The sequence below is a fragment of the Sorghum bicolor genome, chromosome 8, assembly GCF_000003195.3.
Source record: "Sorghum bicolor cultivar BTx623 chromosome 8, Sorghum_bicolor_NCBIv3, whole genome shotgun sequence".
Lineage (NCBI taxonomy): Eukaryota > Viridiplantae > Streptophyta > Magnoliopsida > Poales > Poaceae > Sorghum > Sorghum bicolor.
Window position 1 is genome coordinate 50531687 of NC_012877.2, and position 144179 is coordinate 50675865.

The 144179-nt window shown below is 41.6% G+C and overlaps 9 protein-coding genes and 2 long non-coding RNA genes across 15 annotated transcripts in view; 4 read left to right on the forward strand and 7 right to left on the reverse strand.

Annotated features, from left to right (window-relative positions):
- LOC8064126 (probable WRKY transcription factor 3) lies at positions 71854 to 77475 on the forward strand. Its single transcript, XM_002442153.2, has 4 exons — positions 71854 to 72501; positions 73692 to 74353; positions 74428 to 74568; positions 76824 to 77475. Exons 1-4 carry the CDS (start codon positions 72082 to 72084, stop codon positions 77089 to 77091), a joined length of 1491 nt encoding a protein of 496 aa, XP_002442198.1. The 5' UTR covers positions 71854 to 72081; the 3' UTR covers positions 77092 to 77475.
- LOC8064584 lies at positions 80038 to 81078 on the reverse strand. The gene has a single exon (XM_002443198.1). The coding sequence runs from the start codon at positions 81076 to 81078 to the stop codon at positions 80038 to 80040; it is 1041 nt and encodes a 346-aa protein (XP_002443243.1).
- LOC8065846 (upstream activation factor subunit spp27) lies at positions 85908 to 88612 on the reverse strand. The gene is made up of 2 exons (XM_002443199.2): positions 88196 to 88612; positions 85908 to 86165 (listed from the first exon to the last, which is right to left on the reverse strand). The coding sequence occupies exons 1-2, from the start codon at positions 88517 to 88519 to the stop codon at positions 86046 to 86048; spliced, it is 444 nt and encodes a 147-aa protein (XP_002443244.1). The 5' UTR covers positions 88520 to 88612; the 3' UTR covers positions 85908 to 86045.
- On the forward strand, positions 89409 to 90967 carry LOC8067191 (protein TRIGALACTOSYLDIACYLGLYCEROL 5, chloroplastic). Its single transcript, XM_002442154.2, has 4 exons — positions 89409 to 89622; positions 89741 to 89785; positions 90469 to 90501; positions 90577 to 90967. Exons 1-4 carry the CDS (start codon positions 89583 to 89585, stop codon positions 90753 to 90755), a joined length of 297 nt encoding a protein of 98 aa, XP_002442199.1. The 5' UTR covers positions 89409 to 89582; the 3' UTR covers positions 90756 to 90967.
- On the reverse strand, positions 91077 to 92029 carry LOC8064585. The gene is made up of 2 exons (XM_002443200.2): positions 91911 to 92029; positions 91077 to 91706 (listed from the first exon to the last, which is right to left on the reverse strand). Exons 1-2 carry the CDS (start codon positions 91949 to 91951, stop codon positions 91445 to 91447), a joined length of 303 nt encoding a protein of 100 aa, XP_002443245.1. The 5' UTR covers positions 91952 to 92029; the 3' UTR covers positions 91077 to 91444.
- On the forward strand, positions 95619 to 101894 carry LOC110429762. Its single transcript, XR_002446836.1, has 3 exons — positions 95619 to 95994; positions 100745 to 101087; positions 101491 to 101894. It is a non-coding gene; the product is annotated as an uncharacterized LOC110429762 (long non-coding RNA).
- LOC8067192 (receptor kinase-like protein Xa21) lies at positions 96909 to 101015 on the reverse strand. 3 transcript variants are annotated; one of them, XM_021446248.1, is made up of 4 exons: positions 100587 to 100614; positions 98572 to 100212; positions 97534 to 98469; positions 96909 to 97435 (listed from the first exon to the last, which is right to left on the reverse strand). In XM_021446248.1, exons 1-4 carry the CDS (start codon positions 100597 to 100599, stop codon positions 97059 to 97061), a joined length of 2967 nt encoding a protein of 988 aa, XP_021301923.1. In that variant the 5' UTR covers positions 100600 to 100614; the 3' UTR covers positions 96909 to 97058. The 3 variants fall into 3 exon arrangements, with proteins under 3 accessions (XP_021301923.1, XP_002443246.1, XP_021301921.1); XM_002443201.2 differs by lacking the exon at positions 100587 to 100614 and adding an exon at positions 100879 to 101015 and having other exon boundaries at positions 97534 to 100212; XM_021446246.1 differs by having other exon boundaries at positions 97534 to 100212.
- On the forward strand, positions 108479 to 112631 carry LOC8067193 (PXMP2/4 family protein 4). Its single transcript, XM_002442155.2, has 4 exons — positions 108479 to 108949; positions 109593 to 109821; positions 111930 to 112054; positions 112141 to 112631. The coding sequence occupies exons 1-4, from the start codon at positions 108605 to 108607 to the stop codon at positions 112237 to 112239; spliced, it is 798 nt and encodes a 265-aa protein (XP_002442200.2). The 5' UTR covers positions 108479 to 108604; the 3' UTR covers positions 112240 to 112631.
- Positions 112658 to 114736, reverse strand: LOC110429755. Of its 2 annotated transcripts, XM_021446233.1 has the most exons (4): positions 114520 to 114736; positions 114307 to 114357; positions 113315 to 113434; positions 112658 to 113220 (listed from the first exon to the last, which is right to left on the reverse strand). In XM_021446233.1, exons 2-4 carry the CDS (start codon positions 114316 to 114318, stop codon positions 112801 to 112803), a joined length of 552 nt encoding a protein of 183 aa, XP_021301908.1. In that variant the 5' UTR covers positions 114319 to 114357; positions 114520 to 114736; the 3' UTR covers positions 112658 to 112800. The 2 variants fall into 2 exon arrangements, with proteins under 2 accessions (XP_021301908.1, XP_021301909.1); XM_021446234.1 differs by lacking the exon at positions 114307 to 114357.
- On the reverse strand, positions 124606 to 128372 carry LOC110429654. The gene is made up of 2 exons (XR_002446763.1): positions 128270 to 128372; positions 124606 to 124706 (listed from the first exon to the last, which is right to left on the reverse strand). It is a non-coding gene; the product is annotated as an uncharacterized LOC110429654 (long non-coding RNA).
- LOC8067194 (histone deacetylase 6) overlaps positions 141855 to 144179 on the reverse strand; it is a 6469-nt gene continuing 4144 nt past the window's right edge. The window contains exons 4-5 of one of the 2 annotated variants that reach the window (XR_002446816.1): positions 142429 to 144179; positions 141855 to 142233 (exon numbers count right to left, since the gene is read on the reverse strand). The exon at positions 142429 to 144179 is cut by the window's right edge and continues 384 nt beyond it. The gene's annotated coding sequence lies outside the window, so the exon portion shown is untranslated. The other variant, XM_002443203.2, reaches the window with a different exon arrangement.

The following is a 144179-nucleotide window of genomic DNA, read 5'->3' on the forward strand; positions in this document are numbered from 1 at the left end:
CCAACCCAACTGATTCAGCATGTTTAGTCCTTTACTTTGTGTTCTTAGTACTACCTTCGTGATCCCACGCTCCTAATCATATAAGCTAATATGTTGCACATTCAATCTTTGGAAGATATAAACAAAATATATATATATAGATAGATTATCTTTCCATTAGGTCAAGCAATCTGATCTGGCAAATGATTTAAATGCTACACTCATGATCCATCAAACTTTGTCTTGCTCACTATGCTTAAGGTTAGAGAAGAACAATTACACTTCTGGTTCTGTTGGTGTTTTCCACCAATAGGGCCCATGCACTTGATCTCTGCCTTGTCTCTATGAACAGGTACACTTCAAGCAAAACATATAGGAGTTTTACAACTCCCAGACTCCACCAAGTGAAGGACCTAGATCTATGAGCACAAACACACTAAGCAGGATATTGCCAACACCGCAGTTTGAACTGCTGGGCAATCAAAGAATATAGGTGACACCGTATCAAGAAGTGCAGACGTCAAGGTCCACACCTAATCAAATGATGCACCTAAAGGATGAAGACAGTGAGAAGTCTTGTCCAGAAGATTTAAAACTTTGGATCCTTGTCGGAGGAGGTCAAGATCGTCGACTCAAGTCACCTTTCCTGATCAAGAAGGACAACCCTGGTGTTCCAAGCATCGAGTGCACAATCAATAGATACTCTTTTCAGAAGACACTCTACGACACCGGATCTGACGTCAACATAATGGCCGCAGTCACTTATCAGCTCCTGCATGGAACCATGCCCCTACAACCAATATATATTCAGCTCCAGATGATTTTCAGATCATTGACATGGGAGAAGACGAGAAAGATCCACCCACCATCCTTAGAAGACCGTTCCTCAACAGTATCAAAGCCATCATCTACATTGGATCTGGAGAAGTCCACATGTATTTCCCCTCTGAGAAGGTACGCTGCTATTTTACTGACCCTAACTATTTAGTTGAAGACTCTAATCAGGTCAGGACAAGAAGAAGACGACGCAACCGAAACCAGAGGAGGCAAATCATCAAGGACGGATGGGTAGACTACGAAGGAGAAGTGATAAGGTCTGAAGACATACAACTTGAACAGAACTGTCCTGAGGAGACCGTAGCACCGAGTCAGGTGTGGAGAGATAAGATAGTTACACACGAAGAGGAGGCGCCGCCGGAACCACCGACTACGCCATCCAGCAAATCCCAGGACGACTGAGAAAACGAAGAGTCCCGTTCAGAGGACTTAAAAAATACCGAACGCCTTGCCAAGAGGTAAACTTGGTAGTTATCCTTTTCCATTCAATAGTTTGCTTAGTTAATCAAGTTCATGCTATCTTGAAAAGAAAATAAAAATGTTAAAAAAATAGTAAGCCCCATGTGAGTATGCTCATGGCATAAAACCCATAAGTACATTCACTGTGGTGGCATAAAAATAAAAATAAATAAGTTTTCATCTTACAATAAAAATATAAAAATAATAAGTGCATGATCCTGCTAAATAAGTAATATTTATTGAGGAGGCTCAACATGATAAAGGCAAAGAGATTTTATGCTAACACTTAACCAGTTCCACAAAGCTTTGTTGTGTATTTGAGCTCCACAGGATTCAAGGATCAAAAAAAAGACTAGCAGACAGAGGACATCCTAATCGTTGTCAGGGTGCTGCCGACTTTCAAATACACCTCCATCACCTACTAGCTACATCAGAAGAAATTACGTCAAAATCCAGCTTGGGGGAGAGCACCCCCATTTATCCAGCTAAGTGTTTCTACTCGCGTTTATACTTTACTCAAATAATAAAAGATACATAATCATGAAAACTCAAATAAAGATTTTGTGCTTTTATATATATATCTTTGCTTAGTTTGCTAAATAAATAAATAAATAAAGTTTGCTATGAACCCTCATGATAAACTCTCATATGGAAATGATGAATAGTTGCTCTGCCATGACTAGTTCTTAAAATTGAAATCTCTCTCAAGTTTAGGCATAACTGTTATAATTTAAACCTGCTCTAAACCTGAATTTGTGGGAAGAGTACTTGATCTAAAGTCTAAGTCATTAATGGATATGATACGGGAAGGTTGAGCTGTTGTTTATCTGTTCCTAGAGATGCTAGAATTCTAGAGACTTTTATCTTTGAAAAATCTTTAAAATATCACATGATGAGTTCCTGTATGATGAGAGTTTAAAATCCTACCACATCCATATATACATGCTTATTAGACTATGAATCATACATTTACTTTTTACTGCTTATGAGCATTGAGTGTGGTCAAGCTGTGTAGACCCTTAGGAGCTTGTCATGTGGTTAAAATCAAGATTCACTTGCATGTTCACTCGTATATGCTGCTTCTACTCCGAAAGTACGCATCCACATACATCCACTCATTTCCATCTCCAGATTCACCCAAAATTATTCTACTCCTAATCCGGGAGAGAATAGCCAAAAACATTTTCCTATCCCTGTTATTCCCTGTGAAATAAATGCTCCCGTTATTTTGGTTACTACCACTTGCTACATTCTTTCAGGAGATGAGTTCTCTCTAGTAAAAAAAAGAGAAAAAAATATACAAGGAAATAAAAAGGGGCAAGTGCCCGGAACCTCGAAGAAAAGAAAAAGTGAGACGAGAGGTAAAAATAGACAAGTGTCCGATTGTAGAATTAGGGGTACAAGATACCCACCTGAGAGGAAAGAAAAAGAAAATATAGAGCATCTCATTCTCCTCAAAAAGCTTCAAAGTGCAAGAAAGGTATGTATCCCCTTAAAAGAGCAAAAATAGAATTAGACTTTCACCATTATTATCACCATCATCACCATACACCATTCATTCACCATACATGCACATCTTGATTTGACTTATTGACTTGTTTCTCTGGATCCATGGTTTGACTATGCAATAAATGTCTTGTAAGTATGAATTACCTATCTCCCACCGATGAGCTCCAGATATCAAAACCTTATTAGAGTAGGGTGAGAGAGAAAGCAATATCACTATGCCTCATACCACAAATACTACATACTTTGAGAGAAGGCATATACCATTATTGCCTTGGTAAGGATCCAGAAATACCACAAAAGAGAGATTTGAGAGAATCATATAAGGAATCTCTGAGTTTTATTTGAAAATCTGCTTGACTTGACCGTTCTATCTTTTAACTGCTCAAGACACAAGTGACGGTTACAAGCCCCATGGTGAAAGTTAAAATGAGTAAGTTTTAAGTCTTAACAGTTTATTCTAACTCAGAGATGAGATCTTGCTTGAATGCATGTATACTTTTAAGGCATGAAACCACTGCAGAAACTCTTGAGTTCATCCTTGCCCAGGGACGAGCATGAGGTAAGCTTGGGGGAGTTGTTGACGGTCCTTAAGTACCAAATATAATCATCAAATAAATAAAGAAAAGGATCCAAATGCAACCAACACCCATACTTAGGGTTTTATCTGACAGAATTCCATGAGTTTTGGTGTTTGTCTATTTCTGCAGGGGTTATCAGGAAATACGAAAGAAAGGCCCACATGTCGGGATTACATAGAGATATCAACGCACCGCATAATTTTCTACCATCTAGAAGACTCCAGAAGCCACGGAAAGAAAGCAGAGGCCGAAAGGGGCCAGGCCCAGGGCGCACTCCCTCTTTCCCTGGGCGCCCGCCCTGTCCTGGACTCCGTTCGGGACTCTCTTCGCACACGATGTTCCACCGACCTATTGGATCAAGGATAACGTAGTACCACCTCGCCTACCGACCCAAAAACGCATAGAGGAGGAGGACTATATAAGGAGACCCCCCTGGCCCCTGGAGGAGACAAGAAGTTATCATAGAGATTGAGGGGTGCCCTCGAAGGAAAACCTCTTCTCTAAATAATATTTCTTTTTAGGCTTAGCAACCAATGTAAGTAGAAATAGATCTTCTAGTTTCTACTAGATTGAGAGATATAGAGTGGAGCTGTAGATCAGAGGAAGGCCGGCCTGTCGGTGTCTACTCCGAGTTGTACCTGCGGGATCAAGTCTCCTAACCCGAGGCTTGCTTCTAAGATTCTTTAGTAATTCGACTTCTAATTCTAGTAAGTTCTTGTTTTATTGTTCTTTGGTTTATGAGTTTACTTTAATCCTCTTTCGGTTGAGTATTAGAGTAATCATTGCTAGCGTAAACGTGGTGTTTAGGCTAGGGTACTCATAGATATCCCATGACTAGCTGGACCGTGGTAGTAGCGAGGAACGTGACATTTCCGAGTTACCTTTGTATCCCATATCTTGTTAGCAGGACGGGTAGGTTTATAGGTGCGGGTCGAACATCCTTTGTGGTGTCTAGATTCCGTAAGCTTCCCCAATAGAATAGTAGATCATCCTTACCAAGGTTAGAACGAGACTACGGTTGCAGTCTTCTCTATACATCGCTCACATCGAGAAACATTCTTTGTAGCCTAAAGGGGTAGTAGCAATAGATTTGGTTAGTCAGATGCACCCTTTCTCCCAGTGGTAAAAATATAAATACGATACTTTGGAAAACCTTCCGAGTGAAATGCTCACCGATATCCGTGCGCTTGCGGATCATTTCCTTATTGCGTTACCAAATATCAACAATGTCAAGAGCTCAGTAAAGTATCCAACATCATCAGAAGCAATGGCATGAGCTCAGCAAAATAACCATCATCAGCACACCCTCAGGCAAAAATATTCATCAACATCATCATGGCAGCCTCTGGCTCAGTCAATCAAAGAATCACACAATCAACTACCGCAGGCTATAGAATCAGGGAGGGAGGATAGGGGGAAAAGATACAAAAAAACCACGTCAACAAGCCTCAACAGTAGCAAAAGGCCAGTAGCTCATGAGAGGGTGCTCAGATCTGCAAGAACACAAACAAGACAATGGAGATTATCACACACATGCTTCGATTTGTAGTCCAAAAATAAGAAAATAAAATAGGAAGGTGAGGAAGATGGATTCATACCAAAATAATAGCCAAGAACACGGATATGGTGTCCCTGCATCGAGATCAGACACAAATGTTACCTAGGGTTCACAAACCAAAAGAAACAAAAGGAGAAAAATGGGGGGAAAGCTCACCTGAATCAAGAACAGTCAAATCCATGAGACCTTCAACAAATATAGAGAGAGAGGCATCATCACAACATGAATCAAGAAAATGTACAGAGGATTAGAGGGAGAAGAGAAAGAAAACCAACCGGCGGCGGAGACATTGAACGATAGGAAGAAGAAGAGAAAGAGGAAGAGGGAGGCGGTGAATGGCGGGAACCGGGGAGGTAAACCTAGGAGCGTCCCGCCATCTCCCCGCGCACGGAGTCACCAAGTGCGTGAGCACCAGCACCGAATGAGCTAGGCTAAGGAGGAACGAAGAAATCGAGCGTTCTTTCTCGGCCAGGCCAGGAGGGGAGTTTTGCACGAGGTCAGCCATATTGGGAGGGGAGACCAGGGAACCAAACACGTGAAAGTTGCATCACGGGATGCATGTATGGGCGAGTGCGGGATACCAAACATGACCTTAGTGTTATACCCAGCGACACCAGAGCACTAATTGACATAGCGCTTGTTGTTGTAGTCATCCCGCTCAATGTCATGTAGGAAAGAGGTTGTGCCAATCAACCTGATGACGTGCGCCACCACCAAGACAAAGAGGATGTCATGAGTAGTGCGTCCCGCTAGCAACACACCCCAAAAACATGATCGCCGCCCTTCACCCATGTAGATGAATTCGAAGGAAACAAACGTTCTAGAGGCCTACTCTCCTAGTTACCATGCACCCAGCAAACTAGGACGGGGAGAACCAAAGAGCAGCGAAGATGTGGTATTGCGTTTCTCTGTTGCGAGAGGGTTTTGACTAACAGAGAACCTCCAATTATAAGCACAGCGGCGGAAAAGCGAAGAGCCAGGGAAGGAGCCCAAGAGACGGAGACACAAAGATACGAAAATTGACATAACTCCCATAATCAAGTCACAATCAAAGAGGGGAATCTCTCACAATCAAAGGAATTGAGTGACAAAAATTAAGCCACGCCGCTACCTCGCCACGCCACGCCCCTGACCCAGCCAGCAGTGGTGCAGTGCGCGCACGTGTGGCTCCACTATGTCATTGTCTTAGCTTCTCAATTGTAATGCATAATTTCCATCCATATAAGCAAAGTCATCGTCTACGTCTAGTCAAAATCTCGTATGATATTAAACCATATTACGCTTAATATTATGTGCCATAGAGTTTTACTAATTTATTAAATATTATATAAGTCAATCCCATAATATATTCAACAATCCCCATCGAACTCTAGGGTTCATAACAAATTAGTCCTAAAACCATTTTTTGATATACCAGGGTTTCGATGGAGACAGTTAAGCCATATATCTAGAGCAATAGTTTCATTTAGTCAAAACTGAACAATGGAATGCACCTTGAATTGATAGTTCTATGTGATGTGAGTTTCACTAAAGTTCTTAACTCGTACTTGGCTGGAGAAGGCATCCTCTCTGTTTGAAGCACATAAGTCACACTTCATAATCTTTTATGAGTATCTAGAGATTAATCATATCTCATAAATTGTGACTAGAAATCAAACTCATATAGGTGTGTTCCTTTTAGGATATTCTATAGGACAACATCCCTACTTAAATAAGCCACTTGGATCACATTAATAAATTAACCAACCTCCCTTACAAAATTAGAGAAACGGCGCATCTCCAACGAGTTAGACCTTGGTATAAATGGTTTCTTCCTCAGTCGACCACAAGCTTGTTTTGCCATCCTACTTTATGGGATCTCTGATCACATAGGATAAGTTACCACTATAGAATAACTCAAGTGGGTCTTAAGCCCAACTCCCTTGATGCACCTTCTGTAACAGAACCGACCAAATTATAAGAGATTAAGCCTAATAGTGACCATTTGCATAGTTCAGCCTGGGCACATTTTAACCGGAAACCGAAAACCGCACCGAACCGAACCGAACCGAGCCGAAATGTCGGTTTTTTCGGTTTTCGGTTTCAGTTTTGGTTTTCAAAACATAGAAGTTCGGGTCTCGGTGTCGGCTTCGGTTTTCTAGCCCCAGGAACCGAACAACCGTGGAAACCGATTTGTACAGGGATGAGCGAGGCGCAGCCAGCTGACTGCGGCCCAATAGCATAGCAAAGGCCCAAACATCACCTCGTATATAAACCACACAGCCCTCTTCTTAACCTATCTCCAGGAACGAGTCCTCCACGGCTCCACAAGTCAACAACGCGACGGCGGCGGCGTACATCCTGCTCGCCGCTCAGTTCACGCAGCTCTACAAGGCAACAACGGGGCCGACCGTGGGCGGGGCAGAGCTGTCGCGAGCCACGCCCGGAGTGTAGAGCGGTGGCGTATCAGGCTGTGCAGACTACGGTGGCGTCTGGAGGGCTGAGGCTGGCGGAGAGGCAGCACATCTACGAACCGAGTGGATGATGGCTTGCGTCCGCCATTTGCATCTTAGCATATGTCCATCGTTTTTTTCTATTCTTCGTTTCTTCGTTATTTGCAATATGAGATTTTGAATACTTGGATCTGAAGAAAAATCTTCTTGTCTCTTAAGAATTGGATCTGAAACACTTCCTGTTTTACCATGCTAATGTAGTCTTCGGTTTGTTCGGTGGAAACCGAAAACCGAACGCAAATAACCGACACCGAATTCGCCGGTTTCTGTTTTTCTGGACAACCGATCGGTTGCCGATGTTCAGGAACCGAAGTTTTTCAAAACCGATTACACCGAACCGATTTGTCGGTTTAAACCGATTGCCCAGGCTGATGCATAGTCGAACCATCCGGCTTAAGCCCATATAATCCCGGTAGTCCGTGAAATCTCGAAGGATTTCAAACCACACATCGTTCAACAGCCAAGATCGTAATAAGTTTAGCGGTCGCCATCCACAAATACATCCAGATTACAACATTCATAAAATACATCGGAGTACTTAAAGTTATTACAAACCAAGTTCACAGGTAGCGGAAGCTTCATAGTTGAAATTACATCACACACACTTAGTCTGATACAGTGCCATAATTCGGTCATTCCCACAAAAGCAAAAGAGAAGACGGAGTGACCATTGCCCTTGGTCTAGTCATCACCCATGGCTGGGTACAGACAGAGGATGCAATAACCATAGTACATTTGACCATCTGCAAAACAACATGGGAGTAGAACCCTGAGTACGAGAATGTACTCAGCTAGACTTACCCGTCATAAACTCAAAATAAAGACTCAGCAAGGATCATGAAGGCTATATCGTGGGTTAGCTGACAACCTTTTGCATAACCGCAGGATCCTATTATCATAACCTACATAATCTTTCTTCTTTAATTTGCTCAAATTGAAGGTATCATTACCTATCATCTAGGTTTGCACCTGCACTATTACAAGCAAGTATAATGATATGAAGGTACCTCATCATAGCATTCTTAACCATTTAGCAATATAACCCAAGTGTTCCATAGTCCTTACTACGAGGACAGGGCTCATGTCAAGTGCTCACTATCCAGGAGCGATGGCGATTCGAATGGATTTCTAACCAGCTGGCGAGGTATTCCCCACACAATCCACACTCACTGATCAAGTGAGCTACAGATCACCGTATTACACTATCCAGGACCAAATCGCGGGTTCGGCAGGCACCGCCAGTACCCGAGGACCGTTCCGGCGACCGAGGTATCCAAGGTATACCAAGGTTGCGCGTCGCGCCCTCGTCGTTCTCCTCAACCATCACCAATACAGCGCATGGAGGCTCGATTCCCGGCCCGAATAGTGTTCAGGCTTCGCGGTCGGAGCGACTTATCCTTCCAGCTAAGTGTGGGGCATGCGTTCAACATGACAAGAGGGCCGTCAACGATCGGTCCTTAATCGACACAGGCAGGGGCACTATAGTCAACCCACCATAAGACCCTGCCCGGTCTCCAATTCCATTCCACACTTGGTTATTCTTTTCCCAAAGCAATCACTGCTTAAACAAGTAGGTATCCACCTATATCTCGCAGGTGACAGAAAATCACCCGACTTCTACCGGGGCTAAGCAACTAAGCATAGACTCCGCACCTATCTACATAGGACAAGGTAGATAAACGAGGGTGATATCAAGGAGTACCAATGCATCAACGGTATCAACCAACTCCTATCACTTAAATGCAATATAGTAGAACAAGCATAGTATATCCGGTAAGTTAGCGAGAATAGGGAGACTTAGAATGCTCCGGGGCTTGCCTTTCTCAAACGTGCTGGGCCGGTGATCCGGACACTCCTGTAGATCCCCTCCGGATTCCTGTGTTTCCGGAGGTTCCTGCTCCTGAATCTCCTCTGGCTCTTCGAGTCCCACCTCGTTCTCCTGCGAGCCTGTATGATGCATGGGTGCTCATGAGTGGAGTGCGAGATGCCTGAGTGGATGCTTGTATGAGAAAGTACCAAATGATCATGACATGATGCATAGGTGATTCACTCGGTCATGCTCATTACGAGGTAGTCAACATCATCCAAGAACAGAAAATAGAATTAAACATCTATTGCATTCTCTTCTACAACTTGTTTTTCAAGTGTAACCAGCAACCCACATGGTGCTTCAAAGATACACCAACACCTTCTTATTCTATTTAACCCATATATAACAATTCCAAATTTTCTTTATTCATTTCTAGGCCCAACAAAATTTGCATGCAGTTCCGTTCATCAATAAATTCCACAAAAATTACAGAAGGCTACCAGTCAAGCATAAAGTCTACTATAAATTTTGCATAATTTTTGGATACTTATTTTGAGCTACAAAAATCACAAGATTAATTACTAAAGGTAAGTATAATTACTCCACTGTGGTATAAGTGTCAAACAGCAGATTTCATATTTTTACAATCTGTCTAATATCATAAGTAACACCCACACAAATTTCCAGCTTATTTGCATGATCCAATTAATTATTAAAAATTATAAACCACTGCCCTGCAAGCATTTAAATCACCATAAATTCATTTATACACCAAATAATGTGTAGCAATATTTTCCCAGTGAGTTATTATACATGCAGAGCCAACAAATCAAGTTTCACCCTTTTCTGAGTCATATTTTAATTACTACGCATTTTCCAAGTGTTGCAAAAGCATGGATTAATTATTTCTGTCCAGAAAAAGTGTTCAAACATGACATGCAATTACATAAAACTGTAGATCTGAAAATATAGAGCACACCACAATTTATTTCATCAAATTTGGAACTGTAGAACTCAAGATATGAATTTTACAAGTTTTGAATCAATTTCTGGAAAACATTTATTTAAGAAAACCGACGCAAAAGGCTAAACACACCCGGATCCACACCCAACACGGTCCCCCTGCGACTGACAGTGGGCCTCTGACCCCACTGGTAAGCGAGACCGAGAGGCAGTGCACCTCCGACGAGCAGATCTCGTCGGCGGTGAGGTCCCCGGCCACGGGGTGAGCACCATCGTGCTCCCCGCAGCGAGGCGCACCCAGCGGTACCCTCGGATTGGCCGGAGAGTGACCGGAGCACCTCCGACGAGCATGCATGGCGGCACGGCGGCGCTGCTCGCCGTGGCCAGGCCGCTCCGGCGCGGTAGAGCACGCGCAAACGACTCTCCGAGCTTCCTCACCACCCTACCGACCTAGCGCAACCAAGAACCAGCGAAAAGAGGCCGAAAACAGCAAGATCCGTCGCGGCGGAGCACTCCGGCGAGCTCGGAGTAACTCCGGCGAGCGATTCACGGCGCTCGACGGGCTCTCACCTCGGTAGAACGTTCGCATGAGCTTACCGCGACTACGGCGAGTGCTCTGGTGGTTTCGGCGTCGAGGTTGGGGCACTGGAGTGGCCGACGGTGAGCAGCGGAGCTGCTCCGACGATGGCGCTGCGGCGGAGTTGCTGCGGCCGCGCTGCGCGAGCGGAGGGAGGAGGGAGAGGGGCGCGCGACAGAGTGGAGGGAGTGGCCTGGGAGCCCGAGCCGGCGTCCCGACCAGGGGGGGTGTAGGTGGCCGGCTGCGGCGCGCTCCTCGCCGGCGTACGGCCGCCACGTGGCCGACGCTGGCTGGGACAGGGCGGGCGCCGCGCGCGCGGGAGAGAGGGGGAGGGGGAAGCAGGCCGGGCCACTCGCTGGGCCGAAAGGGAGGCGGGGTTGGCCCAGCAGCGCCTGCACCTTTTCCATTTTTTTTTGAATTTCTTTTCTCAAATTCTTTTCTAAATTCATTTGGACCAATTTAAAATCATTTTCACCTCTTGCTCCCAAAAGCAAAGTTGTTCCAAAACAAAAACCCTACAACTTTGTTTTAATAAGCAAGACCAAATTCCAAATAGAATTTGAATTACAAATTAAAACTAGTTCTAGGTTTTCAAATAAATTCAATTTGGGAATTTTTGTATAAATTCCATTTCTCAAATTCTATAGCTCCAAAAATTGCACAAAAAATATTCTTAATTCTTCTTACACATAAATCAACCTATTTTGAATATTTCACATTTTTAGAAGCAAGCATCATATTTTTAGCATATTTAAAACACATGGAACAAAGCACATAAAATCATATTTTGGGATGAAGGACATGCTCATGATGCTATGCTTGATGAGAATGCTCATGCATTGCTTTGAGAAGGCTAAGTGCATGCTTAACACTTAGAGTGTTACAGCCCTTCCCCCCTTTGGGAAATCTCGTCCTGAGATTTGAGTTACTAACCATTTCTTATGAAATTTTGGATAAACTGTTTTTAGGTAATCCTCTGTTTCCCAGGTGGCATCCCTATCATCATGATGACTCCACACCACCTTGTATGTTCTGACAACTCTGTTTCGGGTTATTCGTTCCTTGGTATCCACAATTCCCACTGGCTGCTCTTTATACTCTAAGTCTGCTTTTATTTTGATCCCTCGAGGTTCAATCCTTTGTTCAGGCACTTTCAAACATTTCCGGAGTTGCGACACATGGAAGACCGGAAAGATCGAACTCAACTCTTCAGGTAACTGAATCTTGTAGGCCACGGGGCCTTTCCTCTCCAGTACTTGATACGGTCTCACATATCTGGGTGCAAGCTTGCTTCGAACTCGGAAACGTTGAACTTTCTTCATTGGCGTAACCTTGAGGTATACATAGTCACCTACGTTGAATTCAAGTGGCCTTCTCCTCTTGTCAGCATAACTCTTTTGTCGTGATTGTGCTGCTTGCATATGCTGCTGTGTGATTTGCACCTTCTTCTCGGCCTCATTCACAAAGTCGATACCATAGTATCTTCTTTCACCACGTTCAACCCAGTTTAACGGAGTTCTACACCTTCGACCATACAAGGCTTCGAACGGAGCCATCTTGATACTCTCTTGATAACTGTTATTGTATGAGAATTCAGCCAGAGGTAGCCATGATTCCCATGATCCCTTGGATGATAGCACACAGGCCCTCAGCATATCTTCTAACACTTGATTTAGCCTCTCGGTTTGACCTGAAGTCTGGGGATGATACGCGGTACTTCTTATTAGACTGGTCCCCAAACTCTTATGCATTCGCTCCCAAAAGTGAGCGGTGAACTGCGGCCCTCTATCTGATATGATGGTCTTGGGAATACCATGCAACTTGACAATCTCAGCCATATATATATCGGCATACTTAGGAGGTCGGTAACGAGTCTTCACAGGAACGAAATGGGCCGATTTGGTCAATCGATCTATGATTACCCAAATCGAGTCATTCCCCTGTCTGGTCGTTGGTAAACCCGTGATAAAGTCCATACTGACCTCTTCCCATTTCCACTCTGGAATTGATAACGGTTGCAACAGACCTGCAGGCTTCATGTGGATGGCCTTAACTCTGCAACACGTGTCACAACGGGCTACATATGCGGCTATTTCTTTCTTCATCTTGGTCCACCAAAAGTGGGGTCTTAGATCTTGATACATTTTACTACTGCTAGGATGAATAGAAAGCTTTGAGATATGGGCTTCATCCATGATATGATTCTTCAGTTCACGATCTTTTGGGACCACTAACCGATGTTGAAACCACAGTACCCCTTTCTCATCAACTCGAAATTGAGTTTTTGGGTCATCTTTGATCTTCTCCTTGATGTGCAAAATACCCTTGTCTGTCTTCTGCCCTTCAATGACTTGACTCTCGAGTGAACAGCTGAGTTGTATGTGGCATAAGACTTCAGGATGCATGAGATTGAACCCATCTTCAAACAATGGTTGCACCACTTGATAATGCGGTTTACGACTCAACGCATCTGCTACCACATTAGCTTTGCCTGGATGATAATGAACTTCCAGATCATAGTCCTTGATTAACTCTAACCACCGTCGTTGCCTCATATTCAGCTCGGACTGAGTGAATATGTACTTCAACCTCTTATGATCGGTATAAATGTGACACTTATTCCCCAGCAGATAGTGTCTCCAAATTTTCAAAGCGTGCACCACTGCGGCTAACTCGAGGTCATGAGTTGGGTAGTTGACTTCGTGCTTTCTCAACTGTCGTGAAGGATAAGCTATCACTCTGCCATCTTGCATCAACACACTCCCCAAGCCACTTTTCGACGCGTCGCAAAACACATCAAAAGGCTTTTCGATATTAGGTTGCGCCAGAACGGGAGCAGTGGTTAGCAACTTTCGCAAGGTGCGGAAGGCTAACTCACACCCCTCCGTCCAGACAAACTTATGATCCTTTTGTAGCAAACTTGTCATGGGTTTAGCAATCTTGGAGAAGTCAGGTATGAAACGACGATAATACCCGGCCAGACCAAGAAAACTTCTAACTTCCGAGACAGAAGTTGGTGCTTTCCAGTCCATGACTTCCTGTACTTTTGATGGACCTACAGCAATCCCTTCTTCAGACAGAATGTGCCCTAGGAAAGGAACTTTCTTCAACCAGAACTCACACTTGCTGAACTTAGCATATAACTGATGCTCTCGTAATCGTGTTAGCACGATTCTCAGATGCTCGGCGTGATCTTGCTCATTTTCTGAATAAACCAGGATATCATCGATAAACACTACAACAAACTTATCCAATTCTGGCATAAAGACTGAATTCATCAGATACATAAAGTATGCAGGAGCATTTGTCAATCCAAAGGACATGACAAGATACTCATACAACCCACATCTAGTGGAAAAAGCAGTCTTCGGGATATCTTGCGGACGAATCTTGATTTGGTGATATCCAGACCTCAAGTCTATCTTGGAAAATACTCTTGCCTTGGACAACTGATCAAACAAGATATCAATCCTCGGCAAAGGATACTTATTCTTGATTGTCACTACATTGAGTGGACGATAGTCCATGCACATGCGCAACGATTGATCCTTCTTTTTCACAAACAACGCCGGACAACCCCATTCCGACGAACTTGGCCGGATAAACCCTTTATCTAGTAACTCCTTTAATTGATTTTTCAACTCAGCGAGTTTGTTTGGTGGCATCCGGTACGGCCTCCTAGATATTGGTGTTGTACCTAGTATCAACTCGATTGCAAACTCTACCTCCCTATCTGGGGGAAGTCCTAGTAATTCCTCAGGAAAAACATCAGGGAACTCACAGACTACTGGGATCTGTGGCAATGGAACCACGTGCGTAGCATAAGAGATGCTAGCGAAGTCAAGACGACGGGGCAGAGGCACTTGAAAAGAGCTACCGCCCTGCGGTTCTCTGAGAGATAACATCCTCTTCCCAGTATCTATGACGGCATTCCATTCTCTCATCCAGTTCATGCCCATGATAACATCCAAAACTAACCCAGGCATGACCACTAGATTTACCCGAAAAACTCGGCCACTTATATCCAGGGTTGCCCCTCGAACCACTCTATTGGTCAACACATCTGCCCCTACTGAGCTGATGCGGTAGCCATAACCCAGATCTGTAACCGGTTGACTATGCTTTTGTGCAAATGCTTGGCTCATGAATGAATGCGATGATCCAGAATCAAACAAAACAACTGCAAGATGTTGGTGGACAGGGAACATACCAGCTGTTACCGGTTCTCCTTCCGGGATCTCCTCGATCGAGGTATGGTGCACACGAGCTGGATAGGTTGGCTGCTGCCTCTTGGGGTAGGGACATTCCTTAGCAAAGTGCCCCATCTTGTGGCAGTTATAGCATGAACCCTTGGGTGCATTTTTGACGGTAGGTGATGCAGCTTGAATTGCCTTTGGCTTGGCAGGAGCTATCGCCACTTTGTACGGCTTCTGCTGTGTTGGATGCCCGGTGTTCCTCCTCTGCGGTGGTCTGAACCTAGCACCTGGGGCAGGAGGACGATACTGTTGTCGCCCCGCCACTGGTGCCCTAGGCTGGGATGATCCGGCTTCAAAAGCCCTCTTGCGTGACTTGGATGCACTGTAGTTGTTATTATTGTTTTCTTGGGTTAGACAGTCACTGATGTAAGCATTGAAGGTAGCTTGGGTCCCTGTACCTATGGTTTTTAGCATCTTTGGACTCAAGCCCCTCTGGAAACTAGCAATCTTCTTGGCCTCTATGTTCACAAACTCAGGGGCGTAGCGAGCGAGATTGTTGAAAGCGTGTAGATACTCCTTCACAGATTTCGTCCCCTGGGACAGCCTCATGAACTCCCCAACCTTCATTTCAACCACACCCGGCGGAATGTAATTTCCCCGGAAAGCGGTGGTGAAGCGGTTCCAGGTAATTGGGGTCCCCTCTGGGTAGGTAGTACGGTGATGGGACCACCAAATCCCAGCGGGTCCCTGTAACTGATCTGCCGCATACTCAGCCTTAAGTTCTTCCATCATCCGAAGAAGACGAAACTTCTGCTCCATAGTGTTGATCCACTCATCTACCTCGAGCGGTTCCAAAGCCTCTTTGAAGGTTGGTGGCTTGGTATCCATGAAGTCCTTGAACGAGCTGTACTGATTGACTTCACGACCGCCCTAGTTATCCCCACGACGGGTGTTGTCAGCTATGTTACACAGAGCCTCTTCCATGTTGCGCTGCATCTGTTCCATATTGCGTGGGCTCCCCAAAAACTGCGCGAAAAACACGTCCGCAGTGTACGGAGGAGGCGGTGGTGGTGGCGGTGTTGGTGCTCTGTCCTCATTCCGTTGAGCCCCACCTCCGGACGTACCTGCTCCAAGACCCGGATTGCTGTTACCCCCGCCACGTGTTTGCACCATCTGCATACGTGAATGATAAGCAATAGTTAGGAGTTGCCATCAATAGTAGACAGGTGTAGAATTATGCCGTACTGAATTTACTGAGGGAATAAATTCGCACAATAAACAGAGGCACAACAATTCATCATCCACGCACAACATCACTAACATATTACTTATCGTTCAAGCAACAAGGTTCGCATACATCCAACTTGCCAACATACATACACTGGACTTTCAGCGTTAACTCATAAAGTTTTACATAGCCCGGATCCAAAAGTACAAGACATGCCATGCAACATACAACAACAAAAGAAGAGGGACTATATCTAGAGCCCTAGCATCTACTCGCTATGGTCACTGTCCATGCCGGAGCCATCCTCATCCTCATCTCCACTAACAGCTGCTCCTATCTCGGGACCCTCATCCATCTCGTCCTCAGAGTCTAGCTCGGCTGCTCCAGGCAGGTGGTGAGGGTGGAGCTGGTTATGCAGCTGGTGGATCTCCTCATGCAAGTTCTCATTGTACTCCTCGGCATTAGCTAGCTGCTGCTCTAGCTCTAGCTGTCGGGCCCTCAAAGTGTCCTCCTCGTGCCAGGCTTCATTCCTCTGGCCAAGCACATGGACTAGCTGAAAGGTCCTAATATGGCTAGAGGGGGGGTGAATAGCCTATTTAAAAATTCTACAAACTCACTAGAGCAAAAGGTTAGTAGATAACAAAGCGAAGCTTTTTGCTCTAGCTCTAAAGGGGTGTTTGCAAGCCACCTACCCAACAATTCTAGTTGCTAAGATCTCTATGCACACAAGAACTAAGTCTCTACAAGTTACACTAGAGAACTAAGCTACACAAGTCAAAGTAAGCAACTAAACTAATTACACTAGTTTGCGGTAAGTAAAGATAAGATGAGATATTTATACCGTCGTGTAGGGGATGAACCAATCACCAATATAAACAATCAAGCACCGGGAGAATGCCAATCAAACACAATTGAGACACCGATTTTTCTCCCGAGGTTCACGTGCTTGTCGGCACGCTACGTCCCCATTGTGTCGACCAACACTTGGTGGTTCGGTGGCTAAGAGGTGTAGCACGAACCTCGTCCTCACTAGGACACCACAAGAACCTACCCACAAGTGAGGTAGCTCAATGACACGAGCAATCCACTAGAGTTACCTTTCGGCTCTCCGCCGGGGAAGGTACACGACCCCTCACAATCACCGGGAGATGGCCACGAACAATCACCAACTCGTGCCAAAGCTCCTCCGCTGCTCCAAGCCGTCTAGGTGGCGACAACCACCAAGAGTAACAAGAAAACCGCAGCTAGAACGATCCCCAAGTGCCACTAGATGCAATCACTCAAGCAAATGCACTTGGAATCACTCCCAATCTCACAAAGATGTATAATCTATGAAGGAGATGAGTGGGAGGTGTTTGCTTAGGCTCACAAGGATGTTATGTATGCTAGAATGCCAAGAGAGTGAGCCCCAAGCCGGCCAAACACGTATTTATAGCCCCTCAAACAAATAGAGCCGTTGGCTCTTTCACTGGGCAAAACACGGGGTCACCGGACGCTCTTAAAGGGGCACCGGACGCTCAACACCAGCGTCCGGTGCTCCAACGTCAGCCGCGTGTCAGAGTCTAATGGTAACCTGCAGAGCACCGGACGCTGAGCAGGTTGGCACCGGACGCGTCCGGTGCACACCGGACTCATGCGCAGAGAGCTCCGCAAACTCGCAGGGTCACCGGACGCAAGCCACCGGATGCAACCTGAGCGTCCGGTGCTCACCGGACTCATGCGCAGAGAGGTTTGCAAAACCTCCTCACACCGGACGCTCCAAGCTACGTCCGGTGCCTATCGTCCGGTGCCTAACCCTAACCGAGTCAGGCGGCCCGCACACCGAACGCTCTGAGCCAGCGTCCGGTGCCTCTGAGCCAGCGTCCGGTGAGTGTTCCTCAGCGAGAAACACTCCCGCGACTTCTCCAAAAAATCCCACCGGCGCAATAGAAAATATGCACTTCATTTTCTCAAAAGCGCCGAATCCCGCCTCGCAAGCTCGGCAGGAGGGAGAGAGGAACCCATCCTCTCTCAACCCTTCAAACTCCACCTCCTTTTCAAAGTGTGCCAACACCACGACGTGTGTACCAACAAGTGCACGTGTGTTAGCATTTTCACAAACAATTTTCTTCGAAGGAGTTAAGTTAGCTCACTAGGTTCTAAATGCATGCACATGAACAATGACACCTAGTGGCACTTGACAACCGCTTAGCCAAAGAATTCCCCTCTTTATAGTATGGCTATCTATCCTAAATGTGATCACACCCTCTATGGTGTCTTGATCACCAAAACCAAAACCCTAAGCAATACCTTTGCCTTGATCTCCATAGGGTTTTGTTTTTCTCTTTCTTCTTTTCCAAGTTGAGCACTTGATCATCTTGTGGTCATCACCATCATCACCACGATCATCACTTGCTCCATCACTTGGCATATACCAACCTCATTAAGTCTACACACACTTAGTATAGAGGTTAGTACTTAGGGTTTCATCAATTATCCAAAACCAAACTAGGGCTTTCAATCTCCCCCTTTTTGGTAATTGATGACAACCCTTTTTACAAAGATTTTCAATAAAAATTTTATTGGATTCATGTTGCTTGTCCAAGCATTTTACCATGTGCAAAGGTTATGGACAAGTTTCATAAACCCAAATTGGTAGCAATTGCTCCCCCTACATATGTGCTAAGAGTTTGGATTTGAAAGCTTGCACATATGCTTGAATAGGAAATATAGGAGTCAATTTCTACCAAATGATGCTAAGGTGTAAAGAATGGACCTTTGAAGCGTGATACCAATCGGAGTTGCCAATGTATACCATCCTTAGCACCATTAGTAACTAGACATTCACAAAACTAGAACACCTCATGAGATCAACATTATAAACAAGGTTCTAGTACCACTTGTGAAACAACTAAAAGTCTAGTTACACTACCTATGCATGCTAGTTCTTCATTTCATCAATCAAACCTATAACTAGCATTCACCACACAAGCAAGGCATTGGAGAGAAAGCTTCTAAAGCTAATGCAAATGCAAGCAACCATATGTGATGCACATACAAATGCAACAAACAAGTTTATGAGCTTGCTCCCCCTACTTGTGTGCTTCAAAATTTTAATTGATCCCCTTCTTTTATCATGTTACTTCCCTATCTTAAATCTTTGGGAAATTTTCTCCCCCTTTGTCATCAAAGACCACAAAGGGTGAGCTCAAATTTTAGATAGGTTAGTGTGAAACCATGTGAAGTGAGATCATTTTACCAAATTGGTCCAATCAGATTACTTGCCTAAGATATTTAACTCGGTTTGATCCAAGGACAAGCTTATTCACACCTCCAAATGAGGGTTATCTTGTACCATGTTGAGTTAAACACTTATAGCTCATATTCTAGATCAAACACTAGGATTGCAAGCCCACAAACATGTCATATGCTACCACTAGATTAAGTCAAGCATAGAAGCAATAGTGGTACCATACAAGCATCAAGTTCATTTGATTTTCATGAATGAGCCTAAGACATATAAGGAATGACTAGATGCACTAAACAAGTCCTTAGCAAAGATGGATGACATGTCAAACAATTTTACCTTGCTTTGCTTGAAGGAGAGGCATGTCATATAATGGGGGTGCATCAACACATATTTGAGAAGTCAAGTATGTTCAATTCATTCCTTAGCTTGCAAAACCTCTTCTCATCAAGTGGCTTGGTGAATATATCGGCAAGTTGATCATCGGTGCCTATACTCTCAATGCGAATGTCCCCTTTTTGTTGGTGATCTCTTATGAAGTGATGGCGGACATCTATGTGCTTTGTTCTTGAGTGTTGAACCGGATTGTTGGTGAGCTTCACGGCACTTTCATTGTCACATAGCAATGGCACTTCTTTGAAATTGATTCCAAAATCTTTCAATGTTGCCTTCATCCATAGAATTTGTGCACAACAACTACCGGCCGCAATGTACTCCGCTTCGGCGGTTGATAGTGCAACACTATTTTGCTTCTTGGATGACCATGAGACAAGTGATCTACCCAATAGTTGACATGTGCCCGATGTGCTTCTTCTCTCAACTTTGCATCCCGCATAGTCCGAATCGGAATATCCAACAAGTTCAAACTTTGCACCTTTGGGATACCACAAACCAACATTTTGTGTATGCTTCAAGTACCTCAATATTCTCTTCGTTGCTTTTAAATGACTTTCTCTTGGTGAGGCTTGAAATCTTGCACACATGCATACACTAAACATGACATCCGGTCTTGATGCGGTCACATAGAGTAGGCTTCCAATCACAGACCGATATAACTTTTGATCCACCATATTTCCACTTGTATCATTATCTAGGCTTCCATTTGTTCCCATTGGAGTACTAATTGATTTTGCATCATCCATACCAAACTTCTTGAGCATGTCTTTTATGTACTTGCCTTGACTCACAAATGTGCCATTCTTCAATTGCTTGATTTGAAGACCAAGGAAGTAACTAAGCTCTCCAATCATTGACATCTCAAACTCATTAGCCATCATGTTTCCAAACTCCTCACAAAATTCTTGGTTGGTTGATCCAAATATGATATCATCAACATATATTTGCAACACAAACAAGTCTTTGCCAATCTTCTTGGTGAAGAGAGTGGTGTCAACCTTGCCCATCTTGAAACCTTTAGAGAGTAAGAAATCTCTCAATCTCTCATACCATGCTCTAGGTGCTTGCTTCAAACCATACAATGCCTTTCTTAGCTTGTAAACATGGTTGGGTTTCTTGTCATCTTCAAAACCGGGAGGTTGCTCAACATAAACTTCTTCATTGATATAGCCATTGAGAAATGCACTCTTCACATCCATTTGGTATAGCATGATGTTATGAGCCAAGCATAGGCTAACAAGATCCTAATTGCTTCCAATCTTGCAACCGGGGCATATGTTTCACCAAAGTCAAGACCTTCAACTTGAGTATAGCCTTGTGCTACCAATCTTGCTTTGTTCCTTACAACTGTCCCATCTTGATCTTGCTTGTTACGAAAGACCCATCTAGTACCAATAACATTGTGATCACTAGGCCTCTCAACTAATTCCCATACTTGATTTCTCTTGAAATTGTTAAGCTCTTCATGCATAGCATTAACCCAATCAACATCTCTCAATGCTTCATCAATCTTCTTTGGCTCAATGTGAGACACAAAGGAGAAATGCTCACAAAATGATGCTAATCTTGATCTAGTTTGCACTCCTCTTTGAATGTCACCTATGATATGATCTAATGGATGATCTCTTGCAATATTTGTTGGTTGGAGTATTTGCACTTGATTGCTTGCACTTGGTTGTTCATGAGATGATGTACTAGCTTGTTGATCTTGCACTTGTGTACCACTTGTACTAGCTTGATTTTTAACATGAGAACCACTAGCTTGCACATTAGAGGTAGGAAGCACTTGATCTTTGTCATCTTCAACATCACCTCTCTAGGCCTTAAATCACCAATATCCATATTCTTCATTGCATCGGCCAATTGAGTGCCTCTCACATCATCTAGATTCTCATCTTCCTCTTGAGAGCCATTGGTTTCATCAAATTCAACATCCTGCACTTCTTCAAGAGTACCACTAGCCAAATTCCACACTCTATAAGCTTTGCTAGTAGTAGAGTAACCAAGCAAGAAGCCTTCATCACATTTCTTTTCAAATTTACTCAATCTAGTGCCTTTCTTCAATATGTAGCATTTGCAACCAAAAACCCGAAAGTATGCAATATTGGGCTTTCTACCATTCAAGAGCTCATATGGTGTCTTCTCCATCATTGGGTGACAATAATGTCGGTTGCTATAGTAGCAAGCCGTGTTGATTGCTTTGGCCCAAAAGGAATGACTCACATTGTACTCACTCAACATTGATCTTGCCATGTCAATCAAGGTTCTATTCTTCCTCTCAACAAGACCATTTGATTGTGGAGTGTACTTGGCCGAGAATTGATGCCTAATGCCAAATTCATCACAAAGCTCATCAACTCTTGTATTCTTAAATTCACTTCCATTGTCACTTCTCACTTTCTTGATGGTTGTTTCAAACTCATTGTGTATTCTCTTGACAAATGATTTGAAGGTTGCAAAAGCATCACTCTTGTCACTAAGAAAGAATACCCATGTATATCTTGTGAAATCATCCACTATTACAAATCCATATTTGTTTCCACCAATGCTTGTGTATGTGGTTGGTCCAAATAAGTCCATGTGCAACAACTCAAATGCCTTGCATGTACTCATGATGCTCTTCTTTGGATGAGTGTTGCCAACTTGCTTTCCGGCTTGACATGCACTACAAAGCTTGTCTTTCTCAAATGTGACATCTTTCAAGCCTCTAACAAGATCATGCTTGACTAACTTGTTTAATTGTTTCATTCCAACATGACCAAGCCTTCTATGCCATAACCAACCCATACTAGATTTAGTGAGCAAGCATGTTGATAATTGGGCTTCACTAGCATTGAAATCAACCAAGTATAGATTCTCATATCTAAAACCTTTGAATATCAAGTTAGAGCCATCTACACTTATGATCTCTACATCATCAACTCCAAATATGCATTTGAAACCAAGATCACAAAGTTGAGCTACGGATAGCAAGTTGAAGTTCAAGATCTCTACTAGTAGCACATTGGAAATGCTCAAGTCATTGGATATAGCAATTTTACCAAGCCCTTTGACCTTGCCTTTGCCATTGTCGCCAAATGTGATACTATCAACACCATTGTCATCATTTGGATTGATTGAATTGAACATTCTTGAATCACCGGTCATGTGTTGTGTGCACCCACTATCAAGCACCCAATGCCTTCCTCCGGCTTTATAGTTTACCTACAAAACAAATCAATGTTTCTTAGGTACCCATACTTGTTTGGGTCCTTGGAGGTTAGTGACTAAGCTTTTTGGTACCCAAATGGCCTTCTTCTTTGGACCCACAATTGGTGTACCAACAAACTTAGCATGCACACCCTTCTCACCCTTGGTAAGCACATAACAAGAATCAAAAGGAATGTAAGGTACATCAACATTTTTCTTGTTCTTGTTCATTTTATTGCAATTAAGCTCTAGATGCCCAAATTGCTTGCATTTGTTGCAATACCGACCATTGCTCTTCACAAAGCTAGGCTTGTGAGTTGCAAAGGCTTTCTTGCCCTTCTTGGGGGTATAGCCTAATCCCTCTTTATTGAGAGAAAACCTTTGGCTACCCAAGCACTTTAGCAAGCGGGCCTCACCACCATAGGCTTTGCCTAGGGCGTGAGTGAGCTCATCCACCTCTCTCTTGAGAGTCTCATTCTCAATCTTTAGTGAGGTGTCACAAGTGACACTAACACTAGAAGTAGAGGTAGAGTTGGTGGTGGTGGATGAAGACCTACAAGAAGAGTTAGTGGCAACAACAATAGGTAGGTTGGGTGATTCTTTAATTAAGTCACATGTTGTGCTCACATCACATGATACGACAACCTTTTCCTTGTTCTCTTCTAACAACAAGGAGTGAGCTTTCTCAAGCTTGGTGTGAGCCTTGCCAAGCTTCTCATGGGCTTCCACTAGTCTCTCATGATTAGCATTGAGCAGCATTGAGCTCATCAAAGGATTGCTCAAGAGCTTTTAACTTCTTGGCCAATTCTTTGCACTTCTTGTTTTTAGATTGAATGAGAGAATTGGCTTGTTCTAACATGTCTATGAGTTGTTCATTAGTGAATTCATTTTCATCATCACTATCACTATCATGTTCATGTTCACTTTCACTTTCACTCTCATCATATTGTACCTTGTGGCCCTTGGCCATGAAGCATGAAGGAGTGTCGAAGAGTGATGGCTTGTTGATAGCAATGCTTGCAAGCGCCTTCTTCTTGGATGCCTTGTCATCATCACTAGAATCATCATCCGAAGAAGCATCACTATCCCATGTCACAACATAGGATCCACCCTTCTTCTTCTTCTTGAAGACCATCTTCTTCTCTTTCTTTTCTTTCTTCTCCTTCTTGTTCTTCTTGTCATACTCATCATTGTCACTATTGTAAGGACAATCCGCCACAATATGATCGGGGCTCTTGCACTTGTAGCATAGTCTCACATGCTCCTTGTTCTTGAAGTGATCTCTTCTCTTTCTTGTGTGATAGCCCTTCTTCTTCATCATCTTGCCAAACTTGCGAACAAAGAGTGCTAGTGCTTCATCATCACTATCATCATTGGAGCACTCCTCATCACTAGATTCTTCCTTCTTGGCCTTGCCTTTATTCTTGCTCTTGGATGAAGAACTAGCTTTGAATGCTACACTCTTCTTCTTATCATCATCATCCTTCTTTATGACCTCATCATCATCATTGTCATTGTATTGATCTTCGGTCATGACATCTCCAAGTACCTCATTGGGAGATACACCCGTCAATCCTCCTCTAAATATGATGGTTCTCAATGTCTTGAATCTCTTGGGCAAGCACATCAAGAACTTGTGAATGAAATCCTCATCCTTCACTTTCTCACCAAGGCCCTTGAGATCATTGATGATGACTTGGAGCCTATAGAACATCTCCGGGATTGACTCATCATCCTTCATCTTGAAGTTTGAAAGCTTGTCCTTGAGCATGTACAACTTGGCACTTTTTACCGTTGTAGTGCCCTCATATGTTTCTTCAAGCCTTGTCCACACTTCACTAGCCTTCTCAAGATCTTTGACTTGCTCAAACACCTTTGAATCAATGCCATTGTATATTGTGTTGAGAGCCATAGTATTGCATTGCTTGTTTGCTCTCTCATTGTCGGTGGGGTTAGCGGGGTCAAGGATCACAAAGTCATTCTCCGTGACTTCCCACACTCTATCATTGATTGATCCAAGGTACATCTTCATTTTTCTCTTCCAATAGTCAAAGGAACTTGTGCCATCAAAGAACGGTGGTTTGCCCCCAACATGGTTGAACACTATTTGAGCCATAATTTGAGCACCGAGGTTGTTAAGCCTTCACAAAACGGTGACCACGGCTCTGATACCACTTGAAAGGTCCTAATATGGCTAGAGGGGGGGTGAATAGCCTATTTAAAAATTCTACAAACTCACTAGAGCAAAAGGTTAGTAGATAACAAAGCGAAGCTTTTTGCTCTAGCTCTAAAGGGTTGTTTGCAAGCCACCTACCCAACAATTCTAGTTGCTAAGATCTCTATGCACACAAGAACTAAGTCTCTACAAGTTACACTAGAGAACTAAGCTACACAAGTCAAAGTAAGCAACTAAACTAATTACACTAGTTTGCGGTAAGTAAATATAAGATGAGATATTTATACCGCCGTGTAGGGGATGAACCAATCACCAATATAAACAATCAAGCACCGGGAGAATGCCAATCAAACACAATTGAGACACCGATTTTTCTCCCGAGGTTCACGTGCTTGCCGGCACGCTACGTCCCCGTTGTGTCGACCAACACTTGGTGGTTCGGTGGCTAAGAGGTGTAGCACGAACCTCGTCCTCACTAGGACACCACAAGAACCTACCCACAAGTGAGGTAGCTCAATGACACGAGCAATCCACTAGAGTTACCTTTCGGCTCTCCACTGGGGAAGGTACACGACCCCTCACAATCACCGGGAGATGGCCACAAACAATCACCAACTCGTGCCAAAGCTCCTCCGCTGCTCCAAGCCGTCTAGGTGGCGACAACCACCAAGAGTAACAAGAAAACCGCAGCTAGAACGATCGCCAAGTGCCACTAGATGCAATCACTCAAGCAAATGCACTTGGAATCACTCCCAATCTCACAAAGATGTATAATCTATGAAGGAGATGAGTGGGAGGTGTTTGCTGAGGCTCACAAGGATGTTATGTATGCTAGAATGCCAAGAGAGTGAGCCCCAAGCCGGCCAAACACGTATTTATAGCCCCTCAAACAAATAGAGCCGTTGGCTCTTTCACTGGGCAAAACACGGGGTCACCGGACGCTCTTAAAGGGGCACCGGACGCTCAACACCAGCGTCCGGTGCTCCAACGTCAGCCGCGTGTCAGAGTCTAACGGTAACCTGCAGAGCACCAGACGCTGAGCAGGTTGGCACCGGACGCGTCCGGTGCACACCGGACTCATGCGCAGAGAGCTCCACAAACTCGCAGGGTCACCGGACGCAAGCCACCGGACGCACCCTGAGTGTCCGGTGCTCACCGAACTCATGCGCAGAGAGGTTTGCAAAACCTCCTCACACCGGACGCACACCACCGGACGCTCCAAGCTACGTCCGGTGCCTATTGTCCGGTGCCTAACCCTAACCGAGTCAGGCGGCCCGCACACCGGACGCTCATACACAGCGTCCGGTGCCTCTGAGCCAGCGTCCGGTGAGTGTTCCTCAGCGAGAAACACTCCCGCGACTTCTCCAAAAAATCCCACTGGCGCAATAGAAAATATGCACTTCATTTTCTCAAAAGCGCCGAATCCCGCCTCGCAAGCTCGGCAGGAGGGAGAGAGGAACCCATCCTCTCTCAACCCTTCAAACTCCACCTCCTTTTCAAAGTGTGCCAACACCATGACGTGTGTACCAACAAGTGCACGTGTGTTAGTATTTTCACAAACAATTTTCTTCGAAGGAGTTAAGTTAGCTCACTAGGTTCTAAATGCATGCACATGAACAATGACACCTAGTGGCACTTGACAACCGCTTAGCCAAAGAATTCCCCTCTTTATAGTACGGCTATCTATCCTAAATGTGATCACACCCTCTATGGTGTCTTGATCACCAAAACCAAAACCCTAAGCAATACCTTTGCCTTGATCTCCATAGGGTTTTGTTTTTCTCTTTCTTCTTTTCCAAGTTGAGCACTTGATCATCTTGTGGTCATCACCATCATCACCACGATCATCACTTGCTCCATCACTTGGCATATACCAACCTCATTAAGTCTACACACACTTAGTATAGAGGTTAGTACTTAGGGTTTCATCAATTATCCAAAACCAAACTAGGGCTTTCACTAGCATGCGCTCGCAGTTCCTGTGAGCAGTAGTCACCCTGTCCCTTTGCTCTCGCACTGCAAGCAGGTCCTGACTCAGCTCACTGTTCTTCTGGGCTGCCTGGTCTCTCTCTGGTCACACGGGCCAACTCTGCCTGTAGCCTCTCAACCTCAGAGTCGAACTCATGCTGCAATTGGCGCTTCTCATCCTGGACGGTGAGAAGAGACCCGGACAAACGACCCAAACAACGCTCCAGACCTCCATAGGTCTTCATCAAAGCGTACATGGCACTCATAGCTGCGCTGTCACTGTGCTGGTCCTCACCGCACTCCTCTCTAGAGCGTTCACCTCGGACTGATCCCACACCGAAGTGTAGGGGTCACCCCGTGGAAACACCCCAGCGAAGGCGTGGGCCAGCTCCTGTGGAAACCTCTCCATAAGGTCCCTCAGAACTGCAAAAGCTGCCCTGCTGGCACCGTGGAAAGGCGTGATACCTCGGGACTCGTACACCCAGCCGCCCCAAGCAGGGTCACCTCCACTGGTAGGGACAACTGCCTCGATCCCCACCAGTGTCTCGTCACCAAGCGGCTCCTTATCCCAATAATAGCGAGGCTCCCTTCCTTTAGGATACCCCATCGAGCTCAGCACTCTCCAAAGCAAAGTGGGCATCCCAAACTCCTCTAGGAACTTGCTCTTATGTCTTGAGCTCCTGGCTGCCAACGGATGGCGAGGGGCCCGCCCACCAGTGGACTTGCGAGTGGTGAGCCTAATGCGTGCCATCTGCTGCAAACGGAATACCTTGGGTAAGAGCGAGGATTATCTATAATTATTTTATTTAGAATTGGGATAGATTAAATTAAGGGGGAAAGTAAGCAATGATATGAAATGAACATGATGCATGCACGAACTTACGATCTCACAAACTTAGAAACAAAAGTTAACACTAAGCGGTATATGCGGTGGCACACAACGTTCTCTCATAACGTAACTAGCGTTCTAAGCGAGAACGAGGTTAGTGTACCTGCAGAAAACTCATCTCAGCCCACCCACAGTATGATCATGCAGAAACAAGAATTTAAAGCTATACACCCCACATACACAGACATCCGTCCATGCATATGACGTGTCGCTACCCACATCATCGCCCTAATGACGGCATCGCCTCTCCGGACGGAATTCCCAACATGCGGTACTGTTCCCAAAACACACCAAAACATGTGTGCATGACACAGCACCTAACAACACTCCCCTAGACCGGCAGTGTATCCGATCATGCTCTCACAGCTCCCACTTACCGTGGCGTAGAGGAAAAATGGATCCATACATTACCATTCAAATGAATGGCACTCATACTATTGCACGCCGTATGAGCGACGAAATAGAAATATGATGCATTAACCCCCAAGTCAAAACTTAACTAGCCACCTTAGAGTCCTTAACTGGGCATAAAGGATATGACCATGGCACACTAACTAGTTTTCCAAAACTTAGTTTAACACCTTGATCATTATTAATTAATAAAAAAAAATCTTTTATTAAACCAGTTTTAGATTTAGTTTAGAATGTACTTATGAACAGTAACTCGCTCAACCTTGCTCCGATGCCAGCTGTAACAGAACCGACCAAATTATAAGAGATTAAGCCTAATAGTGACCATTTGCATAGTCGAACCATCCGGCTTAAGCCCATATAATCCCGGTAGTCCGTGAAATCTCGAAGGATTTCAAACCACACATCGTTCAACAGCCAAGATCGTAATAAGTTTAGCGGTCGCCATCCACAAATACATCCAGATTACAACATTCATAAAATACATCGGAGTACTTAAAGTTATTACAAACCAAGTTCACAGGTAGCGGAAGCTTCATAGTTGAAATTACATCACACACACTTAGTCTGATACAGTGCCATAATTCGGTCATTCCCACAAAAGCAAAAGAGAAGACGGAGTGACCATTGCCCTTGGTCTAGTCATCACCCATGGCTGGGTACAGACAGAGGATGCAATAACCATAGTACATTTGACCATCTGCAAAACAACATGGGAGTAGAACCCTGAGTACGAGAATGTACTCAGCTAGACTTACCCGTCATAAACTCAAAATAAAGACTCAGCAAGGATCATGAAGGCTATATCGTGGGTTAGCTGACAACCTTTTGCATAACCGCAGGATCCTATTATCATAACCTACATAATCTTTCTTCTTTAATTTGCTCAAATTGAAGGTATCATTACCTATCATCTAGGTTTGCACCTGCACTATTACAAGCAAGTATAATGATATGAAGGTACCTCATCATAGCATTCTTAACCATTTAGCAATATAACCCAAGTGTTCCATAGTCCTTACTACGAGGACAGGGCTCATGTCAAGTGCTCACTATCCAGGAGCGATGGCGATTCGAATGGATTTCTAACCAGCTGGCGAGGTATTCCCCACACAATCCACACTCACTGATCAAGTGAGCTACAGATCACCGTATTACACTATCCAGGACCAAATCGCGGGTTCGGCAGGCACCGCCAGTACCCGAGGACCGTTCCGGCGACCGAGGTATCCAAGGTATACCAAGGTTGCGCGTCGCGCCCTCGTCGTTCTCCTCAACCATCACCAATACAGCGCATGGAGGCTCGATTCCCGGCCCGAATAGTGTTCAGGCTTCGCGGTCGGAACGACTTATCCTTCCAGCTAAGTGTGGGGCATGCGTTCAACATGACAAGAGGGCCGTCAACGATCGGTCCTTAATCGACACAGGCAGGGGCACTATAGTCAACCCACCATAAGACCCTGCCCGGTCTCCAATTCCATTCCACACTTGGTTATTCTTTTCCCAAAGCAATCACTGCTTAAACAAGTAGGTATCCACCTATATCTCGCAGGTGACAGAAAATCACCCGACTTCTACCGGGGCTAAGCAACTAAGCATAGACTCCGCACCTATCTACATAGGACAAGGTAGATAAACGAGGGTGATATCAAGGAGTACCAATGCATCAACGGTATCAACCAACTCCTATCACTTAAATGCAATATAGTAGAACAAGCATAGTATATCTGGTAAGTTAGCGAGAATAGGGAGACTTAGAATGCTCCGGGGCTTGCCTTTCTCAAACGTGCTGGGCCGGTGATCCGGACACTCCTGTAGATCCCCTCCGGATTCCTGTGTTTCCGGAGGTTCCTGCTCCTGAATCTCCTCTGGCGCTTCGGGTCCCACCTCATTCTCCTGCGAGCCAGTATGATGCATGGGTGCTCATGAGTGGAGTGCGAGATGCCTGAGTGGATGCTTGTATGAGAAAGTACCAAATGATCATGACATGATGCATAGGTGATTCACTCGGTCATGCTCATTACGAGGTAGTCAACATCATCCAAGAACAGACAATAGAATTAAACATCTATTGCATTCTCTTCTACAACTTGTTTTTCAAGTGTAACCAGCAACCCACATGGTGCTTCAAAGATACACCAACACCTTCTTATTCTATTTAACCCATATATAACAATTCCAAATTTTCTTTATTCATTTCTAGGCCCAACAAAATTTGCATGCAGTTCCGTTCATCAGTAAATTCCACAAAAATTACAGGAGGCTACCAGTCAAGCATAAAGTCTACTATAAATTTTGCATAATTTTTGGATACTTATTTTGAGCTACAAAAATCACAAGATTAATTACTAAAGGTAAGTATAATTACTCCACTGTGGTATAAGTGTCAAACAGCAGATTTCATATTTTTACAATCTCTCTAATATCATAAGAAACACCCACACAAATTTCCAGCTTATTTGCATGATCCAATTAATTATTAAAAATCATAAACCACTGCCCTGCAAGCATTTAAATCACCATAAATTCATTTATACACCAAATAATGTGTAGCAATATTTTCCCAGTGAGTTATTATGCATGCAGAGCCAACAAATCAAGTTTCACCCTTTTCTGAGTCATATTTTAATTACTATGCATTTTCCGAGTGTTGCAAAAGCATGGATTAATTATTTCTATCCAGAAAAAGTGTTCAAACATGACATGCAATTACATCAAACTGTAGATCTGAAAATATAGAGCACACCGCAATTTATTTCATCAAATTTGGAGCTGTAGAACTCAAGATATGAATTTTACAAGTTTTAAATCAATTTCTGGAAAACATTTATTTAAGAAAACCGACGCAAAAGGCGAAACACACCCGGATCCACACTCAACACGGTCCCCCTGCGACTGACAGTGGGCCTCTGACCCCACCGGTCAGCGAGACCGAGAGGGAGTGCACCTCCGACGAGCAGATCTCGCCGGCGGTGAGGTCCCCGGCCACGGGGTGAGCACCATCGTGCTCCCCGCAGCGAGGCGCACCCAGCGGTACCCTCGGATTGGCCAGAGAGTGACCGGAGCACCTCCGACGAGCATGCATGGCGGCACGGCGGCGCTACTCGCCGTGGCCAGGCCGCTCCGGCGCGGTAGAGCACGCGCAAACGACTCTCCGAGCTTCCTCACCACCCTACCGACCTAGCGCAACCAAGAACCAGCGAAAAGAGGCCGGAAACAGCAAGATCCGTCGCGGCGGAGCACTCCGGCGAGCTCGGAGTAACTCCGGCGAGCGATTCACGGCGCTCGACGGGCTCTCACCTCGGTAGAACGTTCGCATGAGCTTACCGCGACTACGGCGACTGCTCTGGTGGTTTCGGCGTCAAGGTTGGAGCACTGGAGTGGCCGGCGGTGAGCAGCGGAGCTGCTCCGGCAATGGCGCTGCGGCGGAGTTGCTGCGGCCGCGCTGCGCGAGCGGAGGGAGGAGGGAGAGGGGCGCGCGACAGAGTGGAGGGAGTGGCCTGGGAGCCCGAGCCGGCGTCCCGACCAGGGGGGGTGTAGGTGGCCGGCCGCGGCGCGCTCCTCGACGGCGTACGGCCGCCACGTGGCCGACGCTGGCTGGGACAGGGCGGGCGCCGCGCGCGCGGGAGAGAGGGGGAGGGGGAAGCAGGCCGGGCCGCTCGCTGGGCCGAAAGGGAGGCGGGGTTGGCCCGGCAGTGCCTGCCCCTTTTCCATTTTTTTGAATTTCTTTTCTCAAATTCTTTTCTAAATTCATTTGGACCAATTTAAAATCATTTTCACCTCTTGCTCCCGAAAGCAAAGTTGTTCCAAAACAAAAACCCTACAACTTTGTTTTAATAAGCAAGACAAAATTCCAAATAGAATTTGAATTACGAATTAAAACTAGTTCTAGGTTTTCAAATAAATTCAATTTGGGAATTTTTGTATAAATTCCATTTCTCAAATTCTATAGCTCCAAAAATTGCACAAAAATATTCTTAATTCTTCTTACACATAAATCAACCTATTTTGAATATTTCACATTTTTAGAAGCAAGCATCATATTTTTAGCATATTTAAAACACATGGAACAAAGCACACAAATCATATTTTGGGATGAAGGACATGCTCATGATGCTATGCTTGATGAGAATGCTCATGCATTGGCTTGAGAAGGCTAAGTGCATGCTTAACACTTAGAGTGTTACACCTTCTATCACATGGTATGACAGACCCTTAATGAACTGATCTCCCAGATTTTTTGATGTATGGACATAGTCTAGTGAAATTACTCTAGAGTTTCTCAATTTTCTAACAGATTTTATCTGTCTTTTCACATGTCTTGTAGACTTTATGTTATTCTTAGAACTTTTGACTATAGTTATCACAGTTTGATTGTCACACAATTCATAAAAATAGCTAGTATAGGTTTCTCTTGTGACGTATAGCTCATAAACATCAGATATTCAGTTAGCATCACTATAACCCTCTAGTACTCTCGGGTACCCAGTAAAATAAATGTCACAACTCATTGTACCCTTCAGATAGCGCAACACCATCTCAAGTGGATGCCAATATGTATCTCCCAGAAATTGAAACAAACTGACTAAGTTTACTCACAGCACATAGGATATGAGGTCTTGTTGCGCTAGCCAGATACATAAGAGAACCAACTATTTATAAATATCTCAATTGATCCCATGATATTCTATGATTTTTTCTCAACGGCACACTTGGGTCATAGGGGGTTGTCGAAGGCATGCATTCACTATAACCAAATCGGTTTAGCAACTTTTCGACATAGTGGAACTGTATAAGAGTTACTCCACTATTTCCTTCTCTCAATAGCTTTATATTAAGAATAACAGCAGCCTCACCCGTCTTTCATCTCAAAGTTTTTAGAAAATCTTTCACTTCCTTGATTACATTAAATTTATTTCTAAAAATTAAAATATCATCCACATACAAGCATAAATTTATAGTATTTCCCCCACCGTACCATTAATATACATATTCATCAGCTTCATTCACTACAAAACTGGCTGATGTTAAAGTATTATTAAATTTCTCATGACACAACTTAGGAGCTTGCTTTAGGCCCACACTACAGGAAATTGGAATTGCCTTGGCAGCCCAAATTTCCTTGGGGGTCAAAATCAAACCGCCAAGGAATATATAGTTTCCTTGGCGGTGCTACTCCACACTCAAGGAAACATATATTCCTTAGAGGTTGAAGTAAACCGCCAAGTAATATGGGTGTTTTCTTGGCGGTTTATAATCACCTCCAAGGAAATGACATATTTTCTTGAGTGTAATTGTAAACAATCAAGTAAATTATTATTTCCTTGGGCGTTACTGAATTTTCTTGGAGGTTGACAGCCAAAGAAATGTTTATAAGTATTTTGTTGACTTCATTTGAAAAAAAAACAATAATACCTTAAAGGTGTCTGAAAATCCTAAAATTTGGCACAAGATCATAACATTGTTGTATTATCTTGTCATAAAATTCTCACATCATATTAACAAAGTTGGACAATATATTATTCATAAATGGACAATCTCTCACATAGTTACATAACTATATGAGAGATATATACATTTGTTAACAATGTATAGTGCCACTTTGTTTAAATCATTTGATTTTTTTTTTATACAAAGATTATACACAAAAACCATATTGTCGTGCAAGATTGTAAAATTTGCTAACAAATTTTAGATATTATTATAACTAGCAAATATGCCTGTGCGATGCAACGGGAACTCAATACATATAAGAGTCTCGCTAGACATGAGTTGTTATTCTAACTTGTTCTAAAATAAGATCTAAGAGTTCTACTGAGATTAGAACTCTTATCTATGCAAGTTATTACAATAAAATCTATATATATTATTATGAGTCTGGGTCACATACACAACCAAATATGTTTTGGAATTGCATCGCGTTAGAGAAGAGCTGCAGTGCCGCACAAGCGTTTTCACAGTAGATGAAAAATGGGCCCAGGCCACATGCAGGCCCCACACGTCATCCACAAGTAGTGACATCTCGAAATGGTGTTGGCCTTTTGGGCGTAGAGCTGGTAGCCCATAGCCAATAGGAAACGCTCTCATGTGGCAGGTGGGACCATGCTTGAGCCACCTCCACATGTTAGTCTCACGTGAGTATATCCGGTTGGAAAGGGGTGAGATGTTAGTATAAACTATAACAACAAGGGCTTATCCGCAAAACGACATAGACTTCCGTAGTTCTGTTCCGCTGCTGCTTCCCCCAGCTGAGTTGAGATCTCGGATGAGACTACGCACCGCAGGAAGTAGGCTTCCGTTCGGCTGCTGCTTCCCTTCCCGAATCCAAGTCGCCACGCCCCACCCCAACCCCCCATGCCCACGCCCATCCCAACCCCAACCCCAACCCGTGAAGCTGCAGCGCAAGGCGGCCGACGCGAGAGCCCGGAAGCGCAAGGCGGCGAGATCCCCGATGCCACAATCGCTGCAGAGGTTGCCGCAGCGCCATCCCCACGGAGGACGTGGCCACGGGCGACGTGCCCCAGGCGCCGCACGCCGTGGGAGGAGGAGGAGGACTGGAGGAGGGGGCGTGGCCGGCCCTAACCCTTAGCCCGAGCCTAAGCCTCGGTGGCTGCTCGGACCCGTGTCGGTGGAGCTCTCCATGGGTGGAGACTACTACCACGCTTGCTGCGGCGACCCCGAACCCGACATCCCTGAGGGGCCCAAGCTGCCGTGCGTTGGGGAAAAGGTGAGAGGGGGGGAGAGAGAACCCCTCTGTCCCCCACCATCCTCGCTTCTTCGCGATCGGTCGTTTTCTTATAGATTAGGTATAGATTTGATTTAGATTTGGACTTCGATTGAATTGGCTGCATTTGATTTCGTGTCTGAAGATTTCTTTCCGGTATATGTTGTGTCCGAACTCCAAAGTCACCATCGAGGCCCGGCGGACTGGTGGCAGAAGAAATGTATAGGCAGACTGAAATTTTGGTTCTTTATAGATAGGTATAGATTATCTTTTGGTAATTTGGAGATAGAACTATGAATTGTCCCCAACAAACAAATGATTTTTTGTCTAACTCCTAGATATTAGCTTAAATGAAATGTATGATCCAAAATACATTTTTATGATTTTTTTAATATAAGTGGAACAACAGGCAGTTCAATTCGGAATTACACTTAACAAGCACACAGAAATTCATTTAAACTATAGAAACTAGTAAATCTATTTGAAAATTTCTGAAACTCATACACAGCAACATATATATTGGTTGTTACTCGTAAAAAAAGTTTTGGAATATAAAAGACATTTTAGGTTGATTCAAATGGTGCCTTATCTATTTACTCAATATTCGAAAAAATAAATAATAAATTGTTATTAGACAGTAAAGGGTGAAACAATTCGCATGTGGCCCATCAATTATTCAGCCCATCTCAGCCAAGATAAAAGCGCCGCCGTATGGTACCCAATATCAACTCCCGAACCCAAATCCACCAGTCCCAGCCTTTCCACCACCGCGCCGCTGCTCCCAGTAGTGCTGCACTCGCACGGACCCAAGTGCCGCCGCTGGTCGGGGCATACTTCGATGACCCAGGCCACATTGACCTCCGCCCACGCCGCGCAGCCCTCGCGTTGGGGGCCTCCAGGCCAGCGTCGCCGCCACCTCGCATCATGGCCTCCCATCTCTGATGGCTCCCACACTTCAGATCCATAGGGGCGCGGGACATGGAGCACGCATGGCAATGGCCACCACCACCGCTGCACCCTCTAGCTTCCCTCCACCAGATGCGGCATATGGGGACCCTCCGGCGGCGGCTCTCTCCGGAAATGGCAACTCCCGTCCCCTTTGGCTGTTGTTGATGGTCCTTAATGCTCACATTTAACAGTCAACTAATCATGGAAAAGGACCTATATGCAACCAACATCCAAAATTAGGGTTTCATCTGACAGAATTCCACGAGTTTTGGTGTTTGTCTATTTCTGCAGGGGGTTATCAGGAAACATGGAGGAAAGGCCCACACGTCGGGTTTACATAGAGATATTAATGTGTGCGCCAATTTTCAATCATCTAGAAGACTCCAGAAGCCATGGGAACGAACGGAAGGCCGAGCGGGCCCGGCGCTGGGCGCCCGCCCTCCCCCCTTGGGCGCCCGCCCTGCCCTGGTGACCAATCAGGGCAGGTCTCGCGGATCGTGCTCCACCGCCTCTAATCTTCAAGAATAACCGTGCGATTAAAGTCGGTTTGATCCGACAGCCCATATTCATTTGGAGGGGCTATATAAGCAGGCTCTGTGGCCCCTGGAGGCATACCTCTTCTACCGAATCAAAGCTACGGTTTCAATTACTCATCCAAGTAGAGAGGATCCCTCTAGTTCATCTAGTTCTAGTTCTAGTTCTAGTTAGTTCTAGTTGTAATCTAGAAAATAGGGAGAGAGAAGAGGAGAGCGGAGGAGGTGCCAGATCTGTCGGATCTTCCTCGACATTGTACTTTTGTAGCAACTAGTTCGTTCTTCATCGTTCTCCAAGTTCTTCAATTCATAATTCCTGAGTTCTTTAATTACTTTTATTTACATTCAAGTTATTTATTGGATTCCCGCTTGCATCAAGTGCTCTAGTTTGCAACGCTAGAGTAGTAATTAATAGATTAGATGAGGTGTTTAGTCTTGCAATTACCTGGAATTACACCCAATCCTGCGGATTGTTGTGGTAGCCCTAGGGTAGTGACAGCCCTAACGGTCGACGTATTCCACCTCGTTCGGATCGGTGTTTGTAGGACCGTAGTTAGAGCTTCCTAGCCCCCTTCTCATCTCTTTCTGTGGTTAGTGTTCTGATGTCCTGAAATAAATAATCTTTGAAGTAATTCTTGATTCTTAGATCAACTAGAGAACTCTTAAGAAACTTCCTCTCGGCGATCTTGAATCTTAATTAGTACACTCACATTCCCTGTGGAAAATCGATACTCTGGAATACTCCCGGGTGAAAGCTACATTGGTATCTATGTGCTTACGGATTTTTCTGTTTGCGTTTAAAATACCCAACAAGCTTTCTTGCGCTGTTGCCAGGGAACGGTAGCTATGCTAGTTTCGAACCAAGTCGTCCGTGTATCTTTTTTCTTTTCCTTTTTTACCACACTCACCTTACCATTTTCACCACACCACATGGATTTCACTCCAAACATTAATGAGCATGGAATTTATTTCATAGCCACTTCGTTTACTCCATGCTCATATGCAACATCTTCCCAATCTTTTGGTCTCTCCAACATCACCACATTCGAGATCTCCAACCCCCTCTTCCTTTCTATTTATAAAAACTTTAAAAGGGCGGTTGTCGATGCATATGTCTATAATAAATATTGCAGATCTCGTGGAGTTGATCTTGATATAGGTCAACGTTGGAGGGGAAACCACTTCGCCGACATAAATTGATGGTTTCCCAAGGACAAGCTTAGTGTCCTAAAATAAGCATTGATCAGATCGTAACATGAGCTTTTAATTATTTGCAACATTACCTTGTGTATTGAGCATATAAGGATAATTGTAAAAAATTCCTTTGGATATTCTTGTCACTAACCTTTCCAGGATTGGAGCAAGAAGATCAGATGAATGACAAGCACAAGGTATGTCCAACCAATCATCATACAATATTTAATTAAATTCATCCAAACTTGAATTTTGCAAAATTCAAGCTTGGGGAAGTACTTTACATAAAAACATCCTTTGCCATGTTGCTATGTTGGTTATCTCTACCTTTGGAACATGCTCAATTTGTTAAATACTAATCACACTACTTCATCTCCACTTGAGTAGATCTCTATAAATGCTCTCATGCTACCTTTATTTGCTTTAGTATATGTCTAGGTTTGGAGTAGTTTCTTTATCTCTTAATTAAGCATGGTGCTTAGTTTAGGAATGATGATCTTACTTCCAAGGGATTTTAAATTAAGCATGGTGCTTAGGTTAAAATGCCCTCCTAAATCAAATTATACATGGTGTCTAGGTTGATTTTTGAGCCGATAGTATGCTATAGTAGATATTGGATATTTTGTTGGACTAACCCCTGTAGGAAAACTTTCAATATCGACCTGGGAAGTCCTGAGATAAACCCACAATGGAGACAAAGAGAGAGACACATGAAGTTTAACAATTTACACAAGAAAGACAGCTCATAAGAGATGATTCATGGAGGGTTCCACAAACACGTTGCACAACCGCTAAGAAAGGAAAGCTTCCACAAGGTGATACTGTACCATCACTCTTCAAGTAAGGTAACATCTTAAGGTACTTGACTATCACTTTTATAAGCTTCTTCTTGGTTCTGGCATTCACATGAACAAAAGAGACAAACATGTATGATTTACAACTCTAGATTAACCAACCCAATCGATTCAATATGTTTAGTCCTTTCACCGTTGTGATCCCACACTCCTAATCATATGAGCTAAAATGTTGCGCACTCAATCTTTGGAAGATATATAAAAAACACAACATAAATATAGATAGATTATCTTTCCATTAGGTTGAGCGATCTGATCTGACAAATGTTTTAAATGCTACACTCATGATCTTATTATCCATCAACTTTGTCTTGCTCACTATGCTTAAGGTTAGAGAAGAACAAATACACTTTTGGTTCTGTTGGTGTTTTCCACCAACAGGGCCCATGCACTTGATCTCTGCCTCGTCTCTATGAGCAGGTACACTTCGAACAAAACATGGAGGAGTTTTACAACTCTCAGACTCCACCAAGTGAAGGACCTGGATCTACGAGCACAAACATACTGAGCAGGATGCTGCCAACGCCGCACTTCGAACTGCTGGGCAAATGAAGAACATGGGTGACACTGTATCAAGAGATGCAGACGTCAAGGTCCACGCCTGAATCAAATAATGCACCTAAAGAATGAACACGGTGAGAAGTCTTGTTCAGAAGACTTAAAACATTGAACCCTCGCCGAAAGGTAAAATCGGTAGTTATCCATATTTATCCTTTCTGCATTCCCTTTTCCCTTAAATTATTTACTTTCATTAAATGGCTTGTTAGTTAATCATGCTATCTTGAAAAGAAAATAAAACTATTAAAAAAAAGTAAACCCCATGTGAGTATGCTCATGGCATAAAACCCATAAGTACATTCACTATGGTGGCGTAAAAATAAAATAAATATATTTTTGTCCTATAAAAATAAAATATAAAAATAAATTTATGATCCTACCAAAGAGAGTAATATTTATTAGAGGAAGTTTAACATGATAACGGCTAAGAGATTTTATGCTAACACTTAACCAGTTCCACAAAGCTTTGTTGTCTATTTGAGCTCCACAGAATTCAAGGATCAAAGAAGACTAGCAGACGGAGGACATCCTAATCGCTGTCAAGGTGCTGCCAACATTCAAATACACCTCCGCCACCTGCTAGCTACATGAGAAGAAATTACGTCGAAATCCAGCTTGGGGGAGAGCACCCCCATTTATCTAGCTAAGTGTTCTACTCACGTTTATACTTTACTCAAATAATAAAAAGATACATAATCATAAAAACCCAAATAAAGATTTTGTGCTTAGATATATATCTTTGCTTAGTTTGCTAAATAAATAAATAAATAAATAAAGTTTGCTATGAACCCACATGATAAGCTCTCACATGGAAATGATGAATAGTTGCTCTGTCATGACTAGTTCTCAAAATTGAAATCTCTCTCAAGTTTAGGCATGACTGTTATTAATTAAGATTTGCTCTAAATCTGAACTTGTGGGAAGAGTACTTGATCTAAAGTCTAAGTCGTTAACGGATACGATATGGGAAGGTTGAGCTGTTGTTTATCTGTTCCTAGAGATGCTAGAATTCTAGAGAATTTTATCTTTGAAAATCTTTAAAATGTTGCATGATGAATTCCTGTATGATGAGAGTTTAAATTCCTACCACAGCCATATATACATGCTTATTAGACTATGAACCATACATTTACTTTTTACTGCTTATGAGCATTGAGTGTGGTCAAGCTGTATAGACCCTTAGGAGCTTGTCATGCGGTTAAAATCAAGATTCACTTGCACGTTCACTCATACATGCTGCTTTTACTCCAGAAGTACGCATCCACATACATCCACTCATTTCCATATCCAGATTCATCCAAAATTATTCTACTCCTATCTAGGAGAGAATAGCTAAAAACATTATCCTATCCCTGTTATTCCCCGTGAAATAAATGCTCAAGATATTTTGGTTACTACCACTTGCTACATTATTCGAGGAGGGTGAGTGCTCTGGAAAAAAAGTGAATACGAGGAAATAAAAAGGGGCAAGTGCCCGAAACCTCGGAAAAAAAAAGAAGAAAAAGTGATACGAGAGGTAAAAATGGACAAGTGTCCGACAGTAGAATTAGGGGTACAAGATACCCACCTGAGAGAAAAGAAAAATAAAATATAGAGCATCTCATTCCCCTCAAAAGCCTCAAGTGCAAGGAAGGTATGTACCCCCTCAAAAGAGCAAAAGTAGAATTAGACTTTCACCATTATTTTCACCGTTATCACCATTCATTCGCCACACATGCACATCTTGATTTGACTTATTGACTTATTCTTCTAGATCCATGGTTTGACTATGCAATAAATATCTTGTAAGTATGTATTATTTGCCTCCCACCTATGAGCTCCAGATATCAAAACCTTATTAGAGTAGGGTGAGAGAGAAGGCAATGCCACTATGCCTCATACCAAAAATACCACATACTTTGAGAGAAGGCATACACCATTACTGCCTTGGTAAGGATCCAGAAATACCATAAAAGAGAGACTAGAGAGAGTCATATAAGGAATCTTTGAGTTTTATTTGAAAATCTAAAAAAACTCTAGAGCTATAGTTAATCGAAGAACAAGAGACATGGCGCTTGACTAGACCGTTCTATCTTTTAACTGCTCCAGACACAAGTGACGGTTGCAAGCTCCATGGTGGAAGGTAAATGAGTAAGTTTAAATCTTAATAGTTTACCCTAACCCAGAGATGAGATCTTCTTTGAACGCATGTGTACCTTTAAGGCATGAAACCACTACAGAAACTCTTGAGTCCATCCTTGCTCAGGGACGAGCAAGAGGTAAGCTTGGGGGAGCTTGTTGACGGTCCTTAATGCTCACATTTAACCGTCAACTAATCATGGAAAAGGACCTATATGCAACCAACATCCAAAATTAGGGTTTCAACTGACAGAATTCCACGAGTTTTGGTGTTTGTCTATTTCTGCAGGGGGTTATCAGGAAACATGGAGGAAAGGCCCACACGTCGGGTTTACATAGAGATATTAACGTGTGCGCCAATTTTCTATCATCTAGAAGACTCCAGAAGCCACGGGAACAAACGAGAGACCGAGCGGGCCTGAGGGCTGGCGCCCGCCCTCCCCCCTTGGGCGCCCACCCTGCCCTGGTGACCAATCAGGGCAGGTCTCGCGGATCGTGCTCCACCACCTCTAATCTTCAAGAATAACCGTGTAATTAAGGTCGGTTTGATCCGACGGCCCATATTCATTTGGAGGGGCTATATAAGCAGGCCCCTGGAGGCATACCTCTTCTACAGAATCAAAGCTAGGGTTTCAATTATTCATCCAAGTAGAGAGGATCCCTCTAGTTCATCTAGTTCTAGTTCTAGTTCATCTAGTTCTAGTTCTAGTTGGTTCTAGTTGTAATCTAGAAAATAGGGAGAGAGAAGAGGAGAGTGGAGGAGGAGCCGGATCTTGCGGATCTTCCTCAACATTGTACTTTTGCAGCAACTGGTTCGTTCTTCATCGTTCTCCAAGTTCTTCAATTCATAATTTCTGAGTTCTTTAATTACTTTTATTTACATTCAAGTTATTTATTGGATTCCCGCTTGCATCAAGTGCTCTAGTCTTTGCATCGCTAGAGTAGTAATTAATAGATTAGACGTGGTGTTTAGTCTTGCAATTACCTGGAATTACATCCAATCCTATGGATTGTTGTGGTAGCCCTAGGGTAGTGATAGCCCTAACGGTTGACGTATTCCACCTCGTTCGGATCGGTGTTTGTAGGACCGTAGTCAGAGCTTCCTAGCCCCCTTCTCATCTCTTTCTATGGTTAGTGTTCTGATGTCCCGAAATAAATAATCTTTGAAGTAATTCTTGATTCTTAGATCAACTAGAGAACTCTCAGAAAACTTCCTCTCTTCCCACCAAAAATAATTATCCTTGGACGATCTTGAATCTTAATTAGTACACTCACGTTTCCTGTGGAAAATGGATACTCTGGAATACTCTTGGGTGAAAGCTACATCAGTATCCGTGCGCTTGCGGATTTTTCTGTTTGTGTTTAAAATACCCAAGAGCTGTAGAGCTTGACCCGTCTCCTCCACCAGATGCGGTGCTTGGGGGGCCCTCCGGTTGCAGAGCACCTCCCATAGCGGCTCCCCATCCATCCTTGCTCCTCAGATGTGAAGCTCTAGCCTTTCCCCCTCAGCGATGGTGCCTCCCAGCCCCCAGCTATGGAGCTTGAACTATACCCCCTCCACGAGATGTGTATCTAGGAGGTAGCAACCCCTTTCTCTCCTCTGCTATTGAACTTTTTGTGAATTTCGTGGGTTTTTTTTGCAGCGGAGATTAGCCTAGCAACCATCATGGAACGAATGGAGATTAAGAGGGCAGTACAATCGAGTACTGTTTAGGGGTGATCCAGAAACTTCACCTTGGTTGGATTTTGCCTCTGTTCCTAGCTAAATTAGTTCTGGCTTACGTTGAACTTATCTGAAAACTTAGAACGAATGAATAGTGACTTTGATGCACATTTAAGTATTTTATTATTGTGCTATCAAATAGAGGATCACTCAGTTTTGCAGTGTTTGTAACTTGCACATATTATCATTGTGGTTGTCAGCAATTTAGAGCAGCAACTAGTCTAAAATACAGCAATGGAATCCTTTCCCAATCTAATTTGATGACCTGCGATGTGTTTGGAGATTATGCACACAGAGCTTCTAAACAAGTGTTCTTTTTTTCGATACATGTAGGACAAGTGTTGTTGAATGGATGTGTTCAGGTTTCAGGAGCATTGATATGGATGATGTGGTATGTAGATGTTAATGCCTTTCTTGCTACCCACATTCTCTTCATTATTCAGAAAATAATTTAGTTTATGGATCAGTTGTACTTAGCAGGTTTTTTAGGCAGGATCAACATATGAAGAAATCAGAGCTCTTGATTCTGTATTTGTATGTCTATCTGTTATCTAACCACATGCAGATAATTCATCAATACCACATCTTGTTTATTACAAACTGAAAAACCTGCACTAAGTTTATTTAATTTCTGTTTAATTTCTCGTAAAAATTTAGACGTTTAATAACTGTTATGTTTTTGGTATAAAAAAACTCATTTCTATGCATGCTATGAGGCTGTATCGATGAAGTGCTAATGCTGAATGTTCAGGACTGACTTTAGAGGCTGCTTCTGCACGGTGTTTGAGGTGAGTATGTTCCCAAGTCTAAGAAAATCCTACAGCTTTCTGTGGAAGAACAGAGTTTATCACTTAAAAAGTTACAGAGTTGATCATGGTTGTCTATCTGCAGTTCTATAATTGTATTTTTTTTGTTGATTTAAAAGTAAAAAAGAGCATGGTACATTTGTTCTATTTTAAATAACTAATGGATGTAATGTTCTCACACTTTGTAGGTGGGTGACTCAGGAATGAAATGGTCTTCATGTTGCACAATTTAATTGTTGATTTTGTAGAGTGTACACATGCTACTTGTATTAGAACTAGTGCTGTGTACATCTAATCAAGTGGGAACCATTTGAATTGTAAGCTGTGAACATGTGATGAACGTATTAATAGATGATGTGTTTATATTTAGGTACATGCTGATTAATATATATCATATCATGGCTTGTGAATGCATGTTGTATGCGGCCCAGCTGATCTAGGTTCAACAACAAAGTAGCAGTGTAGTCAACCATAATATGCACTTTTGCCACCACCTCTTATAATGAGTGCCTTCAAATAAATTTGGTTTCAGCATAATCGCAAAGCCAACTGATGAAAATTTATTATCACATTTTTGGATTATTCGAGATTTAGGCAAATTCAGCAGCAATCTAATCCAGAAATACCATGATAATAATATTGGTGATATTAGATATGTGCTTGTGTATTCTAAATATGAACGTTATAAAAGAGACTCACCAGCAAGTATTTAACACAAGACCTTACTGGAGAATTAACTTTAGTGTTATACCCAGCGTCACCAGAGAAGGTTACGCTAGTCGACATAACGCCTACTGTTGTAGTCGTCTCACTCGATGCTGTGCAGGAAAGAAGTCGTGCCAATCAACCCGATGACATGCGCTGCCACTAGGATGAAGAGGATGTCACGAGTAGTCATGCCGTCAGCGACACTCCCAAAAACATGATCATCACCTTCATCCGTGCAGACAAACTCGAAGGCAACAAGCGTTTCGGAGTCCTACTCTCCTAGTTGCCATATGCACAGCGAACCGGGACAAGGAGAACCAACGAGCAGGGTTTTGACCGATGGAGAACCTCCAACCATAAGAGCAGCGGTAGAGACGTGAAGAGACGAAAACTGATGTAACTCTCGTAATTAAGTCACAATCAAAGGGGAGAAACTCCCGCAATCAAAGAAATTGAGCGACAAAAATTAAGCCACGCCTACCGCCTCGCCACCGGCCCGGCCGGCGGCAGCGATGCGCGCGTGTGACACCACTATGTCCTTGTCTCAGCTTCTCAATTAGAACGGATAATCTCCAACCATATAAGCTAAGTCAAGGTCTAGTCAAACTCTCATACTGTATTAAACCATATTATGTTTAATATTATGTGACATAAAGTTTTATTGATTTATTAAATATTATATGGACCAATCCCATAATATATCTAATATAATCTGAGTAAAAAATCCTCATCAGCCTCCGTGCCAAATCACGGCTTAAGACCCACCCCACGCTCACATTGGCAATGGAGCCGCTATTTAAGGGTGGAGGAAAGGAGGCTCGAGGTTCTTTTTTTTATCGATGAGCATCTTGGTATTAGCCAAAAAGACTAGCCAAATTTTTATTAATTTAGCTACTCTCTAAATTAAAATAGATTTGACAAAAAGATATTAGAGTACTCCAACAGACTCTATAAAAGAATGGCTAGTGAGGTAGGCTATCCAAAAGTAGAGAACGAATAAGGTGGAAGGAGAGCTGAGTGTGTTGGACATGTTTTTCCTTCAACAATAGCCAAATTTATTTTTAGAAAATAATTTGGCTAATCTCTTAGAGATGCTCGAGATTTTCTCTATCAGACATTGTCTGGAGACCAACTTATCCCTTTTTTCATTATCTGATCCAATCTTGGCCTTTCAAAAAAACATGATTCCATAAATTTAAATTATATACATAGACCAGTTTTGTGCGAGCGTGGATATGGATTGCTGGTGCGAGCACAGGCGTCCAAACGAGGGCCTTGGACCGGACCTCTGGGCGCTAGTCGTCCCGGTCTACTTAGATATCCTCATGAACTGTCTCTAACTAGATTTCCAAGATCTGGTGCCTTTTTGCCATGCCATGGGCCTTTTTTTCAAACGGTGTCATGGGCCTTTTTATCACCATGTGTCTTGGCCTGCGAGCCCATATAGCTATGCAGGTTCATGCACCAAAATGGCTATATGTTCAAAATTAGCTAGAGCAGCTATTACGATTAGAATAAAGCCATGTGCTAAATAATTAAAAAAACACATGCTTGCAAGTTCCAACTTATTGCTGGCTAAGGATGTAAATACATTGATTAAGATAAAATTAACCTTCTAGGAAGATCATCATGCTTTTAAGCATTTAACTTATGTCACTTCTATTTTTTTTCATCATGGCTGCAGATCAAGGATGGCTTTGCCGAAGGCAAGGACCTGGTGGTGAGTGGTGACAGTCATGTCTGTAATCACTACCAGAGCACAGTTTTATCCTGACGGCCAAAAACCGTCAGGAAAGACAGGAAAAGCGATAGGAGCTACATTTCTGACGACCCATCGTCAGGAATTAGCCGACTGGAACAGCTCGACAGGAAAGACCTATTTTTTCTGACGGTGGGCCGACAGGAAACAATTCCTGACGGCAGTTCCTGACGGCAGTTCCAGACGGCTTACATCTAACTTGCCAAAACTTGTTCCTGTCAGTGCAACCGTCAGGAATATGAAACCGACAGGAATCCATTTTTATCCCTGTCATTTCAGGCCGTCATGAAAAACTGCAAAGCCGTCAGGAATTGAATTTTATAGACTCATCAATACCCTCAGTATAATCCATATTTGTGCACTATATAATATCTATGTGTCCACTTGCAAATCACAATCGGCATTAAAATCAACACAAATGATCATTACGAGGCTGCAATTCAATCACAAAATCACATTCCAAATAGCACTTAAGCTCAGTACATGTTCAATGTTCTGTCACCACTAGAAAATAACATGATATTCCTTGTACAAAGTCAAGATTACAAATTCACCACACTGCAAGTCCTAGTACTAACAGTTTCACAATATCTACATCATATTAATAACACAAACTAAACAGCAACATTGTTTCCAGCATGGGACAACCAAGTTACCTACAAGGAGTAGAGTTAGAATAATCAACGCATGTTGGAAGGGAAAACATTTGTACTATTGTATTTGGCTGTAGAGGTGCTATACAGGTTGTTACTTGTATTAAACTGAGCTGTAACCAAGTTACCGACAGAATGCACAGACCTACTCCTGTCTGTTTTTAACAACTGACTGGACTAAATCAAATTCTTGATGGTTAAAATGGAACCGACACGAAAAATAAAAACCGTCAGGAAAAAGCCTGTTTCTGGTAGTGAATCGGGGAGGAGCAGGTTTGCACATTGAAGGACATTGGACCAAGAAACTGATCTCCATGCCATGTATTTTATCGCAGATGCGCATGTCTGCTTGGTTTCTGTCAAAGGATCGTTTTGGGTGTCAAGGAGCAAGGATTACCAAGGATACACACCAGTTGCAACTTGTAGGGAATTGTATTGTACGTGTACCGGATTGGGTTCATTAAAGTGGTAGGGGTCGGTGTGTATCACATATATTCATCGGATCAGACTTATCTGGAGTCCACTTCCTCATCCTTCTATATGGAGTTATATTTTGCGCAAAGATTGGGAAAAGGTCTATCTGACCAACCTTTAAGCCTCATAGTTTTCACAGCTGCAGAACGTATCAGCAGGGGAAGAAAGTAAAACTGTGATGGCAACAGTTGGGTACAAGTCACATCCTTTTGTGCCATTTGTGCTGGAATTGCGTTGTCTGTTGCAATCATAGTGGGATCTATAGATGCTCGTGTTGCAAATCTTGTTTGTGCTGAATCCACAACTAGTCGTTCCCAGCTTTAAGGACACAGAAGTTCAAAGAGTCAACTGGATAATTTCGTCTTTTCATTTGATTTGATTTGTTCAGGTATTTTCAGAAAACAAAAAGATTCAATCAGCTTATTATAGTTGACTAGCAAAACATGCCCGTACGTTGCAACGGGGTATAGAATTTATTATTTGATAATTGTACACTTTTTGTAAAATTTAAATGAGTTTAGTCCAACCTTCAATCAAATAAATATAACCCCACCAAAACAAACAAAACTACCAAACTAATATTGGAAATCACCTTGAGAAGAAATAGAAAAATCATGTCCCATAAAAAAATCAGAAATCTTCATGTACAGTGGAGGAAAAAGAGTAAAAAATGATATAAAAATATGTATAGAAATTAAAAGAGGAAGAATATTACGTAAAGAAAGCATAAAAGCATCACATGAGGGAACAATTCCATCAAACAACACGTCAGATCAGTCCACTTTTATTATCGCTCAGTGCAATCCAAAGCAAAACCAGCGACGCAGTTAGTGACAAAAGCCCACAGCCACAGCCGCCACATAATAATACAATTAATAGGTAACAGTTCGCAACATCCTTTCGTCACAGCATTTGTTTGAGACATACATGAACAAAGCACATGTAATTCCGTATGATTAAGAGGAAGTACCTTGTGGCCAGCATTGATGCATCACGAGAGAAGGAACAGCCGATCAGAGGGCGATCATCTCCAATCTCGCTACACTCCAGGACAAACTCCCCAGCCTACTTCACGACGAGTTCGGCCTCCGCCTCTGGGTCCTCATCGGAATCCTCGTGGCAGCGCTTGGCCATCTCAATCCTGGCCTTGGCATGGGGCAGGGAGTACGGTGCAATGTCGACACGCGCCTTGAGAAGCTCCTGCGTGCCCTTGGTGAAGAAGGGGTACTGCTCCTCCTCGCCGGTGCGTGCAGCGTGGTCGTCCTCCTGTACGCGGAGGAGACGGTCGACCTGGCCATCGGCCTCGAGCCGGACCATGAGGGCTCGGAGGCGGTCATGGCGCTCCATTTCAGGCTCGCCAAGGCGGCGGAGGTAGGCCCCCACGGCGTAGGCGCGGCGCCGCTAGAAGAGCTCCTGCACCGATTGCTCGTGACGCTCCCACGCGGAGCGGTGGTCGTCGGAGACCTCGTAGTCGGCCTCGCCTCCGCCCCCGACGGAGGAAGTGGCGGCGGCGGGACGGGGATGAGAGCGATTGGCGGGTGGACGGGGATGGGGAGCGGAGCCATGGGAGGAGTGGGGGCCGGGGGCCACAATTTTTTTAAAAAAAAATTGCTTTTCCTCAATTTGGTAATATTGCAACGGAAGAAAAACATCAAATAACCCTAGAAAGTGATGACATAATGTTACATATCTATTTATATTTATCCTTTTTATAAAATTTAAAGTCTATAATTTATTTTATTGATAACCATAACATCTATGGTATTAGATAGTTAATATTTACAATAATATGTAGCTTAAAGACATATTTATTTAATAATAAAAATAAAAAATAGTTAAATCTTATCTCACTCTAATATTACCTCTTAATATGCCTCAGTATTATATTAAAACATAAGAAGTTTGATGTTAGCATTATTTTTTTAATTTAGATTAGGATTGCTATGAAATATGAATCAAGCATCACATTAAATAGGGTACCATTAAATTTTTATAAAAATTGGAGCAAGATAACTACAATTTTAATTTTACAGTAAAAAGCATAGGCAAGCATTTCCAAAAAAAAGTGTACTAAAATTTATGATATTTTTTGTTTACTGCACGGATCTATATATGTGGAGCTGAACAAAATTTGTTTTATAATTTTTAAATTTTTCTATGAATTACTATACATTTATTAATTTTCAGCCGATTTAAAAATTAAAAGAAAAGTAAATTGGAGATTTTACATTGGGAATCCTAGAAAATTTTTTATTCTTTTTTCTTTCCATCAGTACCGATTCCGGTTGGGATTCGGCTGATTGGCCGTAAGGACGGCAGAGCCGAGCCACTGATAATATGAGATTTTGCATTAGAAACCCTAGAATGTTTTTTATTTTGTTTTTACCTTTTAGAAACATTGGACGGAGGAGGAGATCCGTAAACCGAACACGGACAGAACACGGACAGGAGGGCAGAAGAAAATATTTAAATTTTTCTATGAATTACTATACATTTATTAATTTTCAGCCGATTTAAAAATTAAAAGAAAAGTAAATTGGAGATTTTACATTGGGAATCCTAGAAAATTTTTTATTCTTTTTTCTTTCCATCAGTACCGATTTCGGTTGGGATTCGGCTGATTGGCCGTAAGGACGGCAGAGCCGAGCCACTGATAATATGAGTTTTTGCATTAGAAACCCTAGAATGTTTTTTATTTTGTTTTTACCTTTTAGAAACGTTGGACGGAGGAGGAGATCCGTAAACCGAATACGGACAGAACACGGACAGGAGGGCAGAAGAAAATATTTGGCAAACTGAAATTTTGGCTCTTTATAGATAGAGAGATATAGATTTGATCATGCTTTGTGATTAGAGCTCTAGGTTTATACTGTAGCACGGAATATGGATCACTCTGCATGTGAAGCTCGACATACCGTGCTTTTCGTGGTTGTCAAACAAAATATCTATACAAATGAATTTTCGTCACATTTCTTAAACAAATTAAATTGCCCTAAATTCGCGCTCTCAAAGTACCTGAAAGCCCTTTAGCCCTGTCAGCATCTATCCGCTTTCGATCTTGTATTGTGGTGCTTATTTGCTTAAGATTGAAATATTATGGTTACATACCTTATCATTCTTCTGTTTTTTTACTACTATCAGCATCTGTGGATCCAACTTTTGACGGTTACTTCGTCGTGCTGGTCAAACTTAGAAAAGTTTTAATAAATTTATATGAAACATAGTAACATTTCTATCTCTAAACAAGTTTATTATAAAAATATATTTGATGATTTATCTAATTATATATTTGGTTAAAATTAAAAGTATTTAACTTCTCAAAAAACGAGAATGACATTTTTTTAGAACAGAGTGAGTACAGAGTCTGCAGGGAAAGAAAGTAAAACCGTGCTAAGGGTTGGTACAACTCACATGTTTCTTTTACCATTCGTACTACCGTCATCTTAGCTTTGTCATTCTTTTATATATGATGTGAAGAATTTAGGGCCTATTTAGAAATCCTCCACCAACTTCGTTTCACGAACTCTGCCCTAGAGTAGCTTCACTTTGTTCCGGAAGGCGAATTTGTAAAGTTTATTTGGTTGAAAAACGTAGAGGAGAGCTTAAAAAACATAAAGTAGAGTAATTCCAAACAAGCTCCAAGGTTATGTCTAGCTCCTGCTTCTTGCCATACGGCAAAGAAGTCATAACCAATAAATCAAAAAGCATTTGGTTCGCTCGGATATTAATTTTATTTTAGATCAATTGGTTAGATTTCTTGTGTTGCAACCTTCTCACCCGTGTTCGATTAAGTCCTTGACTTGACACAGATGCTCGTATTTTTCTAGATTTATTCTAGAATTTTAACGGCGCTATGCTTTCTGTCGACAGCGAGGCGCCCATATGCCCCATGGTGACTTCTGAATCTTAAGGTCTGTCGGCCTAGTTCTCTAGGAATGCTCATAGGGGTTGGATTTGTGTATTCGTAGAGGTGAGCATGCGTACGTGTTGTGGACGTCTTCGTTGTATTATATAATTCTCAAAAAAGATGCTTCTATCACTGTAGTGCATGTGAAGAAAAGCTAGAGTGATTGGAAGTTCCAGGCCAAACTTCCTGGGTGTGACACCTTTAGTAATACAGAAGTTCTTAAACAATGCAATCCTATGATTAGAAGAATTTAAAAAGTTCACAGCAGTTCTCAAGTCATCAAGCCAGTCTTTACAAACTTTCAAACCAGATTTGACAATAAGATTTATGATATGGCAGGCACACCTCTGATGCACAAGAAAGTAAGTGACATGGTTAGGATCAGCACGAGTAGGTGAAGGATAAGATCTCATATAACCAAACAAAACAGGGCCCAATATATCATAAGCTTTAGAATTAGCAGAGGCATTGTCTAGAGTAACACCAAACACCTTATCAATCAAACCAAACTCCTCAACAACATTAGAAATCCGATCAGCAATGTTTTCACCAGTGTGCGAACACTCAATCAATCTAAAACCAACTACCTTTTTTTCAAGCTCCCAATCTTTACTAACATAATGGCAAACAACAGAGATGTAGTCCTCCTTAGCATTACCAGCCCAAATATCAGATATCAAAGAAACAGAAGATGCAGCAGGCAACAATGTTTTCATAATCATGTCACGTTGTTCATCAAACAACTTAGCCATGTCTCCAGTTGTGGTCTGCCTACAAACAGGCTTATACAGAGGGTTGTGAGCACGCGTAATGTAATCAATCCAAGCTTGGGTAGCACCTATACTTAATGGAAGGTCCAGCCTAGCAATCAAACGGCACAATTCAATACGAGCAACCATAGGATCATACTTCCAAGTACCTAAACCATTAGCATTCAAAGCTAGCTTAGATTGTACCATATCAACATGGTCTTTCTTTTTCATGCAAGATTTCATATGACGCCTCAAATGACCAGTGCCATTAGCAGATAAAGCAGAGTACTTAGCATTACAGTGTTTACAGATAGCACCAACACGGATCTTGTTCTCTTTTACCTCATCAAAGTACTCCCACACATCAGAGCGCTTACCAGACATACCAGGGGTGGGACTGTCATCAGCATCGACATCAATGGGTGCATCGAGATCGATTCCCAAGCATCCTCACGGATGTCGTCGTCTTCGATCTCCAGATCATCGTCCGAACAGCGGTCCATGTCCTCGCTGTCGATGGTGCCCGGACGCCGATCAACTGCATCCGAGCCCCGCGTTGCGAGGACAGCACCACGGCCGGACGAGCTAGGCGAGGAGGACGACCCACCCCGGCCTGCACCTCCAGCACCGCCCCTCGACGCCTTTCTTGGCGGCCTGGCCATGTCCACTTCCACTCCAGAGGAGGAAGAGGCGGCGTCAGGCACGAACCTGCCAAGGAGAGTGGGAGAGACAGAGTCACAGAGAAGAACATCCATCAGATTTCAAAGATCGCCAGAGAGGGGAGACAGAGTCACAGAGAGAAAGAACCACTTACCTACGGCGGAGCCCGGTGCCGGAGACCCGAAGTTGCAAAGATCGCCAGAGAGGGGAGAAGGGTCAGATCTGACGGAGACGGAGGAACGAGAGGGAAGAAGGAGTACTCACATGGCCGACGACGGAGAGAACAAGAGAGTAAGGAGAAAGGACAGAGTCACAGAGGTCACCGCCTCACCGGATCGCCGGCGAGGTCACCAAATTTGACGGAGAGGCGAGGTTAGGGTTACGGCGAGGAGAGCGAGACAGAGAGGCGAGTGAGGAGTGCGGCGCCGGCAAGGGGGGTGGGGGTGGGGAGGCGAGTCAGAGAGGTCACCGCCTCACCGGATCGCCGGCGAGGTCACCAAATTTGACGGAGAGGCGAGGTTAGGGTTACGGCGAATCGGCGAGGAGAGCGAGACAGAGAGGCGAGTGAGGAGTGCGGCGCGGGGGGTGGGGAGGAGAATGGATTAGGGTTCGGCCGGTGTGGGGCAAAGGGGAGGCGGCCGGCTTATATTGCTGTAGTGTCGGGCCGCCACCGGGCCGCCTTCTCCACCGGGCCGGGCCGCCACCGTGCCGCGGGCTGATGCGACGGCCCATGGCCCGGTCCGGCAACGGGCCGTGCCACCCGTGGCCCGCAAGCACCGGACCGGGCCAAAAGGTCGGGCCACGGACCGGGCCAAAATTAACGGGACAAATGTACATATATAATTGGAACGAAGCCAGCTAGGCAGCACTTCCTCTATTTTAAATTGTAAGACATTTTGATTTCTTTATATACATAATTTTCGTTATATATGTAGATACTAGTAAATATGTAGTGCGTTGCTATGAGTAAATATATCCCTCTGCTTTTTAGTAGTATACTCTCTCATGCAGGGCAGACCTTGGACAAAAATTAAGGGAGGAAACACGTCATCAAATATGAGAAACTAATATATGTTTCTTTACTTAGCAGAGGCCTTGTAAATTATTTGTACAGGGGCACATATGGTGGAAAATTATAAATCAGCTATCCAAAATTGAGTAATCCTAGGTCTGTCCCTGTTCTCTTGTTTGGACGTAGTCCTTGGGGGACTCCACTGGCTTTCACATTCTTCCCCTTACCATATGTTAGTGGCAAAAAAATTTACTCTAGTCTCCCTCCCCAACGACTTTGCATGACCATCTTCGTTTCAATGGTTAACCATATCAAAAGTCAAGATTGGTATTTTGACACATGCATCTTGCATATGGAATGATCCAAAACATTTACGATGCATAAAAGCTGTCCATAAGAATATGCAGGGAGTAATTTCAGGGAGCAAGTAGAAAATTCAGGATAGCAAATAAGTACATTTTTTTGTTATGAATCTCCTCATACATGTCATTGTTCCCCTCACCCATCATAATCAGATCCTCTTTATCAACACCTCTATGAAGCTTCTCCGTAGTGTTGATGATCTCTTCTTGAGCTTGGCTCTTGTTTTTCTGAATAATGCTTCGGGATTGTCAACAAAATTTCCTAGAAGATGTCTTCTATTCATACATTACCCTGCATAAGATAAAATAGGAAAATATCGGGGTAAAACTTTATGAGAGAATTGATAAGCTCAATCATATTAGTGATGCGAATGATGACTCGAAATCCTATATTCATTCCTGATTAGTAATCAACCTTCCCCGACAACGGCGCTAAAAATGCTTGTTGGATATTCTTAACATCATTACCAAAAGTAGACTTAGTTTTCTAATTCTGATAACGGTGCCAAAAATGCTAAACCTATCCCTTATATCACTTAAGCCAAGTTGTCATCCCCAGCATGACATAAGAGACGCGGTATTGAAATATGCAATTGCTCATCTAAATAAATAATGAATGGGATCTGCAAGCGCACAGATTAATACCGATATAGCATTTTAACCGGAAAGTATTCCAGGTATCGTTATTTATATTTTTACCACTGGGAAGGGATTAGCAATCATCAATGTTGATTATAGAATGGAATATGAGATTGAGTATCTATCATTGCATGTATAATTGAGAACATTTATCTAACTCTTTCATACAGGGGTAAGTGTCACATAAAAGATATATAAAGTAATGAATAGTGACAAAGATAATTAATCTGATCAGCATAACTTACCCACTTAATAAATATGATAAGCACCTCAATTAGATATTCTAGCAAGTCATTAGCATGGAATTAGAACGAACTACAAGAATATTTCCTAAGTTATTCTTAAATATACAGTCTAGCATATCATAGTTAGTGCAATTATACTTAACAATCATTGTGAGACAAGATTACGCCCATGCATAGTGATATTATCAAGGTAAATGAGAAACATAGCAATCACTCTCCTGTAATAATATTGCCCTGCCAGCCCAATACACGAGAGGGGGACTATATAAGAATCAATGAAGCTATCACTATCACGAACTACCCCACGATCTGGCATATTGGGTACAATCGCAGATAAATACGGTATAAGCACCACGCCTACACAATATCTATCATTTACCCATGGACCCGATGGATAAACGCTATACGATCCTAAACATGTATATAATTCCAATCTAACTAAGCCAAGTATATAACTATGATAAACTAAGAACAATATAATCTTGAATATAAATAAGTAGAGCAAAGTCATAAGCAATATATTGAAGTAGAGCAAAGTCATATTCATAATATTGAAGAACAAAGATGAACAATTAGAAGAACAATTAGAGAATTACCAAGAATCCTCTTGACAGATCCAGAAACCAATCGAAGATTGACTCCTTCTAGTTCTAATCCTATGTAGCTATGCTAATCTAGATGTCTAATTGATGTGGTGGCTCTAGGCTTGATCAGAGGCTTCTTCTCCCTTGAGGAATAATGAATTAGGGTTGAGAGGCTCTCTCCTCCAGAGGCCAAGGGGTCTGGTTTTATAGTCCTTCCAAGTGAATATGGGCCGTTGGATCAAACCAACATTGATTGAAGGGTTATCCTTGATCCTTTAGGTCGGTGAAGCATAATCCCGAAAGAGAGTTCTGATTGGACTCTACAGGGAGGCGGGCGCCCAGGGCCAGGCCCCGTTTCGCCTCCGCTTCGTTCCCGTGGCTTCTGGAGTCTTCTAGATGTAAGATAATTACGCGGCACGTTGATATCTCTATGTAATCCCGACATGTGAGCCTTTCTTCCGTATTTCCTGATAACCCCTGCAGAAATAGACAAACACCAAAACTCGGAATTCTGTCAGATAAAACCCTAAGTCTAGATGTTGATTTCATTTGGATCCTTTTCTTTGTTTATTTGTTGATTAAATTTGATACTTAAGGACCGTCAACAGCGGCTTCTGTAGGTATCTTGATCAGCTTGGAATGATTGCAGCCACGGAACTGCCCCATAGCCTCTCGTACGCCCACCGTGCTCAGGATTTTCAAGCACATATGTGAGTTCACCCTTCTCCCTGTTAGGCCTGAACTCACCAGACTGAACCGCCTCTCATGCACGGACTAGTCTCTCTGCTGCTCTAGAGATTTCTTGGCCCCAAACTAACGGCCCGGTGTCTGGGTCCACGCTTCCCCCATGACCGTAGAACCAATGCTTGGAGCGCTCACTCCAATTCTTTGCTATTGTCTCGGGTGTGACCCCCCTAGCAAGCATCTCCTGTTCTATTCGGTCCCACTTGGGAACAGCACTCTTATAACCACCTGATACCATATGATGGTGGTATGTCTTTTTACTTGCATTCTCTTTATTTCTAAAGGCTCGTTTCTCGCCCTCTTCTGATGTTTCGTACTGCACGAAGTCATCCCAGAAGGCTCTCAGCTTTACATATTGCTTGAGGTTGAAATTTGGAGTCTCGTTTTTTTTGACAAATTTATTGTACAAAGACTTCTTCCAATTCTGGAACAGTACCGCCATCTTCTTCATAGTCCGGTCATAAATTCGCACCTTCAACTCTTTATCGTTGGTGTCGAAGGTGAAAACGTCCGTGATGGCTTTCCAAACTAACTCCTTGTCACGATCAGAGACAAAACTAATTTCAGGAGCACCTCGCTTCTCTCTCCATTTACGAGCACTGATCGGTATTTGATCTCTCACAAGGTATCCACAGTGACTAACATATTTATTTGCATGTTCACCAAGTGGTCTGCCTGTAGCTATCTCAAACTCGGAGATTACATAGCGGCCCTCCAACGGCTTCTTTGGCCCTCGTGGAGGTACGCTTCTCCCTGTAGAGGTCGATCCAGAAGGCTACACGTAGATATAGAAACAAAAATACTAAATTAATAACCAAGTAAGTCTAAAACCTAATGTAAGAGATGCATTATATATGTTTACATTTACATACCTCGCCGGTATTTCCTTCTTGTTGCACGACAAGTTGTTGCTCAGGGGCATTGCCCTCTTGTTGCTCAGTCGGATTGTCTTGCATGATCTCTTTGTAATCAATAAAGTACTGACTACCATCGTCGATCATATTTTGAATGGCATCTTCCATATATTCAGGATCATCGTGAGGACGTTCGGCCATTTCTATGTCTGCAACCATACATATATATATATATATGAATGAAAGTGCTGGAGTGCTCAAAAAAAAATAATACTAGAATCTTTTAAGCCAAGTAAATAGACTAGAATAATTTACTAAAAATAATACTAGAATAATAGTACAAACAACAATATATACAAAGCACCAGAAAATAAATTAAAATATATATTAGAGACTTATATACTACTAGTACTACTACAAATGAAAGTGTTGTAGTGCTCCAAAAAATAATACTAAAATAATACAAGAATAATATACTAGAAAAATAATACTACAAAATAATACAAGAATAATATACTACAAATATATACTAAAAATACTACTACAAATAATATACTAAAAATAATACTACAAAATAATACAAGAATAATATTTATATACTACAAATATATACTAGCATAATATAATTTATAACAGGTCAAAACACTACACTTATACTAAAAAGTCTTAAGCCAAGTAATATACTAGAATAATATACTAAAAATAATACTAAAAATAATACTAAAAAATAATACTAAAAATAATACTAAAATAATAGTAAAAAAATAATAATATATACAAAACACTACAATTCATAATATACTATTATAATATACTTAATATATACTAGCATTCATTATTATATATAGAAAACACTAGAATCATATATATATATATACAAAACACTAAAATCATATTTTCCAAAGTGTTAGGGCATATAATTCATAGCATTCATTTTATATATTTATATATATATGTGGTTTTATATAGTTATATAAAATCATATTTTCTCTACTATATATATATATAAACGCAGCAGTGCCATATATCCATGTCGGTTGGAGTCAGTACGTGGGGGTCGAATCGGTGGTGGACGGCACGCTGGAGGTGTAGATGACCGCGGCAGCGGTGGTGGACGGCCGTGCGGCAGCGGTAGTCGACGGCGGCGCTAGAGACGGTGGCGCGGCGGTGCTGGACGGACGGCTCGCGCGCACAGACGAATGGCGGCGGCGAATACGAAGGGCTCTGCTCGACGAAGACGAAGGAACTGTTCAGATCCAGGGCGCCTGTGCGTTTATATAGGGGCGGACCCTTTAGCACCGGTCCGTGGCTGGAACCGGTGCTAAAGGGTCTTTAACACCGGCTGGTAACAGGAGCCAGTGTTAAAGGGTGACCCTTTAGCACTGGTGCCAGCCACGGACCGGTGCTAAAGGGTCCATGCGCGGGCTCGGGCGGGGTCCTTAAATTTTCACCCTTTAGCACCGGTTCCCACTATGGGCCGGTGCTAAAGGCCCTGTTTTTTAGTTTAGGGTTTTTAAAGTGTTTATATATACACTTTATATTATAAATTGTATAGTAAATTAAATATTTTGCATAATATTTTTTAAACACCGACATATATTGTAATTTTTTTTAATGTACACATGAAAATTTTTAACCTTAAATATCTTATTGTATTTTTTTTAATTTGCAATAATTTTGTAAGGAATGTTTAGTATTTTGTTAATGTAAAAATATATTATTCCAATAAATTTACAAAAACTATATCCAATCAACTGGAAATCTATTTTCACATCATATTGACGTTAAACTTTTTATTTTTGTTATTTATTACTCGGAATGCTAGTAGGGTATAGTTTTCATCAAATAAAAAATCTATTTATCATATAAAAATGTATATCTTGATGAACACACCCTTTGACCGAACTCTAAATGGTCCCAAATGGAAAAGTCAAGAATACAAAGTTTGTTACACTCATTAAGTTCTATATTTGGTCTAATGGTCAACTTTTCATTTGGAAAAGTTTGAACCACTGAATTTTGAATTTTGAGAGAATTCATAGCCACGCAGCGGTTTCGGAACCCTAGATGGTCTCGAATGGAAAATTCATGAATACCAATATTGTTCCACTCATCAAAATCTACATTTAATATATAGACCATTTTTGCATTTGACAAAGTTTTGGGAAGGTGTAGTTAAAAATCCACAATTGACACATATAGTTTCATATAGTTTGTGTGAGATTCAAAATTTGGTGGGTATTGTTAACTTAAACTTTCTAAAATGGAAAAATTGTGTATATAAAAAGTTTAGATCTTGATGATATCTAACAACTTGGTATTCAAATTTTTTTCATTTTAAGTAATTTAGTTTGTCATTTGACCAAGTTTGACCAAAACCCGTCTTGGATTTTAAAGAAATTTGCTTAGGATTGACTCAAAATTATCCAAATGGAAAAATGGACAATATATCAAATGTAGATCTTGATGATCTCTAACAACTTTGCATTCAAAATTTTTTCATTTGAAGTCATCAAATGGGTCATTTGACCAAGTTTGACCAAAGTCAAAGCATTGGTTTTTACAAAAACACCCTTTGACTGAACCCTAGATGGTCCCAAATGGAAAAGTCATGAATACAAAGTTTGTTACACTCATCAAGTTACGAATCTCTTTGATCAGATGAACTAGGACGTGTGTCATGATATCGAAGAAGGATGGAGGGAACACCAACTCAAAGCTGACGAGACATTGAACGACATCATTCTACAGAGTAGCTAGTTGCTCTAGATTGATTGCCTTCTAAGAAATTGCATTGAGGAATGCACATAGCTTTACGGTGGCTAGACGTACGTGTGGAGGTAAAATTCCTCTTAAAACCACCGGCAGCAATGGCGTCATTAGAACGTGACAGTCATGGGACTTCAAGTTCAGGAATTTCTTCTCTAGCACATTAATTATTCCCTTGATATTGGAGGAGAATCCAGATGGGACCTTGATGCTGCTAAGACATTCAAACATGCTTTCCTTCTCTTCTTTGCTCAGAGTGTAGCTAGCGGGGCTTAAGTAATGACGTTCATCATCTGTCTTTTCTGGATGCAGGTTGTCTCGTTCTTTCATGCGCTGCAAGTCTTGTCGTGCTTCAAGTGAATCCTTAGACTTCCCGTAGACACCCATGAATCCGAGCAAGTTCACACAAAGATCTTTTGTCAGATGCATCACGTCGATCGCATTGCGGACCTCTAGGACATTCCAGTAAGGTAGCTTCCAAAATATAGATTTCTTCTTCCACAAGGGTATGTGTCCCTTAGCATCCTTGGGAATAGGTTCGCTGCCTCGTCCCTTTCCAAATACCACTTTTATATCCTTGACCATTTCGAGTACATCATCCCTGGTTCGATTGAGAGGTTTGGTCCGGTGGTCTACCTTGCCTTTAAAATGATTGCCTTTCTTTCGTACTGGGTGGTTCACAGGAAGAAACCGACGGTGGCCAAGGTACACGACCTTTCGATATTTTTTCAAAAATACACAGTCAAGGTCTTCATAACAATGTGTGCATGCATTATATCCCATGTTTGACTGGCCTAAAAGATTACTCAGAGCTGGCCAATCATTGATTGTTACAAACAGCAATGCTCGCAGGTCAAAGTGCTCTTGTTTGTACTCATCCCACACGCGAACTCCTGGTTTGCTCCATAAAAGTTGAAGCTCCTCAACTAATGGCCTCACCAGACATCTATGTCATTGCCAGGTTGCTTCGGTCCTTGGATAAGCACCGGCATCATAATAAACTTCCGCTTCATGCATAGCCATGGAGGAAGATTGTAGATACATAGAGTAACTGGCCAAGTGCTGTGACTACTGCTCTGCTCACCGAAAGGATTCATACCATCTGTAGGCGAACCACAAGTTTCTAGCATCATCTACAAAATCTGGGAATTCTCTGTCTATCGCTCTCCACTAGGATCCATCGGCATGGTGTCTCAGCATATTATCTATCTTACGGTCTTCTTTATGCCACCGCAACAACTTTGCATTGTCCTTGTTTCTGAACAGACGTTTTAATCGTGGTATTATAGGAGCATACCACATAACCTTGGCAGGAATTTTCTTCCTATGACGTTCTTCACCCTCAACATCGTCAGGATCATCTCGTCTGATCTTATACCGTGATGCCTTACATACTGGACATGCATCCAAATTCTCGTATTTCTCCCCACGGTGGAGGATGCAGTCATTAGGACATGTGTGTATCTTCTGGATTTCTAATCACAAAGGGCAGACAACCTGTTTTGCTTCATACGTAGTGGTGGACAATTCGTTGCCTTTCGGAAGCATCTTTTTTATGATCTTCAATAACTGCCCAAATGCCTTGTCAGATGTACCATTCCTTGCCTTCCATTGCAGCAATTCCAGTGTGGTACCCAGCTTTTTTTGCCCCTCTTCAACGGTGGGATATAGCGATTTCCTGTGGTCCTCTAGCATGCACTCGAACTTGGCTTTCTCTTTATCACTTTCACATTCTCTTTGTGCATCACGGATGGCATCACCAAAAGCATCATCGCCCCGATCATCTTCTGCCACTACCTCTTCTTCATTATCTCCCCCATTGCAACATCATTGAAGCCACCGTACTGAGCAATATTATTGGCGTGGTCCAATTCTTCTTCTTCTTCTTCTTCTTCTTCACATTCATCCATTATAATCCCGCTTTCTCTATGCTTGGTACAACAAATATAGCTTGGTACGAAACCAGACTTTAATAAGTGCGAATGAAGAGTTCTTGAGTTAGAATATTCTGTCAAATTCTTGCACACGGCACATGGACAGCACATGAAACCGTCCCTCTTATTTGTCTCGGCCACACTTAAGAAATAGTGCACGCCATTAATGAACTCTTCGGAGCGCCGATCGGCATTATACATCCAATTACGTGTTACCATCTGCATTAAATAAAACATATATATTATGAAAATCATGCACACATATAGTTTCTCATCTTATTGCACAACATGTCTAACACACATAGTTGATTAATTCAAGCAAGCTTGGCTACAACAAATACAATCGCAACTAGCACTAAGAAACCCAAAACTAAAATGCACTTAAGCAACATAATTAGTTCACGTCCGATCTCAACTATAATAGATAGATCATTCGCTTGATCAACATTCGTCGGCTCACTGCCTCATCACCTTCAGCCTCAACCACCTGTGCAAAAGATTTTTTGATGTGTTCAATGTATTCTTCCTCCCAGTACCAACCTGTACATCCGCCGGTACCGTCCCACTGAAATTAAAAGAGACAATCAAAAGTTTAATTAATATCATTTAAAAAATAAGCACATATATAAGCAAATGTCTGGAAATAACTCACATTACGATCCGAACACTTGTAGAATATACGACCCTTGTTTACTCCCTCTTTCGACACTTTGTACTCCATCACAATTTTCTGCTCACACTTGCCACAAGTAATGAGAGTTCCGGCCGGTATCGCTTTTGAACCCGTTGAGAGACCGAAGACCCAATCACGGTTGCCATCTACTATCCATACTCAATTTTTAAACAATTATAAATTCCACATTTACTAGTAAACATGTATGATTAAAGAAGAACCCAATAATATCCTTTATTTGTCTAGTTACTTCAACAAATCTTCTAAATTATACAATGGACATTATGTAGTAATAAAAATAAATCAAGTGATATTAACAAACCAATTAATTTGAACTATCCTACTTTCTAAGATCATAAAAAGATACTATAATTCATTCTTGCAAACTACATTAATACTAGGTCAACCATAAAATATGATATATATATATATATACTAATTCATGTGAATGATTCAAAATAACAAAGTGCATTTGAGCTAAAAATGATGGGAACATCACAAGCCAAAAACAACATGAAAAAGACAAGAAAGGCTGAAGTTAGTCACCTCCAAGCACGAAGAGACGATGACGGAGTTGAAGAAGATCAACGATGGGCGTCGGAGATGAAGAACAAATGAAGAACAAGCAAGAAGAAGCTCCAAGAACAACAATGGTGCTCTCGGTTTCAAATGGGCAGAGGGGAGGAGGTAGCCGGCCTATAAACCGGACGTGTAGCACCGGTTCAGAACACAAACCGGTGCTAAAGGGGACCCTTTAGCACCGGTTTGTGTTAAAAACCGGTGCTAAAGGCTTTGCCTCGGCCCGTGGCATTGGCCGGTGCTAAAGGAGACGCTTTAGCACCGGTTGGTAACACGAACCGGTGCTAAAGGGTCCCTGCCCCGATAGCACCTGTAGCCGTTGGGCAGGACCCTTTAGCACCGGTTCGTGTTACGAACCGGTGTTAAAGGGGCCTTTAACCTCGGGCCGCAAAAAGGCCGAGGTTTTTGGCGATTTTGGGCGTCGACCAATGCCATTCTGTAGTAGCTTGTTTCACGAGCGCCAAGTGTTCCGCTAAATTTTACTGCTTACGAATTGCCATGAATTTTCTGCCTCATGATGCTCATAGCTTTCATTATTCTTATGGTTTTGCTCGTGTGTTAAGCAAAGTAAAGGAGTACTTGATTATATTGTTTACCAAATTGCTCATTGCAATAAGTTGGCAGATCCAAGAAAAAAATGCACCCCATTCGTTGGTGATCTTTTATAACTTTTCAAATGGCCTCAGACATTGACGACATGGCGCTTACCAAAACTACAGAGATTAATGTGATCTATGACTTTGTGGTTGAAAACCTTTTTGTTTGAGAGTTTAGAGATCCAATTATTTGCTTTAAGTTCTGTAATTATGGAATTCAAATTTTTAAATTTTTTTCAAACAACCTCGGAGACTTGTTCTATACCAAATTTATAGTTCTTGAAAAAATATAAAAATTTCTAGTTTAATCTTTTATTTGAAATCATTCAAGAGTCCAAATATTTAATAAAATATGATACAACTAAAAAACGAAAACCCATATGCCACGTCAGCCGAAATTCTGCTGACACCAGACTCCCAATGTTCTCGTGCTGATAAAGAGAGAACCTAATATTTCCAAGCATTTTGTTCTAACATGTCGTCCTCCTAAAAAGTTAGATTGATTTTCATTAAAAATAATTACATAGGCGAGATTTTTTTCCAAAAAATTCTTGCTCCGGAAGTGTCTGAAAATGCTGAGATTGCCACACTTTTCCACTCACAAAGAGCTCCTTTTTCGTGAGTGAGTGATAGATTGTCTGCACCTGAAGAGAGTTGATGGCACGTGCAGGGTAGCACCAACCGGAAAACTTCATGTTTGTCACATTTCTACCCTTTTCTGTTTGATCCAGCTGCCCTTCGATTTGACAGCACACGGCCTTTTTCGCAAGAGGAAGGAAGGATCGACAATACGTTTGCGTGGGGCAAATAATTCAACCATTTTGTCAATCTGTCTTTGTCAGCTCCATCGCTCTCTCCAATTGCGGCTCTATCTGGTTCATCCTCTCTAAAAGACAGGTCCCAAAATTTTCACACGCACGAGCGTCATCTTGTGGAATGCGGAGTACATTCTAGGCTTTGTTTAGTTCCGAAAATTTTTCGGTTTTCGAAACTGTAGCACTTTCGTTTTTATTTAACAAACATTATCCGATCATGGAGTAATTAGGCTTAAAAGATTCATCTTGTGATTTATAGTTAAATTGTGCAATTAGTTTTTATTTTCGTCTATATTTAATACTCCATGTATGTGCCGCAAGATTCGATGTGACGGAGAATCTTGAAAAGATTTTGGTTTTTAAGGTCAACTAAACAAGGCCCTAATATCTTGAGCTCTGCTATATAAGAATGCTTCCAACTTGTGATCATTTGGTGATGTATCCTCTTAGAAAAAAAAATAGGGTGATGTACTAGATCAAGATGCAAGCAATTATATATACGGAAAACTGAAAAAAAAAAAAGGTTAACTCCACACGCACATGCAGCATGAACACGGAAATAGATAGAAGAAAAATCAATCAAAAAGATAAAAATATGAAAATATGAAAAATCTACTTGCGGACATAGGAGACGAAGAGCTTGCTGGTGTTAAGGTTCTGGGTTTTCGAATCTAAGGGAGGAGGTTTCATGGTTTGTAAGTTTAGACGGGTCACCAGAGAGATCATGTGGACTAGTGAGGGGTAATGATCAAGATGGTGGCAAGGTGGGACACCATTTGTTGGGATGATGCAGGTGGCAGGAGTGTCAGTTTAAGATGAAGAAGACATTGTGTCTAAAATTAGTGATGGTGGTGGAGAACTATGTAGGGTGATCGAGGCATGGCAACGGTCATGGCCGCAAATCCCTTAACGGTCATTGCATCACTGTTCTCATTTACGACCTCAACATTGCCCCTTACACTATGATTGACTCAACCCCTCTCCGCCATCATCGTGGCACCTATTTTGGCGTTCACAACTTCACGTGTGACTACCTCGACCTTAGCAACATGATCATGACTATCTTAAGCACAACATCCACTACCACGACTACTGGCCCTCACGCTCAGCTACCTCGATATCAACATAAAGGGCTACCACCTTGGGCCTTGTTTAGTTCCAAAAAATTTTGCAAAACAGGTACTGTAGCACTTTCGTTTGTTTGTGACAAATATTGTCTAATCATGAACTAACTGGGCTCAAAAGATTCATCTCATCAATTCCGACCAAACTATGCAATTAGTTTTATTTTCGTCTATATTTAATACTTCATGTATGCGTCTAAAGATTCGATGTGACGGAGAATCTAAAAAATTTTGCAAAATTTTTTGGGAAGTAAACAAGGCCTTGGTTGAGCAAACCGCATTAGCTTCTACTCTAGTCACAGGATCCACGATGCATCAACCGTTATGATGGTTTAACGGCTTACAACCTTTAGCTTCTTTAGTTTCACCATCCACACCGCTCTAGCTATGACCATGTAGGATCTTAGAATATATTATTCTAATACCCTAAAATTTTCTCATTTTAAAAATAGGTGAAAAATAATTTATTTATGAATTTTTGTGCTCATGAAACATAGGAAAATAATATTTTTCATTAAATTAAAAATTATCATAGGGCTTAGCAACTTGTTGCGCATTCATGCTTTTGCATTAATTTTTGTTGACATGAGTGGTTTGACTAAAGTTCAAAAATATTTCAAAGTGATTTTAAAATGGATTGGAAAATGGCTTTGGAATAAAAGAAAGGAAAATAGAAAATAAAAAGACAGAACCCCTCCTCCCTCTTTCTGGCCGAAGGCCCACTTCTCCTTCTCCTTTCTCCCCCGCGGCCCAACATTCCCTCCCCCTCACTCGGCCTTGCTTTCTCGCCCCGGCCCAGCTTGCTGCAGCCCAAGCCAGGCAGCAGGCGTGCCCTCCCCTCCCTTCTTCCACCACTGACGGTCGGGCCCCGCTCTCTTCTTTCACTGACGCCCTGGCCCGACCCGACAGCGACCCCGTCATCGTCCTCGCGACATAATGGAGCAGGAGACCGCCGAAGGCAACCGAGCGTGCCCAATCCGACCCGGGTGGGATTTGTTGCCGAAAATCGCACGCAGGGAGCCCTATAAAGTCTCGACAACCTTGCCCGCAACCCTTTTTCCCGTTCACGTGACGCAAAGCCGCCCTAGCCGCAGCAGTAGCTGAGTTTCAGATCTCGCCGGAACGTGCCTTCTTCTCCACCGCAAATCAAGCTCTATGCGTGCTCTCAGCCCGAGAGAAACCCCTTGGTGAGCTCGCCTCTCCCTCCTCTACTTTCCCATGTCCTTGGTTTGCCGTTTGGTGCTCGGAAATGCGAAATCCGCTGTCTCCGGCGAGCTCGGGTCGCTCAGCCATGGCGCCACCACGTCGAAGGCCAGAGAGCCGGCCGGCCGCCGCCTGGCTCCCCCCTGTTGGATCCTGAGCCGTTAGATGCAAGATCAAGGGGCAGGAATAGAAGTTACCTCTTTGCATGCACAATTTCTTAAAGAGACCCTCAGTTTTTCCCAAATAGAACCCGCAGTCCAACAGGCCTTCTCGCTTTACGTTTTCTGACTTTGAAAACGTACTTCATGTCGGGTTGTTTCAAAAATATGTTTTCAATATTTACAAGTTTGCCACTGAAACTGTTTTGCTCATAAAATACTTGTTTTAATTCCATTTTTGTCCATTCAAATTTTGTTAGATCCGTATTTACGAGCTCTACATGTTAGAAGTATTATTTCACTGTTTTGAAACTTTTAAATTTTGTGAGCTTAATTAATTAATTACTTTTCTATATAAAATCTTAGAAAATTCATATCTCCTTCGTTTTAACTCCGATTTTCGTGATCTTTACGTCTGTGAGATCGTAGCGATGCGTAGAATCATTTTACAAACTTTTCATACTATTTTTATATGATTGGTGTACTGCTCTAATTGTAGCCTTGTTTGCTTCGTGTATGTTGTCTCTGATTGTTTGTGTGTTGATGATCGATGATCGAGCTTAGTCGGAGAGCAGTTTTTGGTGATCAAGATCAGAGCTTTGGCAACAAGTAGGACTAGCAGAGTTAGCAAGATCAGCAAGAGCAATTGGATTAAGGCAAGTATAACTTGGGATCATACTTGTTACCTATACACAATTAATACAATATATCATATGCATGTGTCCACCTTGATGACCTTAGTAAAATCATAGATGTTTGTTATCCTGAATTCTTTGTGACCTATTTAGATATGCATTTGGGGTAGTTCTTACTAGTGCTTGATTATACTCCATAATCTTGTAACATGAATGTTTGAATATGCAATAAACAATAAAATAAGCTTTCTAGCAACTTGAACATAAAGGGTGGAAAGAACTCTGGCTTTTGCTGGATTGATCTTGACCCTCCATAAGGACTTATCCCTTGGCAAAAGCTGGGACAACTCGTACAACCATGAGGGCTATATGGCTCTAGCTTTAGTCAAGTATGAGTAACTTTTCTAGCTCGTTAGCGGTTACTCGTGTGGCGCAATTGGAGAATAGCAGACCGTGGATTTCTGCGGGTGGATCACATGGACTAGCTAATGAAACCAAGCGGCCCTAACTTGTTAGACGAACCTTTGAAAGACTTCATAGTGATCCCTGGCGACCTTCCTTGGTAGTGGGTTAAAAGGTCGACGAGCCTCGGGCGAAAGGGTAAATCATGACTCATGGATAAAGATGTACAACCTCTGCAGAGTGTTAAATCTGGTATACTAGCCGTGCCCATGGATACGGACGGCCCGAAAAATTGACGGAATAGATAGACACTGATGAATATGATTAATGATGATAAATGATGGTTTATTATGTTATTTATATGTGTTATTCTTAATTCTTGTATACATCGATCATGTGTTTATGGGATTTAGTATGCTACCTTGATATTTGCTATATATATCAACATGTTACATACATATAAAAGCTAATTGCAGTCAAATCAGTGTCAGCTAATTGAGCCTCATAAACCCCTAGTTATACTTGTTGAATTCGACATGGACTCACTCTTGCTATTTCCCTCCACACTTCAGGAGGTGTTTTAGGCTTGTGATCAACCAGTCAGTTGGATCCTGTAGAGTGAAGTTAATACCCGAAGTTTGGAGTTGTCTATCCGTTGTTTGCTACCAAAGGTTATCTCTTTTCTACTAAGTACGTTATATATTCATGCATTGTCTTTTGATATTATCCCTTATTTGTAGCTATATGTGAGATTTGTCCTTTAAGACTCACATATGGTGTATATCTGATTTTGTCCTTAAAATTGGGTATTACAATTATGATATCTCAAGATCTCCTCAGGATATGGTAGATTAGGATTGTGTAATCCCAGCTTACCTTATCTCTAAGGGAGGCTTCTTGTCCCCTAAGCAATATATAGTCCTATATAATTTGTCCACAAGATTCAACAATAATACAATCGACTATTCCACACAATCCTATTCTCCTATACACATACGAACAAGAGGGCCGAGTGCCGGATGCAAATGTTTTTGGACCATGTGATCTGTTGCTTCCATTTTGTTCTGAATAATCTAGCGTAATAATGTTTGGTTGGTAAGAAGAGGGGGAACAAATAAGTCAATATCGGTGAGACAAGAGGCCGTCTTAAGGATGGAGACTCGTGTGGATGTGAAGGAATTGGGTGGCCGAGCTCGATTATATTGCTAGCGCACTCACATCAAGTACGAGCTGCCTTTAAAAAAAAATTGTACAAGCTGGTCCTGTTGCAAGCCGATCGAGTTGGTACTCTCGGTACTAGCTTATATGAAATGTGAAGGTGAAGCACGACCATTCGAACAAGGAAATGCTCCATCATTAATTTCAAATGTACCTGAGCTTGGGTTGAAAATCAAAATAAGCGACAAGCTGGCGCATGGTGCTTTACAAATCCACAAACTCCACCACATGTGTGTCTTTTTTTTTGTTTCCCATTCAATATAATTCATGTCCCATAATAAGGCTCACGGAAATCATGGGTCTTTTACTGGAGTATGCAAGCAATGCAACGTTATGAATATCAAATTGAGTTTAGCTCGGGTAGGTCCCATATAGTGAAACTTGTTCATCTAGGTTTTAAGTTCTCAACTTAATTTAATATGTGTTTGCATTTTTTTGAGAATTTATAGCCCTATTGTTTTAGTGATAGACAATGTATCCGTCAACAACCAACGATATATATATGGTTATTTTGGATATCTCAATATCTAGATGTTGTTGGATGTCAATCAAAATTACTACTCTCGTGGTACAAAACTGCTTACTGGACTTAAGTTTTTGACTTACATAAGTGCTCGTATTTTATGGAATTATTTCAAGATATAATAATGTTGTCTATTTAGTTGTGGTATGTGTGGCATGCCTGTCTAACGCTACTCGTGGAGGTTTTCTTAATTTCAAAATCTATCAAGTCACTCGAAAGTGCTGATAGGATGAGTGTAATTGTGTGTACGACGGTATCTACATTAATAATGTGCTTCATTTCGTTGAAATTTGGCTTATACGTATAGTGATGTTGTTGTTTTGTTGCTAAAAAGTACTCAAAAAATAATGCAAGCGAACAGCATCTATTTGAATGCAAGCACAAATATCAAAATGTTACTATTCACAATGGGTGATGAGAATTGCTATTCACCGTATAAAAATAATGCGATAAGAATATCTAAATGAATATCTTATCCAGACGCCTCCCATCAACACTCCAATTATTGGAACGGGTAGTATAGCTAGTGCAATTAATCCCTGACGCATCCAGGCAGGCACGAAACCTAGAATTTTAGCGTGCGGACTCATTCAATTCGGTGGGGGCTCGGACAGCTCGCCGACGTCCTCTCCTGTCGTCATCGTCCCAGCCGTTGGATGCGCCATCGTCGGCCGCACGGCCACGGCGATCGAGATGTGTTTTTTTTTTTCCCTTCAACGTCCGATTTTTATTTTTTGTTCCGTCTGATTTGACGAATTGATGAAAAGAAAGAACAAAAAAAAGGTAAATTACCTACAGTAGTTATTTTGATTATTTCCCGAATTGGGACATGTATGTTACTTTTTACTATAATATGCAGCTTTGATTTTCAAAAAAAAAAAGCAGCTTTGGAGCCGAGGTGGAGGAAATCAAGCTGTCTAGCTCTCCCATTTGGATGACCCTGAATAAACTCTGTTAGAAAAATCCGAGTGATGACACTGACATTCTCTTCTTCCCATCGCTTTGTTTTATCGAATGCGCACTCTACTGGTACAACTACATGCGCCAAATGGAGCTACAAAAACTACCCCGTACACACTAAGCGGGTTTTGTGATAGTTTACATGTAGGGAAATGTCTTTACCATACTTTATAAAACTGACTCAAATGACATGTCTCAAATTTCCCAAAAGAATACTTACCAACGTACAAGTATATGGCTCTGCTCGCTATAGCTAAGGTTATGGCTGTGGCTCTAGACCTAGAGGGTGTTTGGTTACCTACCGTTGTGAGCCACGTATATTATGACATTACCATAAAAGTTTGACGGAGAAATTGGTCACCATAGTTGTAACGAAATTCTCTCCTTCATTTAGTTAAAAAAAAAAGCTATGACTGGCCTCAAGTCAGTGCTAAACTAAACAATAGTTTTATGCCTGTGGCAACCTTAACTTGCCTATGGTATACAGTGGTAGGCAACCAAACACCCGTATAGTTTTAGGCTTACAGCGTCGTAACCACAACGCTATAGAGTTTTATCGGATGACTATATATCATTAGTGCATACTACTAAACACAGCAGGTACAACACTACTAGACTTATCAATAAGAGTTGGAATCAGGATCCATCTTATCAATTAAGAGCCTATTTCGATATATATGGTTATTTACTAATTGAGCGCTCAAATTATTTTTTGAGGGAATAGTGCTCAACACGTGGTTGACCAACAATTTGTTGAAAACTGAATTTAAAAATATTTCACTTTTCTATTTGGATGTACAAGATCTAATTCAAACTAAAAACTAGTTAGCTAACAATTAACATGCGTCATTCAAACAATTAACCAGACTGTGGTGAAGTAGCAAAAGATTTTCTGTGTGTAAATCAAAAAGCCAAAATATCTACTGACATCTTTATACTCCTATCATGGCAAAAATCTAATAAAGCAGAAAAAAAAGCTTTGGTTTCCTTCCTTCCTTCCCTTTCCTTCCCCCTCTCCGAACTCCGAAAGCCAACGAGTTGAGAGACGAGAGACACACAAACACTGCAGAGGAGAGGAAGAGAGGAGCCGAAGTCAGAGTCTGCTCACCCAACCCAAAAAAACCTCCACAAACCAAAGTCAACGCCGGAAACCAAGAAGAAGAAGAAGAGGGGAATTCTCTCTCTCTCTCTCTCTCTCTAGTCTTCCTTCCTCTCTCGCCTCCGCCGCTTGTCCGCGACCATGTCCGCGCGCCCGCCGCCGCCGCCGCGCCCGCGCCTGGCGCTGCCACCGCGCTCGGCGGCGGAGTCGCTCTTCACGGGCGCCGGCGACGCCAGCCCGGGCCCGCTCACGCTCGCCTCAGCGCTCTTCCCCTCCTCTGACAGCGACGGCGGCGGAGGCGGAGGCGGAGGCGCCAACTCCTCCTCCGGGGCCGCGACGACCTTCACGCAGCTCCTCACCGGCTCCCTCGCGCCGCCTCCGCAGCAGCAGCATGAGGCGGAGAGGGGACGAGGAGGAGGCGGGGTCGCCAGGGCCGGCCCGGCGCTCTCGGTGGCTCCGCCGGCGTCGGCGTCCGCTGGCGCGTCCGTCTTCACCGTGCCCCCCGGCCTCAGCCCCTCCGGTTTGCTCGACTCCCCTGGGCTGCTCTTCTCGCCCGCCATGGTACGTCGTGACACCGGCTGCAACTTCTTGCTGGAAGAAAATATTAGCTTTTGTTTGTTTCAGGCGCGAAAAAACAGATTTTTTTTTTGGATCTTGCTTGCGAGCTGATAAAATTGTTAAAACCGTATGTATGCTATAATCGCCTTTTTTTGTCGTATTTATAGTGTTGCACTACGGTAGCGTTACTGCGAGATATTAAGAGAGACAAGAGTGTTATTGTTTCTATTTTTAACACAAAAAGCGGTTTTTTATGTTCCTTATTTTCATAGTTCATAGATTGTTGTGAAACATGTTCCATTTCTTTCGCTTGTGACATGGCTTTAATCTGGGTTCATCAATCTGTTCATCTACGGGATTTACTTTTGGATGATGCTAAAAAAACAGGAAAGAATTTTTCAAGCAACATGGGAATCTGGAACTTCTGAAAGGTGCCACTTTTGCAGTTCCGTCAGTGCTTTTAGTGAGATGGTTACATATAATGTAGTACTGATCATGTAGATCAGGCCCATATGTTTGTCCCGAAACGCATAAAGCCACCTTACTATATTTGTGTGTGGCACTTCAGGGCACTGAATAATATCGGCCTACTAAGATAGATAGGTGATGCTTCTTGATCTTTTAGAAATGCCAATTGCCAAGTGGTGATACGGTACATTGCATTGCATTAACATAATTGTACTACTGCCAGTGTGATGGTTGCAAGTTGGCACACTATCTTGATACTGATAGGACAAACTTTCCTGTAAAACAAATGTTACTTGCTTCTTGCTTTTGGTGTTCTATCTATTCATAGAGTAATTTGGAAGCATGTTGCTCATTTTGATGCGTTTATATATACTAGCCTCCAATTTGCTCTGCTCTGCTCTGCAGCAGAAGTTGTAAAAAAAAACTCATAGTTTGTTTGCATTGAATCAATGTTCCATATTCACAATATCTGGTAGGTATATAGCAATTTGTAGGCTAAACTTGTAGCTGGACTTGTAATTTTGTTATATAAATCCTGAACTAAGGAAACCAGTATAAATGGGGCACAGAGTTGACCAGTTGATGGTAAGAACAGTCAAACTAACGTAAATTTTCATTCAATATTTCCTACCTAAGCCGTGTCCATTTCTGGAGCTTCTGCTTTAGTCCTGAAGAAATAGAGTGATTTTAAATTTTCTGATGCTACCTATTCAATACGTCTACAGGGGGGTTTTGGAATGTCGCACCAGCAGGCTCTGGCTCAGGTGACGGCCCAAGCAACCCATTCTCCACTCAGAATGTTTGATCACCTTGAACAGCCATCTTTCTCCACAGCTGCTACAACGTCGGGAGCTCTACAGCATATAAATTCTGCAGCCAGTATGGCAGGAATTTCAGATATGACAATGGCAACAGCAAACAATGAGAATGCATCATTTCAGTCTGCTGAGGCATCTCAGAGGTATCAAGTTAATGCCCCTGTTGATAAGCCTGCTGATGATGGCTATAACTGGCGGAAATATGGTCAGAAGGTGGTAAAGGGCAGTGATTGTCCAAGAAGCTATTACAAATGTACTCATCCCAGTTGTCCGGTCAAGAAAAAGGTAGAGCACGCAGAGGATGGTCAGATATCTGAGATCATATACAAAGGCAAACACAATCACCAACGTCCACCAAATAAGCGGGCAAAAGACGGCAACTCTTCAGCAGCTGATCAAAATGAACAATCTAATGACACCACATCTGGCTTGTCAGGTGCCAAGAGAGATCAGGACAATATATATGGGATGTCTGAGCAAGCATCTGGTTTAAGTGATGGAGATGATATGGATGATGGTGAATCAAGGCCACGCGAAGCGGATGATGCTGATAATGAGAGCAAAAGAAGGTAAGTTTAGCTATCAATGTAACTCCACTATGATCAGATTGTTGTTTCATAAAATTAATTCCTTTAATGCTCAGGAATATACAAATTTCTTCACAAAGGACCTTGTCAGAGCCTAAGATTATTGTTCAAACAACCAGTGAGGTTGATCTTTTGGATGATGGTTATAGATGGCGCAAGTATGGACAGAAGGTAGTCAAAGGGAATCCTCATCCAAGGTATGCTGTGTCCTCTTCAGTGTGATCTGCATCATTTTTATACCTTCTCGCTCTTTTTGGAAAGTGTGTATGGAATGCAAGGGGTAGCAACATTAAGATTTGTCTGTCTCTGCATTAATGTCACAATAATATATTCAAAGTTATTTTGTGGAGAATAAATGTTACCAAACTCATGCCATCTATTGGATAATATTACCGTTCTTACTTTCACTAGTCACTACTATATGTACAATCTTTCACTTCAGCCTTATGAAGTTATATATTTTGGTTTCATTTTCATGTCTCTTATAATCTGCTGGAAATCCTGTAAAAAATAAAAGGAATATGGTAGGAATTGCATATGTGTGGCCTTGAACTATTCATCGATAGTCCATACACATTTCGATATTCTCTAATTCATGCATCAGTACAACTTGCAAGCAGTGTTATCAAGTCGTCCGATTAATCGCGATTAGTCGCAGAGTCGATATTCTGGACTTGACTAGGGCGGTTAGTCATCCTACTCGATATCCTGGACTAAAACTAGGGGCAACAACTTGATTAGGCTGATTAGCGATTAGTTTTCTGGTTGTCCGATTAGTCGGACGACTAGGGGGTGGACAACCAGAAACATAATGGAATTGCTGGGCATCTTAGGACATGGGCTGCATCTGGGATGGCTTAGGCCACTTGGGCTCATGTTTTTCAACCTAATTTGCAACCCTACATTCAGCCACTACCCTAGAGTTATCTTCATGCTTGATTTGAACTCTAGAACATATATACTATAGTATATTAGTATATATTTGGTATATTAGTCCTGATATACATACGACGACTAGGACTGACCAGGCTGACTAGTCAGCCTGGTTGACAGACTAATCATGACTAGTCACCTGGTCGCTCCCATGGCGACTAGCCGACTAGGATTGATTAGACGACTTGATAACGCTGCTTGCTTGCAAAGTACCTTTTTTCTTCCAGTAACAGTGAAATGCTAGTGTGATGCCCTGGCTTGTGTTATTGATGGAGCATGTTAGCTTAGTTAATGGTTCCTTGAAGCATGTCTTGTTAAAATATCATGTGTTTCTCTCCCTGAATGAGTTGGATATGATGGGTGCATGTCTAAATATTTCATTTAAAAGGAACCTACCGTTTATGCCAAAGTAATGTAGCCACTAAACATCCGTGTCTAGTTAATCAATTGCTTTTGTTTAATGTGTCATCCAGAACTACTTTAATGGTTCCATCAACAGACTTCTGAAATAGCTTCTAGCTCAAAAAAGGAAAAAGAAAAACCTCAGATTGCTTGGCTTGTGCTTGCACTGTGTGGCTTATTGGTGGAGAAGAGTTAATAAGGTTTATCCCGTTCCTATCAAATGATGGTAATATGTCCACACTGATCAATGACACACGATATGTTGCATGAACGGCGGTGTCAATGGCAAGAGGACACTGCCATTCTTGGAAACTGCACCAGGGGTTTGAATGCCCTGGAGGCCCCATGTCGGGAGCGATGCCTCCGTGATGGAGTGCATACCACCAACATCCCTTACAGCAGGAGCGCTGCCTGAGTCTACCCTCATCCCCTTCTGTGGGCGGCTGCAGCTGCAGCCTGCAGCCATCTAGCTGGCTGCTCATGTCAGAATGCACGCACGGGCTGATGGACAGATTGGTCAGAGATGCTATTATCATGGACTGTGGTTTCTATGATGATATTAATGAGCGTCTTAGACTTCTTTATGCTGTCCTAAAGCATTGCCATTCTCTTTAAACATTTGAAATCTAGAATTCTAGATACTAAGTAAAGCCTCAGAGTGTCAGGCGTCATCTGTGTAATTAACCTTAGATCACATATTCCATCTGAACCATTCTATTGTTGTCATGAATTTAATGGCATTTTATCATTTCATGGCTAGGCTAGGCTAATGAGAAGTCAACCATTCAATGCCAGAAGTGAATGCATTGTTAACCGCCATAGACTGTTTGGTGGTGAAGTTTGAAAGAAAGGGTAGACTAGTAGGATAATGAAGAAAAACTGAGTAGCTATAATCTGAGCCTCATAAAATATTTCTAGAAACGATGGGTTAGCTAGAGGTTAGATTATTCATCGAAACTATCTTAACTGGGGGGCAAAGGTTGTTGGATGAAGCTATGAGAGGACCGCCTGCATGATATACCTCTCTATGCTGCATTAAATAAAACCATGGCATGTACTTTTACCTTACTGTTTTACTATTCACTCATTATCTAATGATACACCTCTCTACCTGTAGGAGTTACTACAAATGCACATTTGCTGGATGCAATGTCAGGAAGCACATTGAGAGGGCTTCGTCAGACCCTAAGGCTGTCATAACAACCTATGAAGGAAAACATAACCATGAACCACCGGTTGGTCGGGGCAACAACCAGAATGCAGGAATATCACAACAGAGAGGGCAGAACAACATATCTAGTAATCAAGCTTCACTTCCGAGACCAGACTTCAGCAACACTAACCAGATGCCGCTAGGGATCTTGCAGTTCAAGAGCGAGCAATAGTAACAGAACCTTGCTTACTGTTGTTTGGGTGTCGTTCTTTTGGCAAATAGGATGTCTGCAATTCGTACAGTCATATGGCATCAAAGTTTCTTAAAAGTCTGATAATTGAAATGGTATCAGTTTACAGTTTTTCCCACAGATACACAGGATAGCTGATACGGCACCATCATTTGTAGTTTGTACATGTTATTAAGTTCAAGCGTGCAGTATATGCATATGCTTATGATGTTTTGTAGATGGATCAGTGGTATACATGTTTATCTTCTGATTTTATTCCCAACATCCAACAAGATCTTGTATGTATTGTAATAAGCTTGAAAATATAAGTGAATGTACAGATGTTTTTCAGTTACGTTTTACTTGTAATTTGTAACTTTCAAGATATTCTAGTTTTCTATGTCCTTTCCTTTTCTTCCTTCCAAATTTGGTTTCCTTAGTCTTCTATGATCACTATTATCAACTATCAAGAATACGTTGAAGGTACTACAAAAGCACCATTTTGCATCTGGCTGCAAACTACCCTGGATGTCTAAGCCGGTAGGAGTAGGACTGCCTGTACAATTCTTATTCAGTTCTGGTGCTGCTATTTTCGTCAGACCAATTCCAAAGCTATGTAAATTCAATCTGAGAAAAAAAAACATTTTACTTTTGCTTCGATTTTCTTGTACTAAATAGTAAATTGAAACTTGGTTTTTTTTTGTGAGGAAATTGAAACTCAGTGTCTAGCTACAAGTACAGTGATTCATGTGCGAAGGCTAACTATCTCAGATCGACAATTGGCATGCCTGCCCCACCGTTATATGAGGTACAATAGTTTTTTTTTCTCAACCTTGGCACTTCCTCTGTTTCTAGCCTAACGGCAGTACGTTTTTATTAGAAAATGGAAAAGGTGTCCGGCCTCTACGACCGTGCAGATATCCAAAATAAATATATATGTAACCTATGTACCTAAGCATATTTTTTCATTCCTATGTCGTGGACACTATTATCACTGCAAAAATTTCATGCATATCACTGTCAAGATCAGCTAGAATGTCATATCTAATGTTGCTGCATCTGCTCCGAATCTCAGGTACAATTAGGTTGGTTGAGCACGAACTTTTTGAAGGAAAAAAGAATGCCATTAGGCATTAGGTCATAACCTCCATGAATGATTTTCAGAGTGAAATTTGACAAGGACATTTGATCCTAATGGTAAGCAGTGCCTTACCCTATTTTATTCCTCAGAGTTAGAGGCTTCCCGAACCACACTTGAAGCCAAAGTTACGTTTGGCCGAATGCTTCTGTCCTGATATGATAACATAACCTAAGTAGAGCTAATCATGTGTGATAGCATATTAGAGTTTTTTTTTTAGCTTGGATAGCTCATACAACTTTATGTGGAAATTGTACCATAAACCTTATGTATTGCATCTTGCAAGTACTACGTAACATGATGCCTTATATGCTTGTATGTTGTATCTTATTGAAAATTGTACTCCTGAACCGGAGTTGCAGTGGAATCAGGCTAAGTAAATAAAATGTTGTCTGGAATAATTTATTTAAACTGAGATTTTCTGATAACCTGTAAATCAAAACCTTTGAAATGTCAATGATATTCTGACCTTTTATACAACAGTGAGTTGTCTTAGACTTCTGAATAATGTTGGGCGGGCCACTTGGTGGTCCTGGCCAACAGTTTTTATCTGCTGTTTATTACCATGTATATCAAATGTTATCTGCTAAGAAAACTTGTGGCATGCACATTACTTCTTTGACGAAACTGTGTTCTATTTTAGCATTCTCTGTACTGGTTCCCTGAAAATAAGAATGCACATGATGTCACGAATGCTTACTAACCAGTGCATCCTCATGGCAGAAGAAACATAATAAAACAGGAAAACAGAGTGATAGCTTAACTGAAAGCCAGAGAATTTGAACTCATCTGCCCATTGGGCCATACATACCAAAAGCCTATCAACTTCACTATGCCCTAGCTTTTCCAACTCCCAATTATTATTCATGTAGTAGCCTAGTCCCCAGGTACAACTTTTTGTGTCCCAGTGACACCCAAAGTCCATGCCTCTACTGGACCAGAGTTGTTGTAACATTGTGGCTCTGGGAATCTGCTCATATTTCCCAGATCTGGATTGGATTGGAGTCCATGTATAAAGTTACACACACAAAAGCTGTTGCAAAATCATTGAAATTTTCACCACTCGGACTCACTCAGCAGCACTCACTGAGTTGTCCAAGTTGATCTGTGCATGCACTCCTACAGTAGCATGTGCTCTTCTCCTGCTTGTTATTGCTTTGCTTTGGAATCAAGGAAAGATGCACTACTTGGAAAATGGTGGGGCTCAGGATCTCAACAAATTGTCAGGGTGTGTGGGGATCTTATCCATCTCATGATGGATCCATACAGCTTAGCTATCTATAGTCTGGAATGGAGAAAAATATGTGCTGCATATTAAATGCAAAACGTGTTTTAAGGATACCATGATCCTGATATTACAACAAGAGAACGAACCTGAACAGCATCAGAGAACGAACCTGCAAACTGTTTCATACTTATATCCATGTACACATTAAACATTTTAACTACTCAAGGACCTGAACAGCATCAGAAAACAACAAGAGAACCAACCTTAAATAAACATAGTAAATGTGATGTGTATAATGCATGCAAAGTCATAGATTATTCATATGAAACACTATAGACACTTCTGCAGTAATTATATTTACAAATGTCCCACCTGAAGGTCGTCGTCCTAACACTAATTAACAGCACCTATAATGTCCCCAGATCGAACCAGCCATTAATAACCCTTATTAGATGGTGAAGAAAAAGGGCAAAATAAAGGAAACCAAAAATGCAGATTTATCGATAAGCATCGACATCATGAGATGTCTGGCTTCTACTGATTTTCTTTCTAACAGTAAAAATTGCAGGGGAGGAAAAATAAATCAGACTCTCAAGTCGTCCTTGCGGTCGCCATCGAGCTCCAGCTCCAAGAGGTGGCAAGAATGGCTGGCCTTGCAGCTCTGGTAGACCATGCTGGTGACGACGGTGTCGAGGACACAGATCATGGAGTGGATATACGCGACGAGCAGGCCCTCGCAGAGCATTCCCACGGTGACCTTGCCCGTGGCCGTGTAGGGGCGCATGACCCGGAGCTGGAACAGCGCCTCGACGGCGGCGGCTGCGAGGCTGGCCGGTAAGGACGCGGCCACGGCGGTGGCGGCGTCGCCGGCCCGGAGCAGCATGAGGATCGCCTTGAGCATGGCGTGCGCGCCGCCGCGGCCCTCGGCGGCCGCCACCACCGTGGCCAGGTTGCACACCGCCGACGCGTTGGCCAGCGCCACCGAGTAGACGATCACGCCGGCCGCCGAGAGCGCCAGCACCGCCCTGCTCCCGCTTCCGCTGTCGGGGCTGGAGGTGCCCGAGGTGGGACGGGAACCGGAGCCGTGTGGGGGAGCGCCGCCGACGCCCAGCAGTTGCAGCGCCTCGGCGGCATTGAACGCGGCGAGCAGCGCGGCGAAGACGGCGGCGTTGGCGAGCAGCAGCGCGAGGCAGTTGACGAGCTGCGTCCACGCCATCGCCGGGTACGACGACCGCAAGACGGCAGCGGCGGATGTGCTGTCCTTCCGCCGGCGCTGCTGGCCGTGCGGCGAGCAGCAGCAGAAATGCACGGCGCAGGCCTTGGCGAGGAGCAGGAAGGAGAGCGAGAAGGGCAATGCGGCGAGGAACGCGCAGGCGCGCTGGGAGAGGCGGTGGCTGAGGAGGAAGAGCAGCTGGGACGCCGGCGGGAACCCCGCGGCGACGAGGACGCGGCGGAGGCGGCGCGACAGGAGGTGCGACGGCGCCAGCAGCGCCGGGTGCGAGCGCGAGAGCAGCGCGGCGGCGGAGAACGGCAGCGCCAGCAGCGACGCCGCGGACGACGCCGGGTGGTAGTGCCGGAAGAAGGAGTGCAGCGCCGTGCGGATCATCTTGCCGGCGCCGCCCATCATCCTTTGATTTATCTTGTGTGCTAGTAGTAGCTAACTACTCCAGCTAGTGCAGTGTGCTTGGATGATCTTGATGTTGATCTTGATCGATGTTGGTTTGATTGATGATCTTCTCCTTATAAGTGTGTGGGTGCTTCTTGTGGTGTTGGTGATTGTTGATCGTTCGGTGTATGCTATGCTATGTGGTGGTGTTGGGTAGATCGATTTGAGAATTTGGTTATTGTGGAAAGGAAGAATGATATTGAGGTTAGCTGCTTGGGACTTTGGGAGTGTAGTCAGTAGTGTAGTGTAGTGTAGTTGGACGGGGTTTGGACAAAGTGGTGGTGTTTGAATGTTGTTCCTACCTGACTTGTTAGGACTTGGAGGGGTTTGATGTTGTGGGTGTGGGTAGCAATGTGAATGGGCCCCGTTTGCTCCAAAGTGGATTCACTTTGTATTTTTTAATAAAAAGGAAAATTGGGGATGAACTCCCACTTGTGCCACAATAATGAGGATCATGAGCTAAAATCTTGGCTTGGTAGGAACACCGAGATCCCATGGAGACCTGTTTATTAAATACTCCCAAACTTTTTTAACTTTAACCGGCTTTATAGAAAAGAGCATCAATATCTATGATATAAAATGAGTATCTTATAAAATATATTCTATGATAAATCTAATGGTATTAATTTGGTACTATAAATCTTAGTGTTTTTTCTATAAATTTGGTTAAAGTTTTAAAATTTTGACTTAGGACAACTCTTGAAGTTGCAGCTCTCAGGAACAGAGGGAGTATTAGATACGTGGACTCCCTTCTTTTTTGAATGGTCATAGACAATAATATTTGACTTATGACAAATCTAATGTGACATGTAAAAAAGAACAGAGGGAGTACCTAGCTCACATAAATGTTTTGAAGAGGGAAAACTTCAAATAATCCTAATTGAGCTTTTTATGTTATCATTTTACGCCAAATTCAATCATCCTATTTAATTTAACTGCTACATTTGTTTGGTGGGATTTCATTTCCAGCATCGCTAACCTCAAGGTTCTCTCACGAATCACGATAGGGCACAGGGAGGTTCGTTTTTGTTGGTGTGGTTCAGGTGTTTTCTCTTTTTGTTTTAAGAAAGGTTTTGGTTTTGCTTCGCTTTAGGTAGAGCACTAGTGAGTGAAAACAATTTTCTAATAATGGCCAGTTTGGATGCGTAGAGCTAACAACTAGTTGACTAATTTTTATTCCACTTATAGAAACTAATAGGACTAGGCCCCTAATATGTGATATTATTTATCTATTTTTTTCGATCAATGTGATATTATCTCAATTAAGTTCAGCAGAATGTGAAATGGATGGGTTCCAAGCACAGCAAGCACAGAATCAATGTACCTGTTAGCCATAGTTTTTGTCTTCTCATAGTGAAGTTTGAGTAGTTCTTTTTGTCAGTGTAATTAGGTACATGCATTTCCAACCCACTCAACCACACTGAATAATTAGTAGGTAAATGATTTGATTGATGTTCAAACACTGGAGCAAATCAGCAAACATATCTTTAAGGGAACTTCTATAGTGAAATCCCACACGATCACATAACGAGCCTCCGAATTACCGCCGGAAGCTAGCTAGCTATAAAGCGATATTCAGTTATCCTTGGAACATATTTAAATATAATAAACTATTAAAAGTTTTGTCCTCTAGCAAAAAAAATCATTTTTTTGTAGTAGTGATATTTACAGTTTGGTGGAATTGAACAAGTGCATGCCCATCCAGTGTGGTTGGGAAGAGTACATGCATGCGGGCCATAATTTATCTATAAATAATGCCTGACTCATAAGCCCTAGTGCCAAACAAGGGTGGAGCTAGAAAGTTAATTTTTTGAATGCCAAGCGAGTAGTGTTAAGTTTTCAAAATCTATTTGATTTTCTTTTTTAAAAAAATCAGTGAAGATTTCACATTCATAGAGGGGGCCTAGGCCCCTGCTTGCCTCTCTTTCCCCTCCATCTCTGCCCCTGGTGCCAAACCACCACATATGCTAGCTTAACATTTGTTCATACACTTCACCACAAAACACATCAATAGACACCACTGTCTGCCGAACACATGACACCCATTGCAATCTTTTTTTTGTGCTCGTCATATTACCCATATAGGCGCTGCCCCCAGTTGAACCCAATGTCATCAGCTCGTCCATGGTGATGATAAGCACAAAAAAGATGGCAGTAGATGCCATATGCTCAATAGGGGTCGTGTATGTTGATGTGTTTGTGGTGAAGTGTAGGAAGCGTTAAGCTAGGGTATGTGGTAGCTAGTGGTTTTGTATCGAGACTACACACTATTTTATAGACAAATTGTGGTCGGTGCGCATGTATTCTTCCAGACCACATAGAATAGGCGTACACTAGTTCAATTCCACCAAGCCCACATTTTGAAGAAATTTGGAGGGGCTTGTGCCCCTACAGTTTATTTTATTGAATTAAAAGTAGAACAAAGGGTTACAGATAGAGTTTAAGCAAAAACGAAATAAAGAAAATGAGCCACTAAACTTATATGATCAATATAATCAGTATATATCACTAATACAAAAAAAATATTAAACTCTGAAATGCCAACAAATAATGACCTTACCACTCGTATAGTCTATATACTGTACAATCTAAAACCAATAGTTTCGCGTGCTTCTTCCGTCGTTGGTGACGTACACGTACAGCGTCACTGAATTTTGTAAGGACACCTAGCGTGCACATTCTCTTGCCCGTACAGATCGATGAGCTGTAGTTCTTTCCAACGAGTCTAGACATAAATCAAGTACGCGTGCGTCTTTACTTTAGATACGCTGATACGGCCTCCGAAAACGTGACAATCTCAACTTGTCAAAAAGTTGTTTTTAAATATGGGTCGAGAAATAAAATAAAGGTGCCAGCGGGAGAATCTGTCCTATTTGTTTGAGCTTATTAACTACTAATTTTCAGTCATGGAATAATATTTTTCTCTAAGAACAAATCAGTACCAGCATCAGTCACAGAAACAATCACCGAGTTTTGGCTATGTAGCCTATTTGACTCAACCACGAACTCGTGTTGCTTTTGAAAATCCCAAGATCTGTCGTTGTATGTAGCTAGTTTTGTAGGCGTTCAAAGTTGCGACTTGCGAGCGTGGAGGAGCGTGTATAAAGTGGCAGTGTTTTTTCTCTCTATAAAAAGCCTCCCTCAATGAGTTGTACAGAGGCATCAATGGCTTTCATTTCCACAAATTATTTGTTGGTCCATAGCTTGCTTGTTGTGTCGCTTATCATTTCACCTAGGTTGTTAGGTATGAGATGCTAATCGACATTGTTGTTTCAACTAGAATTCTAAGCCAAGATTTACTACTTTTCTAGCATTTTTTTATTGTTCGCTTGAATTACTTTAGTATTATTTTTAATAAAAGAACAATGTTAATAAAAGAATAATATTTTTCTCTCACAACAAATCAGCATTAACCGAATTTCAGCGAAGCAACCATTCGGTTGTGTGCATCAGTGGCAAAATAAAGACAAAGACCACATCGGATCCATCCACCCCAATCCTTCGTTTTTTTTATTTGATTTTTTGTACAATCTATGGGAATGGCAAAACATACTTCCACCCAACCAAAGATATATACAATACAGGTTCGAGAAGGCAACAAAAAACACCCAAACTAGCTCACTCTGACATCCATTGCCAGTACAATGAATAAAGAAATGGTCTCTGCCATTTGCACTTTGTAAAAACAACTCAAAAGGAGCTGGTTATACTTATAGAAAGCACATAGAAAATGAAGACGCCCTTTAGTCAGAATCAGTCACCAGTCCTTCTCGGCAGCCACTCGCTATCAAAAAGGTTACACCAACAACTTTATTCAACTCCTACGCGACCGCAATTGACCGACATTTCCTCTGATCGCCGACACTAATCAGTTAGTATCAGTGTAACAAAAAAAAAAAGGTGCCATTCTTTCTGGTTCATCACACGATTCCTCTTATAGCAGCTTACATCTCACCATCAAACTACACATCCCATGATCAGGTGTCCTTCATTACCGCAAAATAGACGACTAGATCACATAATGTCCGGCAATCCATTATTCGAACGATTTTTTTGGAGAATTAGCAAACCATGAAAAAGCAATTGCACAGACAATTTCCCCATGATACAAATCACGGGCAGGAAAAAAAAAGCATGAAAGAATTGCAGCTGTATAAGCTGCCTGAATGCATGAATCTGGGGAAGTAGAATCTAGACTAGAAAGATCGTTTACCATTGAGAAACGACAGACCTTTGTACTTTTGGAGACCACAGACAGGAGCATGTGAAGCAGCTCACCTGTTCAAGGACGTCCTGTAATCCAGCATGGGAAGCCCGGTTAATTAACATCCATTTACAGGTTTAAAATGGAGTGAACAGGGAGGGCCCTGACGTCTGCCAAATTGTCAAACCAACCTACCAACTTCAGAATGTGATGCACTGGCTGGCGTCAAACTGAAGAAAAAACATTCCTCCTCTTGGTCTTGGAGCTGAATGAGGGGGCTTCTGCACGAAAATATTTGATATTCCATTCTGTCCTGCCAAATGAACAGTTTTGGTGGTAATCGTTGATCAGCGCAAGCTAGTTCAGTGGTGCAATCATTAGTAACCCAAAGACAAGGATCACAAAAATCCGTATTGTAGACCCTGGTCATCATAGGCTGGGTTTTGGCTTTCAGCTGTCACCTACGGGCAGGCTAAGAGGTATATAATGAAGGAACAATGTGATGATCCACCACTCAGGTCTAAGATGGTAGGTGGATAGGATATAAACATGAATGATTAAGGAAGAGCTAGTACACCATTGATGGCAAACATTAGAAGAAGATGCATCTTCAGGGAACACATTTGCCTTCATTAAACCACCTTAACCAGGTTTAGCTAAATATGCTCATACATCAGCCACAGCTAGTACAGAAGGGAGTGATCTACAAAAAAAAATCCTATCATTTCTGGAAGTGGGGGTTGAGCAGCCCAGAGATTTCAAGAAACCCAACACGGTCACGTCCTCCAAATATCTTCTTCAGTTTGTCGTCACAGATTATTATCTTCTTGTCATTTGGATCCTGGTTGCAGAAACAAAGATAACAATCAATTGTTTGGCCACAAAATTCCACAATGCTACAATACGTGCTACAACAAAGATGCACCAAAGAATGACTGAAATATGAGGGTCATATCTCATAAGAAACAACATGTGCACAAGAGACAACTAGACAAGTCAATTATCTTATTATTAGTCATATTACGCCATGGTGCAGTAAATTGTAACTCAAAGTATTGTCTTGGAATATAAGAAATTAGCATCTTTGTTGCCCAAGGAACACAAATTTTCAGGGAAGACATTACTGGTAGACAGAATTCAAGTGAGTTACTGGTTAGCCATGTCAACAAAAGAATGTTGTGTTTGTGGTCCACACAACTATTGCTTCAGGGTCATCAGTGATTGTAGGCGTGCCATAACATTTGGCATTCTGCTGGGGCACCCTTCAACATTTTACATCCAACAGGGACCAGGGCCTAATGGGTGCTTACAGCTTAGTCATTGTCTCTGCTTATGGTTGAGAGGGTACTAGTCCAGTCTGATACTAATCTGCGTGCATACTGAAGTTAACCACACATATATACAGTATAAGTGTATAACTTCACACTCCGCCCCCGCCATGTTTAATTAATTACAGCATGTGAACAGATCAATGGTCTACCTCTGATTAAGGATTCAAAGCCTAAGTTCACTACTTCAAATGACTTGGTGCTTAAAACAAACAGGAGCGCAACACATAGGCAGATGAAGTACTATGGAATCAGTGACAGGATAGGCTCAAAATCAGAGAAAGTACAATGTGGCCCATCGTGAGAAGCATGGTAAATTGGAAACTGGTACTATCTCTGCTCCGGAAAGAATGCAATTTTAGAATACTACTAAGTCATATAATCTGAAGTTTGACCAAGTTTATATAAGAAGACAATAATACTTATCATACTAAATATGTAATATGTATCATTAGATTCATCATGAAATATACTCTTATAGTATATCTATTGGAGTCATACATGTTGATAATATTTTCTCTAACTTAGTCAAACTTAAGATAGTTGACTTTGACGGGATCTAGAATTGCATTCTTTTTTGGGACGGAGATAGTAAGTACAATGGTGCTCCAACAAACTATACAGTATCCACCACAGATGCCACTAATTCAACCTATTCAGACAAGAACAACCATTCCCAACCAGGAAATAAAAATGATACCATCAAAACACAGCATTTAGAAACTCTAGATAAACTTTCTCAGCCCTGTCATCAAGGTTAAAAAAGGCGCTAGGTGCTCTCTAGGCAGTGAACCTCCACCTAGAGCCTAGGCGTTTCATATCCATGCATATTTACTTCTAAATATCTAAAAGAAAAGAAGAAACAGGAGACCAGTGGACCAAGAGTTATATAGGAAGGCCCACAAAAGCAGCCCAAGCCAAAGTCTGAGCAGCAAGACTGATCCCTAACCTCACCTCACCTCCCACCTTATCCATTCATTGCTCCCAGCTATCCTCTGCCTACTATCATAGGCGAGGAGGTGCCCCTCCACCTAGCGCCTTAAGCGCACCTAGGCAAGCCCCTAATAGCGCCTTGTGGAACACTGCCAGTCATGCACCAAAATAATCTAAACAAAACAAAACTAAACATACAGGTTAGCAATTACAGCAATGGCACCTATATTCATGCTATGTGCATAGCCTTCCTAAAAAATATACGTACATATCCTCCACTCAACTGCAGTTGGAAACAAACAACATGACTATAATTGTTCCTCGTACCACCAAAAACAGGGGGGAAAAACAAAACAACCAAAACATGCAACACAATTCTCAGACCCAGATTACTTCAGCTACCCATCGGATTCACTCAAATCAGAGAACCAAACACATTGCAGCCACAACATTGATTGATAACCAAAAACACAACTAAATCTCACTACCACACAGTCACGTTGCTGTTGATAGGAGGAGACGAAAACAACTAAAATCTCACTACCAAAAGTCACGTTGCTGCACATACTAGGAGACGAAAACATAGATAGCGAGGGGGCGGGGATGGAACCTGGAGGTTGTTGCCCTTGATGTGCGCCCAGACCAGCTTGATGGCCTCGGTCCGGGGCAGCTCCGGCGCGCCGCCGACGAACTCCCGCAGCTCCGGAGAGATGGGCTTCGGCTTGGTGATCCCACTCGCCGGCCTCTTCTTCCCCGCCGCCGCCGCCTTCTTCCCCCCTTTCCCTACCCCCTCGGCCGTCGCCTCCGCCCGCACCGCCACCGCCACCGCCCTCGCCCTCGTCCGCACCGACACCACCGACACCGCCACGGGCGGCGCCCGCCTCAGCGCGACGGGGCACGCGAGGAGCTCCCCGGAACGGATCGTCGCCGACATCGCCGGGGGGAGCGCGCGCACCGCAGCTAGGGTTTATCCGCGTGGTTCTGGGGGATAAGGTTTCGTTTCGCCGCGGTGGGGGTGGCCGCGGGCGAGCGAGGTCGCCGGGTAGTAGGCCGACCAGGGGCGTCCCGGCCGTCGGTTGGAGGAGTCGGCGGATTGGACGGCCGAGATCGCCGCATGCGCACGCGTTTGAAAGCTTTATTATCCGCTTTTTTTCCTCTCTCGACGTGGGAGACAACGGTAGGTAAACGGTTTGGACTTTGGACTCACCGGCCTTGTTTAGTTCAAAAATATTTTAAAAAATTTTAGATTTTTCATCGCATCGAATTTTATAGCATACTCCCTCCGTCTCAAAAAGAGTGTTGTTTTAGAATTTCAAACATCTTATTTGACCATCTGTCTTATTCAAAAAATTTACATAAATATTATATATTTTGTTACGAGTTATTTTATCATTAGATATACTTTATTAATGATTTATTTATTTTATAATTTACATAAAACTTTTAAATAAGACGAACGGTTAAACACGATGTCTAAAAGTCAAAAACATCACTTTTTTGGGACGGAGGGAGTATGCATTAAACATTAAATATAAATAAAAATAATAATTAATTGCACAGTTTATCTGTAATTTTCGAGACGAATCTTTTAAACTTAATTAATTTATAATTAGACAATATTTATTAAATACAAACAAAAGTGTTGTGTCTTTATGTAACTGCACACTTTTTGGAACTAAACAAAACTGCCAAATGTTACTGACTGATGGGCCCAAAAGTTCCGGTCCCACTAGTCAGAAGTTGGTTTAGCTGTCTTTCTCTCTGTTTTTTTTTTTTTTTGAGGGAAGGTGAGCCTAGCCCAAAGCGACGGGAAAGCCCATGAGCCGATGTGGAAGCCCACTACGGCTCGGCCGATGTGTCGCTGACGTCACCTCGTCTGCACCACCACCGGAGACCGGAGTGAAGCGCAGGGTCGGGTTCGCTTTTGCTTGGCGTGCGTCGTCTCTGTCTCGTGGTTCTACCCAGGGGGGGAGAGAAGGAGCGGGAGGGAGCGAGCCATGGTGGTCAGCGCATTCACTGGACCCGGGATTGGGATCGGTGAGCGAACCAGAGCCCTCATCGTTTCAGGCGCCAAGATCAGATCTTGATGTTTTTCTGATTCAGACGCTCCGTATTTGGTTTGTTGAATTGACTCTTTCTGTTTGATTCCGTGCAGGGTTCGGTGTCGGCTGCGGGTTCGGCGTCGGGTGGGGGTTCGGAGGTGAGAGCCTGTTCGTTTTTCGCGTGATTAATGTGCTAAACTTTTGTGAAGGTTGTAGGCGTGAATTAGATATCTTAAGCTGTTCGAATTGAACTGGTGGGATCCTTTTTATGGATTCTTTGTTGTTGATTTCATGTAGTCTTGGCTATACTAAACCCTGCTGTCATTTGGTGGTAGAACTGGCTATCGAATAAAGGACAGGCCTGCGGTTGCAGTTCAGTCCCAAGTTGTCAGTAGCCTCAGTTAGGATGACTTATTTCCCTTGTGATTCTTCCCAATTGCTTAATACTACCTGTTTTTTGCAAACTAGTTGCAAAAGGGACTACGGACCCGACCAACATTGTGCATATGGATTGGTTCCCGATGCTTGCGGATGGTAGGAGTTTAGTTTTCATGGCTCATGAATGAGCTATTTAAGAGCTGCGAAGTAATTCACATGACCAACATGATCTTACTGTATACTTTTATGAATCTATATTTGGGGGACAGCTCTATTTGTAATTTTGTGTTATTTTAAATTCCGAACTCAGTACAGAGAGTAATATGCAACCAATTTTTAGAAAGGTTCATTTAAGATAACCCCTAAATGTCACTTATTTGTGATTGGAGGGAGTAAGTGTTCAATGACAATGTGCATTCATGATCAAGAAATGACATGCTTTTTGTTTGCTTTTCTACCACAGGGATGCCTCTTAACATGTTTGGCTTGGGTATTGGTACTACTTCTGAGCTTATCGTCACTTACATTTCCTTTGTTAGTGGATTGTTAAAATTCATCTTGTTAAAAATAGGTGGGGGCTGCGGAGTTGGTCTTGGACTAGGATGGGGCTTTGGAAATGCTTTTGGTTGTCAGTATCGATCTTCAAGAGTCCAGTTCCAGGGCATTGAATTTCAGAAGAAGGTTGAAGGAGATGAAGCACCAAAAGTTGTTTCACAGGAGCTTGCTGAAAAATCTCGTCCTTATGGCTAGTACGGCTGCTACCATATAATTCACAGAGACTGTGTTCTATGTGCTGAGTTGCAATTTAATTACATACCTGTGTGTTCTTTGTTAGAAATGTTGTGCTACACTTATTTTCATTTCTGTTGTAACAAGAATGATGTTAATGAGTGAACTTTCAACTAGGAAGAAATGACCCTAATATTTGTGCTAATGCTATTCATTTACTTTTCATGGTTGAAGGCTCTTCGCTATCGTTTATGTTACTTTGTGAGTTGCTGTGCTTGTTATACAGCTACCATATCTAGACTTGATCTGAAATTTAAATTGGCACAAAATTATGAAAATAAGTTTGCTGAAACCATCAATATTTCAAGTTTACTTCTCCCTTAGCAGTATGAGAACCAAAGCTTAGATTAGTTTCTTTTCTTAGAACAAGCTTAAAAAAACGCTGCTCTGAAGCTGCAGTTTAGGGCAGGTTTTTTTAAGTAGAACAGTATGTTAAGAAAAATACAAAAGAAAGGCAGATGTTGTTTCTGATCTGTTGGTGGGTGTTGTGACTGCACACTTGGAATCAGAACAACTGGTAAGTACGTCATAGCATGAAGCGTCCATGGACCTGGCATGACGGTGATGGCTTGCACAGCTGTATCTCTCTTCTTCCTGAAAACACACAGCTGTGTCTTTCTGTATTTTTCCATTGCAAAGCCTCTCATACATCAAACAAATGGATGGTCAAAGGAAGCAGAATCGTTCTTTGATGTAGTAGAGCTTGCTGGCTCTGCCTCCCCAGTCCTGAACCAGTATGACTGCTGGAAGGAAGCTGCACTGCTGGGGACGTCCTCCATGACCCATTCAAAGCCCTTGGGGTAGTAGATCCCTGTCCTTGGGTGTGGCACCCACAATGATGTTTCTGGGGACCTCGTTTCTGTAGGCTCCAATCGCTTCACAAGGTTAGTCCTTTGCTTGTTCTTAACTTCCCTGCAAATGGCAATTTAATCAGTTACTTCAAAGAGCTGAAATGGTACTGCATGTGGCAATACAAGTCTTTTGCAGTATAATATGAGATCAATCCTTGTTTTTCAGCCATACATCAAGATCATCAAAGGTGGAAGCAACCAGAATGAACACCTATCGAATCACTGTTGGTTTGTCATTGCAGGTTCAGAGTGTATTACTAGTTACCGGAGCAGAGCTGCCGATTTCGCAAGCGCATGACGGCCCATTGATGCAGGCTGGGGTGTTTGCCAAGATGCACTGGTGATTGTCCTTGGTAGCAACCAGCTGATGGCAGTTCCTCCTTGTTTGGTACCTCCCTCATCCTCAACCCAGGTATTTATACACTAGCTGTAGCCTTGCAGACGCAATGCCACCACCAACCACGTTTGGCAATAAAACATACACTGTACATCCATTGGATTATAGTGAATTAGACGCGCTTAACATACAGCAAAGCTAATGAGGAGGGGTTCATTACTCGTCTGCGGGATTACAGATGATTTTGTTCAGTGTTGCTAGCTTCCAATTGGGCAACTAAAATGATGGTTTTGAGCCTTTGATTGGACCCCTCTGGACAAAACACCACCGGAACTGATGCTCCCAGAATCTGAAGTGAGTTTTGCTGGGATTGCAGTCTTGGACTGTACTGTTTTGCCACTTTGTGGGATCATGCGACAGCACCACCGATGCTGTAGCTAGCATTATTATCAAAGTGGAACCTTGGCTTTTTGAACAAAAGATGGGAGCAGGACACAATTATTAGAAAACTGTACAGTATTACAAATTCCACTATGAAGGGTTGATAGCTGCAAATTATTTTGTTATAAACTTCTTGTGTAAGGTGTGAACTCAGGGTGGAAACCTCTGGATGTCATTCCTCATGCATATTTCAAGATATAAATATATCCTTGCAGTGAAGTTTTTTTTTTTTTTTACTGGATGGCTGTACCCATAATTTCTGTGTATGGTACTTGTTACCTGATCCATCTTCTCCCAAACATTCTACCTAATCTGATCAGCGCCATTAATGCTGTTTCTTGTGCACAATAATGGAGAGCATGGGATCTGATTCTCCCCTTCCAGAATGCATAGCTATGGCGCAAAACTAAAGAGCATTTTATCGCTCCATGCTGCTGTTTCCCCAGACCCTCCAGATTTGACAGTACGGTCATAGGAAGCACTTTGATTTGTGAGAAAAAGGTTGCAGGGGGAAAAGGGTGGGGCATAGATCGCATAGCTAGACGCTGCCTGCATAGGAGTTGTACTGGGACATGTCTGAGAGTGGAATAAAGCTTCTGATTTTGTTCTCATCTGCTTCGATTCTTCTGTTGGCTCCATTGCTTTTGATAGAAGGGTAGGAAGTCTTTCAGTGCTGGATGGTATGCTGCTATACACATCAGGGCAAGCCTCTGAGATCTCAGTTGTTGCTTGACAAGGAATCTTGATCACTTCACAGATTATTGGCACTTGTTTTTCGCGGTTCCTATTCTAGAAGAAATTATGCTGGAATGTTTTGCTCGTTACTCCCTCTGACTGGACAGAACAGTTTCCAGTACTTACACTGTTATGTACTAATTTTGGAAGTCTGGAACAGACTGTGACATAAATCTTCTGGTGCCAAAATTTCCCGTATAATTTTCATATGATAAATCTAAAATAGTGTAACCTTATAAATCGACTACTTGTAAATGGATGGGAAACAAATCTTTTGTTTATTTTTCATGTTTACTGCCTCCTGTTTATCCTGTTTGTTTTTCAATCATATATATATATATATATATATATAGTAACTTAAACGTATGAAGTGCCTTGCTGGCACGGCGAAGGGAGCCCACTTGACTGTTTATAGTATGCAAAATGACCAATTGGCCATCAGCGTCCCTATTAGGATGAAGATTACCCAGGTTTTGTACATGTTTAGATTTGAACTTCTAAATAAATAGAGTAGAAGAATAAATAGTCCACTCAACAGCATAGCTTTGGAGACTAAGCTTGTTCGTTTGTCTGAAAAACCATGGCTGAAAATAGATTTGTAGGACATGCCCCTACACACTGTTAAATCTGTAGGGGAAAAATCATTTTTGCATGTAGAACTATTGCCATAGTTCAGGTTCAGGTTTTCTTCTCAAACTCCAAAATTCTACAAACTGTCTCTCTAAAGTCTCAAAACCCTTCCAATTACCTCGGTATTAAGGTTATAATTGGTTTGGAAGCTGGTCTAATCCTTTTTTTTAATTAAAAAGTCTTAGTAAACACCTGATAAGGATTTTATAACACAAAAAATATCTCTAAGCTTACAATTGTTTTAGACTAATCTTAGAGATAGTGGGACACGAAATCCAGACAAAATATTTGAACTCATGAAAATTTATCTAAAATCTTCTCAAAATTAGATTTAGCTCCAGGAAGATAGGAAAATATCCATACAATATGGAAAATTCCTAAAACATTCCAATCAGTAAGCACGTGCTAACAACTTTTCACTACAAAAACATGAGATCCAACCAGCATTAATGCATTCAACATTAAATGATGGTTGCATCTCATATTTTTGTCAAGGAATTTTTTTAATGCATTTAGACTTGTTATGTGTTTATTAATTTGGTGCCATTTAGAAATTTTTGAAATGCATTTAGACTTGCTATTAAAATCTTTTAGTTAAACCATTAAAACCACCTTAAAAAACTATAGTGCATTTTACTCTAATGCAAATGATGTTAGGCTAAGTCTAGTTGAATTCTACAAAGATAGATAGCTCATTATTATTGGGACATGTATCTTGCAAGTTGCAACAAGTTATCTGTCGCATTGCAGCAATTTGTGTATGTCATAGTAGTGTGTGGGATTGGTTGTTAAGAAAACGATGGGATTGCTAAATCTTTCTACTCCTTTTGTCCAAAAAAAAAGAACTTCATATTTTAGTTTTGTTTTAAGTCAAACTATCTAAAATTCAACCATATTAATACACTAGCAAACTTATGTTTATATTATCAAATTCAAATAAGTAGCAAGTTTCTCTATAAAATTATGTGAATTGTCATAGTTTGACTTAGGCCTTGTTTAGTTCACCCAAAACTCCAAAATTTTTCAAGATTTCCCGTCACATCGAATCTTGTGACACATGCATGAAGCATTAAATATAGTTAAAAATAAAAGCTAATTACACAGTTTGTCTGTAAATCGCGAGATGAATCTTTTGAGTCTAATTAGTCCATAATTTGATAATATTTGCCACAAACAAACGAAAATGCTACAATGTCCGAACCAAAATTTTTTGCAAACTAAACAAGGCCTTAGGCCTTGTTCAGGTCCCAAAATTTTTTGTTTGTAGGTACTATAGCACTTTTATTTTTATTTGACAAAAATTGTCCAATCATGGACTAACTAAGCTCAAAAGATTCATCTCGTGATTTACAGTTAAACTGTGAAATTAGTTTTTATTTTCATCTATATTTAATATTACATGCATATGCCGTAAGATTCGATGTGACCAAGAATCTTAAAAAATTTTGGGTAGTTTTTGAAACTAAACAAGGCCTTAAGAACAAAGCTAAATATACTTGATCCATCCTTAAAAAAAAATATGATCTTCCAAGGACCTTGGCATGCCTCCAAGCAACACACTTTATTTAGATAACCAACCATGCCTCTTTTCTGAAAAATCTCACGTTTTTTGGGGATGAAGGTACTCCATCGGTCTAGAAAAAAAATACAATTCTAGATTTTAGAAAAGTCAAACTTTTTTTAAAATTTAATCAAGTTTTAGAAAAAAAATATTTTCTCCAATCAGATTTAATATGATATGAAAAATAAAATTATGATTAATTTAATGATATTTATTTGGTATGTAAATATTTTGTAATTTGTTTATAGATTTGGTAAGCTTAAATTGCATTTTATTTTATTTTTTTCCTACGGAGGGAGTAGCCTTCAATCGGAATTCAAAGCAACGCTCAAACCGCACTAGATTCGAGCTGCTTCCTGCTCGCAACCTCAATTCCTCAAACGCTTGGCTTCAAGCCTTCAATCGGAATACACGATATGAGCTAAATCGACTCGGGGAAGCCGTCGATTCCGCGCGAAAAAAAAAAGCCTATCCAAATGGCCGGATTCGGCAGGGACGAGGGATTCTGGGCAGTGATGGCGACGAAGGGGGGTTGGGGAGGAGAAAGAGGAGCTGGGGCCGCCGCCGGGCCAGTGCTGCAAGGCCACTCCGCCACTACGAATCTGGGAGCCTCATCACCGCCTCACCAGAACCACCGTCCCGGAGGTACGTTTCAGTGGCCACTGTGCCAGCACTTGTTGGAGTGAGCGATTCTTTTTGGGCACCCATGTTGTTTTGGGGATGGTGATTGCTGATGGAGGTGCCAAAAGCATACATATACGCCCTGAACTGTCATTTCCCCGGTGGTTAAGGATGTGGTCATATGATTGATTTCTGTCTGTAGCATAGATAGATGTAAACTGAAGAAGGTTAGGGTGTGTTTGTGGTCTGCCAATGGTAACCGGTGCACTCTGCTACAATGCATTTGTGCTATGCAAGAGCAGATACTTGGAGAAATTTGGCGGCCATCACAAATGCAGATAGACTTTTTCTTCAGATGTCTAAAGGTCGACCTCGAGGGGCTTATGACCCCCAAGTTTTACAATTTACACGCTAGGGATTACGGATAGAGCATTGCCGAGAGGCACATTACTGAGGCCAGCTCTGTCATGTATGAGACCGATACTGGCATTTAGGTTTTCTTTTTTTAGGAATCTCCTGATCCCTCTTGTCCTCCTTGCTCGTTCCCCACACAACCACACATACGGAATTTTTCAGGGTTCACTGAGGCCAGGCCTTTAGCTTGAGGTCTGGATCTTCTTTAACTTTTTGGGGGTAAAGTTCTTCTTAGGACGTACTGCTGTAACATATAAGGTTGGCCTTAAGCCTTAAAACCCCCTCTCGCAAAAATAAAAACCTCTCTTTTTCGTATTTCGTACACTCCGGATGCCCTAAAACAAAGTAATATAATAAGTTCTTGTTCAGTAATAATTAACAATTACTAGTGAACAGCATTTTGCAGACTCCACACACTTTCTGTTGATGTCCATTATGCCTGGCTCTAAATACCTTTTGGGGTGACCAGTGACTATTGCTATTCTGCTATTGATAATGAGGAAAAGCATAGTTCGGAAAATAGCTTGTTTAAAGCACAATTTGTCATTTAACTTTTTTTTAGACTCTTGATCCAAATACACTACAATGCCCTCACTTACCGCTCATATATGCAAGTGTGTACATACACAAACAGTTAGGATCAATACTTACTATCTGACATTCTGTCATGACAATCAGTATGAATCATCTTCAAGATAGGCTACCCTTGTTGTGTGCAACTTTCTCGCAACCTCCTGCATGCCAGGCCGTTCCTTCGGCGATTGCCGTGTGCATACAAGTCCCATTTCCAGAATCACTAGCAAACATTGATGCATCCTTCCTTCACTTGTAGATTTTGTTGCTTTGTATAGATCATCATCATCTTCCTGCAGGCTTACATCAACGATCTGCATTATTTGGTCAGGGAAGTGCTTTTGCACGAAATTAACAATGCTCATGCCTTCCATAAACATTTTATCAGTTGGTCTCTTTCCAGTAACCATCTCTAGAAGTAGAACCCCAAAGCTATAAACATCCGCTGCAGTGGAGGTATGACCACCAGTCCCATACTCTGAAATATGTAGTATATTAGAAGATAACATATATAGTATATATGTGTCGTTGATTTTTTTTTAAATACGGTGTGGCAGTCACATATATAAGACTAACCTGGAGCGGCATACCCAATTGTTCCTCTGAAACTGACTGTGCTAGTTGAACATTCTGTCGAGATTGATGCCCCATCACTGCGAAGTCTTGCAAGGCCAAAGTCACCCACATGAGCATTCATGTCATCATCTAGAAGGATGTTGCTAGGCTTCAAATCGCAATGAACAATTGGAGGCTGCAAGCTGCTGTGCAGATAATCCAGTGCATTTGCTACATCAATAACTATGTTTAGCCTTTGGGTGAGGCCAAGATGCCCAGGAGAAAGCTCACTGTTTTCCTGTGAATGTAAAAACATATCCAAGTTGCCTGAACTCATGAACTCATAAATAATTGCTTTAAACTCGTTTCCTTTATAGTCTACACTCGAGCAAGCAGTGAGAACACTGACAAGATTTCGATGCCTTATATGTCTCAAGGCTTGACACTCAACAACAAAAGAATGATGTGCTCCCTGCATTTCAAGGTTGAAGACCTTGACAGCCACAAATGAGTTGAGGTGACTGATAAATCCTTTGTATACGAACCCATGTGCTCCTTGTCCAATCATGTTGGATGGGGAGAAGTTGTCAGTAGCTTTGGCAAGATCCGTGTATGAAACTTGTGGTAAGTGCTCATCAAGAACAGAAAGCACTGTCGGTGTTGTTTTTCTCAATTTTTTCCTACAGAAAAGGAGTGCAGCTGCAGCAAATGCTAAAACTAGCACTAGGAATACAACTAGGATTAATATTTTAAGTGACCGAGATAATCTCCTCTTCCTTGAAGGCAGAACAGGACATGGTTGAAACTGAAGCTCCAGAAGTCCTCCACAAAGGTTATTGTTTCCAACCAATGTGAGGGCAGTGGAGTTTGCAAAGACTCCATCTCTTGGTATTTCACCTTGTAGATTGTTGTAAGACAGATCTAACTGACTCAAAAATTGCATACTACCAAGGAAACCTGGAATGGGTCCGGACAAGTTATTCCAAGAAAGATTGAGCATCTTCAAACTCTTCAGGTTTTTAAGTGACGAAGGGATTTCTCCCTGGAGAAAGTTACTACCTGTTAAGATGTTCTCAAGTGAATCACAGTTACCAAGAGTCTCCGGTATTTTTCCATATATTTTGTTTGATGATATATCTATCTCCATGAGTTGTTTTGCATTTCCAACTTCCAGAGGCAGCATTCCTTGTAAATAATTGTATGACAAGTTGAAAGAGATCAGCGCACGAATGCTAAACAGGCCACCTGGAATGCTACCATTGAGGTTGTTATCAGAAAGGTCCAAAATCTGTAAATGCTGTAGTTGCCCAAGAGTTACTGGTACAAACCCTTCAAATTTGTTCGATTTTAATGCCACGTACCAAAGTTGAGAAAGATTACCAATTGACGTCGGAACTGGGCCGACAAATCTGTTGTTTTCCAAGAACAGTTTCTCCATGTACCTGAATTTCCCTACCCATTCCACTATCGTGCCATCAAAATTGTTGGAGTCTAGTCCCAGGCTAGTAAGGCCTTGAAGATTGCTGATACTAGAAGGGACAGAACCTGAAAGTTCATTTTGACCCAAGATGAGATATTGAAGTCGGGAGGACAGATTTCCCACAGAACTTGGTAGCTCTCCCTTTAGCTGATTCTGGAACAGTGCGACCACATTCAGGGAGCTGCAGTTTGTCAAGGCATCCATAAACATCCAGCTCTGTTTGTCATTTGCTTCAATGTGATTGAATTCAAGGTTCAGCCAAGAGAGTTCTCTAAGACCTCCGAGTGTTGTTGGCACATGACCCATGAAAGAATTGGACGACAAATCTATATCTACAAAGCGAGTAGCATTGGACAGCGAAGGAGGGATTGGTCCACTGATCTGGTTGTAATCTAGGTAAAGCCTTTGCAAATTGTGAAGACTTGTGCCAAGATCAAGTGGCAAATACAGCATACTCAGATTATTGCTTTCCAGGGATATGATTTCCAGGGAAGAGAGATTGAAGATGCTTTGCGGGATTGGGCCTGAAAGCTTGTTTCTACCAAGGGCTAGCAATGTCAAACCATGTAGCCGTCCCAGTTCACCCGGTATACTCCCCTCAAGTTGATTCTCTGTGGTTATAAGCTCACTCAAGCTTGAGATGTTGCCAAGCGAAGATGGGATTCCTCCAGTGATGTTGTTCCGAGACAGGTCTAGACTGGCAAGTTCTGAAAATGATGCAACATTGACTGGAATTTCTCCTACCAGTTGGTTGCTGGACAGGTCCATGGCCCTCAGGCTTGTGCAGTTGGTGAGTTCATTGGGAATTCTTCCTTGCAATGAGTTGTTCCCCAAGATCAGGAACTCCAGGTGCTGTAGGCGACCCAGCCTAGGATGTATCTCTCCAATGAGGCCATTTCGCGACAAATTGAGTGCTGTGAGGAATGTCAGGTTCCCAAGAGAGGGTGAAATGTGGCCAAGCAAGCCTTGGTTAGCAAGGTCCAGGGCGGTCACACGGCGTGGGTGCTTCGTGTTGTGACAGGTGACTCCTTCCCACTCACAGAAGTGGATGCTGTAGTTCCAGGAGGCTAGGACTGCATGGGGATCTGACGTTATGCTGTTCTTGAAATCCAGCAGGGACAGAAGATCTGACTCGGTGGAGCATGTGGCATTGTCAGGTTGACAACACAAAGCAGCTATTATGACCCACATATGCAGGATAAGCTTCATTTGTCTGTCCCCTGCAATGAGTGCGACATGTTATGTAAGGCGTGTTTCTAAAACATGCTTAAACCAGTTAAAACAAGCAACATGCATGGTGCACAGAATTGCCATTGTCAAGTTTGAAAGCTTAAGGAGTAGAGGAGTGGCAAAAATGATTAGTAGAGGTGTTTCTACCATGTTTCTGTTGCAACCATCACATGATCGATGCAAGAAATCTGTCTAAATAACAGTTCAAAACTTAGCGTCAACATCTTTATTCAGGAAAAGGATATACTTGAAAAATAACTACAAGGCTTAACTTATGATTGAATCTATGTACCAGTATCGTGATTGATGAACACCAATTATCTTTATCTCTTCAAGACATTTCTTATACCAAAAGATTTATCACCTTTGCAGAACATGCAATGATACTATTCACGAGCGCAATCTAGGTGTATTTTTGATCCGCATGAATCGCCTCATCTGGTTGTTATTGTATACACATAGCAGTATTCAGCACAAACAATTCATTTCTGACCCTGAACCAACTTCCTCTGATGTCTTCAGGTGACAGGGGAAAAAAAACGTGGACTCAAGTACGTAACCTGAAGGGAGCCCAAGAAAAATCTTGAACCCAAGCATGGAAGCGTGAAGATCCAAACACAGCCTACAAAATTGGTGGAAGCAGAGCAGTCGCATACCTTTGCCAGATCACCTCCTTCTCCTCAATTAGCCTTGGAATGGTGGTAGTGTGCTGTACCTGTATTGTATGCAGCATCAGCATGCTCAGGGAGTCAAGGAGTCAGAGGCAAGGTGCACACTAATCTATGGGCCTGGCTGAAGGGTTGTTGAGATCTGAAACCAGGAAACCGCAGCGGCTTTGAACTTTGCTGCGGCTGCGGACTCCAAGGTCACTCTCACTGCTTTCACTCATTTTCTGTCCCGATGTTCTGAGAATTGATGCCTTGTTTACTTCCACCCAAAATCCAAAATTTTTCAAGATTCTCTGTCACATCGAATCTTTAGACGTATGCATGGAGTATTAAATATAAACGAAAATAAAGACTAATTGCACAGTTTGGTCGGAATTGTTGAGACGAATCTTTTGAGCTTAGTTAGTCTGTGATTGACAATAATTATCACAAACAAACGAAGTGCTACATTGTCTCGAAATTTTTTATTCAAGGAACTAAACACGGCCTGAGGAGACTGTGTGCCGGTGTGAAATGGTTGAGCCTCTTCTTGAGTTTATCTGCCGAATTGAGGATGAGACTGACATGTGGTCATACTTTTTTTGAAACCGTGCGCTGCAGGTACTTCATTAAGGACATGTGGGCATACTGCGCGATGGTTGGTTTCTTATCATGAACTTCCATAATTTTAAAGAGACTTGTGACCTCCAGCAGGTGTGTCGGATGGGTGTTTTGATTTCTCATAAATGTTTACTTCAAAGCTTCCAACTTTTGATAATCTTTTTGTCGAGCTCCAATGGTGTCAGACGTGCGGCATCAGTGAATGGCGTTCCTTCTTCCTCAAGTGTAACTTCTTTTTTCCGCAAACGTGCAAATAACGTGTTTTTTTTTTTTGATGATGTGTATCCATCCGGCTTGCAGTTGAGACGTCACTGTCTGAGAATCACTACATAGTACTCTGCATTCTTTTTGGGTAACAGGCTAACAGCTGCTGGCTGCAGTGCTGCCGCAACCATTTTCAAAGAGATAGTACAAGCTGTCTCCAGATAGCAACAGGAGAGTACATCATATACTGTGTCCCAAATGGCCTTGTTTAGTTTAAAAAAATTTTGCAAATTTTTTTAAATTTCCCATCACACCGAATCTTGCAGTAAATGCATGAAGCATTAAATATAGAAGATGAAAATAAAAACTAATTGCACAGTTTGTCTGTAATTTGTGAGACGAATCTTTTGAGCCTAGTTACTCCATGATTGAATAATATTTATTAAATACAAACGAAAGTGCTAAAGTGTCCATTTTGCAAAAAAAAAATAGAATTAAACAAGGCCTGAAATTATCACATCCAAGAAAAGGACAGGTTAAATCAATTCCTGGGGCATTGTGCGCCAGATTATAACTCGAACTAGTGGGTGCATGAATTTTGAATTTTGGGCGTTGGTTTTTCTTTTCGTAGTACCAAACTAATATCTCAAACAAAAAATAGAATTTAAGATTCAAACTCAAAGCTAAAGCTTAATGAGTTGTGAATGCCAAACTTTTATAATTTTTAAGTTGAAAATTCGGGAAGTATATCTCAACTTACAATCTTTTGTGAATCTCAGTATCGACAATCGTAAATGCACATGCACACTCTAAGCACTTCGTTTGGCAGAGGCGTAGAGCTCTGGCTCTGGCTTTGACTTCTCATGTGGACCAACTTCTTTAGTGAAACTAGAGCTATTTTGGAAAATATTTGGTAAAAACAGTTTTAGTAACAGTTTTGTTATAATTTGTTTAGGTTTGTAAGGAGGAGCTAAGAGAAGTCATTTTTTCCGGCTCCAGCACCTCTATACAAAAACAGCTCCAACTTCTTTGAGCTACTTGCAAAGAGCTGATTTTCATATGTCCATTTTGCAAGGCTAGTGTGACATCTGGCCCAATTCGAAATTTAGTGCATAGTGGTCCATGTTATTGAGGGATTAGTCTCACCTTGGTTGAAGGTCAGACTAACATATAAAACTTCTAGAGTTCATTCCATTATTTTTGGGTTAATTTTTTTACGCATAGCAAGGACAACGCGTGAGATGGTGGAATGTGTGGTTCATTGATCCTGTTCGTTTGGCTGATAAACCATGACAGAAAATATTATTCGCTATTTGTTGTGAGAAGCGAAGAAGGCAAAGTACGTAGCTTATCATCGAAGAAATAATGCTATTATTATACATGTTAGAATAAATCAATTACTCCTCATCAGAGCCCTACCAAACGGAGTCGCAAATTGACTTATCTATGAGCACTATTTCCAACAATCGTAACCCAAAATATAATATCTATTTGTCCTTAAAGGTTCCATACCTATTTTTAGTCTTCAACAACAAGACATAAAAGACAACACTCTCTATAAATGGGTCTGGAGGAGAGAGGATACCCAAATTTGAATTATGCCTCTCGTGATATCCAAAATAGATCTTTTGTATAAGTGCTCTATTGAAAGCTATAGATATTATGTTGGAGACCTATTTGGGGTTTGAGTTTCTAAATAAATCTCCTATTGAAGACAGCCTAGGATGTCAAACTGCGTGTCCATTATTGAAGACAGACTAGGATGTCACACTGCGTGTCCATTGTATTCTATCGAAGAAATAATGCTACTTCTCGCCGGAGCTCGACCAAATTGACTTATCTAGGAGCATTTGGGATGTCAAACCATGTGTCCATCGCTTACCATCGAAGAAATAATGCTATTACATGGTAGAATAAAAATAAATCAATTACTCCTCTCCAATAGATAACTTAGACCCTGGTAGATGGGTTTATATCATAAGGAAACAAACTAACTTGCTGTGCCCAATTTAACTCTAAAATTTATAAATTATAATAAATATAAGGATTATTTCAAATTTAAAAGTATCATATCAATTTAAATTTGATTGTTAGTTTGTTTGACTTATAAACTCAGGTCAATGTTCTGCACGTTGCCACGTTGAGTATTAGAAATATGACATAATTAAAAAATACTTCATCCATCTTAAAATAAATGCACATTGAGTTCTGACTTAACATCATTATTATTATTATAGTTTTTTTCTGGACTGAGATTTTTCAACATCAAAGGTCCCTAATCGGTAACCCATGTTGAGCTTGCTCCTTGGTAACACTTCTGTCATGGATGTAACGGGAGCAGTTGCTCTTTCATGCTCTTATGACATGACTAGCACAGTTTCAAAAAAAAGAAAGACATGACTAGCACGATATGTGCTCCATTGCGCCGGCTTTTTAGACACGGTGAAGAGATGGTGATTAGAAACGGAGAAGGATTACCTTTGCTCAACAAAAAGTCACGTCGTAACTTTCCCTCAGTGATTTCAAGTAAAAACATCTCTCACACTTAGCCATTTTCAGTCTGGACTGCTGGGCACGCTATGCAGGATTTGTTTAGTTTCAAAAAAATTTCAAGATCTTTGTCACATTAAATCTTTGGACGTATGGACAAAGTATTAAATATAGATAAAATAAATACTCTCTTCATCTTAAATTATAAGTTATTCCAATAATCTTAAATAGTCAAACCATCTCAAGTCTGAACAAATTTATATGGTAAGATAATAATATTTATGGTGTGAACTTAATATCATTAAATTCTTCATTAGTTATATTTTTATAATATATCTATTTGATGTTATAAATCTTTGTGTTTTTTCTCAATAATTTTGGTCAAAGTTAAAATACTTTGACTCTCCAACTTTCTTGGAATGATTTATAATTTGGGATGGAGGGGTAACTAATTAGACAGTTTGCATGTAATTTGCGAGACGAATCTTTTAAGCGCAGTTAGTCCATGATTGAACAAGAATAGTCAAATACAAACAAAAGTGCTACAGTAGTTAAAATAAAAAATTTTCGCCAACTAAACAAGGCCGCAGCCATGCAGGTAGCATGTGTCGAGCGTGCACAGACAGAGGGAGGTAAACACAAAGTAGAACTGGTACGAGTCTTTTGACACATGCATGGAGTACTTTACTGTTTGTTACATCGAATGTTTAGACATAGGCCTTCTTTACTTCTATATGAAAACTCAATTTTTTTTTCAAGATTCCCCCGTCATATCGAACCTTTAGACATAGGCCTTGTTTACATGCATGGAGTATTAAATATAGACGAAAATAAAAACTAATTGTACAGTTTGGTTGGAATTTACGAGACGAATCTTTTGATCCTAGGCCTTATTTAGATTTTTTTTAGGTTTTTGATACTGTAGCAATTTTATTTTTATTTGACAAATATTATCCAATCATGAAGTAACTAGCCTTAAAAGATTCATCTCGCGATTTACAGGCAAACTGTGCAATTAGTTTTTGTTTTCATCTATAATTAATGCTCCATGCATGTGTCACAAGATTCGATGTGACGGGGAATCTTAAAATTTTTTGGCTTTTGAGGTGAACTAAACAAGGCCCTAGTTAGTTTATGGTTGGACAATAATTACCACAAACAAACGAAGTGCTACAGTGCCGCAAAAAATTCCCTTCCGAAACTAAACACAACCATATGCATAAAGTACTAAATATAGATTATTTACGAAATTAAAAACACAATTAGAAAGTAATTTGTGAGATAAATCTTTTAAGCCTAATTAATCCATAATTAGATACTAATTATCAAATAAAATAAAAATACTACAGGTCGTACCGGCCAAGACAGCCACCCTGCGATGCATTCTCATGTGAAGAAAAGAGTCACAACTTGATCTCCACCGTTTGACCTCGATTGGAGGGTGGATGACAGAGGTAAAGTTTTGACGTGACTCGAAGGAGTAAAGTCACCGAATCTATGTCAAGCTGGGAAGTGAACAGTGAGGAACAATGGTAACAGTTTTAAACAATGGCCGATAGATTGAACAATGTCTAAAACAGTACTAAATAGTGAGTGAACAGTGTTTGAGTGGCTGAGCAAGCTCTGGTTTAATCGTGTATATGAGGGTTATCATCTTAAGGCTTGTTTAGTTCCTACCCAAAAACCAAAAACTTTTCAAGATTCTCTGTCACATCGAATCTTATGGCACATGCATGGAGTATTAAATATAGATGAAAACAAAAACTAATTGCACAGTTTGCTTGTAAATCACGAGACGAATTTTTTAAGCCTAGTTACTTCATGATTGGACAATGTTTGTCAAATAAAAACGAAAATACTACAGCAGCAGAATCCAAAAAATTTTCACAACTAAACAAGGCCTTATTGGAAGGTATACTGTATCTTCACAACTGTTAAAACAAAGTGTTGGGTCCAGGGGCGTCCTCGGGCCCATGCGGGCTGTGCGACGGAACTGAGCCCCAAAATTTACTAAATGTCCTAAGTATATATAATAATATTGGCCTTGTTTTAATTAGTAAATCAGTCACGTCTCAATAAACATGGCATGCTACTTCCTTCGAGAAAAAAACACTGCACATTAAGTCCACGATCGTGAGTTAGAAAAGTCTGTGGCCGGCAATTCTTCTTCATGTAAGTTCGTAACTCTTTGTGAGTTCGTGGCTTCGTCGCTTGGACTTATTCCTTGCCCTTGCTATTGTTTGTCACTCGAGAGTCAAGACATAGTCACAATCCTAGTCGGCTAGACCCAGATCAAGACGCTGCTAGATGGAGATCATTGTCTGGTATAAATTCCATACCTAGACCCTATTTTATTTAGTAAAACTTTTATACATTGTCTTTGTAATATATTGATATTTGTCATTATCTTTTTTTTTATTTTGACAATAGATACTAGGCCTCCACTTGTTGTTTTGAACAGGACCTTTTTATGGGACACACCTATTGGGTCATATCTTGTTCTTTCATTCTTGGTTTTAGAACTTTGGTGAACTAACTGATTGTTCATGTTTATTAGGAATGGGCCCATAAGCATTGTGTAACAAAACGTCAGCAATGGGCATCACAACAATGGGGAAGTTTTTACAATTATTACAGGATGCACAACATGAGGTATGGACTTCTGATTGGCTATGTTCCTTTATCATCCCATGTTTTTGAAGGACTAGAAATTCTGGGAGCTCACTCACACTCTCTTTGCAGAGTTTATTACAACTATGTACATGATACATGGGCTCCTGGGCTATCACCGCACATATACACACAAATGCAGCCCAACAGTTTTCCTAACCATTTAACATTTAAATTTAGCCTTGTACTCTCTCCATCCTATAATATATATAGTGTATTCTAGCATTCAAAATTTGTTTTCAAATATAATGCATTCTAGAGAACAAAAGCCAATTTTTGCATTAAATATTTTCCATTTATCAATCCATCGCCATTAATCATGTTTATGATAGCGTCTGATTAGGAAATAAAATGATGGTATATGTGTTTTTTATGTTCTCTTTTAATGTCTTAAAATTCCTCAGATGCACTATATACAGGACAGAGGGGTAGTTTAAAATATGTGATGTGGTCTTGCGCAAAAAAAAAAGCAGGATGTGGTCTTGCGCAAAAAAAAAAGCAGGATGTGGCATATGAGTGTATGACAGGTCTACAACTCTAAAAGGTTGTCAGGGTTAGTACGTTCTTTAGTTAGATATCTAAATATTAGCATCCTTTATTCTAGATTTCTCGTTAACCAAAATAGAGACACAGGGTTAGCTCTCTAGAGAACGAACAAGATATAGAAAAATTATTGAAGGGTGGAAATATATAGAGAGTGATTTTTATTCAAATAACTCTCTAAATTATAATTTAAAGAGTGGGATTAAGACTCTTGGAGATGCTCTAGTGCTACAAAGACGGCTTTAACATAGTTTACACTTGGAAAAGAAATATGTGCACTGTGTAGCCATAGAACTGAATGTGGCTAGAGCAATTTGTATAATTTTGTTTTTTTTTGCAATATTTGTTTCTTAATTCTGTATGACAACTCCTTTTATTTTTAAATATATTATTAACTGGGAAATCATCTTGTTTTTTCATTAAAAATGTGCAGACTCAATAGCCAATGTTAATCGACACCATCATATTACTCAAGAACCTTTGGTCTAAAGGTAATTTACCTTTGGTGCCTTTGGAGACAGGCTAACCTCAACTTCCATGGACCCTCTAAAGCGGCATGGGAGATGGTCTGCAAGCCAAAGTTGGAAGGTGGACTTGGTGTCACCAATCTAAGAACACCTAATGAAAACACTTCTCAAATAGCGACATAAGTTTTTTAAGAGAAGGAATCTCACTTGGGTTAAATTGCTTTGTGATCATCACTACCGATACAATAAATTACCCAATTATTTCCGAGAAAGATCCTTCTGGTGGCGAGGCATGCTTCAATTGCTAAATACTTATAAAGGTTTGGCGTTAGTTGGAGTTTCAAGATGGCAATACTTGTAATTTCAAGCATGACCTTTGGGGAAATCAAGTCCCCAAGCAACGGGCTCTTTTCTTTTGTTAGTACCAGAATATTAATTATGCTAAAAAAAAGAACCAAAATATTAATTACCTTATTACAACAAGTAACAGAAGCCGTACATCAGCCATGTACTACTCTTTTTCACCTCCCAGTCTCGGAGCTAGCTTTTGAGCAAATGTAACCTTTCTCTGTACACGTTCGCCTTAAAAATAGCTATTCCAAGCTTTACCGGCGAGCGCGACACTGACGCGTGGCCCCCACCTCTGCTTTCCCCTTCCTCCCAAATAAAACCTCTACGCTGGAAAACCCCGCAATCGCCGGCCGTCCAGGAACCCAACCGCCGCCGCCGCCGCCGCCGCCATGGCCACTGCCGGAGCCTTCCACGCCGGCGGCCGCCTCCTCCTCCCGCTCCGACGCAGCCCCCGCGGGCCCAGCCCCTCACCATGGTCCCACGTCCGCACCCACCTCATCTCCTCCAAGCCGCCGCCCTCCGCTCCTCTCCCGCCGCCCGTGCCGCCGGCGCGCCCGTCCCCAGTGGGGTCCGCCTTCGGGTCTCTTAGCAGGAAGACCGGCGCGTTGGGGGCCGGCGCTGGCGCTGGCGCGGGTGTCGTCGGGTGGTACCTTGGCGTCCTGGACGCGCGGCCCGTGCTGACCAAGAGCGTCACCGCCGCTGCCATCTTCACCGTCGCGGACCTCTCCTCCCAGGTCGGGATCGTCTCTTGTCCCCGGTCTCTCATTAAAAAAAGAGTAACATTCTTCGCCCGATATCGTGGAAACAGGAAATTTCAGCATCACAATCGATAGATAGATTCCACGTGGTAGGATCTGTGCTACATTGTCAATTTATCATCGGTAGGACGCGGTGCGATATATTTTAAACTGATGTTGTAATTGATGTCATGGTTGTGTTGGTGATCCTTTGTAAGTTGTGATTAGTTTAATCATTTCAATTATTAGTACCATTATAATCCGAAAGATATATGCAACCAGGTGCATTATTCTGAAAGTTTTCCTTCATTTACACGTCTGTTTGCTGTTTAGGGGACCAACATTTTAAATATGTGGAAACTGATCTACAGCTTATGTATGCCATTTCATTGAGTTGATCTATAGCCTTATAATATAACTCCAACCATTTTCAGTTTATTCAAACCCTGAAGGGAATGGGCTATCGGCTATTTCAGCACTTCTGTTGTCAGGAGTCTTATATTTGTTAGCCCTATCATATTTAGCTTGATCATTTGACTCTTGGTGCCCCTGGATGGGACTGTTTCACTGCTATTTAGGCTATTACAATTAGGTGTTGCTTCTAACACGCTTTCATTTCCTTTTGCTATTGCGTTGTCAGATGCTCAGTCTTGGTCCTGAGGATTCATTTGATTATCTCAGGACCATGCGTATGGCTAGTTATGGGTTTCTGATCTCAGGACCTACCCTCCATCTCTGGTTCAATTTTATCTCAAAATTCTTCCCCAAAAAGGATGTAGTGAACACATTGAAGAAGATGTTTCTAGGGCAAGCAGTCTATGGACCAATTATTAACTCAGTTTTCTTCTCGTATAATGCAGGATTACAAGGTACTATAGCTTACATGCCTCCATATATACATGCTTCTGGCCTTCTAGTTCTGATTGAGTTGCACAGAAATTGTTTGTTGAATTTCAGTACTCCCTCTGTTCATTTTTCTAGTGTAGCTTGACTCTGTCTGCAAAATCATTCTTTGACCGCAAGTTATTTCTACAATAGTTTATTTGCAGTTAAAAATCATAATAATTATTGACAAGTGCTTTTGAATACTAATCCAATGTTATCAATTTTGTGGCACATAACTTACATATTATTAGATTTTGGTCAAAGCATGAATTTGGACAATCAAACCACGCCTTACAAAAATGAATTGTGTGAGTACTTATTTATTGGGCATGCTTCTGTTACCCTATTTTGACTGCATTGCCCTATTAACTCCACCTGTGCTGTTTCAAATGATTATACAGCATGCTTGATCTGCATTTTCTCCTAAAGTTTTATCTGTGTAGACTTATATTTTATTTTTATTATCGTAAAAAAGCTAATAATATGGAGCTCAGTTGGCACTAGTTGTCGAATCCTCAAATTCTTAAAAACTCCTTCCCTTCTCCAAAAGAAAAGAAGCAACTATATTCCTTCTATTTGATTATCTGTAAACACATGAATGGATCTATTGACTATAATCTTGTTATCGAAGTGGTCCAGTGAGAAAAACAGCACATCAGTGATACAGTGTGTTCCTGTTTCATATGATTTTTGGGAGACACTCCTATCAATGTACTGGGTACAAACTACTGGCTGGTGGCTGCACATGGTAGCATTTATTATTCTGTCTGTATTATGTAACGGAAAGCAAGATATCAATCAAAGTATGTCTGTATGTGGGATATCAATCTGATCTTATTAGTTCAAAATAGCATCTTAGTTATTTCCTACTTCAATCTTGGTGGACAGGTGACTAATGGTTCAAACTTATATGTGTGTGACACCTTTTATATTGAATCGATTTTTTTGTATACAATGCAAGAATCATTCTGAAGTTCGACTAGACAACTCTTAAAATCAAACTTCTGCACTGCAGTCTTTTCCTATTTAAATTTTATCCTGAGTTATTCTTTGCTTGCCTTGCTACCCAATGCACTCTGAGGCTTTGTAGATGTAGTTAAGGAAGCCAAAGGCACAACTTTATATGCTATATAGAAATTAATATATCTAAATGTTTGTGACACATAAACTAACTAGCATCAAACTCAATGTAGTGTTGAGGGTTTGGCTGTTGCAAATACCTTACCATTTATACTTCCATTGTTTTACATAAAAATAAAAATCCTCACCTGGTTATCAAATGTATTTAGTGAGGATGGCAATAACCAACTTTTAGTTCATAAGTTGCAGTCTGAAAATCGTAAAAAATATGGACAATCAGTGCAGTTTCCTCAAACATGACTTCAATGCCTTTTAGAGTTAGATTTCTTTCAATCCTCAGTATGTTTGATTGGCTATCCATGTCAGTGAGGTGTAGATATTTAAAACTTACGAAGGGATGTTGTGTATAAGATACTAAAAATCAATATTTTGTTTTCTTGTGTTTACTTGTCAAGATAAGTTAAATAAACCCACTACTATCTTTGAGTCATAGTTTTATCAAATAAGTGCTCTGATTTCTACTGGAAAACTGCAGTCTGTCTGTAAGGAACCCGCGTTGATTTGTTTTGATCCTTAGCTGCATTAACTAATTTGACTGTCATCCAACATAGTTAAAACACTCACACAAGGCTATTGCTTTCTTGGTGAACATTGTGATGTGAATGTTTCGAGTATTTCTATTGCCACCTACTTGCCTTGAGGTGATTTAATCTTCTTGTACAGCTAATGGTTGATACTGTTTACATTTAGTCATTTCAATTTAGTTTTGGTAAAGTCTATGACCCATGTCATCATGGACCACAGTACTACTGGTCTGAGGATAACGTTGCATGTAGTAAACATCTATAGTCACTTTGTACTGTTGAGCATGATAGGAGAAACAACATTCAGATAAGCTTACATGCAGTACACCGTCCCCACCAACTTTAGCGATCTGAAACCTTTTTGTTGCAAACTATTCTGGTATGCAGTCTCACACGCTATTTAATGGCTTTTCTGATCTGATACGCAGGTGAGACTGTTCCTGAGATTATTGCAAGATTGAAGAGGGATCTAGTTCCCACCATCAAAAGTGGGCTTTTGTATTGGCCAACTTGTGATTTCATTACTTTCAAGTTTGTTCCAGTTCATTTACAGGTAACTAAACCTGATGCATTCTGGAGTATCTGCTTAGTTCAGATTGTTTGGCAGCATTTCTGACCTGAACTTTATTTTTTTTCCAGCCACTAGTGAGCAATTCATTCTCATTTCTTTGGACCATCTACATAACATATATGGCAAGCTTAAAGAAAGCAGATGTGGAGGTGGCCACGAGTACCTAACTGCTGTCAAATGACTCAACATGGCTGTTATCTGTCGATTCTTTGTACAAGGCAGACTTAATGTGTGCCTCTTGGAACTAGGATGTTTCTGCCGTTTTATCGACCAACGATTTTAGGCTCTAGATAGATGGATTGCTTCCAATGCATCCTTCACTTTTGTTTAGAGTATAGTGTCCACAGGGATTCTACTTGCCAATGTTTTTGGCCGAAGACCATTTTGTCTGGATGATCAAATTATACTAGGTCCATTGGTCTTCTGTGATATCTTTGTACGGTCTTTGATCCTATGGGTCAAAAGTACATTTACTTATACTAAAATCTCTGTATCTAGTTATGGAGATGTAAGTGAACCTGTTCTTTGTCACACAACAATAACAGACACGATTTGATCCTTTTCTTCTCATTTGGTTCATTTTAGTTTGCCCATAAATGCTCCATTTTCTTCTTTTGAGCTCGCTCCTACAGTTGCAATGAAATCGTAATATACAGGCAGCAATGCACTTGCTCTTGTTTGAGCTTTTTGAGTCCTGGGGCACTCTCATGCCAACCCTATCTAATCCTTCACGCCATCTTGAGACTCAAACATTGATAGCGCCAAGGAGACTGCATGACCTGATCATCATGCCTATTGCTCTCATTCTGGAACCTTAGGTTTGTTACATTGGAGTTTGGCATGAATCTCTGCCCTGACTCTGATTCTGCAGATGTCGATGACGACATTGTTGCTTCGGAGTCTGAGTTGGATGCCTTCTCCTGCTTCATCCTTCCAGCCCCAGTTGCCAGTGTCAGCTCCAGGTTGAAGTCTTCAGCCAGCTTGGCCTCCGTCTTGCCTGAGCTACCACACAATTGTTGGCGCTCGAGTTTTACTGTCGGTTCGGTTTGCGTTTCGGGAACTTTGTTTCCGTAGTTGTTTGTCTTGGTTATCTGCATCTGCATCATCAACTGCTTCTGAACATGGTACACACGGTGCAGCTCGTGAACCTGGAGAAGATACCATTGAACAATTTTAGCATTATGAAGTCTATTTTTGATACTACTCTACCTGTGAGCAGGAAGTTCTGATAACATGGTTTACCTGCTGTCTGAATGTTTGTTCTTGCTTCAGCATGGCCATCTTGATGTGTTCCTTCTCCATCTTATCTCTGCCCGCTCCACACACAAGTATCAGCTCGCTGGGCTGGACAGTGTGTCTTGTCTGCAGCAAGGAGGAATGGATGTGAGATGCTAACACAAATTGCCTGTGAATCTGTGATGGTAACAATTTCTAGTGGTCGAATATTTTTTAATTCATCTTTGATTTGAAGAGCTCTTTCCTGTCAGATAGGGTACATGGTACGATGGGGCATTTAATTTGTTGTAGTAATAAGTTGAATGGGTATCCAAAGATATCACAATAAATGTGGTGCTACATTGTTGTAGTTATATGCAATCTAAGCATCAATTGAGAATTTGTCCTATGTGCTTGTACACCTGCAAGTGCACTGCTTCTGAGAATCGCTCAAAATTCTGAAGAAGAATATGGAAGCAGCCGCCCGTAGACTATATGGGACTTGATATCATTCTGGGTCATATGACAGAAAACGAGTTCTCATTTATATAGAAGCATAACAGTGATAGATTTGTATAGAAGCATTTTTTAGGGCGAATCAAAGATGAGATTTTCAAGGGTGTATTTCTTATGGATCTTGTACTCTCATTGACTCTATTAGTCCATTAATATTAACAAATAGGAGTATTTCCGGTTTGGCAGTCTGCACTTTCGGCAAGTAACCTAACGTTGTCCTCCACTGGCATAATGGTACACAAGCAGAAACTTTTCTCCACATCTTTCAGCCTAAAATGAAAGCTAAAAAAAAGTACACGCTGATAGCGTCCTAACGTTAAATTCTTGCAGACTGAATTCTGGAAGAAGCAAGGGGAAGATGATATATTTATCATAATTGTGCTTCGTTATGCTTTCCAAACAAAATTATGCCTGCATGTCTTCCTGAGAAACAAACTACTGATGAACTCGATCCTGAAGGAAACTCTGGAAAGAGTAGAGTTGAAGATCAAGTGTAGGAACACCTCTGGTTTCATTCTTTGCAAACTGAAGCAACAACAGACTTTGTGAACAACCTGCTTGATCATGAATGAAATTACAGAAAAACACGATGACACGGCATGCATGCAAAACGAGAAAGCAAGAGTAGAGAGTTGACGATGGCAACAAGGATCAAGAGCGAAATAAAACGAGACAAGAGCATGGAAGATCACACAGGGCCGGGGCTTTGAGCTCACCTCTGCCTCAGGAGCTTCTACTGCCTGAAGTGCTGATTCTTCTGACGATGAAGCTGTTGGGCACCTCTCACAGGAGGGGGAAGAAGATCTCCTGGTAGTGGTAGCTACTGATGCTAGGCCAAAGGCACAACAGCTTTTGGCCCTGCTGAGAAGCAACAGGCAGCAGGGTCTGCATGTGTATCAAATCTGGTGAGGCAGGAGGGGGGAGAGAGGGGGGGAGGGGATTTAAGATTCTCTCCCCTGTCATTAGTTTTACTGTCATTGTGGGACCCGGACCCGCCCCCTGTGGGCATGCCAAACAAATCCATGTCATTTAGGCCAATGGAGTTCATATGTGATAAAGGCTCCCAAGATGCTCCTATGTAGTGCCAAGAAAAGGATAGGACCAAGATAAGAAGCCCCAGCTATTATATTCTTTCCTTCTTGCAACACTGAAATTCTTATGCGCCCCCCACTCCAGTTCTACACCCCTTCATGATTCTAGCTGTTGATCTATTGATGTATATATATATGACTTGAAAAAAAATATGTAAGCGCTTAATTAATGATCTGCTCAGGTTGATATATGCAAAGGTTTCGCTCTCTCTTTGTGGTTTTGTGCAGTAGCTGGTGCCTCTGCATGGGGTTTGTGTAGCCATGCCAGTTTTCAATGTTATAGCTGGATCAGCACATCAGAAGGGAGCACTGAACAGACAACTAGGCATGCAATGTTTTTGGATCTAATGCTCACATGTTCACTGGATTAAGATTATCATCATCACCAGTTGTCTCAAATAATGTATGCACTTACACTACTGTCATTCGAAGTCAGAGAGGGTCATCTATCTTACCTAGGTCGTTAGCATCACATGATTGAGATATATAGCATGAGCAAAGTAAGCACGCGAGGCCTTGCCGTTTTTACCATGCTATGTAGTAAATTATCTTTTTATTACAGTGGTCAGCTTTGGATCTGTAGCTCAGCTGATCTGTACCAGCAAAACCTAGATCCAGCAGTCAATCGATCCTGACCAGATTCAGAATTGAAGTTGGATCTTGTGTTGGCTTCATATGCAGGCCTGAGACCTCTCTCTAGATTGTGCAATGTGATTGGATGATGAGTTATGTGGAGTGGTTGGTAACAATAACATGTGTTGGCCTGCTGGTCCCCGCCATGCACACCACACCCCCCAGATTTCTTGATTCATGCAAGCAACAAACTGCTAATTCTCACTGGGGATTTGGAGGTATTCCAGGGATTGGGACAAGTCAGGAGGGCCTGAAAAATCCAGTCCAGGGCCTGTATGATTAGTTCCAGACCGTGGTGTCAGCCCTGTCATTTTCCTTCTCATTGCCATCGGATGCAGGTCTCTGTCACCTCTCCCCTCCCCAGGGAGGGATTAGCTAGCTGGATGGATGTATCTTGTAGTAGATGCTTGTAGACTACTTGACCTTTGGTTAAGAGGACGTGTGGTGTTCTTTCATGGACTACTTTGGTTGTTCACAGCCACAATATAAATTCTAGTTGTCTGTATCTTTCTTCTTTTTTTTGTGAAGGTAGTTGTCTGTATTATTTGAAGCACTGTTCTTTGTTTTTTCGTTGTTATATTACTTGGCAAAACATCCATATGCATATTGTTAATTTAGAGAGTTGTATTTTTGACCTAGTTTATTTACTAGTTCGAGAACTATTGACAATGGTAGTGTAGAATGGAGCTTATTCCTGCACATGAAATTTCTCAGTCGTATTTCACAGCCACAATATAATTCTAGTTGTCTATTATTTTTTCCATTTTTTTTTGCAAAGGTTGTTTTTTAGTTTTTACTCCTACTTGGTAGAGTATCCATATCCGTGTGGTTAATTTACAGAGTTGTATTTCGCAAAAAAAAAAAAAATTACAGAGTTGTATTTTTTTTACCTAGTTTCTTTACATTGCATACAAAAAAAGCATTTTGTGCCACTGGGCCCTACAAACATGCCAATTTGTGGGGGGCAAAGTGAAACATTTTATCTTGTTTATTTATATATGTAGTTGGCATAAAATACTTTTTATATGGGACTTTTAACATGGCATCTTTATGTCATTGATTTATTAACTAATTGTCAGGTACTTGCATAGAAAAAAGTTGTTACAAGCAAATAACTCCGTGCCAGATTCATGGAAACGAGTATCGCTCGTCAGTCAAAGCGGAATCACCTTTTTCAGAAATTTAGTTTACTTTTGTAAGATATATTATTATCGAGCTCAATTCTCTAGCAATATTTTTTCCACAATAAAAATTTCTAGCGGTCCCTCTCAAAAACACCTGGAATGTGGAAATCATGCCCTCGTCAACCAAAGATTTGACACGTGTGCGTGGGTTTAAGTTTTTTTTTAAAAAATCACATAAAATATATAGTTGCAAAAAGCCTTCAAAAAGGGTAGACGGATATGATGATGTTTTTTCTTGGAATATAAGGCATCGTGAAAAAAGATTAATTTTGTCTAGTTAAATAGTTTCCAGTCATCTTTATATAATCTTTCCATAATATATAATTGTCAAAATCTCAGTCTCCAGAAAATTCTGTCTGCCAACTCTTTGTTGCTAGGGGTTCGGTTTGAATTACGTTTGGTACTGATTTTAGATGGAACTGATTTGCTATTAGGTTTGATTATAACTAGGTTTAACCAGATGATGTAGTAGTCCGGGACGGGACAGATGAAAAAGAATAGAAAAAAATTAAACCAATAAAATAGAAAATTTATATCTTTTTTATTTGGATTACTTAAAGATGAGGAATCTATTTATATTAGGATTAGGATTAGGATTCATTGCTATCAAGGTTACCCTATATAGTGTCAATATAAATCTGGAATCAAACTCTTGAATTAAAATTCGTATTTAGCTTACTTAAAAGATTGAAGTAATATATTTATATTAGGATTAGGACTCTTCCTAGCTATCAAAATTTTGACAATTATATATTAGGGAAAGATATATATATAATTAGGTAATGGAGATATATATAGATTTGATAGCTTTTTTTTTCTCCCAGTGCAACACACAGGTATTTTTTTTAACTAACAAATATATGCCCGTGCATTGCAACGAGAAAAATTATCAAATTTTTAACATGTTCGCTTTATTTGTAATTTAATTAGTTAAGCCATCGAATAATTTAGGTCATGACAATAATTTATTCATAATTAAAACCAACAGCTTAGTAATAGAAATATTTGTTTATTACCTTAAGAAAAGATTAAAGTTTCAAAGACTCGTAATGCGTTATTTATTATTAAATTTTATTTCTACAAGGGAAAACAAATTTACTTCATTAGGAAATAAATAAAAAAATAAAAACAAGCAAAGGGCACGGGAGACAGAAAGGGGCGGAGTCAATACTTTCCCACCCAAACGGAACCCAAAACCTAGAAGGGGGGGGAACAATCAAGAAGAGAAAGCAGTGGGAGAAGGATTAAATAGGGAAATTGAAAAAACATAGACACAGACAGATACATGTTTAGGCTGGACGAAAATTAAAAAGTGACAAAAATTTTGCTTCTTTAGTAATTTGTGTACCTGTTACCGTGTACGGTTGATACCAGTAAAAAATAATAAAAGGATGTTTTGTTTTTACATGCATTGGTGTTGTTTGTTTTTTCTTCAAACAATGATGCATGAGACTTATTATTTTCCATTCGATTAAGTAGTAATAGCATGGATACCATATTTTTATTATTTATGGATGAGGTATAAGAGAAGTTGAAATAAGAATGGTTATGAAGGAAAAACATTTTAGCAAAATACCAAAAAAATATAGTACTTGAATGAAACGCCGTAGTCAGGGATGAAAATGGTATGGATATTTTCCGACCGTATTTGAGATCAAATTTGTTTAGAGGGATTTAGATCTGTCCATATCCGAGTTCAAATATTCAACATCCGATATCATATTCATATCTGAATACTTAAATCGTATATTTATGATGTCGACATCTAATCCTATATTATCCGACATAGTTAAGATTATCCGTATTCGAATCCGAATCTAACTAAAAATATGAAAACAAATATGATATCGGTGATATCTGTCTGTATCCGATCTAGCCGTAGTTGATGAAAGTATTAATAATTCTCTAGCCCCTGGGTACACTTTAGTGTATATGTCCAGCAAATAGCCATTCAACTCTTGGTAGTTTCAAAATCTTACACCAGTGCCGATTTTTTATCTAGAGTTTATTTATACATCATGTACTACCTATTCTTTATATTTATTTTTCAGGAGTTTGACCCAGGCCCGGTCCTGTCAAATTATAGACCTGGAGCGAAACTATAATGATGGACCCTTTAATATAATTCTAATAATATAATGATGTTCTCTTTTTTTTTCTTTTTTGACTTCTAGATGTATGTTTTTTGGGCAACATGGGTTCACTATAAATTCAGAAATGTAGTAAGTAATTAAAAAATGCCACATTACATTCAACATGATTGCTACACCATATGGGATTCCTAAATGGCTAAATCCTAAATCTAAAGAAGTATAAAAATATAGATTTGGGTGATTAGGGAGGCTTTATTCGCTTAGGGCCAAGGGCCAGTTTCTCACCTATGAATACCAGGAGGCAGGAGTCTAGGAGCAGGTTGCAGGAAGCCAGGAACAGATCGATTGAGGACAGGAAGGAGGAATCATTGAGCGCCGCCGGCCAGCGGCCACTCGCTCTCGCCGAGACGCACTGGCACGGGAATCGCTCACTCGCACTCTCACAGGAACGGAGACTCGCGGACGCACGGCGGAAGGGCACGGGAGTAGCGAGTCGCGATCTCACAGACGCGAAAGGAATAAACGTGAAGTTGTAGCTTCCTGGTACGCCTGTCTAGTAACCTGGTTCAGCTATCGTATGGGCCATAGTCCATAGAAAAAATCCATACTAGTACTACTTACATATTTGGGGTTGGGCCCCCTAGCCTCAAGGGCCCAGTGCGGCAGCCTAGCTCGCACCCCTAGGGCCGGGCCTATTTGGCCCAGTCAACGAGCTACGCTCGGGGACTCGTCGACCATTTTCTATGCTGTGTTCGGGGACTGCTCCGACCACCGAGCGTGTTTACGTTCCCAACCACGCTCAGGAATTTGTCGACTAGTCTCTACGCTGTGCTCGAAGACTGTGCCGACCACCGAGAACATTTACGTTTCCAACCACGCTCGGAGACTTGTCGACTAGTCTTTACACTGTGCTCGGGGACTGTGCCGACCACCGAGTATGTTTACGTTTCCAACCATGCTCGGGAACTTGTCGACCGAGCATGTTTACAAGGCTCATACGTCGCCTTCCAGCAAGCTCAGGGACTACATCGGTACGATGCACCTGACGATGCATCTCAGTCAGAATTTCTATGCGAACTTTTCTCTTTAGATCCAAGTACCACGTGTCTACATCACCTACTACCAGGCTCGGGGACTAAGTGGGCACACTTCACCTTACGGTGAATATGCTTGCTTTTTGAAAGCCTATACTTTTTCAAAAAGTAAAGTGGGCAAACTTCATCAAGAAAGAAATCTTTTTTCTCAAGAGCACTATGCATTATTCGGACAACCTACATCTTCGGTGTTAATGGTGGTAGACTGTCTTCCGAACTACTATCGCAACTATTCGAGCGACTTTCCCTACTGGTCGGAGACGTCAAGCCTCACTGATCGAAGAAGCTCAAGATGGCATGTCACATCATAATACGTGGAGCTCGGAGACTAGCTGTGGGGGTATAAACCCCTATACCCTCATGGCTAAATAAGGCCACACCATCGGAGGTGGCCCGGCCCATAATATAAAGGCATGACGTTGGTTGGTGTGCACCGCAAGGCTACAAGAAGATATTATACCAAATAAGATACTTTACTTGTAACTCTGTCCCTTCACGATATATAAGGAGGGGTAGAGGTCTCCTAGAGGTCAAGTTAGAGATCTTATTACATCTCATATCAATACAATCAGACGCAAGACGTAGGTATTACGCTCTCACGGCGTCCGAGCCTGGATAAAATTTTTGTCTGTGTCTTGCGTCACCATCAAGTTCGTAGCTTGCGCACCTATCTACCGATAAACTACTACCGTGGGTATACGTCAAGGTAGACTGCCGATCAGCTTTCGTCGACAGTTTCAAAAAAAAAACTCTTGGTAGTTTCTTGTGTGCGTCTAGCAAAATCACCAGCGCATGTATGGTGAAGTGCATGCAGCTTTTGCCTTAGGGTGTTTGGTTAGAGGTATTAAAGTTTAATAGGTATAATATTATTTTCATTTTATTTGGCAATTAGTGTCCAATCTTGAACTAATTAGGCTTAAAAGATTAGTCTCGCAAATTATTCTCTAGCTGTGTTTTTAGTTTCATAAATAGTCTATCTTTAGTACTTTATATATGTGTCTAAACATTCAATGCGACAGATGTTAAAAATACAAGAGCAACCAAACACACCATTGGGCCTTGTTTAGTTCCCAAAAAATTTTGCAAAAAATTTTAGATTTCCCGTCACATCGAATCTTGCAGCGCATGTATGAAGCATTAAATATAGATAAAAATAATAATTAATTGCACAGTTTGCTTGTAATTTGTGAGACAAATCTTTTGAGCCTAATTAGTTCATAATTGGACAATATTTGTCAAATACAAATGAAAGTGCTACGGTGTCTATTTTGTAAATTTTTTTGAAACTAAACAAGGCCTTGATCTGTTTGCTGTTGATGGGATTAAATAATCATTTTGTTGGAGATAACAGACCCGTTCAAAAGTTGAACCTGTGCCCCAAGCGGACACCACATATGTGGGTCGAGGGGAGCATGGTGAGCGCGGTCTCGCAGACTCGTGATTAAGCTGAGACGGAGCGAATACAAAAACCAAAATCCAAATACGAATAGAGATCATAGTTGGACAGGTGTATATATATATAGATTGGTGGACAAAATTTACGGTAGACTAAAATTTTGACAATTAAGTAATAGGGAAAGATAAATTATAAAAAGTCTACCAACATGTCCAGATGTAAAGAGATCCAACCAAAAGAAAACAGACTTGGCATTTGCTAAGTAAAGAGAGGACTGTATTAGAGCATCTCCAACAGTTATGCAATTGGAATTTATCATTTGTTGGAGTTTGCCAAGTCCCTAAACGTTTTGCCAATAAGTTCATCTCCAAGTGTTTGACATTTTTGACTTGGCATATCCCAAAATAGTAGACCCAACTATTTTTGTCCGGGAATCATTCATATTCGCGGGAAATTTTCTCGCGCATCGCGCTGGCGCCCGTCGCGCGCAATTCCTTCGCCCGTCGCTGCCAATTCTCTCACGCGTCGCCGCTTGGTCTAGGTCGTCGAGATCCGATCGAGGCAACAGTCCCAGGGTGCACCGTGGCATCCAGGTCGCGCAGAAAAAGGAGGCGGCGCGCGGGGGAAAGAAAATAGTCACGCGCGGGGAGGAGTCATTTCGCGGGAAACTACCGCGACGTGGGGAGTACGGGCACGACAAGAAGTCCAAGATTCTCGGGATTTCGAAATTGCCAAGCCATTGTGCCTATGCAAAAATGCCAAGTTTGGTCCAAGTTTGCCAAAATGCATAAGTCAAATGCAAAACTGTTGGAGAACAATTTTCGAGGTTTTTAGTAAATTTCAAGAATACAAAGTCCAATTGCATAACTGTTAGAGATGCTCTTATGAATTGAGCATAGTTCAGCTGATTGTGTTTCTCGCTATGAAATCTACTCCTTCCATTCTATATAGAGTGTCCTTCTCACTTTTTAAGAAGTCAGATATTTGAAACTTTGACTAATATATATAACACTCCATTTAGATGTATGAAATAGACATAGAATTCAAGAATTGGTATTGTGCTAGTCGAATGCCATGCGTTTGGATGTCCACGGAATCACGGTTTGGAATGTCCCAATTCCAAGAGACCCGCGCACTCACGTATTTATTATTCTCTATTAACCATTTAAAAGAAATATTCTTGAAATTATAAGCAACCTATATATGAATGACCCACATGTTCTCATGTTCAAACTCAGAAAAAACACACCAATTCATCACAAATATGCATCCAAACAGGAATTGGAATTTGGAGGTTGGTTAGATTCTAGCAAGCAATTTCAAGTGCCATCAAAACATCCATATTGTTGCACATCATTTCCAAATCATCTAGTTTTAGAACTGGCCCTCAATTTCCATATACAAAATTCAATGCAAATATCAAACGCAGCCTAAGAAAATATTAATATATTAATATTTATTTATGGTACATAATTAGTACATTAGATTAGATGAACTGCTGAATATACTTTCATAATAAACTTATTTATAAATATGAATTTTGTTAATATTTTTTTATAAATCTAGTCTGAGAAAGTTTGAACAGCACAAATCTTAATATTTTAAAGGTGCTCATGGGGATAGAGTATATATCCGTATCTACTCTAACCATTTGAAAAAAAAATTAAAGTAATAGGTAATCCTTATGTAAATTACTCACTAATGTTGTGATGAAAAATGATCTAAAGTACCTCCTTCTAGCTAAATTTCTATCTAAATTAGTCGCATCCAATATTCTTAAAATAATACAAAGTAACACCTAAATATGCATTACCTACCTACTTCATTATTGAAAAATATCCCAAAGAACACCTATATGTGCTTCTAATTATCAGCTTCTCCCATTGTTATTATAAAAAATAACACAGGGTATACATGTATGTAAATATGTGTGTTACCATGCATCAAGAGATAAGCATGTCGATTTCTATGTTAAGCAAAGCTAGGTAATTTTGAACTAAACGTATGTCAAAAACGTACGGTGACGCGATGACAATGGGAGACTATGAATGAGGATGGAAAAGTATATATATAATAATTTTATTAGTTGCTACACTATATGACAACTAGATATATAAACAATAAGAAAGTATATATGGTGGTAGAAACTTGAAAATGAACAAGGGCTTTGGCAAGAGATTATGAGATATAAATATATAAAAAAATAAATCTGTTTGTACTGTGAAACATAGGCAGACAGATTCTCCTGTATGGTGTGACTTACTGAAAATTAGAAACATTTATTTGCAATGAAGAAACATAAAAGTCAAAAATGGACAGAAAACTCTCTTTTGGAAAGATATCTGGTTATATGATCAACCTCTATCTACTTTTCCCTGATTTATTTGCCATGTGTGAATGTGTCAACAACAGGACTTGATTGTTTCACAGTTCAAATCTGAACCTCATATGGTAACTTTCACATAGTTGATATCTGGAAGAAAAATTGGGATAAAATTTTGATGGATGCTTCTGTCACACAACTGTGTGAGGGTGACAATATAGTCACCTGGAGATTCGGTTGTCATGGGCACTTTACTGTTAAATCAGTTTATAGCGCTCTAACAAGAAATGATACTGGACCTTATCATAAGAAAGTTTGGAAGGGTAGAATTCTGGCTAAAATTAAGATCTTTTTGTGGTTAGTTTTGAATAATGTCATCTTAACTAAAGATAACATGTTGAAATGAAAATGGCATGGTGACCCTTGTTATTTCTGTAATCAAGCTAAAACTGTTAATCATCTTTTATTCCAGTGCAGTGTTGCTAAAGCCGTGTTAGCTATTATTGCTTTAAGTTTAGGGACAAACAATGTGTCAAAATCTATTGAACAAGCTTGGATTTGGTGTGAAAATTGGATACCGCTGGCTCAAAAATATCACACCCTTGGTATTGTTGCTATATGTTGGGCCATATGGAAAACTAGAAACAAAATATGTTTTGAGGGTAAAACAATACATGATCTTGCTTCTATTGTGTGTTATGCATGTGCTTTAATGAGTTACTGGGCAGGCCTCTACCCAGATGTTGATAAAGAAGCTTTGGAGGTTGGCATCAATACCATGTATTGCGATGAAGCTGGCGAAAAAGAAGAAACAAAGTAATGTGCAGCTCCTGGAGGACAGTACCGACAACAAGGATGCAAATTGAAGATTGAAGAAAAGGGTTAGAGTGAAGCAAAATCTGTGATGCTCTGTTTTGAAGACGCTGCCTTACTTTTGCATGTCAGATCTTTGATCGTGGCATTTCATTAGTTGATACTTCCTGTTTTGTATCTCGTACCCTTTGCTTTCCTGCTCCAGGTGGGTGTTTTGGTTGTGAGGAATAGCCTTTCTTCCTTTGTGTTTCTGTCTCTTTTCCTCTTCTGGACACTCTAAAAACAAGTTGTATTCGGTTAAATTCATTTAATAAAAATAGGGGATACCCTCCAGTTCAAAAAAAAAGAAAGTATATATATTATTTTGATATACTCATATTAAGATAGCTCAGATCTTTACTATGTGAAAATTTTCAAAAGATCTCATATTTTTTATTATATTATTTAATACTATGACAGATTGACAGTAGCATATAAAATAAATATAACCATATACTCTAAGTGTACTTGCATACTTGACGTACATGGTACCCTAGATGGTCTAGTATAACGATATACTTCGTCAGGCCATATACACTCTAAATCTAGAGATATGCACATGGAGTAACTACTCCTTGGGAGTAGAAAATAATTTCCATTGTGTTAAATATACTAATAAATAAGAGAGTTTTTATATTTGATAGTTTTCTTGTTCTTTTGCACATGAGCATATCCGGAAGTTGGTTCTGTTTGGATTTGCAAAGTATTTTTGAAGTATTGGAGAAACATATGGTTTTACAAAGTTCTTCGGTTTTCAAAAGCTACCAAATGTTTGGATACAATAAATCTTGTACTAGTTTTTAAACCATGGTTTTGTCAAAACTTTTTTTTAGTTTTAGAAACTACACTCATAATCTTTTTTTTTTCAAACCACAATTTTATATCTCTTGAGCTTATTAGGATAGTCATAATGCAGAAACTATCAAATAGTTTCTATGCTACAAGACACCACAACTAGAAACTATCCTCCTTAACATGGTCTAGCTAAAAATTAATCATTCTCCTGGTTGTTTCTCTCACTCTCTCCTCCAAATACTCTGCGGCTAGCTTTGTCGTGTGATCAGGCGAGCGGCTTGAGCGCCTGACTTTATCTCCTCCTCCACCCGCAAGATATTTCCACACCTCCTTCACCACCATGGAGTTTGTTCTCGTCGTAAGCCACCGCCTTCAACTCCCACCCCCATCCGCCTCCGCCAAACACCACCACCACATCCTTGCCTCGAGGGTCGTCACTACATGACCCTCCGCCTCGACCTTCAGTGCCACGTCCCCCTGCCTACCCCACTCTGCCTACCCACCATGGTTTTAGTGACGAGCAAGGCTTTGAGGTGGCGCATGAGGTCCGTAGCTAGCCGGGCATGAGCGAGGCTTCGCAGCGGCCGTGGAAACCATGAGCAAGGTCCAAGCAAGCTAGAGCCTCGTGTGCGGAAGGCTTCGTGCATAGGACCCCAGTCGCCAATGGAAACCATGCACTCCTCTCCGACATGATCTCAAACGATCTCTAATTGCTTCATTGCGCGTGAAGACACGAGTCAGTTTGTTTGTTTTCTGCTCTTTCTCTCCTTATTAAATTGCTTGCCATCTCAACAAAAATGGCTACGTATAGCAAGATAATTATTAGGAATAGAAATCATGTTGATTTCTATATCGGAAGTACCTTATATAAAACCACAATTTGGTGATATCAAATCTGTTTTTTTGAGCTTATCTGCTGAATCTATCAGCCATTCAACAACGTTTTTCTCTAAGCTTTAACATCCAAATAGGCTCGACTTTGCGAGGCTTACGTGTCCTTGTATCGCGGTTGGCCTCCTGTCCACGAAAGTCACTGTCTCTGGGTTTTGCAGACATGAGTACATCAATAGGAAACAAGGACGGACTTGCATGATGGACACATTTAATTTAGAAGTAGCCCAGCGTGTTCATACGGTAAGCCACCATCACCAAGCTGGCATGGTGTGTACTCCACCCACAATACACGCTCCAAATAAGTGCTGGTGTATGCATGCATGATTGTGTCATGGCATCACATCAGCACAGAAAATGCCATGACAGGGTCTGCACCGTGTGCTTGGCACAACAAAACAAAATATGTAGATCTACCTACCTCAGTCCTAGCCCATCTCTCTTACTTGCAAATAGTGGTGGTTGAGATTGCACATGGGCCCATGCATGCATGTGTGATGTCTTTGATCTCGTATTTAATTGTCAGCACTTGAAATCCTAAGAAACCCATTATATTTGTGCTTCACATGTATGATTGGAAGGTATAATGTGCAAATATGCATGTGAAGTTTAGACAGCTAGCTCTTGCAGAATTATTCCATGTGTGAGGCTCATCAGTGGAAATGATTGGTAAACAATGAGACAGAAGTTACAATGTACTAATTAGATACTTGATTTTTCATTAGCACTTACGCAAAGGAGATCAAGGGTATGTGATCAATTTCTTTATTTTCGTCAATACTGATTGCTGAGCAAGGACATAAATTGTACAATAGCTCCTGCATTGGAGCATATATAACAGAAAGGTGCTGACTATATACTCCCTCCGTCCCAAATTAATTTTTGGTTTCCATATCACAAGTTTGACTTGATTTTTAGAAAATATGTGCAATAGTTGTATCTCCAAATAAATTTGTTAAAAAACTAGATTCAAAGATCTTTTCAACGATATTACTTTTATATCATAAATATTAATATTTTTTAATATATATTTTGTTAAAGTTATTTCTCAAGAAGTGCAAACGACAGTTATTTTGGGATGGAGAGAATATCAAGCAACTTGAAAATAGTAAATTTCAGCTTTGAATCTTCAGTACAATTTTGCCTTATAAAGGCACATGAAAGTACTAGGACTTGCGTATATATATGACCTGCTAGCTAGCTAGGACTCTTTTAGTCAAATAAATAAATTTGTCTTTTTTTCAAAAGTCTATATGCAACATGATTTCTTGGACCATGCATATCATAATACATGCTCCGCATCATTGTCAATATATATACCCTTTAATAAATCTCAAATTAGGATGACTCCTTGGATCTCGTTTCTTCTATTTCAAGTATATAGTAGAGCCTATTTTTAACAAAGATGATTTTCTCTGATAAACACGAACTAGTTTAACTTGATACATAATCACTGCCACCAAATTGTGCATCAATGTATGCCTAGCTACCTATGTGCTCATATAACATTGACAATTGAGCTTCATGTTGCACTTCCCTTTGTCTTCGCCAAACCTGAAACACACTACTACAAAAGAAATTAACGTTAGAGGCGGCTAGGATGCCTCTAGAGAGTGGGTGTCCAGCCACCGTTGCTTTTTCGTCTTTACAAATCGGTGATTTATATAGGCCGGTGCCCCCAACCACCTTTAGAAATGGGATTTTTAGGGGCAGAGCAACAACAGTTGCCTTTACAAAATGATTTGTAGAGGCGGCTGTAAACAATACGTCTCTATTAAACCATTTACAGAGGTGGTTGTAAACCATTTGTAGAGGCCTCTAGTAATATGAATATTGACAAAAAATCTCAAACTCTAGTTCTAGATTTAGATCTAGATGCAAACCAATCTCTCCCGATGAACTATTACATAGTAGACCGCTAAAATGAAGACATGAGCTCTAAATTGTGGTAGAATCTTGTTCCCCTACTAAATTTTATCCAACCACCTTTAAAGATTTGATATACATGCATCCATAAAATGCCTCAACCACCATCGAAGAGAGAGAAAATAAAAACCCTTCTAAAGCCTACTCCACCAAAGCTTCAAGAAAGGCTTGGATTAGCATGTACTTACCTTCTAAAGCCTCCTCCAACAAAGGAATCAAAATCAAAATATTTTCCCTTAGATTTACAATTTAGCTTAAGGCCCCGCTTTCCTTCTCCTTGAGTTGCTGTAAAAATCCTGAGGAGAAAGAAGAGGGCTGCTACTTATACACTGGTATTTCTAAAAGGGAACGTATCTAGTGAAAACCATAATCTTTATAAAAACCCGTGCAAACCACAACAAAAGAGTCGTCTAAATTCACCAAAAATCACACATGTAGATGATATGATGATACATACCTTGTAAAATATCTTGTCCAAATTTGAATTCATTTGTGAGATATAAAAATACCAAAATTCTAACGGATCCTGTGGACAGCTTTCTGGCTTAAAATTTGTTATTTTTATATCTCACAAACAAATTCGAATTTGGACAAGATATTTTACAAGGTTGTGTATAATCATATCATCTACATATGTGATTTTTTTAGTGAATTTAGACAACTATTTTGCCATAGTTTACACGAGTTTTCACAAAGGTTGTGGTTTCCACTAGATATATTCCCATTTCTAAAAATGCTTCTATTCTAGACACGATTGACACTAACAATTGCTAATTTCAAAGACGGCAGGTAATAATAACTGCAACATTTATAGAGGCGGCTCAATCATGCGCCGTTATAAATGTACCTTTGTAGTGACTACGCCTGACCACATATTGCAACAACATCAATTCTGTGACAAGGAGTTTAAGAAATCTGGACAAAATAAACCAGACACATGTATGCTTATATACACTACATACATTATATTACATCAAACTGCTAGCAGAACTGTAGGAGGTGATATATATATTACATCAAAGCTAGGCCTTGTTTAGTTGACTCCAAAAACTAAAAAAAATTTCAAGATTCCTCGTCATATCTAATCTTGCGGCACATGCGTAGAGCATTAAATATAGACAAAAATAAAAATTAATTGCACAGTTTGCCTGTAAATCACGAGATGAATCTTTTAAGCCTAGTTAGTCCATGATTGGATAATATTTGTCAAATAAAAACGAAAATGTTAAATCCAAAATATTTTCGAAACTAAACAAGGCCATATTCTCTTTGCCTAGAAAAAGAATGGATCGGAAGATGGTTCCAAGCGAAACGACACATGCATGGGGGAAGCCACTGATGGTGTAGGGAGAATCTTTCTGTTGAATGCCCTGGCTGTGGCGGCTTCTTGTTCAATTCTTCGGCTCAGATCAGATCAGGGATTCAGGGTCAGGGCCCCCGGCCGGCCGGCCCAGACAGTGGAGCACGCCTTGCCTGGTTGAGGAGGCACATCGCCTCATCATCCATGCATGTTTCCTGCTGTAATGGATTGCAATGCAAGAACACCATCATTTTGGTCACTCCACTCGATCCCATACACTGACTGTGTGCACACACTGGCTGCATACAGTCATGCATCATCAGATCAGCACCATACTGCCAAACTGTGGGTTTCAGCATGATAGATTTGGTATCCTCGTAGTGAACCCTCTTTTTAACAGGGCTTAATAAAGCAGCTTCGGCTTCACTTGTAGTAATGCTATTCACATGAGATCTTTTTCTCTCCGCCTCAAGCCGATAAAGCTAATCTTTTTCGACTTCAGTTCAGTGCCTTCGGAAAGACAACAGTTCACCGTCAATTCATCAGCGACATGACACTTTTTTTAGAAGACACATCCCACTTTATATCATTTTTTTAATCAAAAAACTTTATTCATTTTTAAGTAGAAATTCTTTAAAAATAAAAAAATCACCCCTCTGTGCTTGATAAATTGTAAAATTTAGATTAGAGAAAATGACATGTATCGACTGTCAAAACGCCAAATGGTTCATTCCAAACAATTAATTAAGTACTTGGATCCCATGCATGGAGACTGAAATTTCTCGGGATAAACGCTTTAATTTGACGTCATCATGTGTGAAAGCTACCGGCCAAAGGTAGTGGAATGAACTGCTCATGCTGCTGCTATGCTGCAAAGGAAGAAAAGATTGGCCGGCACCGGCAGAGATGAAGATCCAATTGTGCAAGCATGCATGTGTCTCGTAGAAAGTTTTTTGGTCAAAAAAGACGAGCTGGATCAGTTTGCTACAACTACAAAAGAGAGGCTCCGAAAGCTAGGGTTCCACTTCCAGAAGCAATATCACTAGCCTACGCTACTCTCCTTTATTTTCTCGGTGCCCCCAATTACATGGTGCAGTGATCAAAAGAAGCACTGTAGCTATCATGGTTCATGACTCATCTCTTATCTGCACTTCTTTTTTTTGGTTCAGGTACAACCATTTTGTGATGCTGCCGTGCTTTAGTGCTGCTGACCCAATAATTAATGTTATCAGGGCTATGTTTGGAACCTGTTCTGAACATGGAATCTTACCTCTAAACGTTTTGATTTCAGTGAAAAATCCGCGCGTTTCAACCCGGAAGAGCACCCACATAGGCTGACATAGTTACAAAGGCCCAACAAGATCTAAATTGTGACATACTTCCTCCGTCCTAAATTATAAAAACGATTTTTAGTAAAATAAAAAGTATGATAAAAAAATACTGTATTACCCTTCATAATTTGGAGGGAAGGAGTAGCTATTACCTATTGCTTTTCTTGTTTAAGGGATTTTTTTTTGCAATGAAAGAAGAATTATATTAGATAATAGCTGAGTACAAGAATACATTACAAACACTCTGGATTACATAAATTTTTAGAAAAAAATCATCTAAATTATACCCAAACTGTAAATAGCTCCAGATCTTAAAACCAATGCATGCATAGTGTACGTAGAACAAAAGTGATGATTGGTTAACGAAAACAGAAGAGAGAGAGAGGGAAGTTTTTTTTTATCAACGAGAGAGAGGGAAGGTTGAGGACTAGTATGAAAGTATTGTTCACGAGGAAAACACTACTGAATGACTGACTCCTTATATTTTTATACAAACTTTAAAACCACAATTCTTTGTATTTTAGGACAGATGGAGTAAATTACTGTTTTTATCATTATACAAGCACACCAACCATCAAATTTTTTCAAAAAAATAACTGTGAAATAGAAAAAACATTTATTTAATATTGGAAGTGCAAGAAGCCCACTAGGAAAACCCGCGGCTTGAAGCCGAATGTTACATCTTTTCGGCGTGAAATATACGCACATGCAGTCGGTGGGGATAGAAGTCTTGTGAACTCAAGCACTCAACTAGCACCATGCTACCTTACCACCGCACGACACGGTAAGACTGAGAATAGGATGGAGTATCATGTACAGTATTAACCTTTCCGAGTCTTGTATAGACTGTTTCGGCTAGATATGAGCAACGGGCTGGCCCGGCCTGGCCCGACACGGGCCCGTGCTAGGCACGGCCCGATAGGGCACAGCCCGTATGGCCCGCGGGCCACCGGACCGTGCCTCTACAGGCCACCGTGCCTACCTGACGGCTCAGGCACGGCCCGTGGACCGATTTTCGGGCCGGGCCGGCCTGAAAAGCACGAGGCCCAATAGTTCTTCGGGCCGGCCCGTGGCCCGCTATATGAAAAATACCAAATTTAATACACAATTTAACAAAGCATAAGTACATTACATTCAAGCCACAGATATTAATACTTCACAATTCACATAACATAATATAGTCTCAGATCATATTTCACTTGTCAAAAAAGTCACAAGTTTCACAAGTCACAGAACCTGATACTTCAAGTTTCACAAATTTCCTAATACCGGGCCATTACCGTGCCTACTGTTAAAAGCGGGCCGTGCCGTGCCGGCCAGCGGGCCGAGGGGTCGGCCCAAGCACGGCCCGCTACGTGCTTCGGGCCGGCCCGAGCCCAGTTAAGATCGGGTCGTGCCGTGCTCGGGCCGGGCCAAATCACCGTGCTTTGGGGCGTGCCTTTGGCCCGCGGGCTGCATGCTCAACTTTAGTTTCGACTCCTAAATGATGTCAAGTTGAACAACAAATTTTTAGATCTAGTCAGTACTACAACTTTGATTTAGGCTCTCACTAATTCGTCCAAGGTAGTTTTAAAAACAAATCATTTTTTTTAATTTCAAAATTTGCAAACTTAAGTTAAACTTTTAAGACCCTAAACGATTTTATGAAAAAATTTAAATTTCAAAGTTTCTGTGAGATTTAGAAAGACTTTTAGAGATACTTTTAGGGTGTATCTCTCTATTTGAAGTCATTTCAAAATTTAAACTTCAAAAATTTGAGACACTAAATAATTTTCAAATGAAGTGCTACAAAGCTGTATGTATCTTCGAGTTCTACAACTATCTACTATTTTAATACAAAGTTTGTCAATTATTTGACTTGATTTGGAAAAGTTGCGAATTTTTTATGCACCTATTTTAGAGGCAAGCATATTTTCCTTTAGAAACTAGTTTTTAGATATGATTGGGAATCCCAACCACCTATATAAATATCTCTATTTTCTAGAGATAGCTCATATTCCCAATCATCTAGAAATAGAGGGTATTCTTTTCTATACTTTGAGTACAAGCTGTAGTATTTAAATTTAAGCACAAACTCACACCCCACACCAATGACGGTTCCAATAGAGGCATAAAGGGGCAGTTGCATGTGAAAGGTCCAAATGGCTAGAGGGGGAGTGAATAGCCTATTTAAAATTTCTACAAACTTCACTAAGCAAATGAGTTAGTAAAACAAATGGCGAAGCAATTCTAGCACTAGCTCAACTAAGTTATGCAAGCCACCTATACAAACTAGTACAAGGCTAAACACTAAAGCACAACAACAAGAGAAGGCTAGTTACACTCCTAAACAAGAAGACTAAACTAAACAAGCTACACAACTAGCAAGATATACAAGTAAGTAAGGGAGTGGAGAGTGATGGTTATACCAACGTTGTAGAGTAGAGATATATCCAACCAATCACTCACAATCACAATCACAATAGAATATCCTCGGCAAGAGATGACACAAGATTTTTTACCGAGGTTCACTTGCTTCCCGGCAAGCTACTCCTCGTTGTGGCGATACACCCACTTGATGGATCACGAGCTAATTGGCAATCCAAAGCCAAACCCTCAGCGGATGCCGCACATCCACTCACAAGATGGGGATCCTCCAAACCACGAGCAATCCACTAGAGTAGCCAATTGCGATCTCCTACGGGGAAGGCTCAAGAACCCCTCACAAGTCACTTGGTGAGGCTCGAAACAATCTTCAATCACGAGCTCAACACCGCCACTGCTCCAAGCCGTCTAGGGCATCGGGAAACACCCAAAAGTAACAAGAAATCCGCAGCAAACTCAAGAATCAAGTGCCACTAAATGCAACTCTCAAAGCAATACACTTGAATCTCACTCAATCTCACTAGGATTAGCAATCAAGAAAGGAGATGAGTGGAAGGAGTGTTCTCTAGCTCAATGTATGTCTCAAGTAATCAAATATGCAAGAGTGAGCCTCCCAAAGCCGGCCACCAACTATTTATAAGCCCCTCAAAGAAACTAGCCGTTGGCTGTTTTCACTGGGCTAAAAACGGGGGCACCGGACGCTACTAAGTGAGCACCGGACGCTCGATCCCCTGCATCCGGTGCACTGGGGTGGGCCACGTGTCCTTCTTGAATCTCGCGTGTCAGATCCTAACGGCCACCTGCGGATCACCGAACGCTCTGCAGGTCCACACCGGACTCATGCGCAGAGAGTTCTACAAACCTGCAGGGTCACCGGACGCTAAGCACCGGTAGCGTCCGGTGCTCACCGGACCCATGCGCAGAGAGGGTCGCAAAACGCCCGCACTCCGGACGCTAACCACCGGACGCTCTGAGAGTGCGTCCAGTGCTCAACCCTAGCAAGGTCAAGCACACCGGACTCTGAGGCCAACGTCCGGTGCCTCCGCACTCAGCGTCCGGTGAGTGTTTCTCAGTGAGAAAACACTCCCACGACTTCTCCAAATTTCCCACCGGTGCAATAGAAAATATACACTTATTTTTCTCAAAAGCGCCGAATCCCTCTCTAGGAAAAACACCTTCTTTGCAAATGTGCTAACACCAACAAGTGTCCACCACCAAAGTGCATGTGTGTTAGCTTTTCACAAAGATTTTCAACAAAGGAGTTAAGTTAGCACTTTACTAGATCCTAATGCATATGCTCAAGATGTAGACCTAGTAGCACTTGATTCGAGAGATGACCGTGATTTCCCCTCTTGATAGTCGGCTATCTATCCTAAACCCGGTCAATCACTTCTCTACTCATCTTAGACCGGCAAAAGTAAAACCCTATGTTTATACCTTTGCCTTGATAACTTTGCTCCTCGTCTATCATCATGATCTCCACATCAAGCTTCATCTCTTTGTAGTCATGTGGCCGCCTTTCCATGCCACCATGCACCTTCATCACATGTGTTGCTATGCCTAACTCAAATCACTTAAACACAAGGCATTAGCAACTTGGTGTCATTAATTACCAAAACCAAACTTGGGCTTTCAGCATGTTTTGGCATGCACTGTTCACCAATAAAATTCAGCTCTTATTTCTTGTTTCCACTCGCCCACTAACTAACACGTTATGATGCATGTTGCTCTCTGCTATGAAAAAAGTTCTTAGGAATAGAAGTTGAGCTTGAAGTGGTTCACCTGAGGTTTGTCATAGATGAGTTCAACCAGTGTTGTTGTGAAGGAAGAACAAGGCATCTGGCATCATTGCAAGGTACAAAATGAAGACACCTTTACGTTCCATCTCCATGAACCATGGTTGAGATGATTGTCAATGCCATGGAGACTGCCCTCGTATGTGCCAACTGCACCGGAGGTTTTCGCTGCCACATGTTATATGGTGCAATTTGTTGTGCACTCTATGACATCCACCATGACACCCTTCCTTGTTGCTTCCTTGCATTTTGCACAGGAGGACGATATGCTTGTCATGACCTGCTACATCCCCTAATCGACATCCAAGGCTGCTCACTAACTTGGAGATGTCATCATGTGTTGCACAAAATCCTTTCCTAGGTTTTCAGGTCCAAACCTAACAAAACATACCACTAGCAGTTTTGAGGTCAAAACCACCAAACCAACTAGAGCCATGTATGCCTTCTCCACAATGTTAACGTATGTCCCATTCATACTTGATTGACCGATCACCAAGTGGCGCCTTGACTTGGCCTAGTTGTTCTCTTAACTTCAGTCAATACCGTCTCCATAACTATCCTCACATACGCACTTTGTTGTTGATGTGCTCAAGTGCTAGCTATTTATGGTCTATCCTTAGGCCCTTGGCCCATTGGTCAAGCCTTTCACATCCGTGCTTCACCGCAAGCCTCTCCCTCTCATGCTCAAGAGTCAAGATAGTCAGGTCTCTCGAGAAACACTCACATTATGACTGAATTACGATATGTAGGTCGTATTCCATCGCCTATGGACATCTCACTTGACCCTCTCCTTGCCATTGATCGCCATTACACGCTCAACCCCTGTACATCACCAGCCTAGATACACGCTGCACATAACGAGAGTTCCAATCATCTCCTGACACTCATCGCTCACAACATGTTCGCGTATCAACCACGTGTTTTCAAATTTAATCTTCATTTCTTCCTTCCTCCTCCCTTGTTCCGCCCTTAGCGTGCGACGTACAACCACGACAAGAAGTTGCAGCCCATCACATATTACCATCGTTATTTTTTGAGAATATTGTGTTCTTGCCCCTATTTTGATGTCCAATTGTGTTTTGACCCCCTGTTTTTGTTACCATTACGATTTTATCCCTGCTTTGTAACCACTAAGCCTCAGTTTATTGTTACTTTTAACTCTAATTAGTTGTATTTTAAATAAAAATAATTAAAAAACCACAAAAACCTAGGGAATAAGACCAAAGGACAATAATACCCCTTATCCACTCATACCTTCCCCAACCCTCATCCTTAACTGTGCTCTCTCTCACTATGCAAGCAGCGATGGCATAGTGGCTCGACGGCGCAGCGGCTCGGTGAGGGACGAGCGGCTCGATGGTGCAACGGCTGGGCAAGGGGAGAGGCTGGGCGGGGTGCAGTAGCTGGGCGAGGGGAGCGACTAGGTGTGGGTCGACGGCAGCACCACATCGGGCGGCTAGAGCCCCACCCGAGCGGGTTGCAACGCCACGGCAGGCGGCCATAGCCCCACGCAGTCGGGCTGCAGATGCCGCGTCCAACGACTTGAGCCCCGCGCGGGCGAGCTATAGGCGGTGCCCTGTGTGGGTGGGCGGCCATGGCACTGTGCGCAGAGATGGCAACGAGTATGTACCCGACGGGTAGTGGCCACCCGTACCCACACCCGCAAAGTCAAAATCTTACGGGTTACCCGTACCCGCACACGGGTAGGAAAAAATTTCCATACCCGCAACCGCGGGTAACTTCTACCCGATGGGTAACCCGCACCCGCTAGTATACCGAGAATTACATATAAATATCATATATTTACACAATGAAAATCATACTAAGCCTCCAACAAGTTACAAACTAATATTCATATGACAACATCAAATTCATATACATATATATTAGGAGAGTTTAGTTGGATTTAGACCAAATTCATGTGCTATATAGGGTAAAATGACAAGGATGGCTAGTTATTTTGACGGGTATTTTTTACCCGCGGGTAGGCGGGTATGGGTAGTAAACACCCACACCCGTACCCGCCATACCCGATGAGTATAGGATTTTGCCCAATAACATACCCATGGGTAGAAAATTTATTCCATACTTACCTTTTTATCGGGTAAAACTCGTCGGGTACTTGGGTTTTGGATATCGGTTGCCATCTTAGGCCCTGTTTAGATTCGAATTTTTTTGCTCAAAGTGGCAAAAATTTTTGTTGTCAGACTTTGAGCTCAGAAATCTGACACAGACAAAAAAATTTAGGTGTTTAGTTAGTTAAATTTTTTTCTGACACATTCTGGACTGCATGCACAGCTGGAAGGGCATTAAATGATCAGTTTGCAGAAGCATGCACGTGCAAACGTTGCTTTGCATGCTGCATGGCTGCACTGTTTACGTGTACATCCATTCTTCACTTAACAGGAAATAACACACATGCATATATATAAACATCATCAAATGTATTTAATCACAATCACTCAGCCCTATTATTCACCACTATCCCTGTCACTATTTTATGCCGATTACAACTGTTATTCACACATCCACACTCGGTCCTCAACCCAGGACGAACATAATGAGCAAAGTTCGATCAAAACTGTTCATGCGGAAAAAAACCATTCAATCAGAAGTGCACAAAGCAGTAGCGATTGAATCACGAAACTGATTCATCTGATCCATCTCGTCCTCCACAACCTCAGGATCTGGCTGAAATTCGAATGCCTCTGGTGGCACATAGTTTGCATCCCTATTAAGCTGCTCAAAGTGTCTGTCATGGACTCCACTAGTCCTCATGAAATTGTGTAGTGCCATACAAGAGACTATAATCATACTTTGCTTTACTGTTGAGTATGGGGGAATGTCACGCAACATACGCCACTTCATTTTCATTACGCCAAATGCCCTCTCAACGACATTCCTAAGAGATGAATGCGTAAAGTTGAAGATTTCTTCTTTACCTTGAGGGCCGACGGTTCTATACTCTTGCATATGGTACTTAGTGCCCTTGTATGGGGCTAGATAACCAACACGGTTTGGGTATCCGGAGTCAAGAAGGTAGTATTTGCCTGTACGTAAATTATCATACCTATGATCACAATCATGCCTAATGAGATAACATGGATCAACATGCGACCTAACAAGAATGTACCTGGAGGTGGATGAGGAAATTGATTAGAGAATGTTGATGTTGCATCATTGAATACCCTCATATCATGAGCAGACCCAGGCCATCCAGCAAGGACAAAACTGAACCTCATGTCAAAGTCACACACAGCCAAGACATTCTGAGTTGTTCTACCCTTGCGGTTCAAGTACTGGATAAACATATTACTAGGCACAGTCATTGGTATGTGGGTTCCATCTATTGCCCCTATGCAGTCTTTGAAGTGTGGATAGAACCTAGGGCTCCTAAGTCTCTCATGCATAGTACTGAATGTAGGGTCAACAGGTTTTAGGATGTCAGCAGCCAACCTATCCATACATACCAACACTTTGTTGAATAGCCTAGAGATAGTACCCATAGACCTCTCAAATCTTTCTTTAGCTTGCCTAACACTTTGACAGTCACCCAACATCCATAAGAAGATTCCTAGAGCTTCTAAAGAGGTTGATTTCTTACTGGATTTCAGGCCATAAGTTTGTGTCAGGACTTCATGCAGTTTGTGAAACATTTCAGGGTTCATTCTAAACATGGTGTAGCACCTCTCAGGGTCATGGAGATTATCCAGGACCCACTCTAGTCCAGGCAACTTAGGGATCCTATAAGGGCGTCTATTCAAGTACTTATCAATATGAAGGGCTTGTTCTAACATACCACTGCTTTGAACTGCACGACTAGACATGAGCTCAATCAGTATCATGTTTTCAATGGCCTCGTCGAATTCATCGCTTAGATCCGAACTGTGGTCATCATCTTCTGGTTCATCATCACTGATCACTTCAAGGTCTTCACTACCCTGTGAAATCACATAATCAGGTCAGCCCCCTTTCTCAAATGATATGATGTCCCAAACCATCTACCCAAATAGATTCACATAGCTCGATGGCCATGCAACAGAACATTGAAATTCAACAATAAGCTAAGTGATCACATAAATGGTAGTGCAAAAGGTTCAGACAACAAATTCCTGCAAAAGATCCTAAGTCAACCCCAAAGTGACGCCGCATGAGGGGAATTAGTTCACAAAGATGATGATGCTAAAGGTTCAACAAACCCTAAACCAAACTAAATAAATAGCACAAAAGCTACCAGCATTAAGACTAACTTCATGAACTTCAATTAAGCAGGGGTACTAGTCATCCACCGGGAGGTTTTCGTTGATGATGATCCACCTGGCCTCATCGTCCTTGCAAGAAAGGAAGATGGCCAGTTCAACCTCACTGTGGTAGATCTTCCTCATGGCAAGGAAGGACGTCTTGGTATGTGCAGATATTCCCATACCTAGTGCAATGTCATACGCCTTCTCGACCTTCTCTTCCTTTGTCAAAGAAACACGTTTATGCTGGTGCCGCTCATTTCTCGTGTGTTGCATCTCCAGGATGGAACCAAACAAGTTAACCTTCTGCCTCTCAATGTCATTGGCTTCACGCTGATGGGTCTCCCACGACCTAGCAGTGGAGCTCTTAGTCTTCTTGCTAGGGCTGGAGACAGAAGGACTGCTGCTAGAAGGCCTCTTTCTTCCTTGGCTTCCAGGTGTTCCATAGCCTTGGCTTCCAGGTGTGCCATACCCTTGGCTTCCAGGTGCTGGAACATGTTGTTGTTCATCATGCTGCGCCTCGTCATCGGAATCATCTAAGGGGATGGCACCAGTCTCAGCACCAGTACCAGGCCTGTATGCAGTTGAGCCATCAACTGTCCATCCTTCAAATATGTCATCAAGCTGACCAATGTAGTCCGGCATTCCTTGATCCCTTATCTTCATCAATGCCTTCTTCCCCTAGAACAACAATCATATTCTTGTAAGACTGGAAGCATAGTCTTCTATTATAAACCTAAATTAATTGGAGGGTACCTTCGTCTCCCTCTCCCACCAAGCATCATCAGCTTCAATTGTGTTGCCACTACCTCCCAGGCCAGAAGCCTTGCGCAGAGCCTTGCATATCCTCCACTCAGCCTTCAGATCTTGTAGCTTACTAGTAAACTGGTCCTTCTCGTGAACTAACCGGTAGCCAAGAAGTACCTATGTTTGATGTCTCTCCACCCAGCAACGCTCATGACTCCCTTGTTGAAGTTGCCATTTTTAATTTGAGCGTGGTACACATCAATAAACACGCGGAGTCGCGCCGGATCCCAACTACCTTTGTGTTTTAAAACCTAGACCAGAGAACTACTTTAGGTGCAACAAAAGCACAGAAAAGTATAGAAGAACCTAGATTCGCAATACAAAGAACAATAACACTAAAACTGGCATGACAATGTACACTATAACAGGCATGACATTGTACACAATAATAGAATAAGTACAGTAAAGCATTCATGACAATATACACGACAACAAAAAAAACAGAAATGCAAGATTTTTACCGGATATCGGAAGCCGTCCGTGCCGGGGAGGACTTCTTCTCCTCCTGGCCTTGCTCCCCGGGAACGGGGAGCACGACCCATGCGTGGGCTACCCGCTCCAACAGCTGGCCTTCGACCACCGGAACCGCCGGGAACAAAAGTCATTCCCGGCGCCGCTGGAGGCTCGAAGTGGCCGTATCCGCCCGGGGAAGAAGCGCCTCCCCTAGATCCGCTAGGGAGCCAGGGGATCCGGGACGAAGACGGTTGAAAAGGGCGGCCATCGGGGAGCGGGGAGTCAACGCGGCGAGGAGGGTTGAAATTCAAGGAACGGGACGCGGATCGAGGGGGAACGGGCTGACCTAATCCCATTGGAGTCCAGTCCGAGCCGTAGTTGATGTCCAGAGAGGCCAGACGCGGGTTTAGGAAGCTGCTGCTGCCGGCGCCGTCGTTCGTCAACGGCGGATCTTGGGGGCGCGTCTTGCATGGCGGCATCATGGACGCCGAACACCTCTTTGTTGGCGTAGTGACCACCGGTGAAGCAGTCGCCGTGGGATCCGTCCATGGATTCGGAGGATGTGGCCGAGAAGCGGGGCGGCGGCGTGGATTGGGCGCCTAGGGTTTGTTCGCGGGGGAGACGGGAGGATGGCGAGACGGGAGGAGACGGGACGAATGCGGCTAGGGTTTGAGGGAGGATGCGGAAATGAGGGGGCCGCTGGCGGATCGGGATTAAAAGGCGGATTGGTGGGCTCTGCTTGGGAGTGAGTGCACAGTTCCAGGCCTTGCAGGCCAAAATTTTAGCCCAAAAATTTTTGGACCCTGTTTAGTTCCCAAGTCCAAAATCCACAGAATTTTTGTTGTTTGGGCCAAAAATTTTCATATCTAAACAGGGCCTTAAACTGTTCGGGCAACATCCATTCATCATGGGCGAGGGAAGGAGCGGCGACCCAGGCGAGTGGGCAAGAGCAGCAACCCTATGAGGGATTGCATGAGATGGATTTTATGCGACGGTGGTGAAAAGACTTAGTAAGATTTGGAGCTCCTGTCATTTTGTTTGTAGAAAAATCAGTATCAATTTGTAGGAAGAATTTGTTTCTGTTTGTAGAGTGATTTAGCTTTTGATGTGATATTATTTATCTATATTTGCATGTTATGTGAAATTATATGTAACAAGTTGTCCAATATTACTGTCATTTTTTTTTAAAAAAAAAGAATAAAATCACAATGTACTAAAAAAAGTAGGGGTATTTTCACAAGGACAAAGTTGTCCTTACCGAGCACATTTAACACCGTTACTCACGGTTCACGGAATAAGGGTAAACTAAAGCTTCGTTTAAAATCACAACGGTGACAAAAACAAGAATAAAATCACAATTGGACTTCAAAATAATTGTAAGAACGCAGTAGCCCCTTTTTTTTTTGGTCTGCTTATTACAAATACATTAGCATTGGCCAAAGATCCAAATTAGATATATCAGACAGATATTGACACGTAGAAAAGAGGTCCAGTAGAGCCCATTTCCAAGTTGGCATGCTGCGTACACAAATGGTCCAAAAGTGTTAGCTAAGACTGCAGAGACGTGTATGGTTGCAGTTGCAGCAGCTGATAACGTCTCAGTCTAAACTGATGCAATCAGGTTGCATTGGATCTGATCCCAGTGCTCAAAAGGACCACCTTTTTTCTGGTCCGCCAAAGCAAAATCAAGATAGCCTGAAAACCTTTTCCTCGACCTAAAAATGACACTTGAACATGTTCCCTTCTGCATAATTGGTGTCAATATTATTATGCGCTTCATCACCACTGCTATGATGCCGACTCATATATGACCCAACACGACACCATTACAGGAAAGCCCAACGCGTGTATCCATGGTAACTATGGCACAAGCAACAAAAGAGTAATCTGAGTTCCAATAGGCACATGAAATTCAAGAGTCACCAGAGCATAAACCTTATTGACTGCCCTAAGTTCTCATCAGATATATTTATGCTAATACATGAAAGACAGAAGGCATCTCGACATCATCTGCCCAAGATCAGACGGTGGCCCAAGATGAAAGGAATGCCATACCTGTTCAAGTGAAAGTCAGAGGATCTGATTCCACTGATGTTGACATTCACCAGTTAATGGGAGTCCTTAGTGCATAATGGCAGCACTTGCTGTGCACCTGACATGGACATCTGACCAAACAATTTGAGGCCTTTGGCAAGTGCCCTAAGCAACCCCTCCCTTTTTGTTCGCAACAGTGACGACAATTCAGTCCAATACCATCTACTGAATGCACATTTGTCCTAACTGATCAAGTACTATGCAGCATCTCAGCAACCATATGTGCAACATATGCTTCATCTGGTCCTATCATGCACATTACAGAAACATATCTCACTAGTTAAAGTAGTAAGTGGCCCTGGAGCCTTTATGTGATACATGTCATCTGAAGAGTGACACTATTCAACCACTACGACGATCAGATGAGGTTTGAACTTCAATGGTAGGGTATGAAATCAAAGACTTAACAATTTGTACAAAAAAGAACATAGAAGGTTCCAATTTATTTTATGACATACTTGAAAGCTAAGAAAGTTTGGAACTCTTTAGGTGCCAGTTCAGGATTTTAATATGGTTATATAAAATTCTGAAATGGAAATGGACTTTGCCCAAATAATTGTACTCTATTAACCAAATGCACAGAACAAGCCGAGGGGAAAAGCTGAGTCACAACATGTCGTTTCCTGTGTGATGTCCCAATCAACCTGTTAAAAAAGACAACCAGAAAATAGAACTGGGATGTTTCCTCACTATACATTGTAGGACAAAAAAACAAGATTCGGAGCCAAGAAAACCACTAGTATCTGAGATCACATAACATTGATGATTATTGATCGCAATAATGATCAAACAAGCACTAACTAGCAAGAGACATGATAATGGTAGCACTTAACAATAGTGGCGCATCTAATGCTTCTTAGTACTAAGGAAAATGCTACTGCTACTTAAGGAAAATGCCATCACACACTTAGCATGAGTGCATGACCATGCACCACCCTGCGCCAAGCATGCGAGCAACATCGAAAGATCAGATATATTATTATTAATATTTTTTTTTACATCTGATTGGACAGACAGTGTTAGGCAAGTAGAAATTGACATCACTATCACTCATGGGAATATCAAATGGCATTACATTAACTCAAATAATGACTATCAATCAATCACTCTGCATAAAAAAATAAGGCCATGCAATAACTTTGGTATCAGCATTTATGCTCCCTGAATCTCATCACCACTTTTAACAGTTGTTACCTATTTTTGAGATGCAAAGAGTCCAAGAGATGCTTATCACAAAGTGCCCTAGTTGGCCTTGAGCTCAGACAGTTCCTGAAGTGCAATAGATTTACAAATAAATTTATGCTTATGTGGAATGTTTAATTTTAAATCATTGCCCTAGATCATATCTAAGGCAAAACTTAATCAGTTTCTGAAGATTACACAACTAGATAGCTTTCATGTGTATGACATGCACACCTAAATTCTCTTCTGCACATGAGTTTCTTTCGGATCAGAAAAAGCTTCCATGCTAATTTAAAATGCTGCATATATAAGTGCACAATAACAACCTATCAGAGGATGTTGAGTCAAGTGCTACATCACAAAACCTTAAAGTCAAATGATACATACCTAGACTTTCAAGTTTTTTTAGTGGATAAGCTAAAGTACATCACTCACCAAAGCCAAAGATATTCAGAGTTGAGTACTTTTCTGGATGTCTATATCAAAGCAATAATAAAGCAGACTTTTACACCTGTCGTTTGCTTCATGCT

What these genes read in the sequence shown, in the direction of transcription:
- LOC8064126 (XM_002442153.2), top strand. Translation starts at nt 72,082, where the DNA reads ATGTCCGCGCGCCCGCCGCCGCCGCCGCGCCCGCGCCTGGCGCTGCCA. An exon ending in TGCTCTTCTCGCCCGCCATG is followed by an intron (nt 72,502 to 73,691) that starts GTACGTCGTGAC and finishes ATACGTCTACAG; the next exon opens with GGGGGTTTTGGAATGTCGCA. An exon ending in GATAATGAGAGCAAAAGAAG is followed by an intron (nt 74,354 to 74,427) that starts GTAAGTTTAGCT and finishes TTTAATGCTCAG; the next exon opens with GAATATACAAATTTCTTCAC.
- LOC8064584 (XM_002443198.1), bottom strand. Translation starts at nt 81,078, where the DNA reads ATGGGCGGCGCCGGCAAGATGATCCGCACGGCGCTGCACTCCTTCTTC.
- LOC8065846 (XM_002443199.2), bottom strand. Translation starts at nt 88,519, where the DNA reads ATGTCGGCGACGATCCGTTCCGGGGAGCTCCTCGCGTGCCCCGTCGCG. An exon ending in TCAAGGGCAACAACCTCCAG is followed by an intron (nt 86,166 to 88,195) that starts GTTCCATCCCCG and finishes TTCTGCAACCAG; the next exon opens with GATCCAAATGACAAGAAGAT.
- LOC8067191 (XM_002442154.2), top strand. Translation starts at nt 89,583, where the DNA reads ATGGTGGTCAGCGCATTCACTGGACCCGGGATTGGGATCG. An exon ending in CGTCGGGTGGGGGTTCGGAG is followed by an intron (nt 89,786 to 90,468) that starts GTGAGAGCCTGT and finishes TTTCTACCACAG; the next exon opens with GGATGCCTCTTAACATGTTT. An exon ending in CATGTTTGGCTTGGGTATTG is followed by an intron (nt 90,502 to 90,576) that starts GTACTACTTCTG and finishes TGTTAAAAATAG; the next exon opens with GTGGGGGCTGCGGAGTTGGT.
- LOC8064585 (XM_002443200.2), bottom strand. Translation starts at nt 91,951, where the DNA reads ATGGGCCGTCATGCGCTTGCGAAATCGGCAGCTCTGCTCCG. An exon ending in AAATCGGCAGCTCTGCTCCG is followed by an intron (nt 91,707 to 91,910) that starts GTAACTAGTAAT and finishes TGCCATTTGCAG; the next exon opens with GGAAGTTAAGAACAAGCAAA.
- LOC8067192 (XM_021446246.1), bottom strand. An exon ending in AATTGGGTATGCCGCTCCAG is followed by an intron (nt 97,436 to 97,533) that starts GTTAGTCTTATA and finishes TACATATTTCAG; the next exon opens with AGTATGGGACTGGTGGTCAT.
- LOC8067193 (XM_002442155.2), top strand. Translation starts at nt 108,605, where the DNA reads ATGGCCACTGCCGGAGCCTTCCACGCCGGCGGCCGCCTCCTCCTCCCG. An exon ending in GTATAATGCAGGATTACAAG is followed by an intron (nt 109,822 to 111,929) that starts GTACTATAGCTT and finishes TCTGATACGCAG; the next exon opens with GTGAGACTGTTCCTGAGATT. An exon ending in TTGTTCCAGTTCATTTACAG is followed by an intron (nt 112,055 to 112,140) that starts GTAACTAAACCT and finishes TTTTTTTTCCAG; the next exon opens with CCACTAGTGAGCAATTCATT.
- LOC110429755 (XM_021446233.1), bottom strand. An exon ending in AACAAACATTCAGACAGCAG is followed by an intron (nt 113,221 to 113,314) that starts GTAAACCATGTT and finishes TATCTTCTCCAG; the next exon opens with GTTCACGAGCTGCACCGTGT.